Source organism: Dasypus novemcinctus, chromosome 24 (assembly GCF_030445035.2).
Source record: "Dasypus novemcinctus isolate mDasNov1 chromosome 24, mDasNov1.1.hap2, whole genome shotgun sequence".
Lineage (NCBI taxonomy): Eukaryota > Metazoa > Chordata > Mammalia > Cingulata > Dasypodidae > Dasypus > Dasypus novemcinctus.
The window spans coordinates 20376108-20520286 of NC_080696.1; the positions used below are offsets into that span (position 1 = coordinate 20376108).

Here is a 144179-nt window from a genome sequence, read left to right on the forward strand (position 1 = left end):
TTTTCTTGTGTGGTCTGTGTAGAAGATTGTAAGGAAAAATGGCTACTAACAATTCCTCCCCTCTTTATATTCTCTTATGGCCTCTCCCACTGATCAATGGAGCCTATTTCTCTTCCTCTTGACTATAGCTGGCATGTGTCTTGCTTTGACCCATAGAATGCATCAGAAGCGACGTTGTGTCACTTCCAGGACTAACCCTTAGAGGCCTGGCAGGTTCTGCTTTCACTTCTTGGAAAAGGCTACCATTTTGTAAGGAAGTCCAAGCTGTCCTGGTAGAGAGAGAAGCCATGTGGTGAAGCCCCAGAGAATGAGACACCGTGTGGAGAGAGAGCTCACGAGGAGGTGCAGCAACACTCCACACCTGTGAGTGAGGCCATCTTGAGTGATGCAGCTGAGAGCCTGGGTGAACACCTGGGAAGTCACAGCCAACATAATGTGGAGAAGAATCTCCCCGTCAACTCACAACATGGTGAGAAATAACAAATTGTTATTTTCACTTAGTTTGCTTTGATTTAATAACACATTGTTTTAAGCCTCCACATTTAGGGTGGTTTGTTAAATGGCAATGGGTAACTCAAAGAGTTTCCCTGTCTTTTTTCATTGTAAAATTAACTTCTTGTGACAAATGATCAATTCTGAAGTTTCTCAAAAGTAGGACCAATTGGGCAATGTATTTCCTGGAGCAAGGGCAGACATCAGAGTGGGAAACAGGAAAAGCCAAATTTCATTTTTTTTAATAGATTTTTTTTCAATTTATTCATTTTTTAAAAGATATTACATTAAAAAAAATGAGGTCCCAATTTGCCCCCACCGCTCCCACCCCACCACTCCCCCCCCAATAACACTCTCCCCTATCATCATGTCACATCCATTGCGTCTGGTGAGTACATCTCTGGGCATCGCTGCACCCCATGTCCCGTGTTCCACACCATAGCCCACACTTTCCCACGTTCCATCCAGTGGGCCATGGGAGGACATACAACATCCGGCAATTGTCCCTGGGGCACCAGGACAACTCCAAGTCCCGAGAATGCCTCCACATCTCTTCTCTTCCTCCCCTTCCCCGCACCCAGCAGCCACCATGGCCACTTTTTCCACATCAATGCCACGTTTTCTCGATTATTAACCACAATAGTTCATGAATAGAATATCATTAAGTCCACTCTGATCCTTACTGTATTCCTCCTTCCTGTGGACCTTGGCTTGGTTGTGTCCATTCCACATCTATGTCAAGAGAGGGTTTAGATTCCAAATGGATATTGGATGCAATCCTCTTGCTTTCAGTTGTAGGCACTCTAGGCTCCATGGTGTGGTGGTTGATATTCTTCAGCTCCATGTTAGCTGAGTGGAGTAAGTCCAATAAATCAGAGTGTAGGAGCTGAAGTCTGTGAGGTCAGGGCCTGGCTATCATATTGTCAGTCCAGAGATTCAAATATCCTAGATATATCTTAAGCCCCAGCACCAACTACAATTCCAGTACAGTAGCATGATAGGCTTGTGAAAAGAGATCACATCTGAGTTCAACTCCATCACACAGAAACACCAGCTCCAAAGAAGGGCCAACTGACATGGCAGTGAACCCCATCTGCCATGACCATAGAACCTGTGGGTCTCTTTAGCCCTCAAAAGGACCAATACCTGGGGTTGTATCTACTTTATCTGTCTCTAAGACTCTGCTCAGGTGTGCATAAGGGCAATCCTTCTGACAACCTCCAGACTCTTTTTTAGAGACTCATAGCCATATAAACTCATTTGTCCTTTCCATTTCCCCCTTAATTTAGGTCAAACAGCATTTTTAAACTCCTGTTATTATATGTAGACAGGGATATTCTGCTGGTCTGCATTGAACCTTTAATTCAAGATCATTTTCTATTTGCATCATCAGCTGGTACTTGGTAATGATCCCTCGGTGCCAGGGAGGCTCATCCCCGAGTGTCATGTCCCACACTGGGGGGAAGGCATTGCATTTATATGCTGAGTTTGGCTTCAAGACTGGCCACATTTGAGTAACACGGAGGCTGTCAGGAGGGAACTCCTAGGTACAGTGCTGCTCTAGGCCTTGTTCTTATTTCAGGCGTATAGGCTCACAAGCATTGTCATTAGTATCAGGGGCTCACTGTTGGATCCTCATTCCTTCCTGGTCCTTACTGTTGCCCCTGGGGGACTGCCACTGCTCTCCTAGGGACCATGACAGAGCCTACTCCCCGCCCCCGGCCAGTAGCCCAGTACCCCCCTAGCTGTTGTTTTTAATTGTTTCCACTATGAGTATATCCAAACATTTCCATGCACCCTGGACATATGTCAACCATATATCACCTGTCAATAACATCCCATACCAGTATTCCTCTGCTGCCATTGTTGAACCACTCTGTGATCCAAAACTTCCTGAAAAGTGAAGCCCAATATAATGTCAGGTTCCCTTACTAGTAAAATGGAATATAGCGATGAGTTTAAAGGTTAGATATAGAATACATATTGATTTGGAAAAATTCTACATCCTATCTTTTTCGGAAAAGCCAAATTTTAAACCTTCACCTTCTTGGTGCTGAGAAAACCATCATCAGCCTAACTCCCTGCAGCCCTTACCTTCCAGGTGTTTTTGGAGTTAGTGGCAGCAGCCTGAGCTCGCAGCCAGAGACTTTTGATGTAAATTCTTCTACTTTTGATGGGTTGGGACATGGCCTTTGTTCTACTTAGGGAAACATTTATGTTTTCCTATGATACCAATTTACCAAGTAAGATTATGCTTCAGTGATTGTCATTACATCAAAGTAATGAGGAGAGAAGGGATTAGCTGGAGACAACATAAAAAGATCTAGATTTTGATTTTGCTTTGCTAAGGGGCTGTATTTTAGGCCTTAGCAAAGACATGTACCCTAATAGATGCCTTCTGGATGAAAACTCTGCTGAAGCCAGGGAATCAGGAAAGTAGGCCTAGAACCCTGTTTATTTCTCAGAATGTGGCTCATTGACCTCTCTGTGTCCATTTTCTCTTTGGGGATCCACCTCTGACTTTGTATACTTAGCACAAGTGCTGACACTTTGGTGAGGGGCCAGAGGAAAGCACCAGGCAAAAGCATTTCTCAGGCATCAAGTCCTCAACATGTTGGCTTCTTCCATGGTCACTTCTCAGCCCTCAAAAGCCTCTTGGTAACACAGATTGAAGCACAGATCCTTGAACCTTGTATTTCTCAACTTCTTCTCCCCCAGGAACCAATAAATGGTGGTGACAAGCAGGCTAAGAGTCACCTGCTGAATGAAGGTTAAGTCCAGTTGTCCATGCACTAGAAGCAGTCATGCAATTTAAGTCAGAGGCTGCATTTACAGAAGCATCTTAAAGTCTACATGCATTTCATGCAGAGCCTGTCTGAACACCTGTTTCTCTTTCAGAGGATCTTCCATCTCTCTTACCTCTAAAATCTTCCTATCACCTGGGCCTCATGTTCTCAGGGATCTGGCTACATATGAGCACCCACCGTATGGTCTGCAGCCTTAAGGGGTTATTGACATTCCACGTGTGGTCTTTGCCCTACTAGGGGCTGGCTTTTCCTGGGGCATATGACCCAGCCCACAAAGAAAGATGGAGGGAAGCACAGATGTGCAAACAGCTGAAGGTTGCAAACTGGACACAGGCAATTCCACAAGCAGTGACTGCCAGGGTCTCTCTGGGAAGGGGAGGATGAGGGAGATGTATCTCAAAAACCAAATGAGGCAGGGACTGTTGGGTAAGGGGAGAATGTGGAAGAAGAAATCTGTTTTGGTGGAAAGAGGGACCAGGGGGCAGGCGGAAGGATGAAGATGACTTTATTTTATTTTTTAAATTTATTTGTCAGGAAGCGGACTTGGCCCAGTGTATAGGGTGTCCGTCTACCACATGGGAGGTCTGCGGTTCCAACCCCGGGCCTCCCTGACCCGGGTGGAGCTGGCCCACACGCAGTGCTGATGCGCGCAAGGAGTGCCGTGCCATGCCGTGCCACGCAGGGGTGTCCCCCGTGTAGGGGAGCCCCATGCGCAAGGAGTGCACCCCGTAAGGAGAGGCGCCCAGTGCGAAAGAAAGTGCAGCCTGCCTAGGAATGGTGCCGCACACGTGGAGAGCTGACACAGCAAGATGACACAACAAAAGGAAATACAGAATCTGGTGCCGCTGACAACAGAAGCGGACAAAGAAGAAGACGCAGCAAATAGACACAGAGAACAGACAACTGGGGCAGGGGCAAGGGTGGGGGAAGGATAAATAAAAATAAAATAAATCTTAAAAAAAGAAAAGAAAAGGAAAAAAAATGAAAAGAAAAAAAAAAGAAAAAAAATTATTTGTCTCCCCCCCCCACATTGTCTGCTTTCTGTGTCCATTTCCTGTTTGATCTTCTGTGTCCGCTTGTATTGTCAGCGGCACCCAGAACTCATTTTGTTGCGTCATCTTGCTGGGTCAGCTCTCCATTTGTGAGGTGCCATTCCTGGGCAGGCTGCACTTTTTTCACGCTGGGCGGCTCTTCTTATCGGGCGCACTCCTTATGCGTGGGGCTCCCCTATGCGGAGCACACCCCTGCATGGCATGGCACTCCTTGAGTGCATCAGCACTGGAAGATGACTTTAATTCAACCCAGCTGAGGCTGAGGGGCTTCAGGCCAAGGGGACCATTTGGTAGAGGACTGTGATGGGGAGCGTATGGCAAGGGATGTCTGGGCCCGGCTGTAGTGCTCTCATGCATTAAATAATGCTCTTTCAAGAGAGGCAGCTGTTTTAGTGGTAATGATTTGGACGTCATCTGGAAACAAGAGCCAGAGGCACTGGCAAGGCTCAACTTGCATGACATGGCTTCATCCCCACATTCCTGCCCCCAAAGGAATGCCTTTTGGCCCTCCAGAATTTTCTAGACTTTACTAGTAGGGATGGTACCGCCAAAGTTGTGTCATAGTCTCTGGGGAGGACCTCTTCCAACCTACAGCCCCCGATCACAGCAGGTGCTCTGTAAATATTGCATTATTTGGGGTGATTTTCCTAGGTACACACTGTGAAGAAATCCCTTTTGGACTGAAAGGGCCTGAAATGTCTCAATTTAGGGGAAAATGACTTTTGCTTTTTCCTATTTGTATTCTTCTTTCCAGTCAAGGCAGCCTTTTGGTTGCCTTCCAAATATGAAAGCTCTCACTACTTCAGATGACCCCTGTGAACTTGTTTTTTTGTGTGTGATGATTTTCCCAGGGGCTGGACAGGAATTTATCTTTGCAGCCTCTGTAAGAGAATGTGGCATAAGGCAGACCTGAAGAGCAAGTCGTTAGGATTTAAGATAAAACCCGGGATGGAGGCCTTTGATTCACTTTACTCACGTACAGTTGGTGTGATTATTTATTTAGCATTTAATTGCTTTGCTAGCTTGCTTTGGGCAGGTCTTGCCCTCCCAACTGGATTCTGGAAGGCTTAAGGTCAGGGACAGGCAGTGCTGACTAAGGTAGGCTTTGTGACCCAGGTGCCATTAATACTTCCTGTGTGACAAGTCACAGGTCCTGCCATCCCTGGGGAGGTCAACCAGCAGAACAATGAAAAAGTCAGAACTCCAGCTTCTCAACACTGAGGTTGGAACCCCAGCTCCCCACATCTTAGCTGTGTGGCTTTGTATAAATTAACTTCTCAGTGCCTCAGTTTCTTTACCTGTACACAGGTAATAACAGTACCTACCCCACAGGGTTATTGAGAAGATATGCTGAAATGATGTTGGCAACATGTTTAGCCCATTGCTGGGGTCAAGGTGTCACCTGTTGGTACCTGGCAGGGTTCCCCATGACTCATTCCCTGCTTGACAATATCTTTTTATTAGCAACAGCCTGGAAGTAATGACACAACCACATTTCTTTTTAAAAACAATTTATACATCTAAGTGCCCCATAAATGTTGACAGGTCTTTCCATTAATTGACTGACTTTTGGATCTCATAGTATACACTGTTTTCTCTTTTTCAAATTATCCTTTGTTAATAATGCAACTTGTGGAAAGCCAGTCCAGGAGTCCATTAAATAGATAAAGAAGTGCAATAAATGCAGGTCAATGAAGTTTTAGCTAGTATGTCACAATGGAACACTATTTTTAGTTTAACATTTTGGCCAGGCCTACAGTATCAGTAAGAGTCCAAATTATTCTCTAATAAACCATCACTTTTTAAGTACACAGGAATGGAAGAGATGAGATAATGATGCATTTCAAAAATCCATCTGTTTTTTCACCCAGGTGATGTCACACAGAATAAGGAACTTTGAGATATTTATGCCAAGCAACACTATCAAACATACCAATATACCTATTTCTCTCCATTTGTGGCATTTTTTCTCCTGATTACTGCTCTGGGGTGACTATGTGAAAGTCAGACATACACACATATCCAAATACCACTCTGTCCCCTAAGATTGTAAGAACACAGAGTTTTCCTTTCTCCTCTTCCTCTCCAGCCCAGCTTTACCGTAAGTTCAAAACTCCTGACCTTAAATCTGTCCTAAGATACTGCCATGCTCTATTCCATGCTTTTTTTTCTTCTTTTGTGCATGTTAGCCAAAGCAAACAGCCTCTCATCTACCGTGCGCATGCAAGGACAAGCTTTTTGGAGTGCTTGGGCAAGCTTGGGGAAGGAACTCATGTTTCAGCTCCATGTGCACGACTGCTGAAGTCTCCTTGTCAGTCCAGCCAAGGCAGCCAAGAAGTGGGGAGGTTGCGGGGGGCAGGGGGGGGGCGTGTTAAGGGAAAGTAAACAGTCCTTGTCTCTTAGATATGCAATGCCGGACCGGGAGGGGTGGGCCTAAGGAGAAAGTGTGAAGAAGAAAAGCAATAAACAAGACTTCTCGGACCTCACTGGGAACCAAGAATCCGAGATTGATTTCCAAGAACTTTGGAAGTAAAGCACATCTATAATGTCTGGTATACGGTCTCCACTTGGCTCACCTTAGAATATAGGAATTATTTACCTGTTGAGGATGTTCTGCTTAAGCCCACTGGGATTGTTTTTCTGGGGTTCACTGAGGTTACATTCAGATTTCTGGGGTGGTAGGAGTTGCACCAGAGTACTGCGGAATGGCATCATTTCTTTCCCACTCTCATACCTGCTAGGGTTGAATGGTCAGCTCCTATCTAGCTCGTCTCACTGCCTCTTTCTCACTGCCACGTTTTCCCTTGCCTGGATCTTTGCAACAGACTTGTCCCAATGCCTGTGTTTCCCACATCCTCTCTCCAACTCTATCTTGGAATCAAAATCATCTTCCCAGACTATGTATCTCAGTGAACCCCGTAGCAGATGATGAACTGTGGTTAACAGTTCTCTCAGGAGCTATAACAAATGTACAATACTAAAACATGGGGTTAATGATAGAGTGACTTATGGAAAAAATTCACCAAGTGTAAGCTATGGACCATAGTTAGCAGTAATATTTTGATGATGTTCTTTCATCTTTTGCAACAAATGTTCCACAACAATGCAAGGTATTGGTGGTGGAGTGATGTATGGGAATTCTGCATTTTATGCATGATTGTTTTACAAGCTCACAATTTCACTAGTAAAAATATTTTAAAAATCATGTTCCCAGAAAGAAATTGGAACACGCCCCTGTTATACAGTCATCATCCCTCCGTGGGTACCCACTGCCCTTTACCCCCTGCCTGACCCTATCCACTTTTCCAGTCGCACTTCCCTTGCTCTACCCTACGCTCCCACTCTCCAGCCTTGTGGGGCTCACCTGTGAGGCCACGCTTCAGTTCCTTCACGTGTGTTACTTCCCCCTGCTGAGAATATATCCTGACCTCCCGTCCCATGTTGTCCTGTGACAAAACCCACTTGTGTGAACCCGTCTCTGGTCCCTGCCAACTCTAAGCCCAACATGCACGCAGCAGCGTCTGGGTCTCCGTGTCCCTTGTATGGGCACTTACATGTCACAATCGCATTATTATTGGCTTGTGTGTTTGACTTCTTAAATGACTGTGAACTCCTTGAGGGCAGGCTCTGGCAAGTCTATTTCTGTGTCCTCAGTGCCCAGAATGGAGCCTGGCATGCAAGTAGCCCTCAGCAAATGTTCGAGGACAGAATATTACCTGTTTTGTTCACCACTGTATCCCAGCACTGCCTATCACAGAGTAAATGCTCCATAGGTAGTTATTGAATAAGTGAATGAGTGAATGAAAGAATGAACGAACTTGCTGCAATACCATTTCAGTGCTCCGGTTTCAGGAATGGTTTTCCAGAGCTTGTTTGCCTTGTTTTGAGTATTTTATTTTCCTGGGGCGATGAGTTGTTCTCATCCTTTTTCCTTCATCTTCCGTGCATGAATGGAAAACCCTGAGATTCTCTTCTAGGTACTGCGGAACATTCTTGGGTTCTACAGGTCCAGTTCGCCACTGTGGCAATATTGGACCTTACCCATCCTTTCTCTTGCTTCTCAAAACATAACTTTTTAAATGCCCCATTCCCTCTGAGCTATAGAACTTTCCTTGTTGATCATGGCAGCTGATGGGATATTTGCACGAATGTATCCTTGCTAACGTATTTCCAATTTTAAAAGACGGTCTTTCAGAGTTTGATAATACCTTAGTCTAGTTAAACGTGTGTGTGTGTCCAGAGAGCAATTAAGGGTGGGATGAGCGTGCAAATTTCAGGCACGTGAGGTCATGATGGCAGCGTAAGAGCACACCACGGAACTCATGAGGCTTGCAGAGTCCCTGAAATAACATTAAGTGAACAAGTGTTCAGATTATGGTGGCAGAAACAGGAGGATATTTTTTGTTGTCGTTGTTGTGTAGGTCATTAAATATTCTAGAATTCACACCATTGGGAGCCCCCTTCTATTGTTATGTAGGTGCAGGCCATAGAGGGCAGAAATGGAAAAAAGCTGGTGCTGAGAATATTCTTTACAATCTCTCTTTGTTTTAAATAAGATCGAATGCACAGTATTTTTTGACGGTGGTTCTCAACTGGAGGTGGTTTTGTTCCCCCAGGGGATATTTGGTAAAGTCCAGAGGTATTTTTCATTGTCATGACGGAGGGGTGCTACTGACAGCTAGTGGGTAGAGGGCAGTGGTGCTGCTAAACATCCTACAATGCCCAGAGCAGTCCCCACAACAGAGGATTATCTAACCCTGAATGTCAATATTGTCAAGGTTGAGATACTCTGATCTATGTATATACAGCTCAGTTGAAGTCAGGTATGCCATAAATTAAAAAATTTCAGTTATTCAAGAACAAATTATCTGGTTTGTGGATTATCTAGATTTTTAAATCTCCTCCTCCTCCTTCTCCTTCTTCTTCTTGCTACCTGATTTTATATTATTCAGAGACCAGAATTATTTTCCATTAAGAAAGTCTGGCTTTATTTTTTAGTTCAAAGGAATGTGTTATTTTCAAGCCCCCGTGACAATCATCTCACTTTTGAAAGACAAATAAATCACCAAAAGAAGCAAACTGAATGCTTAGCCTAAAAAGAGACCCTGTTTTATTTAAGAATTTAATTCAGTGTATATGATGAGGTATAATCAATCAGTGGATTGGGTTTTGGTTAAGTTACCTGCTGTTAACAAGAGCAGAAACAGGAAAGGTTTCAACAAGATCAAAGCTTATTTATCATTCACATAGCAGTCCAAGGATGATTAGGCAACTCTGTGGTGTCAGAGCCCAGATGTCTTCTGTCCTGTAGCTCTGCCAGCCCCAGGGAGTTGATTTGTTTGCATAGGTGAAGGGGGCTCCTGGCCATGTCTGCAATCTAACGTGGCAGCAAGGGGGAAAAGATGAGGATAGCATGTTCCTTTCTTTTTTTTTTTTTATGGCAACGTCTGACCCAAAATTTATATGTTATTTTAGTAGTTCTCTCATGCAATTTGGGAAGCATGAAACTAAATCTACAATTGCCAGAAGCATTGTTACAGTTTAATGCATATTAACTAAAATGTGTGCATTTTTAGTGTTCATGGTAAATGTAGTTATAACCTTGTTATACTTTTGGCATTTTTTAAGAAAGCACATTAAGCTTCAATTTAGAAATATTTAGGTTATACCTACCTTGTGCTCATGTAATAATAAACCATTTACTCTTATTTTGATCACATGCTTCCTCTCCTCCTTTGTGGCCCATCTCCTGTACATGTGGAGTGACCTTTGACTCTGTGGCTGCTTGCTAGTTCACCACTCTGAATATACTGGAATAGAAAACAATTTCTATATGAGAGCAATTCGTTGTAGCAAAGGGAGAAGATATTTCTCTGTGCAGATACCATAAAGACTGCAGAAATGTGTATAGTCAAAGTCAAGCAGTTCCATTTACAGCACTATATATATATATATAGCTACAATGTGGTGTGATTGGAGCTTTTTAAAATGTTTTTTAAAAAAATTTTTATTTCCCCCCTCAGATGCTTCCCTTGTCTATTTACTCATTGTTTGCTTGGTTTTTCTTTAGGAGGCACCGGGAACCAAACCCAGGACTTCCCATGTGGGAGGTGGGCACTCAACTGCTTAAGCCACATTTGCTCCCTGATTGTAGCTTTTAAAACTATGAAACCCCTGAGAGATTGTATCTTCCAGTTCAAATAAGGTATTTATAATAGACTGTGGCTTCAGATGCTGTTTACTGCCTCTAGGACCTTTAAGAAACATTCCTAAATATAGAAATTTAAGGGCAGTTTTTTGTTGCTTTTCTATCCCCAAATTTTAAACTGCTTCATTATCTAGAAGAAGTCTGGGTATAACTGTAGCATTCATATGCTTTCTGAGAGAAATAGACAGCTTTCTTGGCCAATGAAGATGTTTCTCGTGTAACCAAACAGTTTATACATCTTGATCCTATTTTTTTTTTTTTTTACCGTGTGTTTCTTTGGAGTTAAAATGGCTATAATAGCCTCACCAAGAACAGTTTTCAATCCCTTTTGTATTAAAGCTTACATTCCACATAGCAGCCTGCTGCTATCTCTTTTGATAGTTTCTGTCCCTGTTCCAAACATACAGATTTTTCTTTCATATCATTCAGTCATTTAGTCTTGCTAAAGTTTTGGGGTCATCTTGGAGATCAATCTTAGCTCCTATTAATAAAAAAGATATATTTGGTGCATATTCCTTAAGTTCTGGTACCCGTTCTTCTTTCACAATTTGAAATGAGGCTGGATTTACCACAGAGAAGCATATAAGGAAGAGAAGCATATCAGTCATGGAGTGTGATAAAGGCTTCAGATGGTCATAGACTGTCTGGCTGTGTTATAGAGTCCCAGGAGGTACAGCTTACGCCCTACAGCTAACTGTGTAGTGGTTGAAGATGGTGGGCTCGTAACGCCCAGGACAGCGTCGTTGACATAGCTCATGAGTAGGCACGTCTTGCCAACTGCCCCGTCGCCGACCACCATGCACTTGAGTATCAGCGTGCCAGCCCGTGAGCCATGCTGAGGCCGATTGGCCTCCGGGTATCATCCCCCTGGAACCCCTGCCCCAGACCCAGGCTCAGGCCCCCGCGTGAGCCTGCTGCCCTCTCCATTCAGTGCCTGCGTCCTCTCCCCGACCTGGCCTTCCCAGGAGGATCCACTGGATCATCCCATTCTTTTAAGGTACAACTCCCCACATCCTATCAGGCAGGATTTGGTCACATACTCATTGGTAATTGTAAGGGATTCAGGGATAGCCTTTACCTGGGTGGCTGCACACCCAGCTTAAGTGTCTATCACCATGCAGGAAGGGAAAAACCAATGCTGGAAAATAGCTAACATGCATTACATAGCCCACCACTTCAGTCACCCCAAATTTCCATGTATATCCTTATTCCCCAAATAGAAAAGCCCACACCCTCCCCAAGAAAGAGCACCCCAAAAGTTGATCTAATTAATGCATCTTTTACAAAGTCTTAGATCTCTGGGTGGTATTTAGTCCTCTCCATTCAGTATCCAATGTTTGAATAGAAACAGGAAAACTGCAATAAAAATTCCTTTTCAGAAAAATGAAAACATCTTAATAACTAGTCTATAGCTATTATTAAATCTTAAAATCATGCTCTGCCCTGGCAGGGGCACATGTTCCTTGCTTTATACATCAGGTTCCCAATGATTTATCAGTTTTGAAAGAACTCTCTTGTTCATTGTCTTCTGAGGCCATTGGCCTTCCATCCTGGGATGATCATACCTGTCTGTTAACCAATATCTTTGAGACAGGCATTTGGGAAGTGGATGTGGCTCAAGTAATTGGGCTTCTGCTTACCATATGGGAGGACTCGGGTTCGATCCCTGGGGCTTCCTAGTAAAGCGTGCCCACGCAGTGATCCAGTGCCTGCCCAAGTGAGTCACATAGCAAGATGATGATGCAACAAAAGAGAGACAAAAGGGAGAGTCAAGGTGAGGTGCAACAGAAACCAGGAAATGAGGTGGCACAAATGACAGGGAAACTTTCTCTACGTCAGAGGTCCCCAGGATCGAATCCCAGTGAATCCTAGAGGAGAAAAATGAGAAGAGAAGACAAAAAGTGAAATAGATACAGAAGATCACATAGTGAATGGACACAGACAGCAAAAACAGCAGGGCGGGGGTGGGGAGAAGGAGGGAAAAAACATAGGCATTAGAAAGTGTATCCTTCTGGGCAGGTCTGACTTTCACAATTTGCTTTCTGCTGGTTTATGCCCCAGAACTTGCTTCAGGGATCAATCACAGGCTTTTGCAAGCCAGGCTTGTACATTTTTTTTTGAAATGCTATTCTCAGCATAGACTATTCTGATTTGCATGTAGACCTAGACATAATTTGTAAGCCTGACAATCTTTAATTTATTGGCTTCTGTGCTCTGCCCATTAATTTCACCTTGCTCTTGATAAAATGGTGACCATCTTAGGGCTTGTGTGGGAAACCATCAACACCTTTAACCTCATTTTTGTCTCACCATTGTCTCCCAATGCCTGAAAAAGAATTCTTCAGGGAAGTGGATTTGGCTCACCTGATAGAGTGTCCGCCTACCACTTGGGAGGTCCAGGGTTCAAACCCTGGGCCTCCTGACCCATATGGTGAGCTGGCCCACACTCAGTGCTGATGTGCGCAAGGAGTGCCATGCCACCCAGGGGTGTCCCCCATGTAGGGGAGCCCCATGTGCAAGGAGTGAGCCCCATAAGGAGAGCTGCCACGTGTGAAAAAAGTGCAGCCTGCCTAAGCTTGGCACTGCACAAATGGAGAGCTGACGCAGCAAGATGACACAACAAAAAGAGACACAGATTCCCAGTGCCACTGACAAGAATGCAAGCAGACACATAAGAACACACAGCGAATGGACACAGCAGACAACTGGATGGGGGGGCGGGACAGGGAAAGGGGAGAGAAATAAATAATAAATCTCTAAAAAAAAGGAATTCTTCACAAGGGAGACATTTGAGAAAATCTTAGAGTCACATTTTTATTTCTGGTTAAGGCTGCCAGAATTTCTTTGCATTGTTTCAGCTTAGGCTATGGAAGCAGTTGCCATATATATATATGCCATATATATATATGCTATATATATATATATATGTATATATATATACGAGATCCTTCATTACCAAATTCTCCATCAACTCACATTGCCAACCCCAAGCAAGCCCTTTGCAAGACTGTGCTTCCCTACAAATTGACCAGTTTTAGTGTAAGTTCCTCTTTTGCTTGCAGAGCTTTGCTGAAAGTGGTAAGAATCAAACTACATATACCAATATTGTGAACTTTTGCTTTCATATATTTCCTCTGGTCCTGCAGTTCAACCTTGCAAGGATCTCCAGGCAGTTATTCTGAATGTCTTGCCATAGCATAATAAAGTTCACCACTTTACAGCTTTCAGTGTCTATGTTCCTGTTGCCAATCTTATACTTACACGTACTGTGATGATTAATTTCATGTGTCATCCTGGCTAGGCTGTGGAGTCCAGTTGTTTGATGAAGTAAGCACTGGCCTAATTGTTATTATGAGGGTATTTTGCAGATAGATTTACATTTATAACCAGTTGGCTGCATCTATGGCTGATTGCATCTACAATCAACAAAGGAGATTGCCTTCAGCAATGTGGGGAGTTTCCTCATACAATTAGTTGGAGGTCTTAACAATTAGAGCTGAAGATTTCAGGAACCAGAAAGAAGAATTTCTGCCTCAACGGCAGTCAGCCAGCTTCCCTGGGGAAATTCGAACGCAATACCCGTATCATCTTTACTGTCGTTTCCAACTTGTGGCCTGCCCCATGATATTTGGACTTGCCGGCCAAATTGGTCACCTGAGCCAATGTACACACATGTACATAATATACATGCAATTTATATAATTTATATATCCCATTGGTTCTGTATCTCTGGAGACCTCGGACTGATACATGTGTCAAACTGTTTCAGACATGATTTGCAGAAAACGGAAACCACTCTAGCTATTTTAAAAAGAAAGAGGTTTTTCCCTGGGAATTAGGTGATTACGAAATTGTTGGTAAGAGTGGAATCTAGGCTGGTTCCCTGGAAGAGACCCCTCGTCTAGTGCCGCAGAGCCACCCAGGGAGCAGAGCTGCTTTTCCTGCTACCAGCAGGAGGTGGGGGCCAGGAGGCCGCCACGGCACGTTGACTCCAAGAACACATCTTCTTCGCCATGGTGCAGGGGCTAGGAAGCTACTGTTGCCTTTGCCACAACTGTCTCTTGACTTCCAGGGTGCTGGCAGCTAGATTCTGGAATAGTGTATTTGAGCAAAATCCAGTGTCTCTGCAGCTTTGATTGCAGCAACATTGCCAAGCAGGGGTGCTGTGACCTCCACCTCATTTTGCCTGCCAGACACACTTGAGCACGTCCAATTGGTGAAAACCAGTTCTCATGCAGTCTTCAGGTCACGTGCCAGGAGGGGTTGGGAGAGGTGGCCGTGAGTTTAGCTAAGAATTTTGCCAATATGGAAAAAGAGAAAACAGATACCAGGGCAAATGGTGGCACAGAGGAAATATTGAATACCTTGTTTGGGCAAATGGTTAGTTCATTGAATTCAAGGGATGAAGGGGGAAAAAAAAAGATTGAAAAACTAGAAAATATTGCAGGTGAATGTCTGATCTCCAAAGGGGAAAAGTCACTAAAAGGATAAAACCAGTAAGAAACTCATAAAGGAAAAGAACATTAGATTTTCTAAATATAATGAAAACTTCTTTAATTCTAGAAAGGAAATATTTTTAAAAATGAAAATGGTGATAAGACATTGAAAAATCAATATCATATTTGACAAAAGGTTAATGCCTATAAGTCTCACATAATTTAACAAAAAACTTCTTTCCAATTAATGGGGAAAGGACAAAATATGATAATCTACAGGAGAAAAACCACAGATATTTAATAAACATTTTGTACTATTCAGCCTCTTTGGTAAACAAAATAATGCAAATTAAAATTAAAAAGTCAAATAGCATTTTTTTTTGGCCAATTATCACGAGAGTATCTTGGACTGGTGAGAGAGTGCAAATTTATCCAATAAGTTTTGAAAGCTTTTTGATTGGTGTGTACCAAATAATGTACAGAACTTTTAAAAGAGTAATTTCAATTCTAGGAACATACCCTATGAAATGTTTTATGAACAATTATGTTCATTTCAGCACTATAAATTGGCAATAACCGAATGTTGGACAATAGGGAAATAGTTTAGAAAACTATACTTCATCATGTTAAAAAAATATCTGGAAATAAAATTGAAAACAGTGTAGGATCACAATTAACTACAAAGTGTGCATAGAAATACATCAACATAGTCATGGTTTTTGACTCTTGGTGGTGACATTTTTTACTATTCTTCTTTCTCTTTTATACTTTACTTCCCAAATTATCGATAATGAACTGTGTTAGTTTTGTAATGAAGAAAGAACTTAAATCAATAGTATTGTGCAATAAGAAAATGACTGTATCCCAAAAGGTACTATTTATGTTGATCCCCTTACGGAGAATAAAATCAAAACAACCTTCATTATAAAACTGAAATGCTTTGGGGAAAACAAGAAAATCCTGATAGAATGAGAGAATGTGAAATAATTCTGTTTCAAGAGACCTGGCTTCTGGCTTTTCTAGAATCATCTGGAGGCAACAATGATTACTGCTATTGCTCTAGATTTGGCTGTTTAGTCTCAAATGTGTGACCTTATTTGTTTGCATCTCATACGTATGCAACAAATATTACTGAGCTCCTACTTTGTGTTTTGGACTATTTACAAAGGGAAAAAGGCAAGTTTATTAATAATAGCTACTGTAAACTGGACAATGCAGCTCCAAAAAGTGGGTGCAATAATTCCCTCCTTACAAAGGTGGTAGCTAACAGCCAAAGAGGAACTTGTTCCCGGTCCCATAGCTACTAAGCAGTGGACTTGACTTTCAACCTGTCACCCGTCTTTTGATTGCACTGTGCCATGCTGTTTTCAAAGCTGTGAAGTCTTTGCATTCCATCTGGGTAAAAAGATACATCCCACCATGACCGATCTCATCTGCAGGAGATGCCCCAGATTTGCCTGCACTCTCTCCTCTGGTGTGTTGTCTTCGAGCTGTATCCACTCCTGCCTCCACAGTACAAATATGCCAGCTCAACAGAAAACACCCAGGTCCCCAAGAGGGGCCTCAAACCAGCAGCTTTTCTCACAAGGCATGCTGGTCCGACAGGTTTGCTTTGGTGCCCAGATCCTATCTGTGTCCTGAACCTCCTGAGGGAGGGCTGTTGACAGAAAAGCATGTTTGTTGGCAAAGTCATAGAGAGTGGCTGCGGCAGCCCAGTTTCTGTTGGGTAGAGAGATATACAAGCCTTTAGTTGATCTCTACCCAAAGCAACCAATAGGGCCAGGCTTTTGGCTATGCATTTGCTTAATCAGACTGAAAATCACTTAGATATTAAAACATATTGGAGAAACTCAAACAATTCAACCCTCAGGTGACTCCTCTGTAAAATTTGCATAATAGAACAAAACCAAATAATTTATAAGGTTTCATACAGCTCAGAGAATTCATGATCTTATTGATACAAGGTTTGGAAAAATATTCATAATTTAATGTTAAGTAAAAACCTATGACATAAAACTGTACTTCCAGGACTATTCTAAATAGACATAAAATAAATTATATTTGTATCAGAAAAAGGCAGGAAAGGAACTCTTAAAAATATTCACTGTGTGTGACTGCCATTGATTTAAATCTTCTTCTTATAACGCCAATGGGTCTGCCTGAAGAGAATGTTGTGTAATAATGAATGATATCCTCAGCAGTATCTTAGAGTAAAGATTGCTGACATAGCATTGAAAGGTTGACTCTGATCCAGTTTACCAGGAAAAGCCACAGAACCAGATAAGTGGACAGTAATAACATTCAAATTATTGGACCTAAGAGAATGTGAGCTGTGAGCAGCCCATCAGGGTCTGCAGTGACAATGGTGACAATGGTGACAATAAAACTCCCACTTAAATAAAATATGATTAAATATGAAAGAGATATATTTGCATGAATAGTTATGGAAAAATGTCCAAGACTATTGAGTTGCAAAGCCGCTTGTGTAGTTTTATCCCACTTACGTAAAAATTATGGTAGTATATTCTTGGGGAAAATTCTATAAAATGCTATATATCCTTTCACTTTGTAGTTATCTTTCACTTTCTAAGTCATACATTTTTCAAATGTATGATTCCTTAATGTATGACTTTCTAATCAGAAATGAATGGAAAATTAATATTTATTGTGTCTGCTTTTCTTATAGCTTCCTGTTGTTTCTGCTACACAATAATATTAATAGCTGATTTTATTTAATACTTTCTATGTGCCAAACACCATGCTGAGCTTTTTTTTAATACTTAAAAGTTTTTTTTAAATGCCTTAGATTACATAAGTGTTACATAAAAAAAGGGTGGGGGAGATTACAGCAAGATGGCAGCGGAGTAAGGAGCTCTTAGAGTAAGCTCCTGCTACAGGGCAGTTAGCAAACACCCAGAGCTCTCTGGAGCTCTCTGAAGTACCTGTGTGGGGGCTCCAGGAGACCAGAAGAGCATCTTGCAATGCCCTTGAAGGAAGGGAAGAAGGAGGCTGCCCATCTGCAGAGAAGACTCGTAAGTAGAGGCTCCATGCCCGGGAGGCCAGTGCCCATCCTCCACCAGAGGCACAAGCTGCCTCGGGAGCTGTTCCGTGACTGGAATTGAAAGCTCCATTTCTCCAAAATGGGGGAGGAAGAGATGGTTGGGCACCAACTTCAGCTACTGATGAGTAAATTCAGCGGGCTACAGTATAATCCTGAGAACAGCTTAAGTTTGAGCCTGTCCAAGCCAGAAAGAGGCTGGGAGCTGCCATCTTTTTTTTTTTTTTTTTTAATTAATTTTTTTTTATTGACTTTGTAATAATGTTACATTAAAAATATATATGTGAGGTCCCATTCATCCCCACCCCCCCACCCCCCCTCTCCCCCCCCAACAACACTCGTTTCCATCATCATGACACATCCATTGGATTTGGTAAGTACATCTTTGGGCACCTCTGCACCTTATAGACAATGGTCCACATCATGGCCCCCACTCTCCTCCATTCCATCCAGTGGGCCCTGTGAGGATTTACAATGTCCGGTGATTACCTCTGAGGCACCATCCAGGGCAGCTCCATGTCCCAAAGACGCCTCCATCTCTCATCTCCTCCTGCCCTTCCCCATACCCATCGTCCACCATGTCCACTTTTCCCAATTCCATGCCACCTCTTCTATGTGGACATTGGATTGGTTGTGTCCATTGCACCTCTATGTCAAGAGGAGGCTCAGATTCCACATGGATGGGAGCTGCCATCTTAACTCTGCACCTGGCACAAGGAAAGTGGGACGGACTAAGAATCCCAGTGCTGGTGGGGACTGACTTCTTTTCATCCAGGTCAGATTGCAAGTCTAGCCTACGATCCAGTGCCACCTCCAACAGGGAGGAAGCTCCAGGGACCTGTGCCAGGCTTTCTGGGAAATTGCCAGCCAAGTTGCAGAGGCCGGCAATTGTCCTACTCTACTGGTGAAGCCACCCTAGGAGCTGTTCTGTGACCGGAATTGGAAGCTCCATTTCCCTAAAACAGGGGAGGAGGAGACAGTTGGCTGCTGATTTCGGCTACTGATTGGTGGACTCGGATGACTAAGGAATAACTCTAGGAAGAACTGGGGTGTGAATTTGTCCAAGTCAGAAGAAGGCCAGCGGCTGCCATTTTGACTCCACCCCCAGCCTGAGGGAAAGCTGGCCTGACCAAATATCACAGTGATGGTAGGAACCGGTTTCTTTCTCCCAGAACAGCCTGCAGCCATAGCCTAGGCTTCAGTCCCACCTCTGGCAGGGAGGATGCCGACTAGCTCAGCATCAGTCTATCCAGGTAACTGCAGGTACCTTTAGCTGGCACAAACTGAATAATTAAAAGTCTACTGGGGCAACTGCAGTCATCTTGGACCTGTACTGTATAGATTGCTGCCCACACCTGCAGCTCCATCCATGCCCCAGGCAAAGGAGAAAGGGGTGTGAAGCTTCATCAGTCTCCCTGGGCAACTACAGTCTACACCTGTATGACTTGGATTATTCCACACATTTGTGACTCTTTCCCTTCCTCTGGGAAAGGAGAAAGTTGGGAGAAGCTTCATCAGTCCCTGGGGTAAGGAGGGTAGCTTGAGCCTCCACAGTTTATAGCACCAATTACATCCTTGGCTCCTACTGCACAACCAGAAGGAAGAAAGGGCAGGAAGCCCTAAATTAAAGAGAAAAACTGCACCCAGTATAAATACTCTAGTAATCCAGATGCCAAGACACCAACCAAAAATTACAATCCACACCAAGAAACAGGAAGCTATGGCCCAGTTAAAGGAACAAGGTAAGCCTCCAGATGACATAAAGGCATTGAGACAACTAATCATAGATATTCAAACAAATCTCAATAAATTCAATGAGATGGCTAAAGCAACTAAGGATATTAAGGATACATTGGATGAGCATAAAGAAGAATTTGAAAGCATACATACAAAAATAGCAAATCTTATGGGAAAGAAAGGCACAATAAATGAAATTAAAAAAAACATTGGAATCATATAATAGCAGATTTGAGGAGGCAGAAGAAAGGGTTGGTGAACTTGAAAAAAAGGCATCTGAAAGTGAACATACAAAAGAACAGGTGAAGAAAAGAATGGAAAAAATGGAACAAGGTCTCAGGGAACTAAATGACAGCCAGAGATGTGCAAACATATGTGTCATGGGTGTCCCAGAAGGAGAAGAGAAGGGAAAAGGGGCAGAAGGAATACAACCCTATTGAAGGATATAGATATCCATGTCCAAAAAGCAGAATGTACTCTCATCCAAAAAAATTAGAATAGACCAACTCCAAGACATGCTAATCAGAATATCAAATGCCAAAGACAAAGAGAGAATTCTGAGAACAGCAAGAAAAAATCAATGCATAATAAATATATAAGGGATGCACATTAAGATTAAGTGCTGATTTCTCACCAGAAACCATGGAGGCAAGAAAACAGTGGTGTGATATATTTAAGATATTACAAGAGAAAAACTTCCAGCCAAGAATTTTATATCCAGCAAGACTGTATTTCAAAAATTAAAGCAAGATTAGAATATTCACAGATAAACAGAAACTGAGAGAATTTCTAAGCAAGAGACCAGATTTTCAGGAAATACTAAAGGGTGTGTTAGAGCCTGAAAATAAAAGACAGGAGAGAGAGGCCTGGAAGAGAGTCTAGAAATGAAGGTTATATCAATAAAAGTGACTAAACATGTCAAAAGAGTGGTGAAAATAAAATATGACAGATAAGACTCGGGTAGTCAGGAATAAACTTAACCAATGATGTAAAGCACTTGTATTCAGAAAACTGCAACCCGATGTTAAAAGAAATCAAAAAAGTCCTAAATAACTAGAAGAATATTCCATGCTCATGGATTGGAAGACTAAATATCATTAAGATGCCAATTGTACTCAAATTTATATACAGATTCGATGCAACCCTGATAAAAATTCCACTGGCATTTAAAAAAAAATTGAAAACACAATTAGCAAATTTATTTGGAAGAGTAAGGGGTCCTGAATAGCCAGAAACATCATAAAAGGAAAAACAAACCCTCACCTCCAGACTTTAAATCATACTACCAAGCTATAGTGGTAAAAAAGCATGGTACTGCCATAAAGACAGATACATAGACCAATGGAACCAAATTGATGGCTCAGAAGCAGACCCTCACATGTATGGTCAAGTGATTTTTGACTAGCCTGTCAAACCCACACAGCTTGGGCAGAACAGTCCATTCAGCAAAATGATGCAGAAAGAACTGGATATCTATAGCTAAAAGAAGAAAGAGGACCTCTATCTCACACTTTATCCAAAAATTAACTCAAAATGTATCATAAACCTAAAAATAAAAGCAAAAACCAAAACATTTTCAGAAGAAATTTTAGGAAAATATCTTCAAGACCTGGTAGTAGGTGGAAGATTCTTAATGGAGATAAGAGAAGGACTGAGATGGACTACTGATGTTTAATGTATACAGAAGTTTTAATTAGTTTTACTGTAAAAGTGTGGCAATGTATAGAATGGATGGTAAAAATAGTAATTGCTAGTTTATTAATAGAGATGTGGCTGAAAATTGTAGTCTAGGGGTGTAAATGCCAATTGACAGAATGCTAGAGAATAATCTAGAAACTGAATAGCACAGTAAATTAAGAGGTGGATGAGAATTGTGGTTAATGGTACAGATGCAAGAGTGTCCTTTGTGAGCTAGAGCAAATGTATATCACTACTACAGGGTATTGGGAATGCACACGAAAAATACAACTGGAATGACCTATGGACTGTGGTTAGCAGTAATAATATAATATTCTTGCATCTATGCCAAAGATGTACTGTGTTGATAATGGGGCAGTATGGAAAATGTGAGCCAAATGTATGCTATGGACATGGTAACAAGCAGATGATATTATCTTATCTGTAACAAATGTTCCACCACAATGTGGTGTGTTGATAGCGGGGTGTTGCTTAGGAATTCTGCCAATGTGCATGATTGTTTTGTTAAGTTTACAACTTCTGTCATAAAAAATATATTTAAAAAATAATAATAAGGTGTGTTGGGGGAAAAACGCACCAAATGTAAGATAAGGACTATAGGGAAGTGGACTTGGCCCAGTGGTTAAGGCATCCATCTACCACATGGGAGGTCCGCGGTTCAAACCCGGGCCTCCTTGACCAGTGTGGAGCTGGCCCATGCTCAGTGCTGATGCGCACAAGGAGTGCTGTGCCACGCAGGGGTGTCCCCACGTAGGGGAGCCCCACATGCAAGGAGTGCGCCACATAAGGAGAGCCACCCAGCGTGAAAGAAAGTTCAGCCTGCCCAGGAATGGCACTGCACACACGGAGAGCTGACGCAACAAGATGACGTAACAAAAAGAAACACAGATTCTAGTGCCGCTGACAACAACAGAAGCAGACAAAGAAGAACACACAGCAAATAGACACAGAGAACAGACAGTTAGGGAGGGGGAGGGGAGAGAAACAAATAAAATCTTTTTAAAAAAAGATAAGGACTATAATTAGTAGTAAGATTTTGACAATATTCTTTCATAATTTGTAACAAACATCTCACGACAATGCAAGGTGTTGGTGGAGGGTTGATGTATGGGACCTCAGTATGACGTTATGCATGTTTGCTTTGTAAGTTCACAACTTTTATTATACACTTGTTTGTGTATATTCATATATAAATGACATAAAGATAATAATAATAGGGAGGCTTGGGGGAAAATACTTTGGTTAGTAGTAATATTTTGACAATGCTCTTTAATCATTAGTTTAACAACAATGTAAATTGTTGGTAGTGGGTGAGTTATGAGAGTCCTGTATGTTATATATGTTTGTTTTGTGAGTTCACAACTATTACTATACACTTATTTTTTATGTATGTTTGTGTATGGGTGACATATTTCAGTAAATTAATTAAAAAAAAGGGGGGGGATTTCCATATGTCCCACTTCCTACTCCTCCCATACTTTCCCACATTTAACAACATTCTTCATGAATGTGGTACATTTGTTACAATTGATGCACACATATTGGAGCATTGCCACTAAGTGTGGATTATGGTCTACATTATCATTTACACTCTGTCCCACACAATTTTGTAAGTTATGGCAAAATACATAATGGCTTATATCCATCATTGCAATGTCATCCAGGACAATCCCAATGTCCCAAAATGTTTCCATGCTGAGTTTTGCATGCATTATATCATTTCATTCTCACAGGAGAGGTAGAAAGATTGTCCCCACCTTTAAAACAAGGAAAATGAGATTTGAACAGGTTAAATAATGATCCTAGGTTTTATTCATTCATTCATTCCACACTTATTCTTTCATTCAGTGAGTATTTATTGATGCCCAGGCACTGTTCTATGAGCTGTGGATACAGTGGTGAACAAACCAGGCAAAGTCCCATTTTTGTGAAGGGGACACATAATCAGTAAGTGGATAAATAAATATTATGATTCAGGTAGTCACAAGGAAAAGTGAAACAGAGGAAGAGGATAGAAAATAACGAGAGTTTGGGGGTGTTTTCAGATGCTAATGGTTGCTCAACCCAAGTCCATTCCTCAGCTTCTTCCTAAGTTTATAAAACTAGAATTATGTTATGGTGGCAAAATGGCTCAGTGGAGGTGAATTCTCATCCCCACAGAGGCAACAGCTCCCTGAGTGATCTTTCTCCAAATAGCAACCAGAGTTATCTCTATTCATTTTAAAGCAAGAATAATAAGGCCATCACATACTAACATAAATAATGCATTTTAATGAAAAAGATCTATTTTCTTTTTTTATTATTACACTTTTTTAAAAAGATACATAAATCACAAAAAATGTTACATTAAAAAATATAAGAGGTTCCCAGATACCCCACTTCCCACACCCCCCACTCCTCCCATAGCAACAACTTCTTTCATTAGTGTGGTACATTCATTGCATTTGATGAATACATTTTGGAGCACTGTTATACAGCATGGATTATAGTTTGCATTGTAGTTTACACTCTTTCCCAGTCCATTCAGTGGGTTAAGGCAGGATATATACTGTCCTGCATCTGTCTCTGCAATATAATTGAGGACAGCTCCAAGTCTCGAAAATGTTGCCATATCACACCTCTTTTTCCCTCTCCCTGCCTTCAGCAACTCCCATGGCCACTGTCTTCACATCAATAATATAATTTCTTCCATTGCTAAAGTCACAATAATTCTATGGTAGAATACCAGTAAGTCCACTCTAATACATATTTTATTCCTCCATCCTGAGGACCCTGGGATGGTGATGTCCACTCCACCTCTAAATTGAGAGGGTGCTTAGATCCCACATGGCTGATGGATGGGATTCTTCTGCATGCAGTTGTAGACTCTCTTGATTCCTTGGTGTGGTGGTTGACCATCCTCACCTCCTTGTTAGCCTATCTTGGTAAGTCCAGCAAACTGGAGAGTAGGTGTTACAACTTTGCTGAGGCTCAGGGCCCAGCTGGCACATGGACAGTCCAGAGATTCAAGACTTCTGGGTTTATACCAACCCCAGTGCCAACCACAGATTCAGTAAACATGACAGAAGAGGCTTGTGTAGAGAAGTCACATCTGAGTCCAACTCCATCACACTCAGGGCACAAATTCCAATGTAGGGCCCACTGGCAAGCCACTGAACTCCAGAGTCATGTGCCATGACTGTAGGGCCTGAGTGTCTCCATAGCCCTCAGGAGCATCACTACATGGGGTTGTATCTACATTGGCTGTCTCTGAGATCCTGCTGAGACATACATAAGCGTGATACCTCTGATGACCTCCTGACACATTTTGAAGTCTCTTAACCATATAAACTCATTTGTCTTTACCATTTCCCCCCTCCCCTTTTATTCAAGGTCTTTTCTGGTTGCATTACCAGCCGGTGTTTGGTAGTAATCCCTTGGTGCCGGGAAGGCTCATCCCTGGAAGTCATGTTCCATGCTAGGGGTAAAGTTTATATGCTGTGTTTGGCTTAGAGTGTGGCCATATTTGGGAAATATGGAGGCTCTCAGCTAGTTTATTTTTACTCTGTGGTCTTACTTGGACTGTTTTTACCAAGTGGTCTTCAGATTTTGTTTAACTCTCTTCCAGCAGAGAGTTTACTATAACCTGGGGAAATGTATGTTTCTTGGGAAATGTTTTCATCTGTTGAATGGAAATCTGTGTCACTGAGGATTTTTCTTCCTTGTTCAGGTACTAACCATGGTGATTGGAGTGGTATTGTTTTGCATTTTTACAAATCACTTTATGTCTGACCTAATAGAAAACAGTGGGATTCCCATAATAGCTTTTGCATTTGATTTGTTGCAATATCACACATCCTGTTGCCTCTGGAAAACTACACCATAGCCTTGTGAGAGAATGAGACCGAAAAAGCAAATAACACTTTAATATTACTATGAAAATAGTTTCAACAGCATCGATCTCTTAAAGCTCCTCAGACCACACTTTGAAAACCACTGGACAGGGTAGAGGTGGTACAATTGCCTGACAGGACCTGCACTCAAATGCAAGTTTCTCTGACTCCAGAGTAAGTGGAAGATACTAGAGCAATGATGCTGGATTGACACACAGGGGCCCCAAATAAAGAAACTTGTCCTTAACTTAGCCTGTAAGTTAATGGTGCAATGCTGAAAGTGGTTCTAACATCTCGGGAGTACGCATTCTGAGATGGGAACTGCTTAGCCAGGGAATGGTTCAAAGGTTAAATGTGACCTGAAGTTTCTGTCATCTGAACTAAAGGAGAAGGCTGAATGTTGGGCATAGCATTTAGTTAAATAATGCTAACTGGAGTTTAGAAGTGAACTTTGTGTTTCCAGCCACAACATTCTGATTTCTTTTGGCTCCATTCCCTTCAACAATTCTTGCAATGTCCACTGGATAATCTCATCAATGTTTATTCAGATCTGGCATCCCGACATAGGAGCGGTGAACTTAGAAGGTCACCTCACGTTATAATAGGATAGATATTGGCAAATTCTCAGTCTTCATGCCCTGGAAGCAACCAAGTCTCCCTCCTCTACCCAAGAACGTCACTGTCTTTGGATCGTACTCCTTTCCATTCTACTGGAAAGCAGATTACACAGTTTCTACCTGAAAAGAGGAGAAACTTCTAAGAATTTGGATTTGGGGTAGGATTAAGGTCCAGCTCTACCCTTCATCCAGCACAGTGCCAGGGGCTCCCCTCAAACAGAGGGACTAATTACAAATGGCATGTTCACCCCTGGTTCTTTCTCCTATTTGCTTCCTGATTGTGCTTAAATTCATTGATTCGGATCTGGGTTGCCAGGTCATCAACCTTGAAGAACTGGTGTTGCCTCTGCTATTCTTTTTCTTCTCCACACTATCTCCTGTAAATTGTTGGTAACACCCAGAAGGGATGAAACTGCTGGCTTGGCCCATATTCTAACCAGTTCACAGGTCAGTCAGCCCAAGTCACCAGTTACATGTTTACCAAGAGCTGGTTTAAGACTCTACCTCTTCCAGAAAATCTTACCCGTGTCATGACTAGGCTCGGCTCCTGGAAGAATCTCCTGGCCACTTACTATCCTTAGGCAAGGAGACCCTGATACAAAATGGGAAAGTGACTACTTTTTTTCCCATGGAAAGTAAGGACATGGCTTCAATTTAGATACCTCAGGCAAAAGAGGATTTTGTTTGTGCCAGAATATTTCCATAGGCCCCCAGCTTTCACTTAGTAACTGTGTTAAGGTCCAAGTGTATTTTCATTTCTTTTGTAATAATCTCTCAGTCTGTTGAATCTAGTTTGTAAATTATGTATCTTTTTAATCACAAAGATAGTATCTTTCCATGCTGAAAAATACCACTCTTATTACTATTACCATTTGACCTTCATTGAGGGCTTTATGTTGAGTCCTCTGCTAAGCGTTTCTAACCCAGTCTCATTGAATCTTTGCCACAGTCTTATGAAGGCAATGTCATGATTTTCTTTCATCTTATGGATTAGGAAACTGAGGCTGATAGACATCAACCAGCGAGCTTCACAGTTGGTGAATGGAAGAGATAGAGTTTGAATCTAGACAGTGTGATTCTGAAACCTGTACTTTTAAAAACCGTTTTTGTTTTTTTTTTTGAGTTTTCACTTTGATCAATATTGTTTTGGCTCCCCCCCCCCCAACATACCAAAAATATACTGGATCCTTTTTGAAAAAAGATTGTGTTCTATTCTTTTGAAGATGTACCATAATTTATTTAGCCATTATCATAATGTTTCATGCTTCGGTTGGTTTCAGTTTCCATGACTACAAATAATGTTGCAATGCAATGTTGCAACGAACATCTTGTTATCAAATCTTTATACGCCACCCATAATACTTTTTTTTAGGACAGATTCATAAGCATAACTTTCCTGGGTTCACATACATATGGACTTCTATGGTCTTGATGCATTTCGCCAAATTGTTCTCCAGATAGTACATGCCCATCTACATTATATGAAAGTATCTTTCTTTCCCCCACCCTCAACACTGCATCTCAACCGTTTTTTAAAATATATTTTTATTACAGAAGTTCTGAACTTACAAAACAATCATGCACATATGTAGAATTCCCACACAACAACCCTTTACCAACACACTACACTGATGTGGAACATTTGTTACAGATTATGATATAATATTATCAGACTATTTCCACTAACTATGGTCCATAGTGTACATTTGGCTTATTTTTTCCATATCCCCTATTGTTAACAAAGTACATCTTTGGCATTGATGCAAGAATATTACTGTTCTGCTATTAACTATAGTCCACATGTTACATTAATTATATTTTCCCCATAATTCTCCACATTCCTACCACCCTGTAATAGTGATGTACATCCATTCTAGTTCACAGAAGGACATTCTTGCATTTGTACTATTAACCACAATTCTCAACCACTTTTGGGTTCACTGTTTTATTCAGTACCTAGATTATTCTCAAGCTTTCTTTTAATTGATATTTATATCCCTAGACTACTGTTTTCAGCCACAATCCCATTTATAGACTAGCTGCTACTCACTATAATGTGTTACCATCAACTCTTTCCATTTCCATACATTTACACTCAAGTTAATTAAAACTTCTACATACATTATCCACCAGTAGTCCTTCATAGCTGCCATCTTATCTCCTAAAAACCTGTACTCTAGGTTTTTTGTTATTTTCTTAAAGATTTCTTTATTTCACAGAGAGCAGTTGTCTCCTCTCTGTGTCCATTCACTATGTGTTCTTCTGTGACCGCTTCTATCCTTATCGGCGGCACTGGGAATCTGTGTTTCTTTTTGCTGCATCATCTTGTTGTGTCAGCTCTGTGTGTGTGTGGCAGCATTCTTGGGCACGCTGCATTTTCTTCCGTGCTCGGCGGCTCTCCCTATGGGGCTTACTCCTTGCGCGTGGGAGTCCCCTACGCAGGGGACACCCCTGTGTGGCACGGCACTCCTTGTGCGCATCAGCACTGCACATGGCCAGCTCCACATGGGTCAGGAGGCCCTGGGTTTGAACCGTAGACCTCTGTGTGGTAGGCGGATGCCCTATCCATTGGGCCAAATCCGCTTCCCTGTACTCTAGGTTTTAACTCTATGTGTTTATTCTTTGTATTTAGTTCATATTAGTAAGACCATGCAATATTTGTCCTTTTGTGTCTGGCTTATTTCACTTAGCATAATGTCTTCCAGATTCATCCATGTTATAATATGTGTTCCAGCTTCATTTCTTACTGCAGCATAGTATTCCATTGTATGTATATGCAACATTTTGTTTATCCATTCATTGGGCGATGGACACTTGTGTTGTTTCCGTCTTTTGGTAATTGTGAATAACACTGCTATGAACATTGGCATGCAGAAGTCTGCTCATGTCACAGTTTTCAGTTCTTCTGGATATATTCCTAGTAGAGGAATTGGTGGATTATATGGCAGTTCACCATTTTTTAATTGTTGCCAATATGATAGGAAAATAATGTTGTCTTGGTGTTTTATTTATTTACATTTTACCTTTTATTTTTAAAATTTCCAAAATTTATATACACCCAGCAACAACTCCCTTCCCCCTCCTGCCTTCATCCCTTCAACCTCTGTTCTCCTTTCTGTCTTTATGAATTTGCTATTTCTAGATATATCATTTAAGTGAAATCATGCAGTACTTATCTTTACTCAGCATCATGTTTTCAAGGAAAATCCATTTTACAGCAGGTCTAAGCACTTCATTCTTTCTCATGGCTAAACAATACCTCATTGTAGGTATGTACCCACCTTTTGTTTATCCATTCATCTGTCTAAGGACACTTGCATTGTTTCGACCTTTCAGCTATTGTGAATAACGCAGCTCCAAACATTGGCTTACGATGATCTGTTTGAGTACCTGTTTATTATTTCTTTGGGTACATACTTAAGAGTGGAAGAGTGGAATTGCCAGGTCACAAGGTAATTCCATATTTAGCCTTTTGTGGAACTGGCATCCTGTTTTCTACAATGGCTGTACCATTTTGCATTCCCATCATTGCTCCTTTAATTATGAGTTAGAACATTTTCATTGCACTCTTGTTATGTTCCTCAGGAGTATTTCCTGCTGGAATTCTTTGCCCACTGAGAAATTAATCTTTTTTTCCTAGTTTTTAAAGCTCAGTACATATGTCTTATATTATAGAAATTAATAAAGCTAGGGAGTAAACCCAAGAGGAAAAAGCAGACTTATTCTGTGTTTTGCACAGCATCTTACTCCTGTTGTTCCTCAATATTGATAAAGTATGAGAAACTGTTTGTGTGCCCAGAGGATGAAAACATGCCTATTTTTTAAAAAGTCACTTGGAAGTATTCTTCTCCAGAAGAAGCTCTAATCTTCTCTTCCTGCTCTTTAGTCTCAGAGAAAGAGGAGCAATGTAGAAGAGCATTCCCAAAGCTTACTTGGCAGTGGGTCACGTGATCAGAAATCTGCTTGAGCAAGCTACAAGTCATCTTTCATCAATAACGGTTGTGATTCAGGAGGTTTCCAGACTGGTTGTGTGAGCTTTGGATGTGACTCAAATATGAAGTATTCTTGCATCTATTTATATTTATTTTCCTTTTGTCAGTGATCCTTGATAATACCACATTTTCAAGATGTGCTTTCAGAGGAATTAAACTTGAGCAGTTCAAAATTACACATACGGCTTTCCTTTCTCAGTAACCCAGGGCTTCTAGTGTGATAGTCCCAGGGTCAGCCAATGGTTGTCTAAGAGTAGCAAGCAGGTGGAAACTGGTCAGCCCTCCTGGTCTGGTGGCTTAGCAGGGCTGGTCAAACTGGTTTGGAATTTGGGGAATATAGATCTTAGATGGGCTGCTATTCAGAGTCAGTGGGCTGAATGTGACCTATGGACCAATGGCTCAATGCTTGCACCTTAAGCTTTATTAGAAGGCTGGTCTCTCCGTCCATGTCCTAGATATTCCATAAGACCCTATTATTTTTTCCATACTCACAAGGGTCCTTTATCCCACCTGTCATAGGATGAGTTCCTCAGGAAGCAGATTCTGAGATGGAGGTTAATATACAGAATATTTATTAGATAGGGCCCTTGAGATCATTGCCCATGGAAGGATAGGGCAGGAGACAGGAGTGGGCAGAAGGGAAGATCAAATAGGTGGTTCTTCTTACTTGTCCTGAGTTGGTCAAGATGGCTGGCTTTCTACTTCCAAGTAATCAGTCCTTGGATGTGGGACAACCTGAGAAAGCATGCAAGGTTAAGTGAGGTGTTTCTCTGCACCTGTGGGCATCCCAAGGGTCTGAATTGTGATCTCCCTAGCCCACAGTACTCCCAGCAGCTGGGCACCAAGTCTGCAAGGAGTGTCATGCAGCATGTCATGGTGCCCAACTTATCTCTACTCCTTTCTCTCTGTCTCTCCTTCTCCTCTAGAAATGTTCTTCCGTTAGGTTTTCTCCATCTTAAAGAGATCTTTGCTGACCCCTTGTTCTTATTTTTCCCTTCTGATTCTAAGCATGCTTCCACTTTGACAACATCTTAATCCCTTTCCATCTGCTTCCTCCTTCTACTCTACTGAAAATATTTTCCCAAAGACACCAGAAGTACAGGCCAATACCATAGCCCTTTGGCTTCCCCCTTATTTCAGCTGCAACTGTGGGGGACCATCCCACATACCTGCAGCCTACCACCCAAAGTGCCTGTGTCTCCCAGCTTTGCTGCCTTGAGATTTTCTCCCAGCCAACCTGTAGACTGTCACTTTATCCCCTTCTCCCCTTCTCAAGGAAAGTGAGCAAAGGAAGTAAGCGAACTCAAATTTATTCTGGTTTAGGAAAAGAAGGATCTTTTTGGAATCTTCTCAATACTTTACCAGCTGTTAGTTACAGATTGCTTGTGACAAACCTCCAGACTGATAAAGACTCAGTGGTGTGCCCAGGGCTGGCAATGTCACTTCTGAGCACCAGTGCAAGATGAAAATGTGGGATCCCAACTGGGGGCTGGAAAGTTAATCATTCTTTCTCATGGGCTCCAGATGACAGTTGACTATTTGTGTGAAGTCTTAAAGAAATCTGGCAGCTCACTTTTTTGAGATGTCCTGGATCTGTCCTCTCCCTTTCCCCTCCCCTGTCCCCCATATTTTCTTGGAACTTCTTTTTCCTGTCTCTTCTAATATTCTGGGAAGGTTGGATTCTAATCTATGCAGTGTATCCTCAGGTTTGTCCTGAGGGAGTTTGGGGGTAAGTTTTTCAGAGCACATTGATCCCTAGCCACTCTAGCCCCTTTGGACCTTAAATAAACCCTGTGGAAGAATGCAAATACCTCCTGCTTTCAGTTCCTGTGTTTGAGTCACTGGATTTGGGGCTTTCAGAGGCTCACCCCCTTACCTTTGCTTCCTCGTGTGCAGAATCTGGTACCATGCAGATCCTGTAGCTGTCAGGTGGTTTATCTCCAACCAACGGACCTCAGGGTTCCTGGGGTTTGGGATTTGCTATTCTAGTGGGTCTGTGAGTTTTTATAGAGGAGATTGGAAGGATTAAAAAATCAAGCCATCCATGCCACCAGCTTCCAACCTGAAACCCTTAGCAACCCTGAGTAAGAAAAGCCACTAAACATTGTAACATTTAAGAGACACTTTTATCACATATTTTAGAGGACAAAAGGCTCGACCCTCCCCTGCTCATGTTATTCATTGTGCAACCCAACATGAGATTGTAGAGTCTCTGAGCCTTGATTTTTTTCATCTGGAATGAGGATCACTCCTGCTACATTGCAGGATGGCTGCAAAATGAAATGGGTTATCGTAGAATAAGTCACTCTTCAAATTGCGTAATTCACAATGTAAGGTGTTTTTATTATTATCATCAGGAGAGTAACCAGTCTGGGTATTTATCTACATTGAGAACATACTCATGCAATAAGAATAATCTCTGTCAATATCTTAGAGAGCTCAGCTCTTTGTGGCTTCTCTCCACTTCTGCTAAAGGTATCCATTTGCCTCAGGGAGGATTAGATTCATTGCAACAAGAATGTCAACAGAAAGTGTCGGGATCCTACTTTTGATATATAGAGGAAGATTTTTGAGTCCTCGGCTAGACCATAAGCTTGAAAGCCAGGTTTTGGAAAAAGACAAGAGTATTTTCTGTATTTCTTTAGTTTTACCATAATTTTGGGAGTGGAGGGATTCTCAAGACTTGATACAAGGAAAGTCTGTGCCAACTAGGGAGAAAATTTTAAAAAATCCCACACCTGGCAGCCTGGAAACAATGGTCAGATGTACATATGTTCTGGGCCTAAAGGTTGTATTACTTAGATAGAAGGCTGAAAGCTAATGGCAGGGGAACTTTTCCCCTTTCCCTGCTCTGAGGGCTGGATGCAGGTCAAATCCCAGGGTGGTTTTGTGGCTACACAAGTGCAAGGATGGATGACAAAACTGTAGAAAAGAGAGATGGTCAGATGGATGAGCCAGCGTTAAGTATTCTTGGTCACCTCTTGGTTCCTGTGGCCTAGAAGGAACTACAAGTTCTCAAGTGCCCAAGGGGAAAGGATAATTATTTCAGTGATCTGGGTGGCATAAAACAATCACCATTTTGTTATGTTTAAGGATTCTGTGGGTTAGGAATTAAAAAATAGCACAGCAGGGATGACTTGTCTCTGCTCCATGATGTCTGGGTTTTCATCTACGAAGATCCAAATCACTGTGGCCAGAATCACATAGAGGCATCCTCACTCTCATACCTTGTGCCTGCAGCCAAATGCCTGAAGGACAGGTCAGCTGGGACTGTCAACTGAAGCACATCCATGAGACCTGTCCATGTGGCTTGGGTCTCCTCACAACATGGTTGTCTAAGGACAACTCACTTCTTACCTGGCAAAGCAAGCTTTGAATAGTGAGTATTCCTGTGAAACAAGGAAGAAGCACCTATGGTCTTTTATAACTTAGCTTCAGAAGTCACAAGTCACATAACTGAACTTTAACTATATCAAAGTAGCTGCAAATCTGCCCAGATTCAAGGGAGGACAGAGACACCATCTCTCAAATGAAAGAATGCCAAAGATTTTGCATCCATGTTTCAAAAGAGCTACATTAGCATAGCTAAGAGTGTGGCTGGGAAACTTTCATGGCAAGGGTGAAATGGCCAGTAGCTGAGAGCTCCAGGGTAGATAACCCAGGTAGAGGACCAATGAGGAGCCAGAGGGTTCTGAAGTATCAGAGGGCATCAACAAGGTTCCCAGGGATGGGATCACACCAGCCATGGGATAACAAACCCATGACTGGAGACCAGACCAATTGCCCCCCAACCACACCTACATAAGGGTCAGCAGGTACTGAGGAAGACCTGCAACAAAGTGAGGAAGACTCTTGGCTTTCCATTCATCAGGCACCATCATAGGAAGGAGGCAGCAAGGTAGACAGGCAGATAAAATTTGAACATAATTGAGTATTTAACTGATAGAAAATTTAAAAACAGAAAGTGATCAACTAAACCAAAGGAAATTGAAATACTGCAAATTAACTTTATATCTCTCCACTGGGGTGGGGTTGAGGTAATTGAGAAGGAAGGGATCAGATACAGAAAATAAACAAGCTACACGTTCTTGTACATCTGAGTGGCGTGGATATAAAACGCTGACACACCAGCAAAGGACATGCCCAAATAGGTTCTTAAAAACCTCAGGTTCCACTTTTTATCATTTTTATTCATATTAACTTTTAATAGTACTTATTTAATGCTTCTTTAGCATGCCATAAACTTTATAAGGGCAGGTGTGGCCATTTTAAAGCATGGACACAAATTCTTTAACACTCCTCCAGTGGAGAGGAAGGATCCGTATTTCCTCTTTTTGCATCTAGGTTGACTGGTGACTCACTTGCAATCAACAGAATGTGGTAGAAGTGAAACGGTGGAATTCTGAGGCTAGGTTGTAAGAGACCATGTACTTTCTACTTGTACACTGGAACAGCTGGAATCTTGTGTCATATGTGGAGAGTCCAGATATCCTGAGATCACCATGCTGTGAGGAAACCCAAACCACATGGGGAGGCCTTGAAGTAGGCATTCCAGCCAAGAATCTAATTTTTCAAGTATTCCCAGCTCAGGTACACACGTGTTACTACCAGACAACTCCAGACAACTTCAGCCTCCTGCAGTTTGTGTCACTCCTGATCATTCAGGTCTTCCCAGCTGAGGCCTCTGGGGAGCAGAGACAAGTCATCCTGTCCAAATTCTTGACACACAGACTCCATGAGCATAATCAAATGGATCTTGCTTTTATACCTTGAAGTTTTAGGATGATTTGTTCCACAGCAATAGATAATAGACCTGCAGAGAGAGAGAGAGGTGAAATAGCTACTGTGTTCTCCAACTCAGAAATTACCTGGTCAGGACAACTAACAAAATGATGATGATGGACATTAATAGAGGAAAATGTGGGAGTGGGAAGGGATGGGGTGTATGGGAATCCCCTGTACTTTCATGGTAACTTTTACACTATCTAAAACTTCACTAAAAATAAAGATTATTATTATTTTAATAAGTTACCTGGCATAAAATGCCCAATGTGTATCTGGGAATTTTAGTCAGTCTACTTTCATCAGAACATTAAAAACATTGAACTTTTCTATAGTCCTTTCTTGGTTATAGTAACCTCAATGTGAACATCATTATCAAATTAAAATAAACAGGGAAGTGGATGTGGCTCAAGTGATAAAACCTCCACCTACCATATGGAAGGACCCAAGTTTGATCCCTGAACCTCCTGGTGAAAAAAAAAGAAGAGAAAGTGTGCCTGCATGGTGAGCCAGTGCCCACGTGGTGAGCCGAGTGCCTACGGTGACCAGAAACTGAGGTGGTGTAATTGACAGGGAACCTCTCTCTACATCAGAGGTCCCCAGGATCGAATCCCAGTGAATCCTCGGGGAGAAAGACGAGAAGAGAAGACAAGAAAAGAGAAATAGATACAAAATATCACACAGCAAATGGACACAGCAAAAACAGCATGGTGTGGGGAGGGGAAGGGAAGAAAAAAGTAAATTAAAAAAAAAAGTAAATAGGCCACAATTCCATACTGTGAAGAGGGATTTCTAATTATCTTATTGGGAAGCTGATTTTCTTCATTATTAAAAGTATATATGGACACTTCTGGCTTTTATTCTGACATGTAAACAATTGAGATGTCACTACTTCTGCTCTCACAATAAGAAAAAACAAACTGAAAAGCAATAACTTTTCTTAAATTCACCAGAGAATTGAAGTAACAGGACAAACCATATCTGGAGGAAAAGGTGGATATAGAGAATACAAACCAGCTTACCTGAAATCGTTAAGCAGTAAATTTTGTGAAATGCTAGGGGCTAAATATGGACTGGACTGAGAACAAAAAACTTCTCAGGGTCCAGTAAAAAAGGAACCCCCACAGGTTCAAGGATTTTACCTCCAAGAACCCCACCATCTTCTCATGGTAAAGATTGGAGGGAAAAGTAACCATTTTGAAATGAATGCAGAATGTTCCCCACCATGAAGCCCTATCAAGCAAGCAAAAACACTCCACCAGAGCCCAATAAGAATTATGGAAAGGGAAAGTACCTAAGTTCAGCTCCCCTTCCCCCCAACCTTCCTGTCTCACCTAAGGGAGGAAAAATGTCTGAGAAGCACTTACAAAAATCATAGCCCAGGAGCATAAACTCACTAAAATATTGAAATATGATCATAGAATTACAGCTTGCATCCCTGTCTTACACCTATTTCCACATCGACAGGGTTCCTGTATAACAACAGTAGATTATGGTAGAAATAATTCCAAAGTTCAGGCTCTTTTTAAGAAGTTTCTAGGGAAACCCAAATACAAGACAAGGGAGAGAAAAACAGGGGTACTTGAAGAAATTGAGGACTTCAGCATCTATAGCTACAGCAAAGAGAGTACATAGCCCAAGTCCTAGCCAGACTAATTTAAAACCTCACACTAACTGTCTATGTACCTCAGTTTCTATTACCCAATACATCATGCCTAGCTATCAACAGAAAATTACAAGGCATTCTGAAATGTGAAGGAAAGAACAGTCTGAAAAGACAAAGCATGTATCACAACCAGATTCAGATACAGCAGATATTTTGGCATTATCAGACTGGGAGTTTAAAATAACTATAATTAATATGTTGAGGGCTCTAATGGAAAAAATAGACAACATGCAAGAAAAGATGAGTAATGTAAGCAGAGAGATGGAAGCTCTAAGAAAGGATTCAAAGGAAATTTTAGAAAGAAAAAATACTGCCACAGAAATGAAGAACGCTTTTGATGAACTTATCAGTGGTTTGGATATGGCTGAGGAAAGAGTCAGTGAGCCTGAAGATGTCAGTAGAAGCTTCCCAGATGGAAATGCAAAGAGAAGAAAAGAATTTTTAAAAACCCCAACAATATGGAAGAACTGTGATGGGAAGTGGATGTGACTCAACTGATAGAGCATCTGCTACCATATAGGAGGTCCAGGGTTCAGTACATAGGGCCTCCTGACACATGCAGTAAGCTGGCCCATGTGCAGTGCTGCTGCACGCAAGGAATGCCCTTGGTGTTCCCTGCAAAGGGGTGCCCCATGCACAAGGAGTGCGCCCTGCAAAGAGAGCTGCTCCATGTGGAAAAAGCATAGCCCATCCAGGAGTGGCGCCACACACACAGAGAGCTGATGCAGCAAGATGCACAATGAAAAGAGACACAGATTCCAGATGCTACCTGACAAGAATGCAAGCAGACACAGAAGGACACACAGTGAATGGACACAGAGAGCAGACAACTGGGGGCAGGAAGGAGGGAGAAATAAATAAAAATAAATCTTAAAAAAAACTGTGAGACAATTACAAAAGGTGTAATGTATGTTTAATAATAATAAAAGAAGAAGAATAAAGAGAGAAAGGAACAATAGAAATATTTGACATAATAATGTCTGAGAATTTTCCAAAATTAATGATAGACACAAACCACAGATTCAGGAATCTCAGAGAAGAGGAACAAGCAAGATAAACATCACAAAAACATATATACTTAAGCATATCCAAACAGCAGAAAGACAAAGACAAAGAGAAAAACTTGAAAGAAGCCAGAGAAAAAAATCATCTTACCTACAGTGGAACAAGGATAAGAATTACATCAGACATCTCATCAGAAATGAACCAAGACTAGATTGGAGTGGAATATTTAAAATCTTGAAAGAAAAAACCCACCTATCTAGAATTTAGTAACCAATAAAATTATGTGTGGGAAAATCAACCCTTCTTAGATAAACAAAAAATGAGGGAATTTATTACTGGTAGATCTGCCTTGCAAGAAATGTCAAAGGAAGATCTTAGGGGGGAAGGAAAATGATCTAGATCAGAAATGCAGATCTGAGGAGCATTTGAGAAAAAAACAAAGGTAAGATAAAATCTTTATTGTTTTTATTCCTATCTTATCTAATAGATATCTGTTTAAAGAAATACTAGCAACAGGGGAGCAGGTATAGCTCAGTTGTTGAGAGCCTGCTTCCCATGTAAGAGGTTTCCAGTTCAATCCCAGAACCTTCTAAAAAATAATAATAGTAACAATGAATTGAGTGATTATAGGATATGTTAGAGTGAAATGAATGGCAGCAATATTATAAAGGCTGGAAGGCAGGAATTGAGAATACTCTATAAGATACCTGTACTACCTGTGAAGTGGTATAGTGTTACTTAAAAGTGGACTTAGATTAGTTGTAAATGTATATTGCAAAATATAGGGCAGCCACTATTTTTTGTTAAGAAGTGTAAATAAATATACAGACAATGGAATACTACTCAGTTACAAAAAGAATGAGTTTCTGATACATGCAACAACATGGATGAAACTTGAAGGCATCATGTTGAGCGAAATAAGACACAAAAGGACAAAAATTGTATGACCTCACTGATATGAAATTAGAATAGCCAAACTCAGAGTCAGAATCTAGAATATAGGTTACCAGGGGATGGGGTGGGAATAGAGAATATGGAGTTAAATCTTAATTGGTACAAAGTTTTTATTTTGGGCCTTGGAAAGTTTTGGTAATAGATGGTGGTGATGGTAGCTCAACATTGTGGATATAATTAACAGCAATAAATTATATATTTGAATATAGTTAAAAGGGGTTACTTTAGGTTGTATATATGTTACTAGAATAAAAGAAAAGAAATAAGACTGTGCAATACAAGCAATGCACTCTAAGGCAAACTATGGACTAAAATTAATAGTGTAATTATTATAATATTGTTTAATTAGTTGTAAGAAACTTACCATACTAATGCAAAGTGTTAATAAGAGGGAAAACTCTGTATATGGGGGTGTGGTATGGGAACTTCATATTTTCTGCATGATTTTTTGTAAACCTACAACTTCTATAATAAAAATAAATGTAATTGATATAGTAAGGGAGGAGAGAGAATGAAATCATATAAATTTCTCAATTAAAATCTAAAAAGTCCGGAAAAGTAAAATGTTTTTTAAAAAGAAAAAATAACAACTACAACAAATATAAAACAGTTACAAATATGGCACCTATTAATCCAACTATATCAATAATCATTTTAAATATGTATGGTCTAAATACACCAATTATAAGACAGGATTGTCAGACAGGGTGAAAAAAAAGCAAGACCCAACCATGTGTTGATTACAAGAAATCCACTTTTTATATAAAGACAAAATAGGGACTGAGAAAGATATGCTATAACACTAATCAAAAGTATTAACATAGCTTGAGTAGCTGTATTAATTTCAGATGAAACAGACTTCAGAATAAGGAAAATTTTCAGAGATAAAAAGGGGCATTACATAATGATAAAGTGTAAATTTTCCAAGAAGATGTAACAATTATTAAAGTGTATGCACCATAACAACATCAAAATACAGGAGGCAAAACTGAAAGAATGCAAGAAGAAATAGACAAATCCATATTGTAGTTGGAGAATTCAATACCCTCTATCAATAATTTACCAATCCACAGGCAGAAAATCAATAAGGGTATAATTAATCCAAAGAGCACCATCAATCAACTGGATCTAATTGACATTTATAGAATACTCCATCCTCAATCACAGAATATACATTCTTCTCATGCCCTTAACCAATTTTAAATAATAGAAATCATACAAAGTATGCTCTTGGATCACAATGGAATTAAGCCACAAATAATTAAAAAATTATTTGGAGATAACAACATACTTCTATATAAACAACTTGAGTCTTAAAGAAGGAGCCTCAGGAGAAATTAAAACTCATTTTGAAAATGAAAATAGAACTTGTAAAAATTTGTGAGATGCAATGAAACAGCACTTAGAGGGGGAATTTGTAGCATTGAAACCATATATTAGAAAAGAACAAAAATAGAAAATCAATTATCTAAGCTTCCACCTTAGCAAACTGGAGAAAGAAAAGCAATATACTGCATCTACATGCTGAGTTTGGCTTCGAGACTGGCCACATTTGAGTAACATGAAGGCTGTCAGGAGGAAACTCCCAGGCACAGTGCTGCTCTAGGCCTTGTTCTTATTGCAGGCGTATAGGCTCACAAGCATAGTCATTAGTATCAAGAGCCCACTGTTGGACCCTCATTCCTTCCTGGTTCTTACCGTTGCACCTGGGAGACTGCCGCTGCTCCCCTAGGGACCACGACAGAGTCCCCCCGGCCAGGAACCCAGTATCCCCCCAGCTGTTGTTTTTAATTGTTTCCACTATGAGTATATCTAAACATTACCATGCACCCTGGACATATGCCCTGTATAAATCCCTGTCAACCATATATTGCCTGTCCATAACATCCCATACCAGTATTCCTCCACTGCCATTGCTGAACCACTCTGTGATCCAAAACTTCCTGTAAAGTGAATCCCAATATAATGTCAGGTTCCCTTACTAGTAAAATGGAATATAGCGATGAGTTTAAAGATTAGATCTAGAGTACATATTGATTTGGAAAAATTTCTACATCCTATCTTTTTATTTTCTTTTTTCCTAATTATTGAGCTTCTCTTCACAAGGGTCTTAGATCACAGTAATTCATATATACAATATACAGTACTCCCACACATCCACCATAAAACCTTTTCCCTTCCACAGCGATAATCTTTTAACTTATTCATATCATATTTACTGAAACTGATGTACAGACTCCGAAACAATAGCTTTCAAACAAGGTGACATCTGTGCTTACAATGTAGCCCATACTTTAGGATACACAGTTTTCTAAATTTTTTAGTTATCCTATGTTTTACATTATGGTTTACATTATTAGTCTGTCGTCCCCTATATGTTTTTGGTGTAATAGTACATGTTTTATATTCATCCTCGTGTACTCTTGCGAAACTCCTCTCTTACCCCCACATTTACCTTGGTTCCATCCATTCAACATCCATTTCCCCCTCCCCTTGGGGCCCACAGCGACAGCCAATCTCCATTTCCTGAGGAGCCACGTCCATAGATACTTGCAACAGTGTTCAGGGCCTGACTTGCTCAACTGCCCTAATGCCCTGGGAGCCACCCTTTCTCTCGAGAGATACAGTTCTCTCTATTTGATGGCATTAGTTCTCCCCAGGATGTGGGTCCACCCCAACTCTCACTTCTTGTGTCTCTACCCAATGGTACAACCCACCCTGGCAAAATGAGCATTCAGACATTCCCCAGGAGTCCGTCCCGCATTAGACCATCCCCTCGGAGCATCCTAAACAGGTAACCCTCCTAATTATATTTTGGTGCGATTTTCTCAGCATTTTACTCTCAACCAACACCTGACACTCTCCTATGTTCGTATGTTGCCCCTCCCTCCCCCCAATTTTGTGGGCAATATTACCCATCCGCCCATCCCCAGCCCCCCTCAAACCCACAAAGCCCCACCCAAAGGCAACCCCTTGCCCCCATTTTATCTCTTCTTTGTGCTCATACCGCCAGCTCATCATAGATTCCACCCCTGCAGACGTCGGCTCACATCCTTCCTCCACCCCCCGATTTCCTGTAAGCCTATTTTCCAGTCTCTAGCTCTCTGAGGCAGCTTGCTTATTTCATATCATTGAGGTCATGTAGTATTTGTCCTTCAATGCCTGGGTTGCTTCACTCAACATAAGGTTCTCAAGATTCATCCATGTTATCACGTGTGTTTGATGAGTCTCCCTGGCACCGAGGGATCACTACCAAATACCAGCTGAAGATGCAAATAGAAAATGACCTTGAATTAAAGGTTCAATGCGGATCAGCAGAATATCCCTGTCTACATATTATAACATGACTTTAAAATGCTGTTTGACCTAATGTAAGGGGGAAATGGAAAGGAGAAATGAGTTTTTATGGCTACGAGTCTCTAAAAAGGAGTCTGGAGGCTGTCAGAAGGATTGCCCTTATGCACACCTGAGCAGAGTCTCAGAGACAGATAAAGTAGATACAACCCCAGGTATTGGTTCTTTTGAGGGATAAAGAGACCCACGGGTTCTATGGTCATGGCAGATGGGGTTCACTGCCATGTCAGATGGCCCTTCTTTGGAGCTGGTGTTTCTGTGTGATGGAACTGGACTCAGATGTGATCTCTTTTCACAAGACTTTCATGCTACTTTACTGGAATTGTAGTTGGTTTTGGGGTTTAAGATATATTTAGGGGATTTGAATCTCTGGACTGACAATATGATAGCCAGGCCCTGACCTCAACAGACTTCAGCTCCTACACTCTGATTTATTGGACTTACCCCACTCAGCTAACATGGAATTGAAGAAGGTCAACCACCACACCATGGAGCCTAGAGTGCTTACAACTGAAAGCAGGAGGATTGCATCCAGTACCCATGTGGGATCTAAGCCCCCACTTGACATAGATGTGCAATGGACACAACCAATCCAATGTCCACAGAGAAAATGTGGCATTGGTGTGGGAAGGGTGGTCATGGTGGCTGCTGGGTGCGGGGAATGGGAGGAAGAGATGAGATGGGGAGGTGTTTTTGGGACTTGGAGTTGTCCTGGGTGGTGCTTCATGGACAACTACGGGACATTGTAGATCCCCCCAGGGCCCACTGGATGGAACGTGGGAGAGTGTGGGATATGATGTGGACCATTGACTATGGGGTGCAGCGATGCCCAGAGATGTACTTACCAGGTGCAATGGATGTGTCATGATGATGGGAGAGAGTGTTACTGTGGGGGGCGGTGGGGTTGAATGGGACTTCATATTTTTTGAATGTAATTTTTTTAAAAAAATGAATAAAAAATTTAAAAAAAGCAATATAAGTCTAAATCAAGAAGAAGAAAATAAAATAAAAATTAGAGGAGAATCAATGAAAATGAAAACAGCAAATCAATTGAGAAAATTGATGAAACCAAAAACTGGTTCTTTGAAAAGATTAATAAAATTGATAAATGTCTAACTAAGCTAACCAAGAAAATAATGAAAGAAGATACAAATTACTAATGTTACAAATGAATGAAAAAATGTTGTCACTAGAGGTGCAATGGACACAACCAATCCAAGGTCCACAGAGAAAAGGTGGCATTGGAGTGGGAAAAGTGGACATGGTGGCTGATGGGTATGGGGAATGGCAGGAAGAGATGAGATGTGGAGGCGCCTTTGGGACTTGTAGTTGCCTTAGATCGTGCTTCAGGGGCAATCACCAGACATTGTAAATCCTCCCAGGGCCCACGGGATGGAATGGGGGAGAGTATGGGCCATGATGTGGACCATTGACCATGAGGTGCAGAGGTGCCCAGAGATGTACTTACCAAATGCAATGGATGTGTCATGATGATGGGAGTGAATGTTGCTGGGGGGGGGGGGGGGGAGTGGTGGGGTGGGGGTGGTGGGGTTGAATGGGATCTCATATATATATTTTTTTAATGTAATATTTTTACAAAATCAATTAAAAAAAAAAAGGTTGTCACTACATATCCCAAAGACATTAAAAGAATAATAAAGAAATAGTATGAAGAATTATGTGTCCACAAATTTGATAACTTAGGTGAAATGAACCAATTATTTTAAAGACACAAACTATCATAACTCACACAAGGAAAAATAGTTAAACTGAATAGGTGCATAACCATTAAATATATTGAATCAATAATAAGTAAGTTTCCAAAAAGAAAGCACCAGGCACAGACAGTTTCACTGGTGGAAATGATTCCAATTATTTGCAATCTTTTCCAGAAAAAAGAAGAGGGAACACTTCCTAACTAATTCTATGAGGCCAGCATTACCCTAATACCAAAACCAGACAAAGATTGGACAGGAGAAGAAAATGAGAGCCCAATATCTCTCATGAACATAGATTCAAAAATTATCAACAAAGTATTAGCAAATAGCATCCAACGAAGTCTAAAAAAAGAATTATACATCATGGTCAAGTGGGGTTTATTCCAGTTATGCCAGGCTGTTTCACCATTTCAAAATTAATTAATGTAATCCATCAGAAAGAAGGCCTAGGTGTCCAGGGGAGAGGGGGTGGTGCTGGGTAAGAAGACATGATGTGGAAGCTGTAGGAAACATGGCTGGTGGTAAGATGGGAAGAGAGGAATCAGCTTCAGAGGAACGACAAAAAGAGAAGAAGAGGGGCCCAGTGTGGGGGTGACAACAGGCCCCACCCAGCTTCATCACGGACTCCACAAACACAAGCAGTGAAAGCACTTCAAGTTCAACTCCCAAGAATGATTTCCTGGAACTGTTTTTGGAGGTTACACTTATGCAGGTCTCATGCAGATTTCACTAAATGCCACACTAAACAAAGCCTCAAACAGGAGTGTTCACAAGGAATCTAGGAATGTTCAGATACCAGAGGCAAGGCATAGAGCCTCATGAAATCAACACCCCTTCAGCAGGCCCTATTTGGGAATATATGAGAACCTCTTCCCCCAACATAACATACTGACACTCATAATTCCCCTAATCATGATTCTGATACTCCTTTTATTTGAAGCCATAAATTTCAATGTACCTGTTAAGCATCTTTCTCAGAGACTTAAATCTTTGGATTGCTTCTATGCCGGTTTAGCCTTGAATCCCAGCAGTGTTGTAGCCAACTCCTATTCTCCAGTTCTTCAGGCTTGCCCTGGATACCCAGCAAAACAATGGTGATGGACAAGTCCTGTCCCCCAAAACAAGGAGTATCTACAAGTCCAAGTAAAATAATTCCTTCCATCTACCCCATAATATCTAAGTTCCCCGTCAGCCAGAAGCAGTCAGAGAGGACATCATCCCAAATCACTCCAGACTAAGAAATGAACATTCATAAAGGGGGATTGTAACCATGGACCAAAGCAAGTTACAGAGTAACTTGTAATATTGCTATACAGAGGTTGTCAGGGGTTCAGAAGGGAGGGGGAGGGATGAATAGGTGAAATATAGGGCATCTTTGGGTGAGTAGGATTCTTCTGTATGATACCGCAATGATGAACACATGACATTATGCATTTGTCAAGGTCTGTGGAACTGTACAGCATAAAGTTTTAAACCATAATGTAAACTATAGACTTTGGTTAGTAGCAATGCTTCAATGTTGGTTCATCAATTGTAACAAATGTATCACACTAATCTATCATGTCAATAATAGGAGAAACCATGTGCATGTGTATGTATGGGGTTGTATGAGAATTTCCTAAACTTTCAGTACAATTCAATATGCGTGTTTCTTGGAAGCAAAGAGGATATGTCCTTACTGAGATTGTGTTTACATGACTGTGCTCCAAGAAAATGGCATTTTACTGTATGTAACTTATAAAATTAAAAAGTTAAAACAAGAGTGTAAGTATTGTACCTGTAATTCAAAAGGAGAAAATAATTCAAATAATAATTCAAAAGTTGAAAGTTTGGAAATAATTCAAAAGGAGAAAAAGAACTTTTAAAGCCCACTTGCAAGGGTTGGGCCAGAAAAAAGTGTGAATATCCTCTTCAGTATTTCATAAAAAGTGAATGTGTGTGCAAATTATTTTTTATCTGTGGCATCCACCACTCACCACCTAGCAAGAGGCTGAGATGCACATGGCATAATTGATATGATAGCTCTAGCCCTGCCTCTCCATCCCCACCACATGGGGCATGATTTATCATTCTCATAAGGGAAAATCAAGAAAACAATAGCACTGGAATTTGATTTCTAACTTCTTGGAGTTGTTTGGAATTCAAGTGTGAAGGGTAATATCACATTGCCTCTGATGATTATCTCCAAGCCAACTGTAATTTGGTCTTTTTTTTTTTTTAAGATTTATTTATGTATTTCTCTCCCCTTGCCCCACCGCCCCGTTTGTCTGTTCTCTGTGTCTATTTGCTGTATCTCCTTTGTCCGCTTCTGTTGTTGTCAGCAGCATGGGAATCTGTGTTTCTTTTTGTTGCATCATTTTGTTGTGTCAGCTCTCCATGTGTGCGGCACCATTCCTGGGCAGGCTGCACTTTCTTTCGCGCTGGGCGGCTCTCCTTACAGGGTGCACTCCTTGTGTGTGGGGCTCCCCTACGCAGGGACACCCTTGCATGGCATGGCACTCCTTGTGCACATTAATACTGTGCATGGGCCAGCTCTACCTGGATCAAGGAGGCCCGCGGTTTGAACCGGGGACCTCCCATGTGGTAGACGGACGCCCTAACCACTGGGCCAAGTCCACTGGCTGTAATTTGGTCTTATAGAAAATAATCCTGACACTTGGACAATGTGCCCCAAAGGCTTTAGAAACTGGGTGGAAAATACACGTTTATTTGAGGCTGTGATTACAAAATGCATTGACATGGCTTTGTCGGTGGAGGTCCCGACAGGGCTTCTCAGGACATTTGGCACAGAATCTGTAAGAGAAATGGTATTATAAGAAGCAAATTTTAATTACAAACTATACAGGTATGTCATCAAAAATATGAAGATAAGCAAATCATCTCTCCTCGCAACACTTAAAAATAAGCCCTTTAATATTGTAACAAAAATAGAATTAAATTTTATATATTTAAGTTATTATGAACATCATTCATATGGGATACTTTTGACTGGATTTGATTTGATGGGGGCCTTTGATGCGATTGCAGGACCCAGGGTGGGTGGTAATCCTCTTACCAGAGTTCTTTAAGGCAGAGACACACAGAAAAAAAGCCTCAGAAACATAAGGAGAGGTCCTGGAGGCCAGAGGCTGGAATCAGTGGAGCACAGAGCCATGGAAAGAGGCTCTGAGAGGCTAGCGCCATGGAGCAGCCTGGAGGAGAGGGGAGAGACCAGTGGACAGGCAGTGAGATAAGCCATGTGCCTGATTGCCCACAGCTGAACTCGGAGTGAAAGTAAGCCTGGACGAGAAAGCAGAGATGGTCACCATTATGCCTTGCTGCAGGGCAGGAGTCCAGGACTGCCAGCAGCTGACCTTGGCGACACAGCATCTCTGATGATGCCTCGAACTGGACATTTTCACAGCCTAAGAACTGTAAGCTTTTAACCTAATAAAGTCCCATTATAAAAGTCAACCCAGTTCTGGATTATTGTATATTGCATTTGCAGCCTTTAGCAAACTAAAACATGTTTTTGTTTTTACTAAATCTTTGTTATTATTATTATTAATTTAAAAAAATTTTTTTAAAGAAGCTGTAGATTACACAAATGTTTACATAAAAAATACAGGGGACTCCCATATACCTCATCCCCTCCATCTCTCACACTTTCCCACATTAATAACATCCTTCACTAGTGTGGTACATTTGTTACAATTGATGAACAATATTGACGCATTTCTACTAACCATGGTTTATAGTTTACGTTGTAGGTTATGCTCTGTCTTGCACAATTTTATAGGTTTTGACAAAATACGTAATGGCCTGTATCTGTCATTGCAATGTCATGCAGGGTAATTCCAGTGTCCTTAAATGTCCCCATATTACACCTATTCTTCCCTCTCCCATCCCTCAGAACCCTGGTGTACACTGCCACCAATGATAAAAGTTCTTCCATTGCTAGACTAATAATGCATTCTATAATAGAAGAATAATTTTTAAACTCTCTGACGTATTGTCTAGTTGCTCTCCCAAAGTTGGTACCAATTGAGCCTCCCCCTAGCAGGGTGTGAGGGTGCCTCCCCGGTCCCCATCCCAGCTGGCTTTGTGCCTCGGCTTCGCCCCAGCTGCTGAAGGAGCACTCATGAAAAATAGTTCAAAGGAGCTCAGGATGCCTGCAGGACAGGCAGGGGTTGCGAATGTGCCCAAACGGCACCATTTAACAAGAAAAAGGGAAGCGAGGTGGCATGTTCTTATGACCTGTTAGAATAATGTCCACTCTGGACATTTTTTAAAAAATGGCACAATAGACAAATGGGTGGATTTATGGTACAGGGTTATGGGGAGGAGAAAGGAAACGAGATTTATTCATTGAAAATGAAAGAAATGTTGAATTCTCCAGAGCTTTAGACATCACAATGGAGTAGATAATTCCAAATCATCATCATGAGAAAGACGCTCAAGCTTTTAAAATACACTCTGTTTAGTTTTTGAAGAGTTTGAGCTTTAATCTTAGAAAATCCAGTATTCTAACAACAGACAGGTCTATTTAGGATGATAATTGTAAAACCGGGTAACCTGTAAGTTCCCCCAAGGTACTGGCAGCCCCTGATGCATCCCACGGCTGCACTATCCCGTTTCACAACGAGGGGGCAGAAGTGCAGGGGCTTGAGAACCTGCTCGGGCACATTTTGGGAGTGAGTGACAGGTGTGAGACTGGGACACTAAACTTCCTCACCAGGGCGCCTCCTTCCCACAGTACATGGAGATTAAAATAAAACGAGTCCAACAGAAGTTTCACCCAGTTCTGGGTCATTGCTTCTCTCCCCGGAACTGGCTTTGAAGAGGGCCTCCTTCACCAAGAATCCACCCCAGCCGGAATTCAGAGCAAGAAGAGAAAGTGGAGACATTTGCACGTTATAATAACGCGGGCTTTCGAGGCCCTCGGGACACGCCAAGTAGCCCACCCACTAAAGCACAGGGATGACCCTCATCTGTTCTGCAGATGAGACCCCCGGGAGGTGGAGAGAGGGGACGAAGACCCACGTGGCCCCAGAGGCTGCCGGCCCCAGCTCATAGATGCCAGACTTGTTTCCTTTTTCTGAAAACTGCAGAGGATGTACATGCTGCCTGTTTGGCAATCCCATCTCTGAACTTCATGTGCGTGCACACACACACACACACACAGAGCCAATAAGGGGCTCTCCAGATGCGGGTGTCTAAGAATTTGCTGATTATTCATCATGCCACTCACTCTTGGGTCAACTGTTTCAGACTCTTGGTCTTTCACAGCTTCTCCCCAGCCAAAGTGAGGACACACCCGTTTGAAGCTGTCTGAGACCGTGGAAACCCAGCGTCTCCCCACAGTTTCCTAACGCCCCCAGGCAGTGACAGCCTCTTGGATCGTTCTGCTGACCACGGCTGCCTTGGGGTCCTTCCCGATCCATCACATCTTGAGTGTGTAGTTGCCGTGCAGTGAAATCTCTTGGCGTTCGGCTGGGCTGCCGCATTTGGAAGTGATTTGGGACTCCAAAAGGCTGCGGATTGGGGAAACTCTGAAGTGTTGCTCTCTTTCCTTGCTGGCCACCCACTTTCTGAGCTGAGCAAATGGGATCTGGCCAAGCTGAGCAGAAGTGAAACTGTCTGAAGTCAAGAAAGATGGTACCCCACCGTGATGGGGGGGGGGGGGGTCGGCTGTCAGCTCCAACGCCTGGCGGAGGGGGGGGTCTGACGTCCATTTTCCATCTTTATGTGATTACACGTCCTGACCCCTGCAAGTGCCTGAAGCATCTCCTCCTTCCACAGAAACCAGCCCCCACCCCACCCTCATTTCCCAAGCTGGGCATCGGTTGATTTCCCCTCATCTTAGGCACTTCTCACAAGCTCGGGTATTCCCCTGTAAACCAGCGAGGGCCACTGCGGGTCTCCTTGCTGCAAATCACTGCCCGGCCTCCTGCTCTTACTTCTCAAATCCAACCAGATGTTGAAGTTTCCCAATGCGGATTTCAACCGGACATCACCAACTGCATGCCAAATGGCGATGTTAGAAATGGCTTTCTCTAATGATCCAGAAAAAAGCCCCATTTTTCATAAAGTTTTCCTTTTTTTCCCACGGCTTGGTTTCACATGTGACTATTATCTGCTGCGAAGACCAAGTTTTTCAATTAATCATGCTTCCTTTCTGACTCCCCTCTCTCCCCGCCGCACAGTCTCCCCTTCCATAGTCATCTGCTTCCCTCCTTTTGTGGGCTGTGCCAGCAGTGTAGCAGGAGGAATTTCTGGAAGGAGGCCAAATTTGGCTTCAGATCATTTCTCTTCAACACACACTGGCCTCTGAAAACCAGATTCTGTTTGTCATTTGGTTTGCTCTCCCAGCATCGTGTCATTCCGATGGTAATGCTGATGGATTTTAAGCTTGCCTCGTAGAGTAACGCACAAGGTTTTCATAAGCACATTAATCTTAAAAGAAAAACTGTCAGATGCAAACAATACCCATATGACTGATGTTGTAAAGACACACACTAACTCTTAACATCCATTCCCCAAGAATATGATCTTAGAGGGGCCTTATACTGCCTCTAGCTCCCTTCAAACATGTGTACCTGTGTGGCAGAATTTTGTGGCACCTAGAAATCTTGCTTTCCACAACAAAAGGCCATGAATTCCTGGCACATCTCCTCATTTGCTAAATCCAAAGACTAGACTCAGTCACATGGCAGTGCAAATAAGAGCATGATTATAAGAAACATGTAATTTCATTAGTTTTTGCAAAATGTAATAGAAGCAGTTCTTATGAAAGCCAAATTGGAAAATCATTATACCCCAAGAAAAGGGACTCTGGCCTCCACAAAACACTAAAAACTCATTAGCAGATGAGATGTGCTGCCAAAACTCCACCCCTCCCACCCCCTGCCCTATGGAAGTGTGCCTAGCTCAAAAGCGGATTTGTGGAAGGCCTTTTCCCATTTTGTTCCAAAGTTAGCAAAATGTGTGGCATGCATTAAATATCTGATATTGCTGTAAACGTCATTTGGAAGTTAGCCAGGCCACAATCAAGAACAAGCTAGTAGCTTGTTTTAATTTAATGGTGTTGAAGTGTTCCACTGTAATTAAGCATCTGAAAATTAAATAGAAACAGCCATTAGACTTAGCAATACAAAGCCACCAGACCAGAGAATATAAATTATTTCAAATATAGGCCCCCGAAGAGCATTATGGGGCCTGAGAGGGAATTCTTGACGTGATCACTGGCATTTGGGGCCATCAGAATTAATGAATGCAGGCAGTTAATCTGTAGGGATTGAGGTTGTCACCAGTGGAGCCTGAGCTCCTTAGTAGCAGCAATATTTGGTTAGAAATTTCTGGACAAGTTTTTGCCCAGCCCAGGAACTATGTCCACACGCTATTCTGATGAGGTTGGTGTGAATCATAATCAGAGATGGAGCTGCATAAAAAGATAGAGGAGGCTCTAAAGTGTTTAACATTCACAGTCATGCCTCAGTTAGCAGTGTAGCTCTCCTTTTGCAGCAATCCATCATGGCTCTTGGGCCCAGCAATCCTTACAATCTATGAAAGCAGCAATATCTGGTCCAATTCAAGAAAGGACACGTACATGTCTTTCTCTTAATTCTAACACCCACCTTTCATGGAAGGGAAAGATCTAACAGGTCCTTAATCACTTGTGCTCCATATCACTCTCCAAAATTTAGGGAGATATTGTGTAAAAACTCTGTGGTCACTTTCTAGAGTAAAAGTACTTTCACAATGAAGCTGTAAACTGGTCCATCACATTTAGCAGGCAGGGAAAATCTTGTTCTGCCCTTTCTGCAGATAAACCAACTGAGGCACTGAAAAATGCAAGATTTCCATTTGGAGACTAGGCACAGCTGGTGTAGGAACTGAGGTCTTCTGATTTCAAGTTCAATGCCTTTACAAATATACTGAATTTTTTTAAAAAAGATTTACTTTATTTATTTCTCTCCCCCTCCCCTTTGTCTGCTCTGTGTCCATTCACTGTGTGTTCTTCTACACCTGCTTACATTGTCCAGGGGCAATGGGAAACTGCATCTCTTTTTTGTTGTGTCATCTTGCTGCATCAGCTCTCCATGTGTGCAGCGCCACTCCTGGGCAGGCTGCGCTTTTTTTCACACAGGGTGACTCTCCTTGTGAGGCGCACTACTTGCGTGTGGGGCACCCTACTTGGGGGCACTCCTGTGTGGCAGGGCACTCCTTGTGCATGGCAGCACTGCATGTGGTCTAGCTCACCACATGGGCTATGAGGCCCTGGGGATCGAACCCTGGACCCTCCATATAGTAGATGGACACTCTATCAGTTGAGTTATGGCTACTTCCCAGCAAATATACTGAGTTGAGTCCTGATAATAAACAGCAAAACTTATTGTGTTAGCCTAAATGCTTTTTACTTGAAACTAAGTCATCGGTTTCACAATAAATTTTTATTTACCCATAATTTTGAATATCAAAGACAGTAATGATTTTAGATGTTTTTTGTTTTTGTTGTTAAGCTCTTTGAGAATCTGATGAAAACAAAGGATTCTCTCCCTAGAAAATATACAGAGACACAATTTTATAATCAATTTTAGGGGATTTGTGGACCTGCAGCCTGTCTAAGGGACCCAAGACTTTGAGTTAAATAGTAATGGATGAATAAATGAAATCTTCAAATTATCCCAGGACTTCATTCTATAAATTACCTTCAAGAGTCTTCTCTACCAATTAATTTTTTCCTTTGAAAATAGGCTTAGTAAAATTTCCCAATTGCCTTTCATCTTCTTACATCCTACCAGCCACCTCCTGGGCACTGGTGAGCAAAGCATGCAGAGGCTAATGCAGGAGACCTGCAGATCCTGGACAGCCCATTGGCCAGAAAATTGTTTCTGAGAAATTCTGAGGAGGCTGCATATTAAATCTTAGAGGGGACTTGACGTTTCCTGAATTGAGAACAGAGGGTCTACACCCTAACATTTCTGTCTCCCATTTAGCATAGGGAATAAGTATGTACTCTGGAGTCAGATGCTAAGATTCAAATCCTGGCTTAGTCAGATGCTGATCTGTGTGGCCAGGGGCAAACTGTTCTCTATGTGCTTCAGTTTACTCATCTGTAAAATGGGGATAATTTAATGTTAGTTCAGTCTTGAAGGGTTTAAATATGTTTTTATAACTCCATGTAAAAGTTGGTGTGCATGCAAACCCTGAAGCAAGTCCCTGATGGCTCCTGCTCTGCATAGAGCCATGTTGGATTCCAAAAGCAATCTTGGGGGAAGGGGAGTTGGAACAAGGGTCTGTTCCCTGGAGGCCAGTCTGGTGCTCAGCTCTTCAGACTCATTGTTATAAGATGCCACTGCCAACACAAGACCAAAGCATGTGACCTGTCAATGCATGGCATGACAGCATTAAAGACTGATGCTAACTCAAAAAAAGGGGGGGGGGGCTTATATTAGTTAGGGGTCCCCAGAGAAACAGAATCAACAGGATGGCAAGGGAGAAAAAAGTGGGAAAGAGAAAAAGGGAGAGAGATTTATTATTAGGAATTGGCTCATGAGATTGTGGGCATTAGAAGGGTGAGCTGGAGGCTGAAAATTACAGTAAGAGTGACATTGAAGTCTTTTTTTAAAAAAAAGATTTATTTATTTATTTATTTCTCTCCCCTTCCCCCGGCCCTGGTTGTCTGTTTCCTGTGTCTATTTGCTGCGTCTTCTTTGTCCGCTTCTGTTGTTGTCAGCGGCATGGGAATCTGTGTTTCTTTTTGTTGCATCATCTTGTTGTGTCAGCTCTCTGTGTGTGTGGTGCCATTCCTGGGCAGGTTGCACTTTCTTTTGCGCTGGGAAGCTCTCCTTAGGGGGCGCACTCCTTGAGCGTGGGGCTCCCCTACACGGGGGACACCCCTGCGTGGCAGGGCACTCCTTGTGCTCATCAGCACTGCGCATGGGCCAGCTCCACACGGGTCAAGGAGGCCTGGGGTTTGAACCGGGGACCTCCCATGTGGTAGAGGGACACCCTAACCACTGGGCCAAGTCCGCTTCCCAATACTGAAGTCTTGAGTCCAAATTCCTTATGCTGGAACATCAGGAAGGAGGTGTTTTAGTTTGGTATGTTGCTCAAAGCACATACAATGAAATGTGTCGACTTTTAACAATGGACATTTATTAGCTTACAGTTTGAAGCTCTGAGAATGTCCAAATCAAGGCATCATCAAGGTGATGCTTTCTTCCCAAAGACCAGCTGCCTGTGATCCTGGGCTTCTCTGTCACATGGCAAGGTGTATAGTGGTGTCTACTGGTCTCTCTCTTCCAGGTTTCATTGCTTTCAGCTTCTTGCTTCTGTGGCTCTCTCTCTCTATATATATATATATTCATCCTGCTTATAAAGGACTCCAGTAAGAGGATTAAGACCCATCCTGAATCAGGTGGGTCATACCTTAAATGAGGTAGCCTCATCAAAAGGTCCTAGTTACAAGAGTCCACACCCACAGGAAAGGATTAACTCTAAGAACATGCTTTTCCAGAGTACATACAGTTCCAAATTACCATAGGAGATGGAGGGTGTACTCCTGAGGCAGAATTCCTTCCAATCCAATCCCAATCCCTGAAACCCTCGGTTCTCACTATTAAGACCTCTAACTGATTTGATGGGGCCCACCCACATTAGTAAGGCTAATCTCCTTTACATATGGTCAACTGATTAATGATGCTAATTCCATTCTATGATGTATCTCCATGAGACAACTAGAGCAGTGTTCAATTAAACAACTGGACACCATCACCTCACCACATTGACACATAAAATTAACCATCACAGGGCTGTTGTGAGAATCAAGTGAGAAAATATATGTGACTATTAAATTAAAACAGTGCCTCACACATAGAAGGCATTCAGCAAGACTCAGCTCCTATTATCAAGGCCAAGGAGAAGCATGTCAGTTTGGGGCAATATGGTACCAGAGCACGCAGAAGGAGGCAGCTGCTGGGTTTCTTCAGCAGCTGAGCAAGACTTGACCTTGAGGTCTGCATTTGTAGTCCTTCTTAGGGCTAAACATCCAAGTTGGCATCTTTTTTCTACTTCCTTTGGTCTCTGTCCCCCAAAATCTGGCCAGGTAAATGATGTTTTATCAAGAGTGGAACTATTTTCTATGGAATCAATGACACCATCGACTTCTTAACTCTCTGTGGTTGTTTATTTGCTCTTTGTAACCTGCCATAATCTTTCAGCATTTCAATGCCACTCCTTTCCTTGGTTATAAACCTAGTCTCACTGCTATTGTTCAGCACCCAGCACAGCTTATATTTGTATGCACAGAAGCAATGAGCTCTCTGAGCAGTTTTTAAATGAAAAGCACTTCATCTATCTTTTTAAAATAATCTTTTCTTTTCTTTTAATACAGAAAGCCTTTTCAACTCTTCTGAAATTCTAAGCTCCAATTCTGCTTTTATGACCTTAATTGTAACGCAAAGCAGGTTACTCCTGGATGAAAATATTAATGAACCCTCTGATTTTTTTTCAGTGTTCAAGACTGTTGTAAAAAGAGATGCTTAAATCACACCCCGCTTGTGTGGCTGCTTCCCAATAGGTGCTCTTTCCTGGGGCAGCTGGGGCTTGGCAGCAGTAAAGGCTTGAGACAATTCACCTGCAAGACTGTTTCACCTGAGATGAAAGGACTCAGACCTCTTCCCGCTGCCGAGAGGAAATCCTGGGGCTGATGAGGCTGAAGGTCATGATGATGACATTTCTGCCTCTGAGCTACAGACCATGCTATGGTTTCTGCTCTCACTATAGAGAATCTGCTTGTGGTTATTGGGAACAATGTAGAGATCTCTGCTATTCAGAGTGACCCACAAAATTCAGGAGCTTAGAGATGAGGGAAAACCGATGAAATGGGATGGCTGATATCCCGTCCCACAGGGAAACAATGTATTCACAGGTAGGCAAGATCATTGATTATGATATCAATAGTAGGAAGACTTCCCCCCAAAATACCAGGCCATCACCCACCCTTCCTTCCATTCCACTGAAGTCTGGCAGCTGCTAAGTATGTTAGGCTTCCTTGAAAATTCTAAAAATCTATTTTATTTTGTATCAGTTTATAAATAAGGCTCTATATCTGTAAGGTCAACAAAATAAAAAGAAAATAAGGAAGTCACAAAAGGATGATGATATATAACTGTAGTGATAATATACAATATAATATTGCAATTGAACATTAAAATTTGGGGGAAATATGATGGCTTATACAGCTCTCCAACTGAAGAGAAAACAGGCCAGTTCTTTAAGAAAGACAACTGGGGGGGGGGTGGTTTTTAAATAATACATTCAAGGATATCATGCAGGGAACAGTGATGGACAAGATTTTAATGTCCTCCAGGCTAATGTGTTGACAAAAATCAAGGCTAGAAAACTGCTTTGTGTTGCTTATATAGACTTAGCTTCAAAATTCACTGGTACACTTTATAAACGAGCAAATTATAAATATGCAGGAAGTTAGCATTTAGGAAGAGAAACAGAGCAATTGAATCTACTCTTTCTTCAGAGAGCCATTTGAGGTCAACCATATTTGCAAACAAAACAATAAAAGTCTTAAGGACCATTTTAAGTTGCATACATGACTGTTTTATTTTCCTGTGTCTCTGACACTCCAGGGGAGTTGGATGTCACAATGACAAAGCTCTTGCTACCATCATTCCCAGGCTCCTGTTGGGGGAAAGGAGCTAAGGGTTGAAGAAAGGTCTGAGAAAGCCACTAATGATAATATTTGCAATGAAAAAAAAACTAAGAATGCTACTTTTAGCAAACCACCATCATTGCATCAGACTTCTGTAGTGACCCAACTTATCTAGAGGCAACCCTCAAACTGAGGAACATTTGGAAACCAAGCTATGCTCCTACTTCATGGTGAGTCTATATTCAGGAAACTCAGCAAACACTTTCTTGTGACTCTTTACTCAAAGTTCAGTGGAAGTATGTAGGACCTGCTTCCTGAACTTGAATGGCTTCTGACTTAGTAGGTCAGACTTAGTGGGTAAGAAATCCAGATGCCATTTGATCAGTAAATACATCAGTGTGCATTGCTAAGAGATCGGCCCTTTTAAAAAACAAAAACGCAACACCATTAAACACTTAAACAATTAGCAATAACTCTTAATAGCTTCTAATATCCTGTCAGTGTTCACATTTCCCTCATTGATCAAAAAGTGAGTTTTTGCAGTTGATTTGTTTGAATTCAAAAAAGGTTAACTCATTCCATTGGCTGATGTGTCTCTTAGGTCTCTTATTTATTCTAATTTTATCTTTATATATTATATCCCTCATTCTTTTTTCCATTACTTTCATTTATTGAATGAACTGGGTCTTTGCTTGTGTAGAATTACCCACGTTCTGGATTTGGCTAATTGCAGCCTCATGAGATCATTTAAGAGCTGCCCTTTATCTTTTACTTCCTGTAAGATGATGATTAGATGCGGAGTTTTGATCAGCTTCAGGTTCAGTCTTTGGCTCTGGGGTTTCCTGTAGCATCATACAGAGGCACATGTGGTCTGGCAGTTGGTCTTTTTGTGAAGTTGAGATTGATTGCTGGGCTCAGATGTTGTCAGACTTATTGATGAACAAAATTCCATTAGGGCCCTATTGATAGAGAGGAAGAGCATCAAAATGCCTGAAGACAATTTTGTAACTCTAAGGTGCATTCCAGGGATAGCTAATAGACTATTACCAAAAATAGAGGGAAATGGATGTGGCTCAACCAACTGGGCTCCTCTCTACCATATAGGAGGTCCAGGGTTCGATGCCCATGGCCTCCTGGTGAGGGCAAGCTGGCACTTGTGGCGAGCTGGCCCACATGGAGTGCCAGCCCACGCTGGAATGCCGCCCTGCTCAGGAGTGCCTCCCTGTGTGAGAATGCCGGCCCATGCAGGAGTGGTGGCTGATGCTGAAAGCTGGTGCAGCAAGATGACACAAGAGACACAGAGGAGAGAAAATAAGAAGACACAGCAGAACATGGATTTGAGGTGGTGCAAGAGAGTAATTGCCTCTCTCCCACTTCAGAAGGTCCCAGGATCAGTTCCCAGAGCTGCCTAATGAGAATACAAGCAGACAGAGAAGAACACACAGCGAATAGACACAGTGAGCAGACAACAGGGCGAATGGGCGGGCCGGGGGGGGGGGCGGGAATAAGTAAAATCTTAAAAAAAAATAGACGGCTCATGTAAGGAAGAAAGGTGAGATGAAGCCAAAGTGAGATAGTAACATTATTTTGAACACATAATTTAGGCACTGTGATAAATGTTTTGTATGCATAGAAAGGGCTTAGAGCAGTGCCTGGTGCATAACAAGATTAAATGATTAATTATATTATTTCTATTGCTAGCTTTAACCTCTATACTCTGCTACCTCCCTAAGGCAGTATGATAACCCAGGGTTCTGTTTGTGAAATGAGGAATTTTCATTCTTTGGTGACATTGAGCCTGGGCCATTTGCAGAAGTGGGCAAATGTGTTTCACCATAGGCATTGTGGAGTAGGGGAAGGGAAACATTGAAGATTATAGATTGGAAAACAGCATGTATGATAGTTTGAAGCTGGGTGGATCCCCAGAAAATAGTGTCCTTAAGTCTAATCCATTCCTAAGGGTATAAACCTATTGTAGGTGGAAACTTCTGATTAGATAACTTCAGAAGGATGTGACCCAGGGTGGGTCTTAATCCTCTTATTTGAGTCTTTCATAAAAGGGATGACTATGGAGCGAGTCACCCACAGAAACAGAGAGGGAAACCTACAGAACATAGAGGAAAAAGCCATTGAAGTAGAGAGGGAAAGTCACAAGAGCAAGGAGCTGAAAAAAATTTGATCCAGGAGAGAGAAAGCTAGAAGCTGAAGCAATGAAACCTGGAAGAGAAGGGAGAAACCAGCAGCCTTAGGGAAGAAAGCATTGCCTGATGATGCCTTGATTTGGATACATCCTTGGCTTCAGAACTGTGAGCCTGCAAACAAATAAAGCCCCATTGTAAAAGCCAACCCATTTCTGGTATATTGCTTTTGGCAGCTTTTAGCAAACAAACACACCACGGCCTAAAAGGCATTTTAGAATGAAACACTCAACAGTCACTTATGCACAGGAGGAAAGGCATGGGACGTCAGAGTAGGAGGCACAGAGGCAGGTTAAGAGGCTTTGGTGATGGTCAAGCTAGGAATCACAGTTCAGAGCGACACCGCCATCAGTTGGTCCCCTGGAGAAAATGGGTGCACACTCATATGATATGCTCGATTTAAGTCCAGTGGATCACAGATAAAACGTAAAAAGTGAAGCTGTGAAAATTTGCACAGAATTAATTTATAAGAGGTTGACTGTAAGTTTTTGGAAATGAATAGAAGTGATAGTAGCACATCATAGTGATAATAATTAGCAGTGCTAATATTTGGGTATGCTATGGATTGAAAGGTAAATTTTAAGGTCATGTATATCACTAAAAGAAAAGCTAAATGATCAAACGGGATTGTAAAGCATAGTGAACCCTCTTGTGGACAATGAGTGTAGTTAATAGAGCAAATATAATAATATTTTTTTCATAAAACAACAAATGTATGTTAATAATAGGATGATATTAGGGTAAAAATACAACTGAAGCAAACTAGGACCTTGGAGAATAGTAATATATTAATATTCTATGAATTGCAAAAAAAAAAAAAAAAGAAATTATGCCAAGTACAAAAACCAGAATCAAAGTACTACGTATTGTTTGACTCCATCTGTACAAGATGTAAATACAAACAAATTTATGAAAAAACAGATTAGTGGTTACGTATGGCAGGGGAAGGACAGAGGGTTTGAAAGGTGAATACTAAGGGGTTGGGGGCTTTTCTTTTTGGAATAATGGAATGCACTAATATGCTCTAATACTGATGAATTACAGTGATGAATGCACAACTCTGGGTTTATACCAAAAGCCATTGATTGTACATTTTAGAACTGATTGTATAATTTGTGAATATGTTTCAATAAAATTGGTTTTAAAAGATGAAGCGATGAAAAGAAGTAGACGGAAGCATGGAAGAACTCTTACTGTAAAGAGGAAAGCCTTTCTAACCCTGACATAACATCCAAAAGCAATCAATGAGATAGATCTGACTCCTAAGAGCCAAGAACTTCTCACCAAAAGCAAAATCAAAAGACAAATGAGAAAATGAAAAAAAAAAAAAACTTGCCTGTATATCACAAATAAAGGACAAATCTCCCTAATATATAAAGATTTCCTAGAAATTGAGAAAAACGGGGCCAAACCCCAATAGAAAAATGAGCAAAGACATTTCACAGAAAAGGAACTACAAATTTAAAATGTGTGGAAAAATGCAAATATATAACTGCAATAATATACTACCATATATGCCATAATTAACTCCATCACATAGAATGAAAAAAAAAACTGCTATGGCAAGTGCAAAATGACACAACCCCTGGCATAATTTGTCAATGTTTATCACAATTACAAACACACATAAATTTTCCACTTCTGGAATTCATCCCACAGATGCCTACCTGCACGTCCACAAAATGAAGCCTGGACAGACTCATTCAAATGATGCAGTAGCATCATTTGTGATAGCAAATGACTTGGTCAGTGTTCAAAAACTGAATAAACTCTGGGACCTCAGACAGTAGAACACTATGTAGCTGTTGAAAATGAGAATACGAAGCTCTTTAAGTGCTGGTATTGGAAGATCCTCAGGATGAGTGAAAACAGCAAAGCACACAGCAGGACGGCTGGCGGGCTGCCATTTAGGTAAGAGGGAAAAAGGAGACCTCGTGCCCTTATTTGCATATATTTGCATAAAATGAGACACAAGAAACTAATAAAAGTGGGTCCCTGAATGGCTCAGGGAACAAAGAGGACAGGACGTGGGTGAGAACAAAGTGGACCTTTTACTATTCTTTCGGGCATTTGAATCATGTGAGTGTATTATCTATTCGCAAAAAGTTTTAAATTTTTAAAAATGAATGAGGCAGGGTCCCCAAAGTGTGTCACTTTCTTGGGGAAGAGAAGGCCCGTCTCCAGTGGGTGAAATAGGAAGACAATGTGACAAAGACATGGAAAGCACATCATGCAGGAAGCATCCAGAGGACGGGCTCTACAATTTGAAGGGGGGATGTTTAAGAAAAGTGTCATGGGGTGAGGAGAAGCACTTGGGTCTTGGTTTCACCAGGTGTTGACAGGGAGAGTCTGACAATGCAAGGCAGAAGTGTGCAATCTCAGGGAGCAGCTGAGAGCATAGCGTGCATGGGCTGGACGCCCCTCGGAAGGAGACGGGAAGTGGAGACAAGTGTGGGCGGGCAGGAGGTGGATGAGGACGAGGAGGGCAAGCGGAGCAGAGGTCTCTGCGGGCCAGGCTCACCACACTGCAGGGCCGCAGGCAAGGCCAGGAGGTCCCCCAGGCTGGATCCTGCCCTGCGCTTGGGGAACCCCCAGTTCTTAGCTGCTGGGCAGAAGCCCTGAAGGCAGATAATGGGGGAGATGGTGGTGCCTTTGGAAAGCAAAGCTAAGTTAGGAAGGGAACCACAGAAACTCTGTCCTTAGTCCTCCTCCCATCAGCCACCAGGGAAGTCCCTGGATGGGATGTCCTCCCATCTCTGCTTCCCTCTGCGGCCCCCAGCCGTTTAGGGTTCTCTTCACCGTGCTGTTTTGCTTTTTCCATGGCAGCCCCGCCCCCCGCCCCTCCCACCCCCAGTACCGAGTGTATTGGGTGGGCGGAGGGAGGGGACTGAAAACGACAGTCCTGTTGTTCTCCGGGGATAAACATATCAGAGGCCAGCAGGCTGGGGCTTGCAGAAATTCTGATTTAGTGAAGAAAGAGGTCGTTTTACAATTGGAGCAAACTGCCCGTCTGGGATTCTTTCCCCATTTTGCATCTCCCCACCACAGCTCATCTTGTTCCCTCTTGATTTTCTCACTACTTCATGAAGTGATCTTGAGAATATAATAATATTATTATTAATAACATGCATATATTATAATTTCATAATATATTTATAATATACTACACTTACACAATATATTTATAAGTGTAATATATTAGTGCTAATTATTAATATTATATGAATGTAATAATATAATTATAACACGATTACATTATAATATATTAAAATTGTAATTATATACAATTACATAATAATTAATAACACAACTGTTGATGTACTTGCACTGCAGTGCTGTGGTGTGAAACACCTTCTTTACCTGGTCGCATTTAATCTTCCTGAGCTCCCCACATGACCCTATTTTCCAGATGGGAACTCAGAAGGTAAGTGAAGTGCCCTGGTCACAGGGTGTACGTGCTGGAGTCAGGGGTCACCTTCAGATTCTGTACCTTGGGTTCCAAAGCTGCTGCTTGGTCCCCTAGGACTTGGGCCTGAGCTCAGAAATCTCCCCTCTCTGGGGTCCCCTGAATTCAGTAGGTGCCCCTTCACCTGGCTTTCCAGGCTCAGCCGTCTTCCCACTACCTCCACTGCCATTGCCTGCACCGAGTCCCCATTCTCCTCCCAGGCCAAAGACTTACTGTGGACCCCTGCTTGCCTGTGCTGTAATCTTCACTCGCCATCTTTGCTCTCCTGAAAGGCCCTTCCTGCTCCCCTCCTTTGCCCTCTGGGTCTCCACCTGTCAAAACCCCACCCCTCCCTCCAGGTCCATCTCAGATCTAACTCCCTTCAGGGACACTCTGTGCTCCCTGGCCAGACATGCCTTGGGAGCATGGGAAGACTTGGCACATTTCTCAAGGTTCATTTTCAACCATGGATTTGCTCTGTTTTTCTGATGCACAGGCATGAACTCCACCTCTCCAGGAGAACTGGAGGTAACCAGGGTGGTGTTTTTTTCATTTTTGTTTTAAAGATTTATTTTTTTATCCCCCACACCCACCCCCATTTTCTGCTCTTTTGCGCTCTGCGCGTTCTTCTGTGTCTGCTTGTTTTCTCTTTAGGCGGCACTGGGAACTGATCCTGGGACCTTCTGGAGTGGAAGAGAGGTGCTCAATCTCTTATGCCACCTCAGCTCCCTGGTCTGCTGTGTCTCTTATCGTCTCTCCTCTGTGTCTCTTTTTGTCACGTCATCTTGCTGTGCCAGCTCTCCGCTTGGGCCAGCATTCCTGTGCGGGTCAGCACTCTGTGTGGGACAGCTCTCCGCTTGGGCCAGCTTGCTATGAAGGCCAGCTTGCCTTCACCAGGAGGCCGTGGGAATCAAACCCTGGACCTCCTATATGGTAGACGTGAGCCCAATCGCTTGAGTCACATCCACTTCCCTGGGTGGCATTTTTTGACATCTTCTAATTTGTCTTTCAAATGGATAAAAAAAAAATGTCTCCAAGGCCATAAAGAATCCACCCTTGTTTTAATACCAAAAGAGTGCTATTTTCCAAAATCATTATGTGAAATTGAGATTTCAGAGGGTGTGCTGTTCACGCAGCAGGGAGCTCCATCAATCCCACTGCCAGAGACCTACAGGAGATGCACATCCAAGCTTAAGGAATGGGGGCCAGAATATGACATCCTCAAGGGTAAAAATAGCATCTTACTCCTATTCTCCACATGGCCAGCTGCGTGTTGGCTGTAGAAAGAATGCTCTTTATATTTTCTCAAATGAATGACATCTTCATAGGACCTCCTAAAATGTCTGAAAATCATTTCTCAGTAGATACATGTTTCCCTTGTAATCGAAACTGCTTGACTAATTTGCTCAGTGAAGCTATTTTTTTCAGAGCCACCAGCACAGTCCGTGCTCTCAACTTCTAATGTGTGGGGTCCCTGCGAGGCTCTGCTGTATTTCAATTTCAGAAATGTACATGTGTTGGTAACAGAGCCAGACCACATTTTAAAATCACTGTATTTGTCCTGGAGCACCCCCCTCACCCCATTTGTCGCCCTTTGCCTGCTTCTCAGATTCTGAGAGCCCTGATGCTAATCTGAGATGACTCTGCCACAGCTCCCCCAGCCCTCTGCTCACCCTGGGGGCACCACAAGCTAAATCACTTTCCTTGCATGAGAACTCCCACCTGCTTAGAAGGCTCTCTCAGTGAGGGCAGAGGGCAGTGGCATGGTTGGGAGCCAGCTACCCTAACTACCATCCTGGAAAGATTTGGTGGCAATGACTTTATCTCCATGCCTCGACCCTTCCTCTTTGGAACAAGGCAACTGGTATAACAAACCCATATGGGTGGCACATGAGATGATGCATGGCCTAGGCTGGGTATCCCAGGAAGCAGACTGAGTGGGAGATGGATGTGCAGGTGGTTTATGGGGAAAGTGTTCTTGGGATCCACACTTCTGAGGAACGAGTGGAGAGGGACTGAGCAGAGTGAAGAAATTGGGCTCTGATGCAACCACAGTAAAGGTCTCAGCCGATCCCCCTGGGGAACTCTGGAGTGGCTATGGCCCTTCAGAGCTGCCTCTGCATCCCTGCAGGGACCAGTCACCAGCTGTGGGCTGCCTCCTGGAAGGGGTGTTTTCCTTGAGTGGATGACTCCCTTCAGCCTAGAGAAATTTCTGGAAGGGGGACTTAACTGCGAGCTGTTAGTCATCAACCCTCCCAGCAGCTGGGGGAAGGTGTGCTTTAGTCCTGAGAGGAGGTATGTGTGTGTGTGTGGGGGGGGGGGCATACACAACATTGTTCTCTACAACGTGTAAAGTATCTCATCCAATAAATGGGAGCCTCCAGATTATGAAAGCAGTCCACTTGAATTAATAAATTTCAAATAACTAACAGCCTGATTCCCCCAAAGATATGGCCTTTTGAAAAATAGAACATGTCACTTAACTGAAATCCTGGATTGGAGGCCTAATGGGAAAAACTTAGAAATGTGGGGTAGCATAAGGAAGAGGCAATGTGATTTTGAGTATGTGTGTGTGGTGATTTGTAGTAATAGGGGAGCAAAATGTCACCCTTTTTTTTTCAAGGTAATTATATAGATTTTAATAATGGTAATAATGAAGAAATATAATGTTTCAATTTTCTGATTATGGCCATATAAAAACATAAATGTGTGAACACAGACATTAAAGGAATTTGCATAATAAAAAGTAAAAAATAAAAAAATATGGAACGCCACGAATTTGCGTGTCATCCTTGTGCAGGGGCCATGCTAATCTTCTCTGTGTCATTCCAATTTTAGTATATGCGCTGCCGAAACTAGCACAATGTCACCCTTAAACAATTGGGAGTCAGTTGCCTGCCACAGCCTGTACAGTGAGATGGTCTCATAACACCATGTTCAAACATGGCTCTTGAAGGTCAAGGCTCATTCTCAGAGTCAGAGAACTAGAGGAGAAAGAACATGTTCAAAAGGCAAATACGGAAGAGAAATGAACATCACGCAGGAAAACAAAAGCAAAAAATGTAAACTGAGAAGTAAAAGATCTATCTCCAATAAAGGCAGGACTTGTCCCATGACAGGTAACGCCAGAACAAGCCCAGGATTCCTGGGTAATGCAGGACCCAGCTGTGCAAGAAAACACAGCCCCATAAAGAACCATAGTTCTTGGCACTCTCTGAAAACGCTGGGCCAGCCATTGATTTCCTTCTTCCTATAACTGGGGAGTTTATACCCCCACCACTCACCTTCTGTTGGCAGCAGATACAGCTCTTTAAAGCACACTAAAAAGTTGCTAATGCTCTTTCCCTGGTGACTATCATTGGAGCTGGAGCGTCTAGAATCCAGTCTCGTGATGCACCTCAACCACAAAAGAGCATAGCGAGCAAATGGGAATGTGGGAAAATACTTAAAAACTGTTTTCTTCCCAAGACACACTTCAATACAGACTGATTTATAAATATTTCTATTAGCAAACCATTGAATGCCTGTCTAACAGATGTCCCATAAAAGGAACAAAAGTTAAAATGTATCTGTTTCTCAATATACATGTGAAGTATATGCAATGATAATAAAGGCCTCTTGCTGTTAGTGAGCATTTTCCGTGGTTAGGTCATTTCATCCTTACGTTGTGAATGAGGATGCTGAGGTCTCAGTACATGGCACCGCCAGGATTCAAACCTTAGACTTTTGAACTAAGAAAAATCCTAGACTTGTGAATTTCATGCTGTTCTGTCAGGAGGTCATTTTCTCAGTTGGGGGTGTGTAAGCATTTTGGAGCTTTAGGTAATATGCCTTGAAGTGTGGTCCCTCTCTGTGTGTGCTAACACACCCTTGAAAATACACACACACACGTACTCATGCTGTGAGCAGCAGCCCTTATCAAGTCCGTTCATGAATTTCTCCAACCTTCCCAGCAGTTTAAAAATGCCAAAAGGTGGAAGCAACCCAAGCGTCCATCAGCAGATGAATGAATAAACAAAATGTGGTATATATACACAATGGAATGTTATTCATCCATGAAAAGAAATGAAGTACCGGTACATGCTATAACATGGATGAAGGTTGAAGAGGTCATTTTGAATGAAATAAGCCAGAAATGAAAGGGTATACTTTGTATGATTTCTCTTATATGAAATACTTAAATAGTTAGAATAAACAAATTCACAGAGACAAGAAGCAGAATAGGGGTTACCAGAGGTGGGGGGGAGTGGGGAATGGGGAGTTATTACTTGATGAGTATGATGAAAGTAGTTTAGAAATAGATTGTGGTGAAAGTTACACAATATTGTCAATGTACTTTATGTCATGGAACTGTCTACCTAAAAATGGTTAAAATGATTTTTATGTCATGTCTATTTTACTCCAATTAAAAACAAATAAAATTCATTTAAAAATAGAAAAATGAAAAAAGAAAAGATGAAATTAGAGACACAAAGAAAAACTCTAGGGCACTGCCAGAGCAAAAAGCCATCGAATTGAACCCCCCTTCCCTCTGTAGAAGTGAGGGGCTACAGTGAGGACAGCCTAAAATGACAGAAGGACCGAAGCCTGAGTTCTATTAAACCACCATCAAACCTTCCACCAAGACCCAGCCTATTCCAGTGGCCTGACCTGGAGAGAAACCCATGCCCCAGTTTAAAGAGAAACCAAGGTGAAAGTGCCAGATTCGTCCAGCTCCAATCAGTTGGCAGACATTGCAAATGTGGACACATGTTCTGCACATGCAACAATAGCCCCTGCACAATGACCTGGGTTATATTTTGTGTAACATAATTACAGAGAAGACATTAAACCAAACAGAGTCTTGGCTCAACAGAGGTGTCATCATGAAAACTGAAATGGACAGCGCCTCTGATGCGTTTCCCCCATAGGGGAGCAAATCTCCAGCTTGTCGGTCTGTCAAACGGTTATATTCCAAATTTCCCAGCCTGACAGATATTAATTCAGTTATCCACTCTGCCAGTGTCGAAGTGCTTAGAAATCCTGTCAAAATGCATTTTCTCAGCATATCCGTTCATAAAGTTACAGTCCTATAGCCGTGTTCAGCATCTGTTACTGCACTGTGCTACAACTCCATAGTACTTAAGCTTCTGGTTATTGCTAAGAAATAATGAAACATTTTAAGGGCATTTTAGCTGTTATTATTACTCTATTGATTTCCATGTGCTTTTCAGTTATTTTAACATTAACTTATAACAATACAAATATTATAATCATAAAAATAGACGAACATAAAGATTTTTTTACAAGATATTTGAGAAAACAGATGCAGGTTTCTAAAATATACATTTTAAGATCTCCTCCAGTGGTGCCCACAGCAGATTTTAATTTTTAAAAATAAACAAAACCTAAAACGTCCACAAGAATTTGTGTATTTGTTCTCCTAGTCTTAGTGGTGACTTAGAAACAAGAATTTATAGCTAAAGTGGAAATTAAAAACCACTGCAGGCAACACTTTACTCTTAAAGTGGAGAACGTAAAGTTCCTGCTGTGAAGGAACTACCCCCAGATTTTCTTGGAACCTAAAAGCTTAAATCTTAACATTTATTACCTACATGAGGCTGATGAAAATGAAAAGAAGGAGCTTCCTTTGCATTGATTTCTGAGACTTTACAAAGGGTGGGTGGAATGTTTTTCTTTCTTTCCCTTACTCTGTCGCTTCCCCTTTGCTGGTCCCCGGGACCCTGATGTTTCACTAATGCCTCTATCATCACAACAAGTCAGCACTCTTGGAGAAAAGCACTCAAAAATGCAGCATTACCATAGCCAGATTTAAAAGGTTTTCCTCCCACCTGGAGGCAAAGCAATTCCGTAATAACTATAACAATCATGGCAAAAACAAGAAAGCACGTTAAGCCCAAATAAGATGATTTCAGTCTTTCATCAGAAGTTTAAGGGTTAAACCTGCCCTGCTGCCTTGCAGGTGATAAACCTTAAAAGTCCATTTCAACTCCTACCTACTTGGACAATGCAAATTATTCTGACTCCCGGTGGGTAGTGTTTATGATTCATTGTCGACTCTCGGGAAGCCTATTTTCCCCCAAGCCAGCGGCTAACGCAGTCGCTGACTCCCGCAGGCTTCCCCTCCAGCTCCCTGGACAGATGGTTGCACTTAACTAGGAGGCTGGAATCACCTGTGTGAGGGCTGGAAGCAGAGGGTTCTTGTTTTGTTTTGTTTCTAAAGACGCAAACCTAGGACAGCCCGAGACTGAGAAGGCAGCGTGCTCCCTTTGCGGCTGTTCCTTTGCGGCTGTTTCAAAGACCGGCCGAAGTGCGGCGGTGTGAAAGCCACGAGCAGGTCGTTGTAGTCAGGGGCTGAGACATGTTTTCGTGTGTCATGGGAGGGTTCTGCCGGAGAAGAGCCGAGACGACCGCCGGTGTTTCCCTGCGCATCCGAGAAACAGTCGCCAAGGAAGAAGCATCGGGACAAGGACACGCGGTCCCTTCCCTTCCTCATTTCTCCTAAAGCAGGGCTCCTCCAACTTGAAGTCCTGTGAGAACTTCCTGAAAGCGCTTGAGAACCCTGACTGATCAGACTAATTGGAGCTGAATCTCTGGGCCTGGGACCCTGGCATCCTTCAGGATATCTGAAAGCTGCCCTGGAATCCACGACTTAGAGAACCCTTCTCACCAGCAGCACTGGCAGAAGAGGTCTCTGTCCCAAGGCATAAAAACTGAAGCTCCATTCTGGACGGCTGTGCTGTGGGCTACTGCAGCGCTGGGTCGGGGGCACTCGGCCCACAGTGGTGGTTGGGGTCTCTTCCTGCCTACAATCTGCAGACCCTGTCTAATATTTTCCATACCGGGCAATGAGATCACAAACTCCAAAACCCTAAATCAAAACCGGAGGCCTTACGGGTCTTCAATAAAACTCCATAGCCCCTACCTAGGGGGAGGGGGGAGAAAATGAAAACCATCACTGAGCTGAGGACATATTTTCTGTATACACACACACACACACACACATACATATACACATATATATTTAATATACATACACATTTATCTGAAGCAGGCATGGGGATAGTGCAGCAAATAGAGAGAAAAAGATCGAGGAATAATTGTTAAAACTAGACCAGTGGTAAAAGGTAATGCACAAGTAAAAATTCCATTTGTGCCTTAAAGAAAGCTCATCATAAAAGACACTTGATTTCTGACAAGGAAAATGATGTAAATGGTATTGCAGGGAGAAGTTGCTTAGGGATATGCATATGATAAATGAATGTGAAGGAAATGCTCCTTTGATGAGAATGTGCAAGCAATAGAGGCCTCTGAGGCTTCTGAGCTTAAAGTAGAAACAAAGGCATTGTTTCACACCCTGGAACAATGTCCTGATTCCAAAAGAGTGATGTTGCTCCACAGTTACGTGGGTTATGCAAAATGACTTCCTTAACATCTAGTTCTGGATGATGATTTGAAGTGTGCTGGAAATGGGTGCCTGAGATGGGGCAGTAATCCAGTCTCACTGTGCGTTGGCAGGAGGGGAACCTGGAAACCGTCAACCATCAGGTTTCAGCGTTCTTTTCATGGGTGAAGTATCATTAAACAACATTCCTGCAGCTCTCCGGATTGCCCCGTTTCCAGCAATTGCATTACGTTTTCTGTACTTACAATTGGAGAGGACTGGTGTTTGATAAGAAATAGGGCAAATCCAGGTAAACAAAGGCATTCTTTTACCGTAAAGAGCAAGAACTCCACCCGAGCTCTTCAGTATTGTAGATCTGTTCTCTAACTTCTAGGTCCATGTTAGATCAGAAATTTCCAAAAAAACATCCCTCTTGCATTCAAAGGCAGTACATTTCAAGCTGGTTCCAATTAGACTGGGCCAGTGTAGATGCTTCACACGTGTCAATATTTGCAGCAAAGCAAGCATGAGCTGCAGGGGCATCCTCTAGCCAGCGGGACAGCCTCACCCAATAATGCCTTTGCAAGTCTCCAAGGTGGTCACTCTGTCACTCTACCACTGTCTGTTCCTTTTGCAAATGCCCACTTCTATCCTTTATAACCCTGCTGCTACTCCTAGACCTCCCCCTTTTGCCCACCTATCAGGACCTATATGCCCCATGGACATTTTAAGTTTCCCAAATATTTCCATTTTAATATTGCTCTCCAGATTTTGAGGGATATCACAATCATTTCTGGGGGCTCACTGAGAAGGTGGAATTTTGACCAGTGCCTGGAGCCTTCTGTGGGTTTTATGTTGATGGAATGAAGTGAAATAGATCTGACACAGTATAGGTCATCTATATAAGGAGAAATTGAGACTGGTCTGACATGGTCACTGCCAGGGAAAAAATGAAAACATAATAGCAAGAAAGAGACCTGAAATTTACATTCATGATGACATGCACAGAAGTGCCTCAAGGACACTGCTCCTTCGCTCTTATCTTCCCAAAGAAAGCCATCTTCCTACAAAGGGCACCAGTCTCCTGCAGTTTATCACCCAAATGCTACATTTTAAAAGTTGCAACTTAAAAAGTTGCACGTCAGGGTAGAAAGTATCTTAGACCTTTTTTCTCCACGCTCAATTTCCCCTTGTTTATTTCAACTAGGGGTTTCACCGCAAATCAGTTTTCTGGTTTTTGTTTTTCTCCTACACCTCCGAACGGAAAGGGGGAAGCCTGGCTGTCCACTGTTTTGTTAATCACGGGGGTCAAAGCTATCTTTTTTTGTTTATTTCATTTTAGGAAAATGAACATTTCCCCCTTGCTTATCTCCCGGTACACTTCCAAGAACACTCCCACATTCGGCAGCCAGTGTAGACAGAAACGACTCGCCATCCCACTGCTAACCTGACCGCTTTCGAAGATAAACATTTCCAAGCTAGCAAATAAAACGAAGCTAGCCCACCTCACCCACAAGCAGCCAAGTAAAAACGAACCACGGGAAAAATTCGGTGAGAAGCCGAGGACGGTATTTATTCAAAGTATTTACGCCTCTCCGGGCTCTTCTAATCCTAACTGGCAGCGCCTTCTTCACCTTCCAGTGAGAGCCTGGAGCCCGCGTGTTCCAGTCTGGAGTGGCAGGTGCTGCGCGCACGCCCGCCTTCCCCAGAGGGTACAGTGGGTAGGAGGGAGCACGGCGGCCACGTCAGCCGCGCCGCCGCCGCCTTCCTCCCCTCACCCTCCTCCTGGCACCTCAGGTTCGGGCTGCCTTATCGCACATTCCCGTTTCCGACGAGCTAGTTCCGCTTTTGGCGCCTTCCCTGAGGACTTGCAATTCCCCGATCTGGGTCAGCTCATCCCTCCAAGTGCTCCTTGCAGCTAGCCACTTCTCAGTTCCCTTTTACCAATTTTCTTCTTCTTTTTAAGCGTGGTGTAGCGGGATCTCCTCTGCACACTGTGAGGGGTGGGGGCAAACGCAGCCAGCGCGTTTCTAAAAGTAGAAAATGAAGAAACTCGTTCGTTTGGCTTTGATTTCTCACCACACGACTCACGGCTCCTAAAACAGCAAAAAGCTGAGCCCTGGTCGCCGAAGCTGGCTGACGCGTGCCGGCGGCAGGTGAACCCCGCGTTCTTTGTAGTTAGGCGCGGGCTCTGCGCAGGGCCCTTGGGGAATGCCGTCTGTATTTTCTGCGCTCGCGTCCTTCCTGGCAGAACCGAAACACGCGCCCCGACGCGCCGGGACCACTGTCGCTCCTTCAGCTCTGCGGAACGCGAGTGGGACTTTCATCTGCTGGCCTTGATTTGCCCTGGAGTCCCTGAATCCTGGGCACCGGGAACACCCCCGCGGGTTCCTATATGCTCGCTGCTTTAGCACCCAGAAAACTCCCCGAAATAGTCCCAGGAAACCCAAAGCGACGCAGGAGAGTGAAGCGAGGGCCGGCTGTTTCTCCAAGGTCCGCCGAGTGCCTGAGCGGTGCCGGGCTCACTGAGGGAGCGTGATCTACCAGGGACCACTCACCGGCAAGTCCTCCCCACCGCCAATCCCAGACCCCTGGAGGGCAGTCACCTCCTTCCTGCCTCCTCTTTGTCTCAGACGTTTGGCCCCGAGCTCCCCTCCCCTTCCCTCCCCGCCGCGGGAAACCTGGGTCAATTCCCCGGAGTCGATCGGCTCCCCGGAATCCGTCCTCGCCCCTGAAGGCGATCGGTCCTAACCGGATGTGGCCTGTCGGGGTCCCCGGCGCGCGCCCTCCGTTCCGCGGTTCCCGCGCCCGAGGGACCGCTCGTCGTCTCGTTACACACTGCGCCCGGGCCGGGACAACTGCGGGGCCAACCCCGGCGGAACCCGCTCTTTACCTCTGCGCGCTCCGCGCCGACCACGTCGCCGTTCCCGGGCCTTGGAGCGGGCCACGCTGCGTCCCGGGGAGGTGGGGGAGACGCTTCTTTTCCTTCTTCAACCCCATCTTTGGGCCACCTTGTCCCCGGCCCAGCCCGTCGCGCGGGAATCCGCGGAGCCCAGCGAGGGGACCGACAGGGGGCGACAAACGGTAAGCCTTTCCCGCGGGCGGGCGGCGGAGAGGGCAGCGGCGACGGCGGTGTAGTTCCGAGCAGCTGGCTGCGGGCGGCGGGGTTGGGGGGTGAGGCCAGGGCCCGCGGGCTCTGCCACCCCAGAGAGCCCGCGGGCCCAGTCCCCTAACGCCTCCCCCAACCACAGGGGCCTAGGCCGAAGGAGAGAAGTTGTCGCCCTGGGCAGCGCCTTCCTGACAGCGCCCCGCGCTCTGCGGGCAGAGGTGGCAGTGATGATCTCTTCTCAGGGCGGCTGGGGACGAACCGGCTCTCAGGGCAGGACAACCGGCTTTATGTGCTCTTCTCTTGGCGCGCCCGTCACCGAAGGGGAAAGAAATGGCTTAAGTTGCTCTTCCGGATCATGGGGACCCGCCGGGCTGAGCCTTGTTTGCGGCGTTTACCCTCGAGTCCACCTCGAAATCAACCTTTCCTGTGATATAGGCAACGAAAATCGAGGTCAGGGGCGGACAGGTTACAAGCCATCTGGCGAGAATTCCCCGAGACCAAGGGGCGCTCCCATCGGGGGCTGCGGAGTCCCTTCGGCTCGGCACCTTGCCGGAGCTCCTGGTTCCGCTGGCCCACCTTCATCCAAAGCACTCCCTTTCCCCCGCTCTGACCCCGACCCTGCGCGCCCTCGTGGACAGTCCTGGTCCTTCCAATGGTTTCCTTAATCCCATCCCTCTCCCCGTGCTCTCAAACCTGATGGCCAAGGCCCCGGCCCTCAAACGTCTTTCTGTCCCCGCCGCCTGCCCAAGGCTCCCGGAGCCAGAGACTGCACTAGGTGCTCCGTGCTGCCTAAGAGGAGAGTCCTTATCTCCTTGGGACCTGGTTTTTCTTTTTCCAAGGGCAATTCATGCCCGTGGCCTCTGCCCCAGGCCTGGCGACCCCTGCCCTCCCTCCAGGGAGCCTAGGATTTATGGCCCAGGCCCTCCTAATTGACGCATTCGTAGGAGATGATTAGGAGCCTGCCGTACTCCCTGGCCCAGCAGCGGAGGGAAAGGGGTCAGGACCTCGCCGCCGCTGCTCCCGGGCTGCGCTGATCGGCTCCATCTGCGCCGGCAGCGGCGGCATCACCGTGCAGGTGCGGTGCCCAGCTCTCTCGGGTGGCTACAGGTAGCCCGATGCTGGGGGTGGGGTGGATGGGCTTCCTGCCTCCTGAGGGGGGCTGAGAGCGCCTGGGAGTCCCCGGAATAGTGGCTGTTCCTAGACCCCCTTCTCAGCGCCTCCCCTTACCGCTCCCTTATGTCCACCCCAAAGCCCTTGGCCTCTCCTGGCCTCTAGCTGGGAACTCTGTGAGCCCAGTCCGCAACCTCCTCTTGCCAGTTCAGACGCAAAACCAGGAGCTTTCTGCCTCCACCTGCTCTTTCCTGGCCCCCTTCGAGTGGCTCCCTCCAGGAGGGCAACGGCTAGCGATACAAGCCAGGGAGTCCAGAACTGACCATTGCTGCAGAATAGGAACAGAGACAAGAGATGGGGTGAATGCCAGGGCAGTAGATTTCAGAGGCGCACGAGTCCCCGCTTAAAGGAAGGGGAAAGGGCCACTTTGTGCTTTACCAAAAAAGCCCTGGAGGCTGCGGCTTTTCTGGGAAAGACCAAGTCTGGCAGCTGCGGGAAGGAAGAGTGCGGAGCTCCCAGGCCTGAGAGAAATAGACTTTTGTCAGGCCTGGAGCCCAGAGCTACACATGCCGCCAGCAAGGGCTGGGGTCGAGGGACACCGAATCCTTGCTCCTGGGAGCCCTAGGTCGGGATACCTTTCTGGCCTGCACCATCCGGCGAATCTTGAGAGGAATGAGTTAGGAGGTGGGGTGAGTCTGGCCAGAGGGAGACCGAATTTGGAATGTGCCTCTTGCAGCATGGAAGTCACCCCACCACCCAAAAGGAGTGGGTGGCTATTAAACATTGTGAAGCTCTCCCCGGAGTGGTGTCGGGGAGTCTTTCAGAAACGACTTTGCTCCACCGCTTTGGCCCGCCTCACCCATCACCCTGCGCCAAGTTGAGCGCTGGCCCCACTCCTGAGGGTTCCTCAGGGGGCAGCGAGTAGAGGCAACCACGCACGAGCATCTTGCAACCACTTTTATCCTCCGATATCTTAGTAGGAGTCATTGCGATGGAGGCGATGGATAAAACTACAACCAAAGGCAGCGCTAGTAGACACTAATACCGGCACGATCCTAATCAACTGGAAACACTTCCGCAGCTATTCCAAAGCCTGTGAGGGAGGGGGCTGCGAGCTGCGCGGAGCGAATGGACGGTCCCAGGCCCAGCTGGGGTTTGGACGCGGGTGTGTGTGTTTGGGGAGGGGGCGGGTTCTGGAGGGGGTGGCTGAGGTGGGAAGGCGGGAGGAGGGGGTAGAGTTTCAGAGCCGGGCGGGGGGACGCGGGGCGCAGTGACGGGAACCAATGAGCTGCCAACTAGCGCGTCTCCGGCGTGACTGCCGAGATTGACGTGGAGGGCACGTCAAATTGATCTCCGCGCGCCGCAGCCTCCCGGTCAGACGAATTTCTCCTAATCGGATGAAGTTCACCCTGGGCCTGGGGTCGCGGGCGTGGAGAGTGTCCTGGGAGCGGACGGCGGCGGGCCCGGGGGCGGGCGACGGCGCGCTCGGCCGCGACAGCCGGCTCGTCTCCAGTCTGCGGCCCGCCCGCCACGGCTCTCGGCTCGCGCGCGCCCTCCCTCTATGCCTCTCCCGCGGCGGCGGCGCCCGAGCTCTCCCGGACCGCGCCGGGCCCAGCCCCGGCTGCCCCGGAGCCAGGCAGCTGGCTGGCCCGCGCGCCATGGGTAAGGGGCAGGCGGCGGGCAGGGCGCGGGCAGGGGGACGAGCTGGGTCCTGTCCCGGTGCCTGCCTTCCCTCTCGCCTGCTTTCTCTGCACTAGGTCCCGGGGCCTTGGGCAAGCCGCGTTCTCAGCACATCCCCAGCCCTCGGGGGTGGTGGGTGGGGGTGGGCAATTGGACGCGTCCGCGGATAAGGGGTCCCAAGCAGTCGCGCCAAAGTACGCGAAAGGGCGAGGAGGACTGGAGCGGGCAGTGCTCTCCTCCTGGGTCCCTGCGGCCGCGCCCACTCCCGGAATCGGACTCAGGCCCTTTCGGTGCGACTCCGAGCCATCTGGGCCATCCGCGGGTCCCTTTCCGACGCCCTGCCGGGTGCGGGTCCCCGCCGCGCGCGGCCACCTTTGGCTAACCCGCCGGCGTTCTCTTCCCCGCTCGCTCGCCCTTGCCGGGCGCGTTTGCAGAGCAGACGTACGGCGAGGTGAACCAGCTGGGCGGCGTGTTTGTCAACGGCCGCCCTCTGCCCAACGCCATCCGCTTGCGCATCGTCGAGCTGGCGCAGCTGGGCATCCGACCCTGTGACATCAGCCGGCAGCTGCGCGTCTCCCATGGCTGCGTGAGCAAGATCCTCGCGCGGTACAATGAGACGGGTTCCATCCTGCCCGGGGCCATCGGGGGCAGCAAACCCCGCGTCACCACCCCCAACGTGGTCAAGCATATCCGGGACTACAAGCAGGGAGACCCCGGCATCTTTGCCTGGGAGATCCGCGACAGGCTGCTGGCCGACGGCGTCTGCGACAAGTACAACGTGCCCTCGGTGAGCTCCATCAGCCGCATCCTGCGCAACAAGATCGGCAGCCTGGCGCAGGCCGGGCCCTACGAAGGCAGCAAGCAGCCGCCGCCGCAGCCGGCGCTGCCCTACAACCACATCTACCAGTACCCCTACCCCAGCCCCGTGTCGCCCACGGGCGCCAAGATGGGCAGCCACCCTGGGGTCCCGGGCTCAGCGGGCCACGTCAGCATCCCCCGCTCATGGCCCTCGGCTCATTCGGTCAGCAACATCCTGGGCATCAGGACGTTTATGGAGCAAACAGGTCAGTTGCGGCGGTCTTTCTGTTGCCTCCCGGCGGGAGTGCGGGGGTGGGTGTGTGTGTGTCACATCGCCCTTCTCCCAGGACCGATTCTGGCTCGGGAGGGGCTTGGGCTGGCTGGCGAGGCCCCCGGGGTACATGGGCCTTCTGTGGGAGCGCTTGTACATCTTGAAATTTTTAAGACAAATATGGAAAATATTTCTCCAAATGGAAGAGCAATCGCCGACCACAAATTCGGAGGCCTGAAATTGCGCTTTTTCCTTCTTGCAAAAAGTACGCAAACCCCTAGCGCCCCTTCTAAGCCAAACAAACGGACAATTCTGTGATTCTTTAGCTTTAAAGATCCTCACCATTCCCTAAAGGGTTTCGTCCTCTCCAGGGCCAGCGGGTCTTTTGCGTGTAAAGGAGAGTGGCCGTGTGGCTGGTTTTATCTGGCTAGAGCGCGGGGGATCTCCAGCAGGCCCTGCCGCCTTGAGGATCTTGGAGCCGGGATATTGTGTGGCAGGACCTCCAGGCTGCAGGGCGCCTCCGGGTGAAAACTCACAAGGATTTGCCCTTTGCCTGCTATTAGAACTCATCAAACTTTTGACCGTCTCTCTCGGTGATGGTGGGAGAGGGAGGGCGAGAGGAAGGGGAAGGTTTGAGCCTGTCTCCAAGCCGGCTCCGAAAGGACTTGTGTCTCGTTGACTTCGTTGTGTCTCGTTGACTTCGCACTGTCCCTGTCTCTCTGGAGCCGGCCGGGTGATGGAGCCTCTTAGGTGAGCAGAGACAGAAAGGGGATAAATAAAAGGCAAAGTTCACCGTAGCCCAGGAGAAAAGAGGGACAACCGGAAAGAGACTGCGGAGACTTAGCTCTAACAGCCGCGGGGCACGCTCCTGAGGCTGCGCACCCGCTGTGGTTCCTCTCCGTTCCAACCCAGCCCATGCCGCCCTCCGGCCAGAGCTTCACTCGGAGTGGTCGGTGGGCAGCTGACTGGGAGGTGGCCTCGCCAGACCTGGCTCAGACCTGCAGCTTTCACTGAGTTCAGCGCTTGCACACACGTGGGCGAGGAGCAGATCTGCACCCCAGACGGGCACTGGTCGCGGAGTTACCGATTCTTTCCAGAGACACAGGGTGTCTCCGGAGGCAGCTCTGAGCTGGAGAGTCTCCCAGACCTCTGGGCGCTTGTTGAGACTTTGAGAAACCCAGGTCATTCCCTTGAGGAGGCTGTGAATTTGGAACTCGGACCCGGCACCCCTTTCCAGGTGCAGCCTCTGGACAGAGGACTGCCTTATCCACCGAGGGTGCCCAGCCTAGGACCCACAGATTGCTAAAGGCCTCCTGTTTCGGGAGAAGTGGGTGGAAGGGAAAAAGCTGGCTTGGCCACTTTCCTTCTCTCTGCTCCCATATGAGTGAAAAGGAAACACCGGGCCGTCTGGTTTCTGATGGCTCTTGGAGCCTTTGGCCACCTCTGGCTGCTCTGGGGACGGCTCGGCCCGACCTTCGCACACGAGTTGGGTGGTTGTAAGCAGTGTGAGGAGTGGGAGGGCAGATCGCTCAGGGGGTGGGGGAGGGACCCAGTGCAGGATCGGCCACCTCTTGTAATCAATTCTGTGCCCCCACCCCCGTAGGGGCCCTGGCGGGGAGCGAGGGCGCGGCCTACTCCCCCAAGATGGAAGACTGGGCCAGCGTGAACCGCACGGCCTTCCCGGCCACCCAAGCAGTGAATGGGCTTGAGAAACCTGCCTTGGAGGCCGATATTAAATACCCTCAGGTAATGCCCTTCATTATGGGTGAGGAAGGGACGGAAGGCAGGAGAGAGAGAGACAGAGAGAGACAGACAGACAGGCGCGCGCACACACACACACACACACACACACAAGGAGGAGGAGAGAGCATCCCTGGCAAGAATGACTGGGCATGAGCCTGCAGGCGGTTTATTTCGCTCCTTTTCTTTAGCGCTTGGGCTTTGGGGGAACTGACTTTCCAGTGGATTCGTTTGCCTTTTGTCACGATAGCTTTACTTAAAAAGCTGGAATCCCCAACCACAGATGGTTCTAGGACCCTGCATTCTCCATATGTGGTTGGATGAGTTCCATGCCACCCCTCACCTTTTTTTGGGGATTTAGAACAGTTTGATTGGAATTTTACAAATCGCTTTGCCGTAGAGTCCTTATTAGTAAAATTAGAGGCCATACAGGGACAGCCTGGGGGGAGTGAAGATTCTCCTGCCCCAGCAATCGCGTGTGCTGGAGATGACGGGCTTGGGGAGCTCGCTGGGGTTGCCCGGTACTGACTGTTTCCCGCTTTATCCCCTTGCGTCCTTCCTCCCCCAGTCGACCTCTGGCCTCTCCGCAGTGGGAGGCTTCCTACCAGCCTGCACCTACCCGGCCTCCAACCAGCACAGCGTGTACAGTGCCCCTGGTGGCGGCTACCTGGCTTCTGGTCCACCGTGGCCACCGACGCAGGGGCCCCCGCTGGCAGCCCCTGGGGTTGGCGTGGCAGTGCATGGAGGGGAGCTCGCTGCAGCAATGACCTTCAAGCATCCCAGCCGAGAAGGTGAGGGGACACAAGAAGGAAAGGTGCCGGGGAGGTGGTGTGAGCTTGGGAAAAAGTGATAATGGCGCCGGGGGTGGGATGAAGTGAGAGAGAGATAGTGAGAGAAACAAGACCTAAAATACCGGGTTGGCTGGGTGATACATGGAATAAATTCTTCCTCTGGGTTAAAAGTTACGTCTGTAGCTTAATTTCAAACAGGTGTATAGGTACGCCCAGATGGAGCGAGGCCTGAGCTTTGTCCTCCAGCTCAGAAGAGACTCCCGACTGGTAGGGAGAGAGGAGACAGAGGGTCAGACTGGCAAATAGCACTCCTGGGTTTGGGTCTGGTGCTTGTGCCTTGGTCAAATTACTCCCTCTCTCTGGCCTCAATTTCTCTTCCCACAGAAGGGTCTAGAATACCCTCCAGGCCTACCTTTCTGCAGCTTGTGGAGTTTTGCCTTCTGTAGCGTACCTGCCAGGGCATGTGAGCTGCCCAAACCTTGGCACCTGGACCCTGCCAGGGCACTGCTCCTTTTTGCCAGGCCCTGGTCTCCCATTGAATTTGATCCTTTCCTAATGCATTCTGTGGGAAAGCAGAGAAGATTTCCACTAGGCATCCCTCAGTCCGGGCTCTTTGAACTCTGTGTGGTTCGGGGTCCATCCTCCTTTCAGACTAGGAGTTCTGCCACCTTTACCTCTTTCTTCTCTTCTCTTCTTCTCCACCAATTACACCCTGACAAGCCACCTAGCAGAGGGGAGGTATTTAATTGAAGGCCAGCTGTGAGAGGAGCATCTTCTTATGCTGATTTTGGTCACTGTTTTTCTCCTTTAACTGGAGAAAAGCGCAACCCCCCATTCAGTCTTCATTTTCCTCATTGGTTTGGGTTCTGACAGGCCAGGAGTTTAGAACTTTACTGTGCTGGGAAAGGAAAGCATCAGCCCAGAGGTCCCAGCCCTGGCAGAGAGGTAGCTGGGCAAACAGCTAGGGGCAGCATGGGGCCGAGGGGGTTCCCAGATTACAAAAAGACCTTTACTGGTAGACTGTCTCCCAGCTGGCATGACAGGTGGAAGGCAGGTGGTGATAGGGCAGATGAGACACAGGGCAGGAGGCGGGGGGTTTCCTTGGTGAAGTCTGGACAAAAAGTGCTGCTTGTGAGTAGTCTCTGGTAAGACATGCTGACAGTCATGTAAACTGCTGTCATCTACCTTTGTGGGATCAGAGGAGCAAAAATATTTCTATTTTCACCTTTCCTACAGCTAGAACATCTGGAGATATTAGGATAAAACTCCTTTGCCTAATGCTAGGCCAATCCAAGTAAAGAAATGGACAAAAATGGAGAAATGAAATTCCTTTAGCTTTCAGTTTAATTTAAATAATAGAATAATACACATGCTCATTTGTGGGAAAATCCCAGTAAAGGAAATGTTTAAAAAATCGAACAGTAGAACTCGTTTAAGCTTTAAATTGAAGGACAGATAGTAGGTCTCAGGGAGAATGCTTAGCTCAGTTTCTTGTCTCTTTTCTCAACAAATCTGGATTATCAGTTGAATGAGAAATCAAAATGGAACTGACATCATTTTACTCAGTAACAAATAAATCCCTTAGTTAAGCAGGTTCATTTGGGTTAGAAAAGTATAGCTACAAATTAAAATCATTTTCTCTGGTTGATCACAAGTAGGAATACATAGAAAAGGGACCTGCTCTCTTCAAATGATACAGTTAGGAAGTCAGTCTGAAACATTTGAATCAATCTCAAGGTCAAAATACAGTTCCAAATTATAAAGTATTTCTAATTAATTTTTGTGGGGGAGGGTTCTATATTTAGACTCTGGGGTCGTTTTTCTTTAGAAGATCTTTCGGAAGAAACTCACCATTTAATGGCTCTGGTTGCCTTTTCCTATCCACTCCTTTTTTTTCTGACCCATTCTACCTTATTTACAAAACCAGCAGCAAGAATTAGTTACACTAGTTATTAAATGAACAATTTCCTGATGGACACAATTCTTTAAAGTCGTGGGTAAAAGGATCATCAGATAAATCAGGCCCATAATTAACAACAGTTTCTCAAGCTGGTCTGCAAGTGTTTGCATTTGAACAGGAACATGAAAATTATCATTTGCGATTTTTTTTCACAACATGAGAATTACATACATTCTTGGTTTATGAATTTCTTACTCCTCTCCTTGTTGGCAGAAAGACTGATTTCAAGGATGTATCACCCTCCATTGGTCTTTGAATCTTCAAAGCAAAATGCCTCTTACTTTTTAATTAGTGCTTATGTTAATATTTTCAAAGAAACCTCTCACAAGACAGTTTACTATTGTTCAATTAATGAGAACAACAAGAATAACATTTTGCAAGAAATGTAGAAGATTTTACTGAAAAACAATTTCACAATATAATGAAAGTTCAGTAAAAAAGCAAACACTTTTGATCATCTAGAGCATATGTATACACACACACATACACTCAAACACAAACTCTGTACTATATAAATGTGTCCTTCAAATTAGGCGCAAATGAACGTCTTATTGGTTATTCCAAAGGAAGTCTAATCAAATATCATATTTGCATTAAAATTTATTAGTTTTATCCTGGTCAGAGATACTGAGTCTGGGTTCCCTATTATGTAGGTAAATAAGTGTGATCTACAGCTGCCATCCAGTGAAAGGAAACTTCAATTTTGCAGGACAGTGAGAATAGAAAAGTTTCATTTGGTCTCTCTGTTGAGGAGCAGACATTCTAGCAATCTCCATATCCATCCAAAGGTCTTTTCTTAGCCCGGGCAGAACCTCTTGACAGGTGACAGATGGCACCAAGTTTCCCTCAAGACAACTATTTTCACAATGTGTTTTTAGAAACCACCCAAATCCATCAAAGTCCCTCCCCGGTGGGGCGTTGGAAAGGCTAAAGATTTGGAAATCAAACCTATGAGATATTGCGTGTGCACAAAGGACATGAGTTGTATATATTTATTAAAGAAGCCTCCCGCAGCGTGGTTGCAGTTATCTCTGCTCCAGGATTAGTTCTCAGAGGATTAAAAAAACGAACTTCGCCAGGGAGCACGAGAGCGATGGGGTTGGACGCAGGCAGCGCCCGGCGGCCGCCAAACCCGCCCCCATTTGACCCAGCTCTGGGAAAAACCTTTCTCAGCTCGGCTCCTCTCCCCAGGAATCCCCTCCGTGACGTTCCGAGCGCGCACCGCAGGCTCAGGCAAATCATGTCCCTATATTTTAAGAGCCTGTCTCCATTCCTGTCCCCTGGGTTTAGATGTACCTGCAGAGCGCCTCGCATTTTAGCTAAAAACTCAGCAGGATCTGCCCCTGTAGCGTGGGGGTGGAATCCGTCCCTGAGCTCATGGTTGTTTATTTTTCACGGGTTCATTTTCTCCCTTGAAACCTCCTCCTTTCAGATGTTTTCTAAACAGGTCCTTACCTTGATGTGTGTGGAAGAATGGAAAGAAAAGGTCTGAAAAAAAATTCCCTGGATGGGCAGCCAGAAATGTGTTTAGGAGAGGGGACTGAAAAGCGGGAGAGCAGAGGAGGCTCTTTGTTCTGGAACGTTCTCTCTCTCTCTCTCTCTCTCTCTCTCTCTCTCTCTCTCTCTCTCTCTCTCTCTCTCTCTCTCTCTCTTTCTCTCTCTCGTCTCTCAGAGTGTGTCTCTCAGATAGATACACTCTATACACTCTAGATAGAGAGACTCGCATACAGGTGTAGGACCCCGGGAAGCACCAGGAAAAAAAGTCTACAGTTCTCCCACCTCCGAATCGAGGTGCTCTGAGTTTGGGATTAAAAAAAAAGAAAATTGAAAATGGGCTCCTTTAGTTATAAACAAGCTCGTGCCTCCTTGGGAAGGAGAAGCTGAGCCGCCGTAGATGGGAAAGCAAAAGCAGGGCTTGCCCAATCCTGGCGTCACTTTCTGGCTTCCAGCAGCAAAACCTGGGCTCCTTCCCAAAACCCTAAATAATAGAGCAACGCGCGGAATGCCGCCTAATCTGGCAAATCCACTGTCACTTAATCCGGAGGCCTAGAGGCCCCGGGATCTGCTTGGGCCCACAGTGGGGGCGTCTCTGGATGCCTGCGCCGCGCGGGACTAGCCAAGGCGGCCGCCCCACTTAGGGCGCCACCGACTTCTCCCGGCCGCCGCGGGCCCTCGCCAAGGGGAATCTCTGGCAATCCCTTTCCCGTCCCGGGTTCCCCCAGCCCCTGGGCCGGGAGCGGCGGGCCCGCGCGGACCTGCGCGCGGCTGGGGCGGGAGGAGGGCCCCGCACCGCGCAGCCCCTCTCTTACCCGCGAAGCCTCAGTCGGATCCCAGAATCCCGGTTCCCGGGGTGCGAAGAAGCGCAGCGCCTCCCTGCGCCCGTCACCTCTTTTGTGTGTGTGTGAGGGGCAGAAGTGGGGGCAGAGGGAATCGCCCTGAGAAGCGGTCAGGGAGCGTTTGCGAAACGGCCTTGCAGCAGGACAGCCGCGTGGCCAGGCGGCGTTAAAGGGAGGGGACGCGTGGGCACCAACGGGCGCGTGGCGACCTTGGAGAGCGCGGGGACCCTGCTTTCTGTTTCCCGCCCAAGGCGGGCTTGGCCAGCTGTCCTCCCTCTTCCAGGTGTTCTCGCGGCCGCCCAGGTGCGGGCTCCGGGGTCCCCGGGTGGCGCGGCTCGCGCTGCGCTCCGCGGTGCCCCGACGCCCCTTGTGTTTCCCCCCTGCAGGGACCGACCGGAAGCCGCCCAGCCCCGGGCGCAAGGCCTCGGACGCCCTCAGTAGCCTGCACGGCTTGCCCGTCCCGGCCTCCACTTCCTAGGGGCAGCTCTTCCCCGAGCCCCACCCGGAGCTCGGAGGCCCCGGCGGGAGCACCGGCGGGAGGATTGCGTGCAGCCTCGGCACCTGCCGCCCTGCGGTGCAGGCGGGATCCGAGCGGACACTGACCGGGAGCCGGAGCCGGTCACGCAGGCCGCAGCCCCGCCCCGCCGCGGGGGGCTGTACGCCCTCAGCCCCCGGGTCGCGCTTGCTCTTGGTTCCCCCACCGACCACACGCTTTATTGGGCCGTTTTTGTTTTTGTTTTTTTTAAATGACAATTTCTGAACTTTGGCTTTTGACTGCGGCACCCTAGGCAGGTTCCTTGCTCCGTGTGGCCTCCCTCCCCTGCCAGCTTCCACTTCCTTCCCTCTCCTCTCAGGTTGGTCTCCCTCCCTCCTTCCACCCCATCTCTCCCTCTTTTCCGCTATCATTCACTTTCCTTCTTCCCTTCCTCGCCTCACTCTCTTCCTTTCCTTTCCTTCCCCTTTCTTCCCTTTGCCCTCCCTATTTTCTCCCATTTACTTCCCTCTTCCCCCTCCTCCTCTCTCTCCTCTCTGCCTGCTTATGCTCCCCCCTGGTCCAGCCTTTCTCTTCTGCTCATTGTCTGGCCCAGGACTCTTCCTCTTCATTTGCTCTGCTTCCCTGGCCCTCTAGCCCCCACCTGGGTCTCCAGGACAGCCCCCCTAGGGCTGCTGGGCCTCTGCGGCCCCCACCCCTCTGAGCCTCCCAGCCTCCCTCTGCCAAGCCTGGTATCTCGGAGGTGGAAAGAGAGGTCAAGACTTTTGATATATATATATATATATTAATGAACCTGAATAAAACCCCAATGTACTGTCGTCTTTGGGACAGCCCTTCTCTTCCAGTAAACTGTCTGGAAATTTTGCATTTTCCTGGTGCCCAGTGGTTGGGCTTTTCTTTGCTTCCTCAGAGATGATGTCACTTAAAAGAAAATTGGGGTAGGAGGAGCAGACACTGGGGCAGGTGGTGTTTGCTGTAGTTAGAAAACTGTGCCCAGGGTGTACCCTCTCCCCACCCTCCATTCCTGACTCTGTGTTTCTGACAAATGTGAGACACAGCAGCAGCATTTAATTTAAACTACAAACTGCTTCTGGGTACCAAGGTGCTTTTCAAACTAATGGTTTGCAAGGGGTGGGAGTCAGAAAACCCTTGAAAGAGTTCTAAGCCATCCATGAGAGCTGTTAACTGCTCCAAATTCAGGTAGATGGGCATGAAACTACAATTCTCTAGTCATACAAATGTCACTAGTGAGAGTCTGATGCCATCTGGTATGTGTGGTCACCTTTGAATAAAAGTGTCTTAAGTGCAGCTCATAAGGGTGAGCGAGTGGGTGACTACAACTGACTGCAGTGTCCTATAGCTCTGCGTCACCTTCTCCATCCCTTTGAGTGTTCAAGATGAACATTATCGAGAGGAAATTGTTTTTTTGGGTTCGCTCATTCTCACTCACAGCCCAGGTTGGGCAGGAAGTGGAAAAGAAAGCGAAACAGAAGAGGCATTTGCTTTGTGAGGCTTGTCCTACCATCCACCCTCAACCCTGGGCATTTTCAGGGGTTCATCCCAGGAAATGCCAGGTCTGTTGTGGAGAACTGAGGTAGACAGGTAATACACAGAAATCATCCTAAAATGAAGTCAACTCTCAGAGGACAGAAGGCAGGGAGCAATCGCTGGGGACTCTCTCAGAACATTTCTAACATTCTAGAAGCTGGAGAAAATGATCCCAGGCCACCAAATCTGAGGGGCCTCTGGTTAATTGCTTTGCTTTACTTCCCAGCATTTTGCTTTCTAGACTTATCAATTTACAAACTGGCAGAAGAGATTTTTGAATTGACTTTTTTCCTTGCTTTTTGCTTTTAATAGCTGGGCAGAACTGCCTGCAGGGTGTGCGTTTGCTCAGGAGGTATGACTGTGGAGAGAGCGAGTGGAAAAACTATTTTCACTGTATCTCTTTGCAATAGTACCTGCTGAAGGTCTTGTTTATTAAAGAATACTAGCTTTTTTTCTTTTTTTTCCATATAGAGACTTTTCTTTCCAGGTTTTTAAAGTCTTGCCTTTTTTCCTCCTTAATTCCCATGTCACAGACAGGGATACTGAGAACTGGAGATTTATTTGTTTTCTCTTGTCCCTGTAACCCATGCAGCAAGTTACTAATTGCAGGTTTGGGCATGAAAACCAGGTGACACCCTCTCATCAGAGAGCCAGGATTGGGGCCTGAACTGTGAGCCTGGTTTGCCCAGCCTTCTGCACCAGCGCATCCTGCTAATGTCTGCTAAAGGAGAATGTCCCTGAGTTCCCAGGTCTATTCAGTCTGTCTCCTTGTACTCAGATGAGCTTTACATGCTCCATCATCCCATAATGAACTGGATTTTCATGACTCCATCCTTGCTGCCTGGAGGAGGACTGACTTGCTTGGGCCAGGAGGAAGCATTCTCATCCCTCTTGAAGAAAGGAGAAGAACCTGTATTTCTGAGTTGTCTCCATTTCCAATTTCCATTTTCCTGCAACTGCTCACTTCATGTGTGTTTGGGGTGACCAGGGTTCCCAGGGAGAAAAACCTGGACATACAATCCAGGGAGGATATAAGATGCCTGTGTTTTCAATGCCACTTGCCCAGGGGGCACTTTCCAAACCTTGCCCCTCTTGTCCCTGTATCCTGTGTCTGGAGGTAAGCCTTCCAGAGTTACATGACTCTGGCATTCACTGAAGCCAACTGCTTTCCCCTTTCTCGGAGGGATATACAAAGACATTCCTTCTTTCTTGAAGGCCATGGACAGACCTCAGTGAGCTCCAATTAAATCCCTGCTGCCCTGCAGGGTGACAGACCCGGGCCCTCTCTGAGCCTCTGTGTTCTGAATGCACCTTCTAATGCAGCAACGCGCGGGGTGCCCTGTGTGAAGATAGGCTCCGGAGTTGCTCCATTTCTTCAGAGAGAATTTTGCTGAGCTGTTAATAAAGGGTAGGGGAGTGGTTTATTCAGTTGGTGGGGGACCCAGAATTAAAATATTGTTCCAAAGACCCCACTGAAACCTTGTATTTTTGTCTCTGTGCTTATGAACTTCTGGAGGAGCTGAGGACTCTTAATAAACTTACTAAGTGCCATGACAGGTAGAATAATTTGAGAAAGAATCATTCCCCAAAGTTTTTCGATGTTTAAAAATAAGTCTTCTGAAATATACAGAAATTAAAAAACAAACCCAAAAAACAAACCCAAAAAAGGATATACAATCTAACCATTCTGATAGCCCTTTTGACTTTTTGGAAAAGAAAAGGTCATGTAATATCTTGGGGAAATTGAAGCAGTACAGAAGAATTGAAATGAAAAGTGAAAGTTTCTTCCTGCCCTCATCTCTGTCCTTTAAGGTGAACACTATATGAATCCTTCCAGACACAAATGTTTATAGCAGAACATCTATGAATATCTATGTCTGTGTATCTGTGCTATTTCAAAATGCACACCAAGTAGTCGTACTACCCACACACAGACATGGCCCGGAGAGCTGAACTTTGCATACTAGCCGCTTCAGTTCCGCAGGATTCACTTTGTTTTCTTGCATGGATGCATAGCAACAAGGGTTTATTAAAAGCAGACTATTTGTAAAGGGGACCAGCTTCGTGCTTTAAATGAATATGGAGGATTTGGTTGCGTTCCTTATGGGAGGAAGTGCTTAGAGCGGCCTGAAAGAACTTTCCTGGGAAAGGTGGCTGCTTTTGGCGAGGGAGAAAGCAGGCAAACCGAAGGGAGGGAGGACAGAAAGACCAGAGAAGAGAGCTTTCAATAAGGTCAGATTGCCTTTTAATTCCTCTGAGATGGGTAGGGTTTGTCCTTTCTGACTGACATCCTGACTTATTCTGCTGATCACCAAAGGGCATCCGAAGCTGAAAGGGGCTTTTAGGAAGGCAACTTGTCCTGCCTTTGAAGAGACTCAGTCTCTCCAGGCCAGGAAAGAGAAACAGGGGGGAGGGAAAGAAGCTGTCTGAAGAAATATTGGATACAAATAAAATTTTAAAATCGAGTACTGGCAAGGACATCCTCTTTACACATCCCAATTTGCTTGGAATCAATGTGGAATTAACCTCCTAAAGGGTTAACCTCTTGCTGGAGCAAGCCCACTGCCACCCACTGTTGAGAGCACTCTCGGACAACTGTGTTTTCACTCTCCGGGTTTGCTTGTTTCTTGACTCCTGTTAAAGAGGTTGGGATTTATTTAATTGACCCATGGTCCAGGTTAAAGTGCACTAGATTTCCTGGCATCAGCTTCCCTAATGTCCCTAACTGCTCTGCATTATGCTTGGATAATACAAATTTAGAATCTTGCCAGAATGTGCATAAGAACTCAGTTGAAAGGATTGTGTATCCAGATAAGGTACGTAATGAGAAACATTTGACTCCTTCTTTTAATGGGTGGAAATTACGGATAAAATGGTATTTGGTCTTCACCTTGACTTTGCTGTCTGAACTAAAGCCTTGATCACTAAGAAATGTCCTGTGGCTGAGATATTTCTCATCAAACTAGTGGATCTCAACTATTTTTTAAAACAAATATTCTTCTGTTTTGGGCCTAAAAAAATTTTTTTTATGACAATGCAGGGAGGAATCACACTGCCTTATTTTTCAAGGTAGTCAATAAAATGAGAACCGCAAATTTAGCCCGAATTCAACTTGGGAATTCTAAACACTTGGAACAATTACATTCAGTTTAGTCTGTTCCTTTCTTTGGAGTTGAAACCAATTGAAATCCCCATTTAACTCTAAAGAGCTCTTCCCCAGGAGAAACAGCTTGTGCTCCTCATTGGAAGCCACATCTCTTCCTGGGCTGACCAAATCCAAAAGCGGAATCCCATCATGGGTGATGGGATTTCAGCTGTATTAAAATTTAACCACCTGGATTGCACCCACTCTCTTTTTTAATTCTCAAGGATGAAATAAACTCGTCGGGTGTTTATTCTGTTTTAATTAAATTACATTTCCATTCCATTGTTTCCTTTTTCTCTGGTGAGGTATATTGAGTTGATGGATTATCTTCAGTGTCTTTTTTTGTATCAGCCAATTTTAATTTTTTGGAGTTCTCCCTGTTACTGATGGATGTGGTTTTAAGTTTATGAGATTTTATTTGACCAAAAACAACAAACAACAAATAAAAATTCTTTAACTAGATGTTCTTGATTTGACAACTCTCTTGGATGAAAACTAAATAAGATAGTTGAATGACCTGAAGGAAATTGACTTTTTAAAAGTTGAGTCGGAACCTGAAACTTGTGAAAGAAAAGGATAAGATGCCTCTTTGGCAAACAAATTGTAATGTGATTCGCCTGATCTAGGAAGCTAAATGTAATTCTGACCACCAGGGGGAGCACATATTGTTCCATGATGATAGGCGAGGAAAAAAAACCTGAATACAAAAATATTAAAAGTGGTAACTTTTCCAATTGTGAACAACAGCTATTTACAGCGAAGTGCTCTTGTTATTGACAACCAGATCTTCTGATTCTGGAACAAAGGGAGTATGAGGGGCTTGTGGTGAAAAATGGATTTTCTAGGCTCATCCATTTACAAATTGTTAAATCAGTTTACAAGCAATAACACCTTAAAATAATTGTCATTTCTAAATTTGACTCTAATACATACATGTTTTCAATTATTTGAATGTAGAATAAGAAAATATGACTTTCTAAAAGCAAACTAATTTAAATGGACATTTTTAGGAAATAAAATCAATTTCATCTATACTTGTGTGATTTTGAAGTCTTTGACTAATTTGGTTTAATTCTGTTCCATTTGCAACAACATGTCCACTTGTAGTGATCTTTTTCACGTTTGTAATCATTTAAAGACACAACTCAATATTTTTCTATAAGGGTCAATATATCACAGAGAGGCAGCAAAGAGCAAGAGAGTGACTATTGCCATATTTTTCTATTTATTTTAGGATAAAATTTAGAATTATCGCTTACAGTAAGGAAAGGAGCATTTCTCGCTTAGCTTAAAAAACAGGGGAGCCTCCCTTACAGTCTCTAACCTGGACTTTACACATATTAAGCTCAGACTATCAGCTGTGGGACAGCCCCTGCAGGAAGCAATACAGGGAGTGGTGGGGGAAGTGGTGGCAGAGCTCGTTGGGTTCAGGTGTCGATTTTGCCACTTACCAGCTGTGTCACTTTGGCAAGTTTAGGCAAAATTTCCCAGCCTCAGTTTTCTTATCTGTTTAATGGGAATAATAAGTCTTCCCTTCCTAGGGTGTTATTAGGAATAAATAAATTTGATAACACATGTAAAGAGTAGAGACCAGGGCCTTGGGTCATAGTTAGTCCTTTCTAGTGTCCTTATCATTCTTGTTTTCTTCCTTTTGTTTCTTTGTTCACTCCCCATCAGCATTTTATGTTGAATTAAATCATGTTACACCAATGCAAGACCATATTTGTGAAGGACACAAAATCCATCACAACTGCTAATGCTGAGTGAATGGAAACCTTCAACAGCAGGAGGGGGAAGAGCCTCTGTCATCTACTCGTCAGAGAGGGTAGCCCTGGGATATTCACCAAGACTTTTAAGAGGATCTGATGAGTTTATGACTAGATCTGTGAGGATGAATGGCCGCCAGGTAGCTATCATCACTACAATGAAGGAGAGTTTACCAGGCAAGTTCAGTGCACTTAGATCATACCTCTGTTGTTTCAATAGAACTGGAAACTGGTATACAGAGACCTTGACCTAATCTGGGGAATGTATTCACCTCCAGGGACTAGAAAGTCTGCTGCATCTGCAGTGACTGCCTGTTGATGAACAGTCAGGTTGGGTTTTGCTTTGTGTCCCTCTTCTCCTGGTGTTGTAAATGACTTTAGTTAAGGCACAGCCATCCCAATCCTGACCCTGTCTCTGGTTGGCTGCCACTGGAGACACAAAGCATGTATCAGAAAATGTCTGTAAGAGCTAGCAGGAGGGCCTGCACCTTGGTATCTTACATAAGTATTATATTTAAAGTCTTTTCCCCTTGGAAAAGCCTAAGAAAATTTTAGGGATCTGAAGAGAGGAACTCCCCTATCTTCCTCAGACATCCATTTCAAGAGTCTTATTTTCAACTTTATTTTAAAAGAAGTTTTAGATTGCAGAAAAGTTACATTGAAAATATAGGGAATTCCCATATAATCCCTCATCCCCCCTCACATTTTCCCCTATTAATAACATCTTACATTACTGTAATACATTTGTTCCAATTGATGAACAGATGTTGAAGCATTCCTACTAACCATCATCTATAGTTTACATTATGGTTTACACCTTGCCCCATACAATTTTATAGGTTTCGACAAAATGTATAATGGTCTCTATCCATCATTGTGATATCATGCAGACCAATTCCAATGCCCTAAAAATGCCTTATGTTCCACTTATTCTTTCCTTCCCCTCCCCTCAGAGCCTCTGGTGACCACTATCTTTATATCAATGTTACAAGTTCTTCTGCTACTACAATAATAATAAGTCTACTTTGGCTGCATTTCCCCCCTTCTGTTTGTTCATTACTCGTCTTGAGGATTTTGGGATGCTGATACCTACTCTGCTTCAGATTGAGAGTGCGTTTAGATCTTACTGGGCAGATGGAAGGAACTGTTTTGCTTGCAGTTGTAGTTAATCTTTGCTTTTTGGGATGAGCATTGTCCATCATCATCATTTTGTTAGTTTTCCTGGGCAAGTCTGATGAACTGGAGAACTGGTGTTTGATACAACTCTGCTGAGAATCAGGGCTCAACCAGCGTATGTTCAGACCAAAGATTTAAGTCTCTTGGTCATATAATTAATGGATATAGTGCTAATTATAAGTTCAAATAAAAGGGGTAGAAGAATCATGTATAGAGAAATTTTAAGTGAAGCTAATTCTTTTTACAGTGGGGAAATAGTTTATCAAGAGAGTGCTGATTTCGTGGGTTTGTGTGCCTTGTCTATAGTGTCCAGATGTCTCTAGAGACCTTGGGAGAACTCCTGTTTGAAGCTTTATTTACTGTGGCAGTTAGTGAGATCTGCCTGCGATGTGTATAAGCACAACCTTTGGAATGACCTCTTGACTCACTTTGAAATTTCTTACCTGTAAAAGCTCTTTTGTATTTAATGTTTCCCTTTTTGGTTAAGGTCTTTTTTCAAATGCAACCCTAGTTGGCACTTGGTGATGATCGCTTAACTCCCAGGGAGGCTCATCCCTGGGAGTACTGTCTCATACTGGGAGGAAGGTAGTGAGTCTATTTACTGAGTATGACTTAGTGAGAGGCCACATTTGAGTAACAGGGAGATTTTCAGGAGGTAAATCTTAGGCAATAGATCTTATTAGGCTAAGTTTTGATTTTATAAGAGTAAGCCTGATAAGTACTAGCATTAATATCAAGGGCTTGACAGATGGTCTGTTTTCTTTTATTAGGCACTGCCTATGTACTCCTAGAGATTCTTGCCACTCTATTAGAGAATATAGCAGGACTCCCCAGGATGGGAATTTAATATTTTGTTGGTTATTGAGATAACTGACATATTGAGATGACACCTTTGACCACATGAACACATTCATATTCTGTAGAGGCATGCCCCAGGTGCATTCTTCCCCACATATCTCCCCATCACTGACACCCTGCACCAGTGACCCTCCTCTGAAACAGTTGCCAAAAGAATGCTCCCACAACTGTATTCTCAAACACAGTTCTCATCCTCCCCAGAGGTCACCTGTTCCTTCCTCCAACCTTCCTCCCAGCTCTATGGATAGCCCAAACTACCTCCTCCAACCCACTCACACTCACACTCCAGCCCTGTAGACCCCACTCACATCACTGCCCAACCAGCACCCCTGTGCACTGCCAAACCTCCCCAGTATACCTTATTATAGATTTCCCCCAGATTGAGCATTAGCTCATCACTCTCTACTTCCTTTCTATCTCCAGGAAACTTATCTTCCAGATTCTACCTCTGTGAGTCTGGTTAATATCCTTAGCTCATATCAGTGAGATTGTGCAATATTTGTCCTTTAGTGACTGGCTTACTTCACTCAACATAAGATCTTCGAGATTCATCCTTGTTGTTACATGTGTCATTACTTCATTCCTTCTTATAACTGAGTAATATTCCATCATATGTTCATACTACATTTTATTTATCCATTCATCCACTGAGAGACACTTGGGTTGCTTCCAACTTCTGGCAATTGTGAATAATGCCACAATGAACATTGGTGTGCATATATCTGTTTGTGACCCTGCTTTCAATTTTCTGGACATATTCCCGGTAGTGGGATTGCCAGATCATATGACAATTCTGGTTTCCTGAGGAACCGCCAAACTGTCCTCCTCAGTGGCTGCACCATTCTCCATTCCCACCAGCAGAGGATAAGTGTTCCTATTCCTCCACATCCTCTCCAACACTTGCAGTTTTCTGTTTTTAAATTAGCAGTCAGTTTAATAGGTATAAAATGGTATCTCTTTGTAGTTTTGATTTGCATTTCCCTAACAGCTAGTGATGTTGAGCATCTTTCCATGTGCTTTTTAGACATTTGCATGCCCTCTTTGGAAAAGTGCCCATTCATATCTCTTGCCTATTTTTTAAATGGTTTTTTGTTTTTTATTTTCAAGATGTAAGATTTCTTGATATATGCTGTGTATTAGGCCTTTATCTGATTAATGGTTATCAGATATTTTCTCCCATTGAGTAGGCTGCCTTTTTACTTTCTCATTTCAAGAGTTTGACATGTAGGTGGGATCTTCATATATTGCTGAAGTTTAACCAGAGGAAATCCACGAATGCTCAGAACTTTACAAAAACTTGTGATAAATCAATGACAAAAAAAAGTTAAAAGGTAGCTCTAGAATTTCATGTAGAGTGACATTCATATGCTTTCATCTAGGTCTTTCTCAGCATTTTTTTTGCTCTAGTGGGTGTCTGTGTTCTTTCCAGATGTATGCAGCCTTATCAGGCTTGTGTGAGGAGTGTGTATTAATTGAAAATGGCAGTTGGGTTCTGACTCCAAGTTATTTGGAATATATTCTCACAAACTGGATGCTTTTGAAAGTAAACAAAGGCATTGAATGCTTTATAAAAGGACTGTCACACATTCTGAAGCTCAAAGTGTAAATGAATTTGTGTAAGCATATGGATTTCATTTCTCTTATACTATGCATGACTTTAAAAATTAAAAAGACAATGTGCTGGCTGCAACATGTCTTTAGTTTTCATTTAGACTTTGAAAATAATCAGAGGAGTCTAATATTAAAAAACTGGGAGGACCCCTCCATCCTGTGATGCCATTTGAACCATCAGATAATGGTTAACATGGCCCACAAAGAGTGCATTTCTGAAAGTATCTCCGTAGTGGCACTAGCAATGTGAATTTCTATTTTTAAGCACATTCCAGAGTTTATGGCCAGACTCATTTCTTCCTATATAAACTTCCAGGTTGGTATGCTAAGTCCACTATCATCCTCTTTAAATGTGGATAACAGCATAGTCAAGTCAAACAGTTGTGGCTTCATGATAATATTTACATTGAGGCAGAAAAGGCCTGAGAGAGAAAAAAAGTGCAGGGGAAGCGGTGTTCTGGTCCTTGCGGTCACATGGAGTGGATTTTGCAAAGAATGTAAAATAATGTTTGTATTTGAGTTGTGCTCAGAATCAATAGAAAGATCTACCAGCTCAGTCTAGACTGTAGGCCACATTTTTAAAAATTGGATAACATACAGTCTTAGAGAATTACTCAGGTTTTACTAGGTTCAAAAGAAGAAGAAATTTTGGCTGCAAGAATTTCATTTCATTTTGTCAACTGAAAACAAATTAGCATATACATATATTTTTTCCTGCAAGCTTCACTTTCAGCAGCAATGTTACCAATCACATTGGCCCAGTAGAAGATTTCTTTTGAGAACTGAATACAAGTGAAAATAATAAGTAATCAAGTTAATTTCCATTTCTTTTAACCAATGGAGAGCCTTTAAATCCAAGATCCTTAGTATAAGAATAAAATTCACATCTCCGTCTTAGAAAGTATTCTTAAGTTTTCAAAACAAGTATGACTTAAAATAGGGGTAATGTTAGGAGAAAAAAGTTCTAACCTTGAAAAAGTCACATTCTTATGGGATCCACAGGTATCATTATATAGATAGAGTCCCTGGTTTGTCCCAAGCTTTTCTAGCAGAGATAGAAAGATATAATGTTGATGACATCCAATGTGAAGGCTACATTTTGTAAAACCAGACATGCAAGAAAACTAGTACCACAAATGTAGATTCCATTTTAAAACATTAAATATACTTTTACAAAGTGCAGAGTTTCCCTCTACCTCTAATAATAAAGGTTACTATTTATTATGCTCTTACTAGATTCCACACATGTTTCAAAATCTTTTATGAATATTTTCTAATTTAATCCCCACAGACCTCCGGGGGATTTTTATGACCACTGGCAGATGAATAAATGAGGAAGGAGAGAGACTATGACTTGCTTGAGGCTACCTGACTATATCGATGGTAGGTCTAGAGCTTGAATCCACATGGTTAGGTGCCAGAGCCTGTACTAATAAACGCCCAGGAGATTCACTTTCTCTTCTCTTTTCCCCCAAGTGGAGAATCTCTGCTCTTGATGTTTTACTTGTTTGTGGTCTCTGTATAATGCTCTGTTTGGAGTATCCCTAACTTTGGAGTTGGCTCAAAGGAAATGAAGAGTTATCGTTTGTGCATGATATTTACAACATTATTGTAGCTGTATCAATTGTTGTTGTGTAACAAGTCATCCCAAAACTTAACGTCTTAATGCAACCACGGTTTGTTATTTCTCATGATTGTGTGGATTGAGTGGGTGGCTCTTCTGCTGGTTTTCCCTGGACTCACTTATACAGTATTCATTTGGAGGTTGGCTAGATTGGAAGGTCCAAGGTCACCTCATTCACGGGGCTGGCATTTGGTATGGCTGGCTGGAGCTCCTTGGTTCTGCTTCACATAGTTTCTCCTCATTCAGTAAGCTAAATCAATTACTTAGCAGCTCCAGGGCAGTGGTCCCAGCTGGTAAAAGTGAAAGTGCAAGTTCTTTTCAGGTCTGCTCTTGAAAGTTGTATAACATCATTTTCTTATTCTTGGTGCAAATTCTCCATCCCTTTATGGGAGAACAGCAAAATTACATTGCAAAGGGGCATGCGTACCTGGAAGAGAGAGATTTATGGCCAAATTTTGCAGTCTACCATAGTAGACACCATTAAAAAGAGATATGATTGATATTAAGAGGATTATCAATTTCTAAATAATGAAAATGTAGTTTGTGAATAAGACTATGGAATACATTAATGATTTGGAAGTCACTTTAGCATCTTACGTCAAGGTTTTCAATAATAAGAATATCAGCTATCACTGTGTTAAACAAATGCTAGATATGTTATTAGGGGGGTGGGCACTTCTGAATTATCAAATTAGATATGAGTGAGAAGAATAAGTAAATGTCTTTTTAAAACTTTGCCCAGCTGTCAGCATCCTGAAAGGAGCATGGAAATTATGAAAAGGTATATTTACTTAAGTTTTATTTTGAGATCTATATGTAAGAGTTAAACTGGAAAATAGGACATTATTCAGATCAGTATGTATATGTATTTGGATGTGTATATGAATGCATACATGTACCTATGTATTTCTTTCTGTCTATATCTATCTATCTATTTATCTATCTATCTATCTATCTATCTATCTATCTATCTATCTATCTATCTATCTATCTATCCAAACAATCCTGATTTTGGCTTCAATCACATAGATGGTTCAATTCTTGCTTTTAGAGTTTGCCCAGGGTCTGAGGACATCTGTGAAAGCAGATAAGTAACACATACTGCTCTGTAAGTGGGTCATTTTGGCATTGTTTCTAGTAGAATCAATAATAGAGTGGTCAAACTAATGTAAAAACCCGCAATTATCAGTTTTTAAACACTACTGGGTAATAAACAAAGGCAAGTGTTTTGATACAACGTGGTTTATTTATTTAATTATTTATTTAATCATTTATTTATTGATTTCGCTCCCCTTCCCCCCACCCCCCACCCAACCCTAGTTGTCTGTTCTCTGTGTCTATTTGCTGCGTCTTCTTCTTTGTCCACTTCTGTTGTTGTCAGTGGCACCAGAATCTGTGCTTCTTTTTTGTTGTTGTTGCGTCATCTTGTTGCATCAGCTCTCCGTGTGGGCGGCGCCATTCTTAGGCAGGCTGCACTTTCTTTCGCCCTGGGCGACTCTCCTTATGGGGTGCACTCCTTGCGCGTGGGGCTCCCCTACGCAGGGGACACCACTGTGTGGCACGGCACTCCTTGTGCGCATCAGCACTGCACATGGGCCAGCTCCACACAGGTCAAGGAGGCCCAGGGTTTGACCATGGTCCTCCCATGTGGTAGACGGACGTCCTAACCACCAGGCCAAGTCTCCTTCCCCTACATTGTGGTTTAAATACGTACCGGGAATGCTGGTGACTTACTGGAACCTGAATTTTTATATTTTGAGATTCATTCACTGAATCTTTAATGTTCTATGCAAGAATGTTTTTTTCTTTCTTTCTTAAATTGAGGCTTGGCATTCATTTAGGAACTAGGGAAACAACCTGCTGTTTATACAGAGGAGGGAAAAAAATTGACCTTAGTTGAAAACTGTGCCCTGGAACTTGGGCTTGTGAGTTCAACTAGATTCAGGAACTTCAGGTCTTTTGCAAGCACAAGGCTCATTTTAAGGGTGTGTGAACTGCAACTCCACCAGGTAAGCCTCCCTGGGATGAGGGGCAGGGTGCACTGTTTTCCCAAATCCAAATTTTCACTTATGTTTGTAGAAGTAATGTTTGTGACTATGATGTCAGAACAACATGGAAGATGAATGACGCTTTGGATTCAGATTTGAATTTGAGTCTCTGCTGCTGACAGACTATGTTAACCAGGGCATTTATTCCGTCTCTCTCCAAACCTCAGTTTCTCCATCTTTAAAGTGGGTCCATGAAGTGCTTGCCATGTGGGATTGCCATGAAAGCTGCGAGAAACCTTCCTGGAAAATGCCCTTAGCCCAGAATTTTGGGTGTGTCAATGTTGACTGTTTGTGGCAATTATTGTTTAATTTTGAAATTCTGCCTTTGAATCTTCAAAGATAACAGATCTCGGGGTTTCCCTTCAGCTATTGCTCCCAAACTGTTTGCAGAACTTTCAGCCTGATAATCTCACTCCTACCGCCACCCATCTAGTAGATCCAGCTCATTCAGTCAAAAAGAATTTAGTCATGTTATTTTAGCAACTCATGAAATGAAAAGCTCATGAAACTCTCTTGACTGACTTGATTGATCTAATTGGCCAAAAGTGTTGAACAAGGAGGACTGTTCTCTATTTTCCGGGCTTGGCAGCTCCATGGATTTACAACGTGTGTAGTCACACAGGGTCCTGGGCTCTCGAGGACCCGACTTGGTTGAATGTTAATGTCATGCTCTTGAAACTCCTCATAATGGTTGAGCAACATTTACATTTTGCACTGGGTCCTGCAAATTTTGTTGCTGGTCCTGGTCCTGGGAAGGTGTTTTAACAGGTAGCAAAGGTTGAGCTTATTCTGATAAAGATAGTACCAGGGTATTTGGTTGGCCTGTGGAATAGTTGTGCCTTCAGAGAGGCAGGGAGAACCCAAACTTTTCTGGATTTCATAGTGGTTGGCTTTTAATTTTTTTATCTTGACAAGATAATTTTTTTTTTTTAAAGATTTATTTATTTCTCTCCCCTCCCCCCCCACCCCAGTTGTCTGTTCTCTGTGTCTGTTTGCTGCGTCTTCTTTGTCCGCTTCTGTTGTTGTCAGCGGCATGGGAATCTGTATTTCTTTTTGTTGCGTCAGCTCTCCATGTGGGCGGCACCATTCCTGGGCAGGCTGCACTTTCTTTTGCCCTGGGCGGCTCTGCTTACAGGAGGCAGTCCTTGTGCGTGGGGCTCCCCTACACTGGGGGCACCCCTGCGTGGCATGGCACTCCTTGCGCGCATCAGCACTGTGCATGGGCCAGCTCCACACGGGTCAAGGAGGCCCAGGGTTTGAACCGCGGACCTCCCATGTGGTAGACGGACGCCCTAACCACTGGGCCAAGTCCGCCACCGATAATTTTTTTTTAACAGCAACAGAGCACCTGACTATACCAATGTTTTCCCAACTTATTGTGACAATTACATCATATAATGTTGGGATGAGAAAGGACTCTTTTCCATGTGATAGTAAAAGCTCAATCCCAAAGGAAAAAATGGAGAGATTTGACTAGATAAAAATGAAAACTTAAACTTATTTAAAAGCATTACAAATAGGATTTGAGGCAAGGACCAATTTAGGGAAAGTATTGCAATATGTAGCAAAGACTTAACATTCCTATACAAAATTCCAATCAATCAGCAGGAAAAAGATAATCGCTGCGTTGGGAAAATGAAGGAGTGAAAATACAGGGAGGTCACAAAAGGAAAAAAAATTCAAGTGGACAATCAGCTAGGAAAACAAAATTCTACTTCATTGGTAATCAAGGAAAGGCAAAATGAAACAGGTTTTCTTATTTTGTTGTTGTTCATTGACTCTACAAAATTTATTTTAAAGCATGGAGCCTGATGGTGGGGGAAAGAATGGGGCATTTTCTTACAGGAGGGTGGAGAGATTGAAGTGCTGTTTCTGGAGTCCAAGTTGATAAGTGTGAGGGAGGAGTCCCGAGGAAGGACGCTGATTTGGGAGTGCTTTGAGAAAGAGGATTGACTGACAAGCAAGGGAAGAGAAGGGAGCAGGAAGATCAGAGGGGAATAGAAGAGAAGACCCTTCAGCGCTGTCCCAACCTTGGACTTTAAATTCTGGAGGTGGGCCACCTCGGCAGGTGTGTGGTGCATCCTGGGAGCCTTCAGTAGTCCCCACGAGCTGAGTCGGAGGGCAGAGAATCTAGCAAGTTCGTGGACACAGCGGGGGATAGTTTTGGCTCCCAGTGCCTTCCGGAGGTTCTCTCATGGACAGGCTCTGTGGTTTGGCCATCCTCATGTAGCCTTCCATGTTGGATGTCCTTAATTTCTATAGGTTGACCCACAAACAGTTTACAGTGTGCCTTCATTTTCAGAAAATCACTATTTACTTAAGGAAAGGACTGGGCATATCTACATTGAAGCCTTTAAAATGTCCAAAGTGGGAGTTTTTTTGAATTTTAATTTTTGTGTGCCTGTATTTTTTTTAAATTTAAAATTTTTTATTATCTTTTTAAAAAAGATACATAAATTATACAAATGTTAAATTAAATAATATAAAAGGTACCCATATACTCCACTCCCCATACCCCCCACTCCCTTCACATGAAAACTTCTTTCATTAGTGTGGTACATTCATTGAGTACATTTTGGAGCATTGTTATACAGCATCAGTTATAGTTTATTTTGTAGTTTACACTCTCTCCCAGTCCACTCACTGGGTTATGGCCGGATATATAATGTCCTGCGTCTGTCCCTTCAATATCATTGAGGACAAGTCCCAGTCCCAAAAATGCCCAATATCACACCTCTTTTTCCCTCTCCCTACCTTCAGCAATGCCAGTGGTCACTGCCTCCACATCAATGATATAATTCCTTCCATGCTAGAGTCACAATAATTCTACAGTAGAATACCAGTAAGTCCACTCTAATTCATATTTTATTCCTCCATCCTGAGGATGCAGGGATGGCGATGTCCACTCCACCTTTAAATCGAGAGGGGCCTTAGATCCCACATGGCTGAGGGATGGAATTCTCCTGCTTGCAGCTGTAGATTCTCTCGGTTCCCTGGTGTGGTAATTGGCCATCCTCATCTCCCCGTTTGCTGACCTGGGTAAGTCCATCAAATTGGGGAGTAGGTGTTGCAACTCTGCTGAGACTCAGGGCCCAGCTGGCACATGGACAGTCCAGAGATTCAAGTCTCCTGAGCATATGCCAACTCCAGTGCCAACCACAGGTTCAGTAAAAGTGACAGAAGAGGCATGCATAGAGAGGTCACATCTGAGGTCAACTCTATCACCCTCAGGGCACAAATTCCAAAGTATGGCCCACTGGCAAGCCACTGAACTCCAGAGTTAGTGTAGGACCTGGGTGTCTCCGTAACCCTCAGGAGTACCACTATCTGGGGACTATCTACTTTGTCTGTCTCTGAAATGCAGCTGAGATGTGCATAAGTGTGACCCCTCTGATGACCTTCTGACTCATTTTGAAGTCTCTTAACCATATAAACTCATTTGCTTTACCATTTCTCCCTTTTATTCAAAGTCTTTTTCTAGTTGCATCACCAGTTGGTACTTAGTAGTAATCCCTTGGTGCCAGGGAGGCTCATCCCTGGGAGTCATGTCCCTTCCTGGGGGGAAGATAATGCATTTACATGATTAATTTGGCTTAGAGAGTAGCCTGTGTGCCTGTATTTTGAGAAATTACCAATAAAGTTTGCGCTCATTTAATAAGAAAAATATTTTTCATTTCTCATAAACGTGGTGCAAGAAGAATGTACTGGGTTGAATGATTGTCCCACTAAAGTTGAGTCAATGTCCTAATTCCTGGAATCTGTGAAAGCTACTTTCTTTGGGAAAAGATTCTGAAACGAAGAGATCATCCTGGATTATCCAGGTGAGGTCTAAACCCAATGGCAAGTGCCTTTATAAGAGTGAGGCAAAGGGAGATTATACTGATATAAGAGGAAGGGACCATGTGAGGAGTTGAGGCGGAGGTTGGTGTGATGCAAACAGAAGCAGCCCAGCCAAGGAACACCTGTAGCTACCAGAGCTGGAAGCCTTAAAGAAGTCTTCTCCTATAGAGCCTTCTGGAGGACTCTAGAAGAAAACTTATTTTCCAGACCCTTCTAGAGGATTCTAGAAGAAGACTTCTCCTATAGAGACTTCTAGAAGGTTCTAGAAGAAAACTCTCCTTTAGAGCCTTCTAGACAATACTCTGTTGACATCTTGGTTTTGGATTGCTGACCTCTGGAAATGTGAGACATAAATTTCTGTTGTCTCACATAACCAAGTTTGCAGTAATTTTTTTACAATAACTGTAGGAAACTAATATAAGGGAATAAAGGAAAAAATGCCAAAATAGAATCACTGGACTGTATGTAGTATTTAAAAAGCATGGGGCTACAAAATTAGGAGTAAAGAAATTTGAGAATAAAAAAGAAATTTTAAACTCAAGAGTAATCATAGTAAAAAGTGGTAAAAAAAAAGTAGAAAGCATATAAAAAAGTGAGATAAGAAAAAGCAGACTTAGGGAGAAGAATATAAAAAAAACTTCATTTTTAAATAGTTTTTCTTCTGTGAAACTGGAAATTATCCTACAAGGCTAAAATTTACTGAGAAAACATTCAGAATGATTAATAAAAGTGAATCCCCTAAAACACACACATCAGTAGTAATAATAATTGAATCAATATTTGAATTTGAACTTTAAAATGAATTATTAATTTTTAAAGAACAATATCTTTGAGTTTTGGTCAAAAATCAAGGAAAAATTCTAGCCTTCTATTATTCAAACATTTTTAACATTAGTAGAGACCCAGAACAATTACATTTAAAAAAATCAATTTTATCGATACATATTAATAAAGCATACAATTCATCTAAGGTGTATAATCAGTGATATTTGCTATAATCATGTAGTTGTGCATTTCTCACTTTAATCATTGTTAGTGCATTTTCATTGATTTCAATAATAATAATAATAATAAACAAAAAAACAGACAGACAAGAAAATTCCTTACTTCTCAATCTCTCTATGCTTTCCCCGCTGTACTTAACTGCTGTTTCTGGCTTTTCTATCCAAAATGTATAATCAATGGCTTTTAGTAAATGTTGTACATTCATCATCTTAAAAATTTTGGAACAATTTCATTACTCCAAAAAGAAAGACTCCAAATCCCTTAGCGTTCCTTCCTCAGACCTATATAACAACTAATCTCCTTTCATCTTTATGAATTGATTTATATTTACATTTCATATAAATGGAATAATGCAATATTAGTACTCAGTATCTGGTCTCTTTCACTTAGTATAATGATTTTTTATCTGATATTAACAGAACAATTGCCTTTTATTAATGCAGGGGCAAAGAAACAAGGAAATGGAAAACATAATTTAAATTGGGAAGTATATTGGCCAGCCTAATTTCAATAAAAGGCCAGAGAGAAGAAAACCATCACTAGCAGGAATGAATTTAGCTGTATTTAAAAATTTCACAGTAATTGAAGCCATTGGTTTTCAAATGTTTCAAGTCAAGAAACTGTTTTATTTTATTTTATTTTTCTGAAAAGGATTCTTTTTGCAGAAACTGAGTATGTGGGGGAGGTAATAATGGATTTTCTGGCTGGTGAGGATTGGGCAGCACCTATCCCAGCACGTACACACTTTCCTTTCTCCTGTTCTCTCCTCCTAGCATTCTCCTTCCCCCTCCCAAACCACAGATGCTAAAATCCAAATAGTAACAGACTTGAGAGTCTTTGAAGTCCCATATCTGAGAATGCTCTGGAAAGGTCCCTTTCAGGCCTCTCGTCGGAGCAAGTGTTACATTTAAACTTTCTCTATGAGCCCAGAAAGCTCCGCGTCACATTGTGAAGACCTTCCTTCAAATTATTGAGGAAAAGAAGTCTAAAACCCACCAATTTTGTCTTCTCAGGAAGATTTAAATCTCCGGAGATGACCGGATTCATTTTGCTGAAAGATGTACAAGAATTTAATTCCCCCAAATTCCTATTGTTAATATGAAGGAAACAACATTTATTCTCAGCATCTTAAGTAAAGGTAAATTTAAAAAGACAAGTATTCTGCATTATTTACCTTTCTATTCATTTAACTTGTAATCCATGCCTCATACATATTGGACATTCAACAATTGCTGGATGAATAAATAATTAGTAAGCCAAGCAGAAGATTCCAGAACAAGTGCTAATTGGGGGAGTCGTAACTTGGATCTATACAATATCAAAATAATCAACTTGGAAGGGAAAATTTCCAGCACTTATCTAAATTTGGGGCCTTGTGTGATAGTAACATAATATTTCCAGAGATGAAATAATGGAAAACTCTGCCACAGGAAGCTTGTCTTTGTACTATGACTTTGATTGTGTAGAAGTTAAATCTGTAATATCAGTAATGTTTTGATACTATTTGATACTTTTTAAAGTTTTCTTTTAGCCAGAATTTTGAGTATGATCTGTGGTAACAGTTGAGGTACCCAGGATGAAGGTCTTTGGGGGTTCTCCCTCCTTTCCTATTTTGGAGGCCAACCTATAGATTAACCTGATTCCAGGTAGTGCAAGTTCAGGTATGTTTGCTTTTGTTTTTTTCTTACATCACTAATTCCTATTCAGTTTTTTTTTTTTAAGATTTATTTTATTTTATTTCTCTCCCCTTCTCCCCCTGTTGTCTGCTCTCTGTGTCTACTTGCTGTGTGTTCTTCTGTGTCTGCTTGCACCCTTGGTGGCACTGGGGAACAGCATCTCTCTTTTGTTGCGTCATCTTGCTGCATCAGCTCTGCGTGTGTGGCGCCACTCCTGGGCAGGCTGTGCTTTTTTTTTTCACATGGAGCGGCTCCTTGCATGGCGCACTCCTCGTACGTGGGGAATCCCCACACAGGGGTGCCCCTGAGTGGCATGGCACTCTTTGTGTGCAGCAGCTCTGATGCAGGCCAGCTCACCAAAAGGGTCAGGAGGCCCTGGGTATCAAACCCTGGACCCTCCCATATGATAGGTGGACTCTCTATCAGTTGAGTCACATCTGCTTCCCTCCTATTCAGTTTTAAATGCAATGGAATATCTTTGGTTTGCCTAGTGTCTGTGATGGATACTAGGTTCTTTCACACACACATATATATGTATTTTTTCAATTGCAGGAATTTATTGTTTTGCTTTTTTCTTATGTTAATTTTTTATTTTGAAATAATCCCAGACTTACAAAAAGTTGCGAAAAAGATACAAGGAATTTCTTTTTTATTTTTTTATTTTTTTATTGACTTTGTAATAATATTACATTAAAAATATATATGTGAGGTCCCATTCAACCCCACCCCCCACCCCCCCTCTCCCCCCCCAACAACACTCGTTCCCATCATCATGACACATCCATTGGATTTGGTAAGTACATCTTTGGGCACCTCTGCACCTCATAGACAATGGTCCACATCATGGCCCATACTCTCCTCCATTCCATCCAGTGAGCCCTGTGAGGATCCACGATGTCCGGTGATCACCCCCGAGGCGCCATCCAGGGCAGCTCCACGTCCCAAATACGCCCCCACCTCTCATCTCTTCCTGCCCTTCCCCATACCCATCGTCCACCATGTCCACTTTTCCCAATCCAATGCCACCTCTTCTATGTGGACATTGGATTGGTTGTGTACAAGGAATTTCTATGTGGCAAGTTTCCCTGTCCCATGTCTCTTTTATGTTCTTTTCTGCACTTTCCATCCTTTTTTTTCTCTCTGTGCCTCAGTTTGGATAATTTCTACTAATCTTTCTTCCAGTTCACCAGTTCTATTCTGCAGTTAAACCCATAAATTTCAGTATCTTTATTTTTCCGTTATAGAATCTACATTTAACTATTCTTTTTATTGATTTTAATTAGCTGCTGAAATTCTATTTTTAGAACATATTGATTACAGTTATTTTAAAATAAAGATCTTTTCTGCAAATTCTCTTATCTGAATTTCCTATGGGACTGTTATACCTGTGTATTGCCTTTTTGTCTTGTGTCCTGGTACACAATGATCTTTATTAAATGTCAGATATAATATATATGACACATTTTAGAGATAATTTGAGGCTCTGGACAATCATATCTTCTTTGAGATAGGATTTACTTGTGTTTCAAGCAGGCTTTTAAAGAAGGGGAGACCATCTTATTTAAAGCAGGAATTGAGTTGATTCACATTGGTATCCTTTGTGATGGCTTGTCTCTTTCTGGATTGCCTTTACTCTTAGGGTCATCCCTTCTGGGGCCCCAGCCCAAAGCAGGCAGTATTTTTTTTTCAATTCATTTTTAAAAAAATATTACTTTGAAAAAATATGAGGTCCCCACGCACCCCCCACCTCCCCCACCCCACCACTCCCCCCACGGCATCACTCTCCCCCATCATCATGACACATCCATTGCATCCGGCGAACACATCTCTGAGCATCGCTGCACCTCATGGTCAATGGTCCACATCATAGCCCACAACCTCCCATCCAGTGGGCCATGGGAGGATCTACAATGTCTGGTAATTGTCCCTGCAGCACCACACAGGACAACTCCAAGTCCTGAAAATGCCTCCACATCTCATCTCTTCCTCCCATTCCCCATACCCAGCAGCCACCATGGCCACTTTTTCCACACCAATGCCACATTTTCTTCCATTACTAACCACAATAGTTCATGAATAGAATATCAGTAAGTCCACTCTAATCCTTACTCTATTCCTCCATCCTGTGGACCTTGGCTTGGTTGTGTCCATTCCACATCTATGTCAAGCGGGGGCTTAGATACCACATGAATGCTGGATGCAATCCTCAGCAGGCAGTATTTTTCTGGGCCTCTCCTCTTTGGCAGGCTCTGAGTTCTTATTTTGTTCCCTCTACCCAACTTTGTGAGATTGCCTAAAGCCTAAAGCCCTACATAGCAGCTTAGCCTTTAGGCCTGCACTTGGTGAGCTAGCCCACCATCGCCAGAATCATGTATAACATTTTTAGAAAAAAAATCTCACATCTCCTCATCTTGTGCTTCATGAACTGGAGGCCCAGAGGACTGAATGATTTTTCCGAAGGTTACATGTCTAGTTAAGTGCAGAACCAGGATTTTGACCTGGGTTTTTGAAGTTAAGTCCCATCCCCTTCTCAAGACTCCACAGTTCCCTGTAGGAACACATCTGAGGATTGACATCTTGGCCAAGACAATAAAGGATGGGTTTGGACATGTCAGAAAGAGTAAAGGAGTGAAATGAGTGATGGCTTTATTGCCAGGAGAGGTCAACTAAGCTTCTTTGTTCATCTTACCCTGTGTTCTAACTGTGAGCTTGGTTGAAGCCACACTTCTGATGGAGACAGTCAGATTAGTAACTCATTCATGACACAACCTAAGACTTTCAGGTATGCATAGGACCATTTCCACAGCAGATCTGTATAGACACAGCAGATCTGTAGAGACAGAAGGAACAATTTCTCTAGCAGTCAGTTGACTTAGAAAACAGGGCAAGAAATCTTTATTACCTTTTGGACATATATCCAGTGGTGCAGATCAGACCTTTGGCCTGAGAGACAATTGGCTCAGCCTAAAAGGAACTGAGTACATAAGTGCTTTATTCATAACACCAGAAAGTACAAGCCACAAAGCTCCTCCTTTACCATTTTCCTTCTACCACACCTGAGCCAACAGGAATCAGCAGGATGGATTTGAAGTTTGACCTCAATTGGAGAATAAATGGAGAATGCTACATCAGGGCTGGCAAGGGAGGCAAGGCAGGGAGGGGAATGAAGAGAGTGCCAGGTTGCTTTTTTATGGAGAAGCTAAAAGCATAAGACTATTTTTTGGTGGCCCTCAAACAATCTGGGATGACATGCTAACAATACTTGTCTTTATTCCACCTGCCCTCCTCGGCCCTCCCCCCCAAAATCATAGTGGCTGATCAATGGAGATTTTCAAGATAAAGCTGGCCTTGAAGTTCTAGCCCCAATTCTTTTCCTCTTATACCTTCAAGAATGAGGAATAATAGCTGTGTCCATAAATAACATACTCTCTTCAACCATCCCATTTCTGACAAAGGCATGTGAAACGAGAAAACCCATTTCCCTCTGCTCACATTGCATCTCTTCTTTACAGGAGACTGAAACACTGGAATAGAGACTTTCAGTATTCTGTTGCTTATTCTTCCCCAAAGGAAGGTGCTAATATGATGGCGATTGCCCAAGGGTATGAGTTACTGGCCCTCAAGAGCAACCAAAAACAGAAACCAAAAACAGGTGCCTCTTTCTCCTTCTCTTTTGTGTTGCCGGTCTCATGAAAGAGTAAAACTTACCAGGACTCCCACATACATCTCTTTCCCATGTTATAAGCAGGCTGGACAAGTCCTTCTTTTTCTGAAACCCTCTGCAGTCAGACGTGGCAAGTCCACCTGGAACTGGACAGACCAACTGTGGAGGTTGGAGGTCTCCCCTTCAAGGGGTGTACCCAGTCCTGGCCTTAAATCCAATCTAGAGTCTTCCTTCCAACAACAGCCAAATTTCCTATTAAAGCTATTAGTTTGATCCCCACTGGGTTATAATCTGGGGAGAATCCCTTCCAGCCTAATCCCACACAGGAAGAACATCTGTCCCTCCTTTCTCGGCACTTTTGCTCTCAACAGCTGGACGTATATTCATTGGCACTTTGACAGAAGCAGGCCACGCTGTTAATATTTCTTAGCATGCTGATACATTTATTGAGTATGTTATATTGAAAAGGCTCAATCACTATGTAGCAATCATAAAAAATATATTTTCAAGTATGCTGTCTTGGTATTTTAAAACAAGTTTTAAGCCATCTAAGTAAATGGATATAACAGATTAACGTTATAACTGCTAGTAGCATTAAGAAAAGAAAGAAAGAAAAAAAAAAAAAAAGAAATCATAGCAGAAGCAGAACTGAACTATCCAAGTAAACACGTGTGAACAGAAGCACCATATATAATGGTAACTGATGTTCAAACAGCCCTCCGTGCTCCTTGGAGGAGCACACTACCTGAAATACAAATAGAACAGATGTTTCCCCCACATTCCTCATATCCTTTTTCCGGTCTTGGTCACAAAATGTATAGGGCTTCAGGTTACTGTTCAAGCAAAATTATTTTATAGGAGACTTCAAAACAGTTCCTCTTGGGAACTTGGAGGCTGACCTCATACCTGTCTCTCGAGACCATCTTGATTTTCTATCAGTCCTAGTGCCTGAGTCCCCGGGGAGTGAGATCTCTGAATTTTTAGAAGAGGAACTTAAAGAGTATGTGCCAAATTACATCCTTGTCAAATAGTCTGTTTCAGGGAAGTAACTTGAAACATTACTTACCTTATCCCAGTGCACATGTATGTAGTCATAGTGATGGAAAGTACTTACCATTGGAAGACAGGACTGCATTTCTCTCATTTAATTTGATGATGGTTGAGTGAATTCTACACTGGTATGGTTAAGGAATCTTCAAACTCTGCCCACTTATGCCACTTGCCCCCTGTACTCTCTAACATGTCTGTCTGTCTCAATATTAAGACCCCAAGATTTGGTGGGAGGCTGTTATATAATAGGTCTTCAATTCTATTTTCTGAATGAAGGCACCAATGATCTATCCTATCATTGCCATCTGTGTTGAGTGGGAAAGGAATGCGTGGGGAAGGTGATGGATTTGTAGCCTGAAGGAGGGAGAGGGGCAATAGGCTTAGGAGGGCTTCTCTGAGGTATGGAATAGGAGCAGCTTCAGCTGAGGGCACCACCATCTTGCTATCTTGTCTTAGGCCTTACACATGTACACACATGTTAGTTGGGTCATCAACACCAACTATCAGGCTCCCAACATCCTTAAGCAAGGAAAGAATTTGTTCCTCAGTCTCTGAAGAAATGACTCCCAGAAGGACCTGGGGAGATTTAGCAAACAAAATCGGGCAGAAAATATTCAGCAACAGCCTTTGTGCCTTAATCTTTGGCTCCCAGTGAAACCCAAAGAAACCCTGGGGAGGCAGGCTTCCTTCCTGAAGAACCCTGTGGTAGCCAGCCTCCAGAATGGCCCCAATGATTCTCCCCTCCTGGTGTTCACACTCTTCTATAGTCCCCTCCTACACTGTATAGAGGTGATGTGTGTTACCAATAGGACATCGCAGAAATGACAGCACATGATTTTTTAATTTTTCCCATTTTTATTTATTTATTTTTGTCTTTATTTATTTTTCAATGTTAAATTAAAAAATTATGAGATCCCCGTATACCCTCCACCCTCTTCCCCCCTCCTCTCCCCATAACAACCTCCTCCATCATCATGAGACATTCATTGCACTTGGTGAATACATTTCTGAGCACCGCTGCACGTCATGGTCAATGGTCCACACCATAGGCCACACTCTCCCACAGTCCACCCAGTGGGCCATGGGAGGACATACAATGTCTGGTAACTGTCCCTGCAGCACCACCCAGGACAACTCCAAGTCCTGAAAATGCCCCCACATCTCATCTCTTCCTCCCACTCCCTACCCCCAGCAGCCACCATGGCCACTTTCTCTACACCAATGCCACATTTTCTTCGATTACTAATCACAATAGGTCATGAATAGAATATCAGTAAGTCCACTCTAATCCATTCTCTATTCCTCCATCCTGTGGACCTTAGAATGGTTGTGTCCACTCCACATCTATATCAAGAGGGGGCTTAGATTCCACATGAATGCTGGATGCAATTCTCCTGCTTTCAGTTGTAGACACTCTTGGCTCCCTGGTGTGGTGGTTGACCTTCTTCACCTCCATGTTAGTTGAGTGGGGTAAGTTCAATAAACCAGAGTGTAGGGGTTGCAAGTCTGTTGGGGCTCAGGGCCTGGCTATCACATGGTCAGTCCAGAGATTCAGGTCCCCTGGCTATACACTAAACCTCAGCACCAACTACAGATTTGGTAAAAGTAACAGGAGAGGCTTGTGGACAAGATCAGATCTGAGTCCAGCTCCATCACACAGAAACACAAACTCCAAAGTAGGGCCAACTGACATGGCACTGACTTCCATCTGCCATGACCATAGAACCTGTGGGTCTCTGTAGCCCTCAGCAGACCCAATACCTGGGGTTGTATCTACTTTATCTGTCTCTGGGACTCTGCTGAGGTGTGCATAAGGGCAACCCCTCTGATAACCTCTCAGCTCTTTTTGGAGACTCATAGGCATATAAACTCATTTGTCCTTTCCATTTCCCCCTAGATTCAGGTCAAAAAGCATTTTTAACTCCTGGTATTATATGTAGACTTAGACACTCTGCTGGTCCGAGTTGACCCTTTTATTCAAGGTCATTATCTAGTTACATCATCAGCTGGTACTTGGTAGTAATCCCTTGGTGCCAGGGAGGCTCATCCCTGGGAGTCATGTCCCATGCTGGGGGGAAGGCAACACATTTATATGCTGAGTTTGGCTTCAAGACTGGCCACATTTGAGCAACATGGAGGCTTCCAGAAGGTAACTTTTAGGCACCCTGCGGCTCTAGGCCTCATGTTCTTATTTCAGGTGCACAGTCTTATAAGCATAGTCATTAGTATCAAGGGCTCATTGTTGGACCTTCCTTCTTTTTTGGTCTTTGCCATTGCCCTTGGGGGATTGTTGCTGTTCATTTAGGGACTGTGATAGAGCTTCCCTGGCTAGGAACACAGCACTCCCTCAGTTGTTGTTTTTAATTGTAACCACTATAAAAATATCCAAACATTTTTATGTACCCTGGATATATGCCCTGGAGAACTCCCTGCCAACCATGTGTCCCCTGTCAATAACATCCCACACCAGTATTCCTCCCCTGCCGTTGTTGAACCTCTCTGTGATCCAAAACTTCTTCAAAAATGAAGTCCAATATATTGCCAGGTTCCATTAATAGTAAAATGGAATATAGTGATGAGTTTAAAGCACATGACTTCTGATGTTAGGTCATAGAGGACACTGCAGGTCCTGCTTGCTTCACTTGGATCATTTCCTCTGGGGGGAAGCCAGTTGCTGTATCATGAAGAAATCTAAGCAGCCTTGAGGAGAGGTACATGCGGTGAGCAACTGAGGCTTCCTGCCAACAGCCATGCTAAACTTCAGCTTCCTTTTCTGTAAACTGTAGATGATAATACCCTTCTCAGAGTTTGTAGAGGATCAGATGACATAAAGCATGTAAAGTGCATTCCTCAAATGCATAAACTTTTTGGTTGTATAATGTTCTGTGATATGGATGTATTACAATTTGTTTAACCAGTCCCCTTTAGGTGAACTCATAGGTTGCTTCTAAATTTTTCTATCCTTATAAACAGCTTTGCAAGAAATATTCTTGCACAGAAATATTAGTCTAGGTCTTAGATTATTTCTTCAGGGTATATTCTGTTTGAGCATGTTTACTAAATTGTTTTAGAAATTGGTACACCCAATTTCTACTTTTGAGCAAGTTTTCTTCCTCCTACTACTCATCTCCATCTCACCAGTGTAACACCATCAAAAGCTGAAACCTGAGCACAAGAAACCATGCTATTGTGTGTGTAGTATCCTAAGGGGAACACCATCTCTGCCAAGAGGGATGGAGAAGAGGATGATTTTCCTTGGTTAGCCTCTGAGTCCATGAAGAGGAAGATGTAGTTATCCCAGTATGGGCTGCTTCTTCTTTTTTTTTTTTTGAATGCAAAAATGTAGGCTTTATATCAAAGTTAAATTTCAACTTGGTAACTACACTTAAGGTGGTTACATAAAGGTGAATATCTCTGTTCTTAGAAAATGCACAAAGTAGTAACACACATTCAAGGGTACAACCTGTACAAATGTTCAGAAAAGAGATATGGCAAGATGGCAGAATTATACTGTGACACTGCAATGAGAGAACTCTTTTACTATGTTAGTGAGGACTATTTGCTGTGTTGGGGAAATTTAAAATACCTTGATTATGGGTTTATTATTTTTGATAACAACACAAATATTTGTATTTCTTCTAACAGTGTTCTTGGTTAACTCAGTTTTCATAACAACACTTATTTCTGCAAATGTTTATCTTTCTTATTATTCAGATCTTCTAAGACATCTGGGATTTTTGGTGTTGCATCTAGATGGATATTCAGATTCAACCAATTGTATGGAAACAGTTTATTGAACATTTTTCCCCTTCATCATTTGTGTTTAATGACTCTTTTAAAATCTATTACATTTTATAATGTATTATGTTTTTTTCTGGTTATCTATTATATTCAGTGTGCTTGTATGTCATTCTTACACTATTGTCACACTGATTTGATTATTATATTGTTATTATATGTTCTGATATAGGATCACTGGGATATTTTCTTCTACCTCACGTCTCTTTTTTTATCCCCAAAGTTCTAGATCTTCCTGCCAATTTATTCTTCTGTTTTTGTGCCTGGTTTCTTTTACTCCACATTATGTCTGTGAAATTTATTCATGTTGTTGTTGGTACCAGTGGTTTGTTCTTTTTTATTGGTGTGTGGTATTACATTGAAAAAAATAAATCACAATTTAGTTCTCCATTGTCTTGTTAATGGAACAATCTTATATTCTCTTTCTGTCTTTTTTTTTTTTTTTTTTTTTTTTAACCAGGGCTGGGGATTGAAGCCAGACCTCGTATGTGCGAAGCTGGCACTCAACCATTGAGTCACATTGGCTCCCCTGAGTTGGTTTTCTCATTTGTTTGTTTGTTGTTCTATTTTTATTTTTAGGAGGCACCAGGAACTAAACCTGGGACCTCCCATGTGGGAAGCAGCCACTCAACCACTTGAGCCACCTCCATTCTAAATATTATATTCTTAAGTAACATTTTAGTAAGTTTTATTACCTACAACTAATGTCCCAGAGTCCAAATAAAGTTATTTGGACAGAAACAAAAAAAGATTTACAGATTTATTCCATCGATTTCAGATCCAACTAATCAGTAAAATAAAGAGGTAACAACCAGATTTGATCACTGTCATGGACTTTGAGTTAAGTATGTATCTTTTCACCATGTCCAGTATCTTTTTCCTTCATTTTACTCTCGTGTCTTTGAGATACTGAGGCTTATGTATGTTTCTTCAAAGTTCTACAGGCAGCCAGGGAAGAGTTGTTGGGGAAGACAGAGAAGATGGCCAAAAGACAACTCGAATATCTCAAACCTTTATTTCTTAACTATGTTTCAGGTAGTATTTTCCTCCCCTTGCATATAAAGGTTAAGATTATGTGAAATGGGCTGAATTGATTGTGCCAATCTAAATTTCAAAACAGTAAGTAATTCACAATCATTTTCCATAATCACTTGAGTGTGGAGACGGAAGAGGGGGACAAAGGTTTGACAGCCCACAAAACAGGTTCGCTGAAGGCAGAAACAGGGAGACACTGCCTTATTTTCTTTGGAAGCCATTTGTCATTGTCAAACATACACAGTGGTCTGCCTTTTAGCTTTGTTTAAACAAGAATATAGTTTGCATCCTGACATTTCCCTGAAAATGGCAAGTTGCATTTATCACCAGGGTGGTTTTCAAGCTTCATATCCACTATTGTAAAGGTGAGTTGAGTTTTTTTAAGAGTGGTTTTGTTGAGCAATGTTATTTCCTCATGAAAAAATGGTAACTTGACTTTTCAGACTTATATCCCTTTACATCCTCTTGCTGTCCCAATAAAGCTTGACAATTATTTATTTTGGTATTATATACTTACTGAGCTCAACTTCATTCTTTAGCTAATCACATTAGTTTTCATGTACAGGATTGTGGGGAACTGACTCTTAAACTTCTTGAAAAGAAGCTAACAAGTTAAATATGTCAAAGATGAAATTAAGACCCTTATTAGAAGAATAACATAAAAACTCAGCTTTGAAATATCTGTTTTGCTGTGGCAGAATTGAAGTCTTGCTATAATTAGTATTAAAGCATTGATTTATCTTTTACATGAGATGAAAAAATATGGAAGAAGTAGATTTCTGTCTAGAACAATGACAAGAAATGGTTATTAGGTAGTGTGTATGAATATATATGTGTATAGCTCATCCAGTCTTTATTCTCTTAAAATGATTTCTAAAATTTTGAAAGAGAAAGATTTGTAAATTTAAAATACCTTTTTTTCTTACTAAAAAGTAAATATACCCAAATTGTAGGAACAGTAGAAAAGAAACACCATTCCACAACAGAAAAATAATTCATGTAAGGATAATTGCAGCAATCATTGCATCTTTACCTTAGAATTCTAGATCAGGAAGATTCGTAAGAGGCAATATTTTAGTTCAGAAGTTGGAAATCACGGTCGATGGGCCAATTCTGGCCTGCAGCCTGTTTTTGTAAATAAGGATTGATTGGAGTATAGCTATGCCTATTTGTTTATGGATTGTCTGTGGATGCTTTTGTGTTGTAATGGCAGAGCTGAGTAATTGCAGTAGAGAGTGAATGGCCAGGAAAGTCTTAAATATTTACTATCTGGCCCTTTAAGAAAATTTCACTGGATTTCATCCAGTGAAAATCTGTGTATGTGGGAGAAGCACTCTTGGACCCACTGTGATATGCCTGGACCTTAATCTTGAGAAACTCATAGTTTAGTTGGGAAAGATAGGACACAGACATTAATACAATTAGAAGTGGAAAAAAGTGAATAGTGACATACATGTTACAAAGTGCTTTAGGGCTGGGGGCACTGGGAAAGACTTCATGGAAAAAGTGAAGTTTGAGCTCAGTTTGAAGGATGGGTAGAGATTTGAATATACCAAAATTTTTGTAGCTTATTTCTGGTCAAAGGAGCAGTGACACAAGAGGTTGAGATGGGAAAGCACCATACTTGTGTGAAGACTACCAAGCATGCTTGATTCATTTCATATGCCCATTAAAATGAGGGCAAATGAAGGAGGGTCTGGGAGATACTTTTGGAATGAGAGGCCTGGAGGAACCAAATGAGGTTGAGAATGATACATTTATGTGGTAGGATTAAAGGGAGTTGGAGGAAGATATGACTATTGTGGTTATTTAAATAGGTCTACAAATTCTTTGACACTCCCTTCAAAAGATGGGGCTGAATTTCTTTGTCTTTCAGTGTGAACTGGAGATGGTGAATCTCTTCTCAAAAATAGAATAAGGTGGGAATGATGGTATGTGACTTTCGACCCAGACTTTTGAGACTGGATCATAATAGTCAAGACAGCTTCCTCCTTGCTTTCTTTTGGATTGTGCACTCTGAAGCAAGTCAGTCATTACGTCATGAGGATACTCCAGTAGTCCTGTGAAGAGGCCCATGGGTTGAAAACCTGAGTCTTCCTGCTAACAGTCATTAAGGAACTAAGCTTTCCTCCAGCAGCCATGTGAGTTTTCCATCTTGCAAGTGAGTCCTCCAGCCCCAGTCAAGCCTTCAGATGACTTGAGCACCAGCTGACAGTTTGGCTGCAATCTCCTGAAAGACCCTGAGCCAGACCACTCAGGCCACTCCTGGATTCCTGACCCCAGAAACTCTGTGGGATAATAAATGTTTGTTGTTTTAAGTCACTAAGTTCTGGAGAAATTTTTTGGAGGCAGCATTAGACAACTAATGCAGTCATCTTCTTTATAGCCTACAATAAATCTGGTAGCTTTCATTCTTTGATTCATTTATGTATTGACCACATTCATTGGAGGACACTGTGTGCCGTGCACTTTGGGAGGCACTGGTCCCTGGCTTCATGTAACGTGGCAGTGTAGAGGATGGATTTTTGCAAAGAAGAGACTGGAAGTGGACAGACCAGTTTGGAGGCTCTCACGGTGGTCAAGGAGGAATGCAACTGTAGCACTCTGTCACCCTTTTCTCCCTCCACCTAAGGGTGTTCTTTGACTGCAGGAGAACTCAACCTGAGCATGGGACAGGTTGGAAGTGTCAAGAAGCTAATGTCCCTGAGGAAACGCTCAATCAATGAAGTTCATAGAGTTAGTTAATCAATTTCCCAGGTCAACGCTGAGGCATGCTTCTCAAGTCTCTCAGAGGGTCCTTATGGGATTGGGTCCCTGTTTCCCACAGCAGCTACTCTTTCATCCACACACTATTTATTGACTGTCTCACATCCCCACACCATCACAGTGTTTCCTAGAAACACCTTCCATATTAATGACTTGCACCCAAATCCTTGCCTTAGGGTCTGCTCTGGGGGAACCCACACTAGAAGAGTAATGAAGGTCACTATTAGAGGGGCGGCTCTGAGAATGGGGAATAGGAGATGGATGTGAGAGACAGAATAAGAGAGAAGCAACAAGACTTAGTGATGTTTGCTAAGGGGAAGCTATCCTAGAGATTTTAAAGCTGAAGTCGTCTTTTTAACATTTATTTTTAATTTTTTAAAAAACCTTTTCCTGTTTTTTTTTTGCTGTTTTAACCACTTTCCAATGTACAGTCCAGTGATATTAATTACATTTAACATACTGTGCTACTGTTACCAACAGCCATTACCTCAACTTTTTCATCACCTCAAACAGAAATTCTGTGCCATTAAGCAATTACACCCTCTTCTTTTCATATCTTCCCCAAGCCCCTGGTAGCCTGCAATCTACTATTTGTCCCTAAGAAATCTGCTTATTCTAGGTATGTCATATAAGCTAGATTATACAATATTTGTCTTTTCGTGTCTGGCTTATTTCACTCAACATGATGTCTCTGTAACTTATATCAGAACTTCATTCCTTTTCACTGTCAAATAATACTCCACAGTGTGTATCCATATTTCATTTGTCTATTCATCTGTTGATGGATACTTGGATCGCTTCTATCTTGTGGCTATTGTGAATAATGCTGCTATAAACATTGGTGTAGAAATATCTGTTTAAGTCCTTGATTTCAGTTATTTTGATTATAAACCAAGAAGTGGAATTGTGAAGTCATCTTTTAAATGCTCTCAGCATCCGGGCTTAGAATCTGAACTCAAGAAGGGTTTAGGGCTACAACAAATTCACAGCAAGCCTAGATTTCAGGGTTGTTTTCAGTTTTCTGCACTACAGAGTTGATTTCTATAAGACCCTTTCACTCTACAGCTAGAAAGCTGACATTCAGAAGCTGAGATGCCCAAGAGCCTACGGCTGATAACTGACCTTGTCAGTTGACTCTAGTCCAGAGTTGACATTGATCCTTTTTAAAAACCTAAATATATCTTTGTTTCCAAATTTAAGGGAAAGTGATTCATAGGCCTTTGGACTTGTTCCTTCAATATCTGGATCTAGGATTCATCAGTAGAAATGAAATGAGTGGGAAACATTGTCTTCACATCAGAATGGGTTCCAGAACAGATATCATATTTAGTCATTCATACATTCATTCATTCATTCATTCATTGATTATGATCAGGCTATGTGCTGAAGATCCAAATAAGAAATGATGCCTGTCTCTCCCAAGTTTAAGAAGAGAGACTTCTTATAATGTGAGAAATGCTGAAATGGAGATAGCAGCATAGACTAGCTCTAGGTGGGAGGTACTAAAAAGATGCACACACATGCACACACACACACAATATTTTTTCCCATCTTAACACATAGGTTATAGATTATCCACTTCATGCTTTATCGCAATCTTTAAAATATGGGGCTTTCTCTTGTAACTTTTTCCATAACGACAAGGAAGAAAATTTTTTTTCTGGTGATTAATTAGGTCTTGTCATTTAAAGCTTTCAAAGCAAAGACAATGAACGGTTATGTGTAAAGCTCATCTGATGAAAAGGTGGCAGGGTCTGTGGCAATATCCAAGAGGTCTAGGAGGCCCCTCTGGCCTAAAATATCACTTGTTCGTCAAGGTGTATGAAAACTCAACATTGGAGATGGAATTCCTTGGGGTCTGGAAGAATGAGATTTCCAGAGCCCCTTCATAAATGTATTTACTGCTGCAAAACTCTCAGCTTTAAGTCTTATCAGCCCACCTTGTCAGGGATTAGGTGACAGCTAGCTGAGGGCTCTCTGGGGATGAATGATGATAGGAGGTGGAAGAAGTAGTGATGAAGAGCGAGAGTCTCTTAGGGCATTGAAAAGGGATACCAGGTGAAGGGGGATACCAGGGGTCGTTTAGGCTCAAACTCTCCTATTTATCTGAATCTGGCTGGCTCTGACTGGCAGCCTCAAGGAGTCGAGGTTGATAATTTATTTTTAATCAGTTGTGGTAGAATCCATTGTTCAGTTGAACATTTTTGTCCTATAAGCCCAGGTATCCTAAGATGCCATAGCACTATTTATGGCAGCATCTGTACTTATTACCTGTACAAATGATCATTCTCTTAGGCAATAAATTAAAAAGTTCCTTGTCCCTAGCCTACTTCTTACCACTTTGATGGGGTTTTCTATTGGTGAGTGGGTCATTCTTTACACATCATTAGTTTTTTCATGCATTCTTATAGAATGGTTTTACCTGGAGCATGGGTGGATATTTTTATATTGCTGTTCAAAGTTATGTGCCTATTGTTGAAGTTGCTGGTTTTATGCCTACAGTAATGATAATCAAGTTTCATTAAAAATATATATTTATTTAAGTAACTAGATTTAAAGGCACATTTTACCTAAATACTAGCACAGAGAGGGATAAATTGTAGAAGTGATATGCAAATGATTGAAACTTGCTGGAATAGAAAAAAATAACTTTGAAACCTGTCTGGTAGAAGAGAAAGACAATTTATTTAAAATAGTTTTTTGTGCAAGCTGAACTGAATGCTATGAGAGTTATGTTTTCAACCCTGAACATTTTTAACTATAGTCAGGGTTTGCTTCATTGAGGAAGAAATTACAGGGAATGAGTTACACTGAATGTTGGAAATGGTCTGGCATATTGCTTAAAGGGATACATGTTTGGGATTCAAGCAGAGCTGGCTTTGAATTCAGGTTTTTCCACGTACGAAACCAGAGCAGATGGAAAACTCAGACCTCAGTTTCATCCTCTCTAAAATGGGTTAACAGGAGGTGGATGTAGCTCAACTGATAGAATTTCTGCCTACCATATGGGAGGAAAAGGGTTTGATCCCTGGGGCTTCCTGGTGAAGTAGAGAAAGCGTGCCTGCACAGTGAGCTAATGCCTGCGCGGCGAGCCAAATGCCTGTGGGGCAAGCCAAGTGCCTGCATGAGTGCTTGCGTGGCCAGCCGAGTGCCCATGTGAGTGCCCACGCAGTGGGCTGAGGGTCCACATGGTGAGCTGAGTGCCTGCATGAGTGCCCACATGGCAAGCCAGTGCCCACACTTGTGAGCCAGTCCCTGTGTGTGAGCTGAGTGCCCACACGGCGAGCCAAGTGCCCGCGCAGTGCGCCACTGCCCGCACAAGTGAGTCACGCAGCAAGATGATCACGCAACAAAAGAGAGACAAAGGGGAGAGTCAAGGCGAAGCACAGCAGACACCAGGAAGTGAGGTGGTACTGCTGATAGGGAATCTCTCTCTGCTTCAGAGGTCGTCAGGTTCAAATTCTGGTCAATACAAGAGGAGAAAAATGAGAAGAGAAGACAAAAAGAGAAATTGATACAGAAGATCACACAATGAATGGACACAGACAGCAAAAATAGGAGGGCAGGGGGAGGGGGAGGGGAAAGGGAAGGGGGAAATAAATAAATCATAAAAAAAAGTGGGTTAACAGTACCTTCCACAGAGTTTGTGGTGAGAAATAAATGAAATGTCTGCTAGTACTTAGCCCATAGCAAGTACTCAGTTAATGATGCAAGTGTCACATTCTCTTTGGTATTTATGAGGGTCCAGGGTTGTGGTCATCTGAATGCAGCCATCCTGTAGCATAAACCAAAGTGTCTGGTTTTTGGGACATTGTGTCTCGGAGCTTATTTGAGGTACTTATAGATGTTTCAGGCTTATTGGGTAGATGATATTTATTTACTTATTTATTTTTTTAAAGATTATTTATTTATTTAATTCTCCCCCTTCCCCGGTTGTCTGTTCTCTGTGTCCATTTGCTGCATCTTGTTTCTTTTGTCCGCTTCTGTTGTCGTCAGCGGCACGGGAAGTGTGGGCGGCGCCATTCCTGGGCAGGCTGCACCTTCTTTCGCGCTGGGCGGCTCTCCTTACGGGGCGCACTCCTTGCACGTGGGGCTCCCCTATGCGGGGGACACCCCTGGGTGGCAGGGCACTCCTTGCGCGCATCAGCACTGCGCATGGGCCAGCTCCACATGGGTCAAGGAGGCCCGGGCCCGAACCGCGGACCTCCCATGTGGTAGACGGACGCCCTAATCACTGGGCCAAGTCCGTTTCCCGGGTAGATGATATTTAACCAGCATAATGTCTGTGTGTTGCACACTCTTTGAGAGCTTTACATTACAGTCTTTGTTTTTGAACTTATTTACTTAGTTTGATGTAAGAAATGGGTGCCCCAGAAAGAGGCAGTCATTGGGAAAAAGCTGGAATGCTCCACAATGTTTGGCTCCAACTGCACACAGAGCAGCACCCCATTCTGAACGATCACCCACTGGGAGCCTGTGCATAAAAATACAGTCCTCAAATAATGTATGTTTTCTCTGTTAGCTATTTGTCCTAGGAAAACTGAAAAAAAGTGCAGGATTACAGCCATGCTGAAACCTGGAGAATTTTTTCACCTGTCTGTTGTGCGAGTCTTTTCCTTAAACACATTTCCTTTGGGCCTTTTTTGTCACAGAAATGCTGGGGCAGCTGATGGCAGAGTTTCACTCTCAGGCTGGTGGAGCTCTGGCCACCACTGATTATGTTATCTCTCCATCAAGGCTCCCTGGCCACTGGAATGTGACCTTCTGACCACTGGTTAAAGAGGGTCAGTGCAATTGTGCATCAAATGCTCTTTTGATGATCCCAAATGAAAGGGATTGGTGGGATACAGGCGTGCTGTGATAGTCTAGGTTAACCTTGGATGCTTGCAGTTAATGACACACATTTCAAAATTCTTTGGAGGAGCCAGTGAAAGGCTAACATGAAAGATGTAATCAGGAAAAGACACACAATTTTGTTAATAATGATAATAATTTTCATTTAAAAAGTATTTAGCCATATATGATAAGAAAATCTATATTTAAAATCCAGCTGCTCATTTTAAAAAATCAGCTTTCATGCAATTATATTTCCCTCCAAGGGAGAGTCTAAAATATTATCACTGTAGAACAATCAAGTCAAATCATTACTGTAAACAAGCAAGAACTTTATTGTGAAAATTGTCAAGTGTATAGCTAAGATGAAAGATTTCTGCAGTGAACATCCTATACCAACACCTAGAATCTGCCATTAACATTTTACTTTCCTTGTTCTATCACATATCTATACATTTATTCAAAAGTATGAGGATTTTTATTGTGATTTACAACTCTCGTGGGTTTATTTTGACTTCCAAGTGCTCTTTTTGTACCAAATTACTATAAAATTATCCAGAAAAATTTGAGAACATCTGATTCAGTTTATACTTAATGATAAAAAGAACAGCATAAATATTTCTTAAGAACAAGATTTAACCATTACATAATTTGAGCCTCCTCAGAATTCTTGATCTCAATTTGAGCCTAATCAGAATTCTTGAGAGCAAGAATTTTTAGACTAGAATTAACTCCTGAAAAATGAAACTGGATGGGCCTATCTCTTGATCTAGGAGTTGGTTCTATGGGGGTGTCCAGTTCGTGAGAATTTGTGAATTTTTAATGATTTATGTGTGTGTGTGTGTATATATACTTATGCATGTATATATTTTTATCTATATTATACATCAATAAATCGCTTAGTTATAGATATAATAGCTTATATAAATAAACACTGACAATGAAACTTGGAGGCAGGTTTTTCTTTTAAGATTTATTTTATTTATTTCTCTCCCCTGCCCTTGTTGTCTGCTCTCTGTGTCCATTTGCTGTATGTTCTTCTGTGTCTGCTTGCACTCTCGGCGGCACCGGGAATCTGTGTCTCTTTTTTTTTTGTTGTTGTTGCATCATCTTGCTGCTTCATCTCTCCGTATGTGCGGTGCTACTCCTGGGAAGGCTGCGCTTTTTTTGTGTGGGACAGCTCTCCCTGCAGGGCACACTCCTTGTGTGTGGGGGACACCCCTGCGTGGCATGGCACTCCTTGTGCGTGGCAGCACTGCACATGGGCCAGCTCACCACACGGGCCAGGAAGCCCTGGGTTTGAACCTTTGACCTCCCATGTGGTAGGCAGATGCTCTATCAGTTGAGCCACATCTGCTTCCCTGGAGGCAGTTTTATATTTTGGTAGTGAGATATTCATTTCCTCAGGTAGTTGTTCTTTTATTCAACCAGAGCTGGAAATCTAGCAGCTTCTTTCTCTGGACCAGGCCTGGCTCTCTCAGGGCCTCAGGTGTTTGCATGTATACAAGGGGTTGGGCTTTAGGATTTCCATCTATCCAGGTTTCACCTTGGTGGCTCCAAGAATCTGAGCACTTTTTGGGGGGCAAATTGACTTAAAAAAATAGCAGTTGTAGGTTTACAGAAAAATCATGCAGAAAATACAGAGTTCCCATATACTACCCTCTCACATGTGCTGTTGCCCTATTATTAACATTATTGTGTTAGTGTGGTACCTTTGTTACTATTGATGAAACAATATTGATGTAATTATATTATTACTATAGCCCATAGCTTACATTAGGGTTTCCTCTTTGTGTTGTACAGTTCTGCATTTTTTTTTCTTCTGATAACTTATATGCCACCTAAAATATCTGCTCTTCAATATACTATTCAGTGGTATTCATTACATTCACAAAGTTGTGCCTCCGTCACTATCAACGTTTCTATCACCCCATACAGGCATTCTGTATCAATTAAAATGAACTCCCTATTCCCTACTCCTACCCAGCCCCTAGTAGACTGTATTTTAGTGTCTGATTTTATGAATTTTCATATTTTGCTTATCGTATTTCATATAAGTGAGTTCCTAGAGTATTCGTCTTTTTGTGTCTGGCTTATTTCATTCAACATGATGTCTTCAAGGTTCATTCATATTATCAAATGTATTACAACTTCATTATTTTTTATGGCTATTGTGAATACAAAGCTCATTTTGTTTACCATTCATCTGTAGATGAGCACTTGGGTTGCTTTTCACATTTTGGCTATTGTGAATAATGCTGCTTAAACATTGGTGTAGAAATATCTGTACAAGTCCTTGCTTTCAGTTATTTTGGGTATATATCTCAGGGAGGGAGTGCTGGGTCAGATGGTAATTCTGTAAATAACTTTCTGAGGAATCACCAAACTGTTTTCCATGGTGGCTGCACCATTTTACGATCCCTCAATTACGCATCTGTGTAATGGAGCTATGCTAGTAGTGCCTGCTTCATGGAGTTATATTGGAGACTAAGCAAGATAGGGCAGGTAAAGCATTTCAAATGGTACTGGATAAGGAGGAAGGGCTTCTCATTATGAATTATCAAATAGCTGAAAAACTTATGGTCACATTAGTTTCTATTGAGCCCTATCCAAAATTCTACTCAGGCAATATTTGATGACTCTAAAAGTAGTCTTAGATTTCTTAAGTTGCTCTATCAAAGTTAAATCATTGGATAGTTGCATTTTTCCAATAGCTTTATTGGGATATAATTCACACAATTCACCCATTTAAAGTGTATGTTCCAGTGATGTTTAGTATATTCACAGATAGGTACAACTATCACCATAACCCATTATAGATCATTTTCATCACCTCTTTTGTTATTGACTTCTTTCACTTAGCATAATGTTTTCAAGATTCATCCATGTCTCATGCATCAGTACTTCATTTCCTTTTATGGCCAGATAATATTCCATTGTATGAGTCAATCACATTTTGTTTACCCATTCACCAGTGGATGGACATTTGGGCTATTTCTACTTTTTGGCTATTATGCATAATGTTGCTTTGAACATTGATGTACAAGGTTTTGTGTGAACATATGTTTTCATTCCTTTTGAGCAGACACCTTGAAGTGGAACTGCTGGGTCGTGTGGTAATTTTATGTTTAATCATTTGAGGAATTGCCAGACTGTTTTTCAACTCCTGTAGAAGTGACTTCACAGGAATATAACTTAATATAGTTGATTTACTTTTATCAAGGATCAACGTTGGAATCCACTGGGAGAAAAACATTTTCAAGACAAAATGGTTATTAAAGACATTGTTCATTGTGGGACATATGGATATAGAGAGATGAAAACTTTGCTGTCTACCTTGACTAACCCACCAAACCAGTTTCTTAATCTGTAAAATGAGGATAATTGTAATACTTGCTTTGCCAACCTTGCTGGGTTTTTGTTGAATAAAATAAAAATGTCATGCAAATATAAGTTAATGTTAGATCATTAGAAGTATCTTATATAAGACTCTATATAAGAGATCTATATAATATTTTGCTGGCATACAGATTGTCTTGAAAACCTGGTACGTTTTCTTCTGTCAGCTAATGAAAGCCTTGTAATGCAATGTATTTGTTTCTTTACAAAATGTGATGTTCAAGTGTACTTACTATTCTCGGTCTAGTTTTCAATTGTAATGATTTCTTTCTCTTTAAAAACATGCTTTACTAATTTTTAATTCCTATTTTAATTTCATTGTTGTATATTCATTTTTATTTTAGTTTTTGAAGAAGATTCTAGGTGTAAGTAAATAATTGACCAATACATGAGCAAACAAATAAATCCCATACCCATGATCTTCCAATAAGGAGATGTATTATTTTATTTTATTATCATTACTTGAAATGAAATTTTTACTCCAGGTAGGAAGGAATATTTCCAAAATATTTCTTTCTGGCAATGATAATGCAATCATTATTAATTTGGGTTAAAGACCTTTCTCATTTTGTGCATATTTCTTAAAAGAGACTTTGTTTTTGCTAATCAAGTCTTTTTTTTCATGTTATTACAAAGCCAACTTACTATTTGTCTTAGTTTGCCAGGGATGCTGTAACAAAGTACCCTGGACAGTTGGCTTAAATAACAGGAATTTATTGGTTCACAGTTTGGGGGGCTAGAAGGCCAATATCCAGATGTCAGCAGGACCATCGTTTCTCTGAAGTCAGTGGAGTTTTGGCCGGGGCTTGCCTGCAGTCCCTCACTCAGTCTCTACCTCTGTCACTTGGCCACCTCTTTCTCCATCTATCTCCTTCTTCTGTGTCCAAATTTCCTTTGTTTCTCAGGACTCTAGTCTAACTAGATTAAGGGCCAGCCTGGTTCAGTTTGGCCTCATCTTAATTTATAATTAAAAGATTCTATTTACAAATGAGTTCATGCCCGTGGGACCTGCGGTTAGGACTTGACCATGTCTTTGTGGGGTTATGATTCAGGCCATTCCACTATTTAAGATTGTAAATCCTGTTTGCAATATGGAGGACATTGTTACTCTTAATAATTTGTTTTCTTTAATAATTTGGGATATCCCTCTAGTGCATGGAATAGAAAACTCAAATAATAGCAGCTACGTTTTTCTCAAATGGCAGGAAGCCCAGAGGCGGCTCTTTGAGGGCCAGTGCAGGGCCCCTTGATGCCACAAATGCCCCAGGCTCCCTGCCTTTTCATGCTTTGCTCTCCTAGATTGGGACCGTTCACCTTCAGAGTCACAGGTGGGCCCTGTGTCCCCAGTCATTGAGATGGCATTTAGGCTAGGGAGAGGAGGAAAGGGCCGTGGTAAAAATTCAGCTAAATCTGAACTTTATTGTTGGGAAAACTCTGCTTCCCTGGAAGCTCCAGCTGTTGTATTTCTGCTTGTGTAATTGGACAGAATTAGGTCACACGGCCCTTCCTCACTACAAGAGAGTCAGGGATGCTAAGTATTTTTAACTGGACACATTGTTGTCCCAAACAAAATCAGCTTTCTCTTAGTAAGGAAAAGGGCACAAATAGATATTGGGTAGACAGGTAGCAGAGACTGCCACTATTCCCAACCTCTTTTCCTTGGAGGCCCAGATTTATGAGCACAGAAGTTATTTCTAGCAATCCAAATAGCATTAGAGGTGCTTATTATATTTAAGTTTTTACATGAGAAACTCCCTTTGGCTGTGATTTGGAGGATTAAACAAGATACGTAGGTGAAGGAATCTTATACATACATCCCTCACTTAGTACAGATGTCAACTTCTCACTGTAATAGCTCTTGAAAAATTATACCACTTTCCAGGCAATAATTCCTTTTTTTTTTGGTATGCTAAGCATCTCACCCATAAGCACACTAAATAAATATACTGTAAGAGTTGATTTTTTAACACTACAATTTTATTTTATTATTTTATTTTATTTTATTTATTTTATTTTATTTCTCTCCCCTTCCCACCTCCTGCCCCAGTTGTCTGTTCTCTGCGTCTATTTGCTGTGTGTTCTTCTTTGTCCGCTTCTGTTGTTGTCAGTGGCACACGGGAATCTGTGTTTCTTTTTGTTGCATCATCTTGTGTCAGCTCTCTGTGTGTGCAGCACCATTCCTGGGCAGGCTGCACTTTTCTTTCGCACTGGGCGGCTTTCCTTACAGGGCACACTCCTTGCGTGTGGGGCTCCCCTACGCGGGGATACCCCTGCGTGGCAGGGCACTCCTTGCGAGCATCAGTTCTGCCCATGGGCCAGCTCCACACAGGTCAAGGAGGCCTGGGGTTTGAACCACGGACCTCCCATGTGGTAGACAGATGCCCTAACCACTGGGCCAAGTCCGCTTCCCAACACTACAATTTTAGGCAGTGTCACACATGTAACTATTTACTGGATACCACACTCACGAGCAGAGAACACTGCATGGGTTCATGGGTTCATTGAGATTTGTGTGACCTATTTAGGTGAACCTACTAAGTTTTGTTTCATGTGCTTAGACTTAGTAAGAAGGCCTGTAAGTCTTGAGTCTGGTGTGTTGTGTTCTATGTACATGTGCTTTGAAGCACTTTCATGGTCAGCCTTCATTTTGCCCTGCATTTTTCTGCACTACACTTTTTAAAAAATAATGATTTATTTATTTATTTCTCTCCCCTTCCCCTCCCCACCCCGGTTGTCTGTTCTCTGTGTCTATTTTGCTGCATCTTCTTTGTCCGCTTCTGTTGTCGTCAGCAGCATGGGAATCTGTGTTTCTTCCTGTTGCCTCATTCTGTGTCAGCTCTCTGTGTGTGCGGCCCCATTCCTGGGCAGGCTGCATTTTCTTTCGCACTGGAGGGCTCTCCTTACGGGGTGCACTCCTTGCATGTGGGGCTCCCCTTCGCGGGGGACACCCCTGCATGGCACAGCACTCCTTGTGCACATCAGCATTGTGCATGGGCCAGCTGCACACAGGTCAGGGAGGCCCGGGGTTTGAACTGGGGACCTCCCATGTGGTAGACGGATGCCCTAACCACTGGGCAAGGTCCACTGCCCACTTTTTTTTTTTAAGGTACTAGGGCTGGGGAATCAACCTGGGACCTCATGTGTGGGAGGCTAGTGCTCAACCAGTGAACCATATCAGCTTACTTGAGTTTTTTTTTTCATTTGTTTTGCTTGTTTGTTTTGTTTTTTCAGGTGGCATCAGGAACTGAACCCAGGACCTCCCATGTGGGAGGCAGGAGCTCAGTGTGCAAAATAACCAGGAGAACTGTTCCCCCCAAGTCAAAAAATTGGTGAAGAAAACATGGAAAAAAAGAAAGAATTTGTATAATAAGCTTTTTTTAGTTCTCTATGATTTTATTTATTTATTTATTTATTTATTTTTCTTCTCTATTTTCTTTTAATTTTATATTGAAAAAATATGAGATCCCCATATACTCCCCACCCCACCCACCCCACCCCTCCCACATCAACAACCTCTTCCAGCATTGTGGCACTTCCACTATACATGAACATTTTTGCTTTTCATGTTGTGTGAAAAAATTTTTTTTATCCCACCCCTTTGTGGCTTTTAAAAATTTTTATTTGCTTGCTGTCTGCTCTCTGTGTCCATTTGCTATGCATTCTTCTGTATCTGTATTTATTATTTTGTCTGTATTTATTATTTTTATTTATTCCCCTCCCCCCTTGCAGCTTGCTTGCTCTCTGCTCTCTGTGTCCGTGCACTGCGTGCTTTTCTGCATTTCTTTTTGCTTGTCTACCTTTTAGTTGCGTCACCTTGCTGAGTTGGCTCTCTTGGGTGCTTGCAGGCTGGGCGGCACTCCGTGGCACTTGAGGGTCGGGTGGCACTCCGCAGCGTGTGGGTGAGCCTGCCTTCACAAGGAGGCACCAGGACACGAACCCAGGGCCTCCCATATTGTAGATAGGAGCCCAACTGATTGAGCCACAGCCGCTTCCCTGAAAATTTGTTTTCATTGTTTATTTTTCTCTTTGTGAAATTTTTTAAAAACATGAGCTCTGATAAAATCTATAGTTTCCCCATTAGTATGAATGAAAAATGTAAATTTAATGGCTTTTCACTTATGGACATGTTTTCAGGAACAAATTAAAGTTATTATGCAAGGGATAGTTGTATATTGTAAATCTCTATACAGATTTGTAGTATATAGAGAATGATGAGAGAACATGGGGTTTGTGTGTTGACTTACACTGTATGGAGGTTGACATATGCATTGTCTTGTTTAACTTTCCCAGTACTCTGCAGGCAGGCATCCCTGATGTATCATGCAGGGAAATTGTGATGGCTTTCTACAGTGTCAGCTTACATGGAAGTTTCTAAGAATTCCCTTCCCTGCATAGTTCTAGTTTTTGGTGAACATGGACATTTGTGTGAGTCTGGAAGGAAGAAAGGTAGAAGCAGTCCTGGTAGTCAGGAGTTGTCACTATCTTGGCTCACCTTGTGGGAATGGGATGGCAGCCAGGCTGCAACTCCCCAGCTCCCATTGATCTCCTCCTTCAACTTCTCTAAGTCCTGGGCTAGTGTGTGTGCAATGAAGATCACCTGGGTCACTGAGGTTGGATTTGGTAAGAATGCATGTGGATTCCAGTTTGTCACCATGGGTTTCTCCTTCACATCCAAGTTTCTTCTAGACAGCCCATTCTACTGGCCTACAGTGACTTCAGGTTCACCAGATGCAGAGGCAATGGCCTTTGTAGACTTCTCTACCAGCTGAATTGCATAAGATCTAAATTCTGTTTTGTCAAAATGAAAACCTTTTGCATATCAAAGGACATTATCAGGAAAGTGAACAGACACCTTACAGAATGGGAGAAAATAATTGCTAATCATATACCTGATGAGGGTTTAATATCCAGAATATATAAAGAACTGCTATAACTCAACAGAAAAGGACAAACAACCCAATTAAAAAATGGGCAAAGGACTTGAACAGACATTTCTCCAAAGAAAATATACAAGGGGCTAATATGCACATGAAAAGATGCTCAACATCATTGGTTATCAGGGAAATACATATCAAAACCACAATGTAATACCACTTCACACCTATTAGGATGGCTATTATCAGAAAAATCGAAAATAACAGGTGTTGGAAAGGATGCAGAGGAATTGGAACCCTCGTAAATATTGCTGGAATTAAAATAGTGCAGCCACAGTGCAAATTAGTTTGGTGATCCCATATGACCCAGCAATCCCACTTCCTTTGTAAATAGCCCCCAAAATTTAAAACTGAGATATTTGTATACCGATGTTTACGGCAACATTATTCTCAGTAGTCAAAATATGGAGGCAACCAAAGTGTCCCTCAACAAATCAATGATAAACAAAATGTGGTATGTACCTACAAGGGAATATTATTTGACCATAAAAAGGAATGATTTTCTGATACAAAATCAACATGGATAGTGAAATAAGCCAGCCACAAAAAGCTAAATATGATCTTGCTTTTAAGAAATACCTAAAATGAGTAAATTCACAGAGATGGGAAGTAGATTACAGTTTACCAAAGGCTGGGGGGTGAGAGGGATGGGGAATTACTCTTTTAAGGGGGCAGAATTTCTGTGATGAGAAGTTTGAGCAATGGATGTTGGTGATCAATATTGTGGATCTAATTAATATTACTGAATTGTGCACTCAAAAGTGGTTGAAAAGGGAGATTTTGATTGTTAAAAAAGGATCTAATCTCTGTAATAGATCCCTTATTTATTAGGAATAGTGAGTGAACCCTGCCTGACACAGAAATTATTAGACGTGGAGAGATGATGTTCCTCACACTTGGCTGCACAACTCCTCAGAAGCCCTAGGGAATGCAAATAAAATTTATTCAACTCAACCTGCGACAGGCCCTGGGCTCAGTGCACTTAATACATTTAGTCTCACAACAGGTATTACTATCATTTTATAGGTGAGGCACCTCAATGTTTCTTAGGGCCAGTTCTCTCTCTTTCTTTCTCTCTACATAATTTTTGTTTTAGGACAAGCTGATGTCCAAAATTTATTTTTTATAGAGACTCTGTCATTGCAAAAAATATTACTCTGGAGACAAATTTTCTGAGAGCAGTAAATACCAGACGCCAAGCCAAAAGCTGCAGCACCCTGTTGAGAATGGGAAAAGGCAACATTGACTCACTTTCACTTAAATTTGTGACTTGGAAAAAGATCAACAGGGATGGCTTTCTTCTTGTTCTGTCTAAGGCCTGCGATGACAAATTCTTTGCATGCCTGTCTACTTCCCTGAAGCTAATGGTAGCTCAAATGCCCTTGGGATACTGGATTCTACAGCTGTATATTTTTCTCCCAGAATTCAGAAAAGTGCTTTATTCAATTTGGTAAACATCACTTTCATGGAAATTACGTTTACCCAGGTTGTGAATTTGAATATTAAGTATACCTTGCTGTGAATCAGGCTTGTTGGTTGACCAGCTGGCTAACTATTTCTTTGTGTTCAGTCTTCCTCATGTCTTTTGCTACTCTAGGCTGGCATTCAAATGCCAGGCTCTGAGCAGGTTTTGAAAGAATACATTTGAATGCAATTACTAAGCCTCCTTTAGAAGTCTAGCAGCCCTGTCCATTATAATAATTGATAGTCCAGAAACATATTAGAGAGAAAGGAATTTAATCAAAGCTAAAAGTAATTTATAGGGTAAGTCCGACATACACATACGTTCTCTAAGTCATAGTGTGATTGGTTTTCATTTTTGGGATGTGTATTTGACATTTGAAACAATTTTGGTCAATAATGCTTTCATTTATGGCTGAGAGTTCTTTGACCTGTATATAGAAAATGAAGGAGAATGCCAAGAGAAATTTGGTGCCTGTGGTGACTGCTGAGCTTTTGGGATCATTAAGAATTACAGCTAACTGCATGAAATGAGCACATTTGACTTGTTTTTCTCCTTTACGATAGTAGAGGCCGGTTTCTGAGGAGAGAAACCTACTTTCTATCCCTTCCTGAAGGGAAGAACTGCTTCTTCAGTTATTTGTTTCTGAAACAGATGCTGTGGGACCCCATCCTTATTCCCTCAGTGTTTATCTCACATAACTTTAGGTACTGATATCCTGCGCTTTCCTGTACTTGGGAGCATGTTGGCCAACTAAATTTCTGGGTGTTAATGGAAGAGGAAGTGGTCATCAGCCAATAATGGACAAGAATGTTGGGTAAATACACAGCTGCCCTTCATGATGGATAAAATTAAGGTGTATTCTATATAGTCCCCCATATTCCCCAGTGGGATTGAGGTCCTCTTGGCCACAGTAGAAACATTGACCATTTAAATGACCATTTAAACAATCCTTTACTGGCTCCTCTCCTGCTGTGACTTGCTGCCTCACTTGCCTAAGACTGCTTCCTGGGATCACCTCCCAAATAAATTATGCACTGAATCCTATCTCAGGTATTTAGGGGAGCCCAAATTCTACAAGCCTGCCTTTGAAGGTTAAAACCAAGGTTAAACCTGATCAAATGAGGACAATATTACTGGTAGGCCCATCTGCAGAAGAGTGAGTCAAGAGCAATTGGGAGAACTGCATCTCAAGGACCAGCTTCTACAGAAGCAAGGCAGAGATGGGAGTGGAGAAATGGGCTCAGATCAGCAGGGGTATGGACGGAAAGGAATGGAACTGTAATGTCTGGGAATAGAGGTTTAAAGGCAGGCACAGGAAAAAGGCCAGGGGATCTCATTAAGAATTCATTCTTCTCTAACACTTGTTGAGGTACTTCATCAATTTCTGCCTCTTTCACCACCAACTGTGACTTGATAACTCTCAAAGGTCTAGCCCAAACTCCACATCAACTCCCAATGGATTTTTCACAGTAATTGATAATAATTGTACCCATTGTCTTAGGGGTGTCTCAGACTCAACATGTCCTCAACCAAATTCATTATTTCCCTTCGTCAGCATTACTTACCTCAGTTAAATGCAAAGCTATCTACTTCTGAGCTGTCCGTTGTTCCTTCTTTATCTTCACCGCAACCTCTTGATCCTTTCTTCTAAATATTTCCCAAATGTGTCTTCTTCTCTCCATTGCTCGGTTCATATCCACATTATCTTTCTTTAAAGATCTATTTATTTATTTATTTATTTATTTATTTATTTATTTATTTATCTCCCCTTCCCACCCCCATCCCGGTTGTCTGTTCTCTGTGTCTATTTGCTGCTTCTTCTTTGTCTGCTTCTGTTGTTGTCAGCGGCACAGGAATCTGTGTTTCTTTTTGTTGTGTTGTCTTGTGTGTCAGTTCTCCTTGTGTGTGGCAACATTCCTGGTCAGGTTGCACTTTCTTTCATGCTGGGCGGCTCTCCTTATGGGGCGCACTCCTTGTGCGTGGGGCTCCCCTACGCGGGGGACACCCCTGCGTGGCATGGCACTCCTTGCGCGTGTCAGCACTGCTCATGAGTCAGCTGCACACGGGTCAAGGAGGCCCGGGGTTTGAACCACGGACCTCCCATGTGGTAGACGGATGCCCTAACCACTGCGCCAAGTCCACCGCCCACATTATATTTCAAATCAGTTTTTATTGTAGTCTTGTGCATGTTCACTGACTACCCTACACCTTCCAGGGTTCATCCATCCTTTGATTTGCTCCCAGAATTGTCTTTCCAAATGATGAATCTGACCAAGTCAGTCCTACCCAGAAACTGTCAATAGTCTTTCATTACCTGCAAATAAAAATTTAAATATTTTAGTCTAGTCTTTGGAGTTTTTCACATCCTGCTTCCATCTTCTTTTCTAGTCTTTTTTCCTACTTGATATATTTCTCTATGTTCCTTGTGCTCCAGACCTTCATTCTCCAAATTCTATCTTAAGGAAGGTTGATAATTTGAGATGTTTTTCTGCAACGGGGTTTCAGGAGAAGTAATTTGGAAAATATTGCTGTGATGGCCAATTTCATGTGGCAACTGGGCTATAATATGGTATCCAGTTTGGCCAAGGAAATGTTGGCTATGCTTGTTACTGTGAAGGTATTTCACAGAAGGATTTACATCTGTAGTCAGTTTATTGTACCTACAATCAACAAAGGAGATTATGCCCAGCAATGAAGGGAGTCTCCTCATCTAATCAGTTGATGGTTTTAAAGCCATTAACTGAGGATTTAAAAAGTCAGAAAAAAGAATCCTTGCCTTTACTTCAGCCAGCCAGTTTCTTCTGGGGAATTCAACTTCACTTTTATCAGAGTTTCCGGTTTGTGGTTTGCCCTACGGAGTTCAGACTTGCCAATCCCCACAGTTCTGTGTGAGCACATTCTATCTCACTCTTGGGATATTTAAATAGTACTTTAACATGTCCTAGGCTCTGAGAAGTCCTAAAATAAAGAAGTCTGTTAATTTTGTTTAACTCAATGTTCTCCAAATTATTTGACCATGGAAATTTTTTTCCCTCCCCTTTACAGCTATTTTAATATTGTGAAGAACTATTGTTCCATGGATACATGACAGTTTCTCTGATCACACCAGATTTGACATTTGAAACACATGTCAGACTCCAAGGCTAGAGACTTTTTTGTGTGTGCTGTTTGTTTTGGCTCAAACTGTTCTCTTAGTTTTAAATGATTTTATCCCAGTGTTTCTCAAGGTTCTCACCTGTCCATCAGGTTCTAGCTTACATGCCACACTCATTTTCTTAAAAAGTTATTTTGAGAATTAAATGAGATAAGGAATGGGAGGGGTCTAGCATTGTGCCTGGAACCAATTAAATTACAAAACTACAGTGATAATAAATATGGAGATGGTGATGACCAACAATGGATGGCATGGAGGGAATGGTTTTCAGGTGCCAGGCTTGGGACTGAGGGTGTTACATCTATTATTGAATTCAATCTTATAGCAGTTTTATTTGGTAGGTATTATTATTATCATTTTACAGATCATGAAACCCAGGCTAAGATCTGAGCCTTTTAATCTTGCTCCAGGCCTGTGGTCTGCTTAACCATCACACTGTACAATAGACTGACGTACTGAAGTATGTACTTGTTGTTATTATTATTTTAAAACAATTCACATCCCATACAATCCATTCAAATTAGATAATCAGTGGCTTTTCGTAGAATCACAGCACTGTGCATTTATCACCACAATCAGTTTTAGAGCAGTATTATTACTCTGAAAAGAAAAACCCCATACCCTTTAGCAGTCACTCCTCAATCCTTCTATCCTTCCCCCACTGTATATAACTGCTAATCTAATTTTGGCTCTATAAATTTATTGATATTTACATTTTATGTAAATGGAGTAATTGTTGTTAATATTTCTATTCACAAAGATTACAAGAGATATGGAGTTGAAGATAAAAAAGATGTAAGGAAAGCTGTCAAACTGAAGGAGACCTTGGTATTAAATCCTGCATTTGTTACTGTCACTTATGAATTGTGAAGTCTGGGGCAGAACAACCTTTTGAAACCTCAGTCTCCTTATCTGTAAATATCTGTAGTGATATTTTCCCTCACAGGATTGTGAGAATGAAATGAGACAACCCGTGTACAGCATCCAGGGCAGTGCCTGACGCATGGTAAGTTTGTAGTAACTGGTGGCTATTGCTATTATTATCATCTCATCTTCACGGACACACACGGGGATGAATGACAAGATGAAAAACTGCCACCTTGTGGTTATGCAAATCAGAAGCAATGCCTGTAACTTGTCAGTTAACCTTTTCACCAGAAGGAGGCAAAGAATGAATTCAACCCTGAAATCATATTTGTTTCCTCTGAAAACACCCAAACAACAAAATCCAAAAACCAAAAACCTCCCTCTTTGAAGTTCTAGAACTTCTGACAAAAGGTACCTGGAGAAAAAAAAAAAAAAAATAGGAACCTCTCACAGTCCAGAAACAGGTGTAACTGCAGATCTCGGCCAGTGTAGATGTGAGGCGTGGTCATGGTGTGGCTGGCACCCAGCCTCTCCTCTCTAACTCCCACTCCACTGCTGGGCGGCAGTCTTCGTTACCTCCCCTTGATTAGCCCAGAGCCCTCACTGGTCTCCCTTTCTCCAGTCATCCATCCATTGCATCCATCCTCCCCAAAGCTGACATTCATATCTGTGACTCATAGGGCAGATCATGCCAGCCCCCTTTCTGAAAATGAGGAAAATTTAAGGCCGTCAGCATGGCATCCAAGGCCGAGGATGTCTGGCTGCAGCTCTCATAGCCAGCCTCACTTTCCACTACCCTCCTGAGTCACTGACCAGGCTTCTGTGTCCTTGTTCGCCCTATTCCTTCCACTGGAATATATTTTAACTCCTTTCTCCCTGATTTAAATCTACTCTGTTTATTCTCTAATCTACAGATCAAGTGCCTCTCTTGAAGGCTTCTTGAGCCACCAAGACTAAAGTTACTTTATATCTGGAAAACTCTCTCCTCCCATCATTCCTGCTTCTTTATGTTATAATTGGAAACGGTCATGTTTATGCCCCTACCTGTATTGCAAAATCCTTAAAGGAAACAGCCATGTCTGTCTTCAGCAGCATCCAAGCAGATCTGCACTTGAATATCACCACTACAACTTGCATTGTGATATAGAATGAGGTACCAAATCTCTATCTTCTATGCATTGTTATTACTAAAATTTAATTATGCAATTGCAGGCAAAGGTTAACTAATTCCTCAACCCACTTCTTCCAGATTGCAAAACTGAGTATCTTTTCTCAGCCTCCCTCAGTGTTGGGTGAAGTCATGCATAGAGCCAAAGGAATATGAGCAGAACTGATGTTTGTCACTTCTTGGCTTGGCCCATTAAAACTTCCTGTGTAATCCTCCATGTTTTTTCCCACTTCTGCAGAAACTTTGGATGCCATGCTTTGAAGATGAAGGTGCAATAGCCAAATTCCAAGATGGTCTCTGATGTTCCTCACCCTTGGCATCCGCTCCGTTGTGTAATCCCCTCCCATACTACATAGGGTTGATATGTATAACCAACGAGATATTGCAGAAACATCAATGTGAGACTTCCAAGGCTAGGTCATAAGAGCCACTGTGACTCCTGCCTTGTCCTCTCTTGGATCATTCTCTCTGGTAGAAGCCAGCCCCCCTTTAAGCAGTCCTGTCGAGGGGTCCACATGTGAGGAACTGTGGGTTCCCACCCCCCTGCAGCATAAACTCTTCATGCAAGGGAGGGAGTCATTTTGGAAGAGGATCCTCTACTCCTAGGTAAGTCTTCAGGTGATGGCTGCCTCTGAGCCAGAATCCTAAGACAGACCCATCCAGCTAAGCTCCTCCCAAATTTCTTATCCATGGAAACAGATAACGTTTATTGTTGTTTTGAAACACTAAATTTTGGCACAATTGGTTATAGATTTGCAATTAGCAACATATTCAAGGGTCCATAAACCAGAAGGGGCTTGGGTTCCTGTATGACCTCTTATATGGAAACTGCCCACTGACATTGGGGGGTTTATTTGCAAGTGGGAACCCCAAGGTTCAAGCTTCATTAGCGTCATGATAAATATGCCTCTGTCAGACCCTAGTACATCTCCCTGTTTCTTCAGGTCTTCTTTTTATGGTCTTTAGTAAAATTTTATGTTTTTTTTTTTCCCCAAAGGTTTTGCATATTTTTGTTAATTCCTAGACATTTAAGAGTGGGTGTTGTCATTGTAGTTTGGATCCTCCTTCATTTCATTTTCTTATTTTTTCTTCCCTTCTTAATTTTTTTTTTTGGAGTAATTAGGCACTTAACGGTTTTATGTCTGTTGATCCCTATGTTTGGCTACTTTGCCCAACTCTCATGTAAGTACAAAAATTTTGCTAGTTAATTAATCTTGGATTTTCTAGATAGATAATCATATTATGTGCAGAAAATAACAGTTTTTCTTTCTTTTGACAGCATCTATTATTTTACTTTATTTTATTGTGTTGAAAAATACTTCCAGTAAGATATTGAATGAATAGAGTGAGAGGAGTTAGCATTGTCTTTTTAATGTCTCACAATTAAGTTTGATTCTTGCTCTGGATTTCCAGTAAATTGAAATTAAGCACATTCTCTTTGATGCCTAACTTGCTAAACTTTTTTAAAAATCAGGGATTCTTTTTTAATTTCACCAATCATTTTTTATCTCTATTGAACTGCGGTTTTTCTGATTTAATATATTAATGTAGTTAACAACATAAGTACATTTTTGTAATTTTGAACCAAGCTGGCTCTTTTGATATAACTCTCATTTAGACACATATTATTCTTTTAATGAATATCATCAAATTTGATTTGCTAATAATGTAATACAATTTTTACCTCTATGTTCACACAAGAGAACCATCTATTATGTTACTTTATGGAGGTATCCTTTTTAGATTTTCATATTAATGTTATTTTAGCTAGCAAAATGATTTGAATAAATTTTCATCTTTTTCTGTCTCCTGAACAGTTCCCATATTAGAGGATCTGTTCCTTGAATGTTGGGTAGAACCTAACCCATAAATCTGTCTGGGCCAGGTATCAGTTTTAGGAATAAATTTTTGATTGCCCTTTCAGTTTCTTCCAAGGTTTTTCATCTATTCAGCATTTCTACTTTTTCTTAAGCCAATTTTAGTAATTAAAAAAAAGTCTCTTCTACAACTCTCTTTCTTTTCTTATTACTAAACTTCCTTGCATGTTTCTTCTCTTCCTGCTTTTTAATCAGATTTCCCAGAGTCTATTTTATTGGTCTTCAAAAGACAAACTTTGTTTTTTTTTTAAAAAAGATTTATTTGTTTATTTCTCCACTCCCCATTGTTTTGCATTTGCTGCCTGCTTTTCTGTGTCCATTCTCTGTGCATTCTTTTGTGTCTGCTTGTCTTCTCATTAGGTGATACTGGGAACCAATCCTGGACCTTCTGGAGTGGGAGAGAGGTGCTCGATCTCTTCTCCCACATCAGCTCCCTGGCCTGCAGTTTCTCATTGTCTCTTTTTGTTGTGTCATCTTGCTGTGCCCTCTCTCTGTGCAGGCCAGCACTCTGGGTAGGCTGGCACTCCTGCATGGGCCAGCTCCACACAAGCCAGTTCTGTGCTTGGGCCAGCTTGCCTCCCCCAGGAGGCCCCAGGAATCAGACCCTGGACCTCCTATATGCTAGATGGGAAGCCAATTGCTTGAGCCACCTCCACATCTCAGCAACCTCAGCAAACAAAAAAGTTTTATTTTTGTTTGGTTTCATGTTTTAGTAACTTATTTTATATTTATTAATTCTTTTCATCAACTTTCTGGAGGCGTATTTTGATCTTTATATAGCTCCTTGAGTTAAAAGTTTATTTTTAGTCTCTCTCCTTTTTAAATAAATGAGTTTTTAAGTTTTCCTTTGAGTATGGCTTAGTTTAGTCTTCATCTTTTATGCTTGATAACAAACTTATTTCTGAAGACTATAAAATTTACAATTTTATTTTTCAGTATTTGGATAAGTGTTTTTAATTTTCCAGTAGTTCTTATTCTCATCTTTTCCCCTGCTTCATCTTTTCTTTTTCTCCTCCTTATTTTAATTTTACACCATTGTGGTCATCATATTTACTATATGACTTTAAATTTGTTGATATTGCTAAACCTTCCATGATTTTTGGGATCTGTTGGACATATCACTAATTGAGAGCAATAATTCAAAATCTACTATGATAATAAGGTTTTCAATGTCTTATATTGGTTTTATCAATTTTTGTTTTATCAATTTTGAGGCTACTTTATTAGGTGCATAAACGTTTAGAATTGATAGCTTTTTGATGAGATGGACATATATCATGATGTAGTGGCCTTGTCTATTTCTCTCAATGCTTTTTGTTTGCAAATCAGTTCTGTCTATAGTAACATAGTTTGTCCAGTTTTTTTTTGACTAATATTTATTTACCTGCTACATATTTTCCCATCCTTTCTTTTCACCTTTATGTCCTTAGCTTTAGTTGTATGGCATGTTTACATGCCAAAGAGCTAGATTTTGTTTCTTTGTTTTATTTCAATCTGACAAACTCTGTCTTTTGACATTTGTGAGTTTTATTCATTCCCTTTCTGGTATATTTTGATTATTGTTGAAATTGAACTTGTCTATTTGCATTTTATTTTTTAATTTCTATTTGACCCACTTTTTCTATGCTTCTTTTTTTCTCCTTTGTTGCCACTGTTTAGATTGAGTAAGGTTTCATGGTTTCCTTTCCTTCTTAGATATTTTCCCTCTCCCTGCAGGTTTGGAATTTATATACTTTATTATTTTAATTTTTGTTATTTGAATGAATCCCCATTTAACCATAAATATAGAATGTAATAATGTCTAAAGCCCCAGCTTACCTTTTTTTTGGGTACAGGTGGGTGGGTGGAGGAGAATGCATGTTGTTTATAGTTCATAGGCACCTCTGACTAGAGTTGAAGCAACGAGGGATGAGCTGGTGATTTCACTAGGTTTTTAAGGAGAAGAAGTGGGAGTAGCAGGGAAGTGAAAGTGGGGGAGGGAAGCAGGATGACAGGATGGGCAAAAAGAGCACAACAGTGGACGCACAAGAGTGCAGTGTTACAGAAGCAGAACACACATTTCTTATTGGGACACAGCTTATGATCCCACAATGTAAGTGTGTGTGAGTTTATGAGCATATGCGAGTATGTTTGTAAGCATGTGTATGTGAGCATGTCAGTGGGTGAGTTTGTGTGTGTGTATGTGAGTATATGATTATGTGCATGCACAGGTGTGGATGTGTGTGAATGTGTTTGTGTGTTTTTATGGGTGTCGTGTGTGTGTGTGAGAATGCTTGAGTGTATATGAATGTGTATTTATGTGTGTCAAGCTGAGTGCTGAGGAAAAGGAGAGGCAGAGAGTAGAAACGGAGCTGGAAAATACATTTGAGAGTACACAAGGTCATTTTCACTTTACTTATGACCAAAGACAGCAGAGTTTGAGGGCAAAGAAGGCAGTGATGGGGCTGTGTCAGGGAAGCCCATTCTTGTCACAGGGGGAAAAACAGAAAAGGCAGTGTCCAAATTGTATGTTTCTTTTCTAGAAGACCAACAGATGAGGAGAAACTGAATTTGCTTGGCTCGGAGGATAAAGCTTGCGAGGAACAGTGACCTATGCAGGTCAACTGGCATAGCTCAAAAATATATCCTCTTTCACAACGGAAGCCCAAATGATGTTATTTTCGAGACTTTTATCCCATAATCTTGGTAATCTGTTTTGTGTGCTTGCTATCAGTACAAGAATCAATTTGTTAACAATGGTTACTAAAGAAGTTTCAAGTCTCATCTCAGTGCAATCTATATTCTGATTAAATTATACACGGATTTTGAGAGTTCAATAATGATAGTCCACATGGTGCAGAAAAGGAAAATTCAAATAGAATATTCTCTCATTCAGTGACGAGAGTACTCATGACATGTGGGCTTATGAGAAACAGATATGGTAAAACAATATCCCCCATGTCTAGTCTGCTTCTCTCCACAAGTCAGGGTTATGAAATCTTTTCCTGAATGAACTGACACACAAAATGGAATTAATGTGATGTTTTATATTATGTCTTTCATGCTAAGCTGTCTTTTTTTGTTGCTACTACCACTGAAATCTCACAGAGTCACTTCCAGTCTAGAATGAGATGTGAGCTTTAATGTTGAATGGACTGTCTTCCTAGTTTATTTCTAACACAGTTTATGTTTCAGTGAATGAGTGAAAAACTAGGACATGCCGGAAGCCTATGAACCACCTTTGATAAGGAATTTTTCTAAAATTTTTTTTCCTTTATTAAAGAAGTTATGGGTTTACAGAACAATCGTGCATACAATACTAGATTCCCATATACCCCCCCCCCCACCACCAACACCTTCCATTGGTGTGGAACATTTGTTACAGTTGATGATAGCACTTTTAAAAATATTTTTACATAATTGTACTATTACTTAAAGTCCACGGTTTGACTTAGGTTTTACTGTTTATATTGTGCAGTGAGTACCATAGATTTAAAAAAAAATTTCATTTTATTACCATTTCCTCCCTTTTACTTTTTAAAGATTTATTTTTTATTTATTTCTCTCCCCTTCGCGCCCCCCCCCCCCCACCAGTTGTCTGCTGTCTGTGTCCATGTGCTGTGCGTTCTTCTGTGACTGCCTGTATTCTTGTCAGCGGCCCTCTTGGAATCTGTGTTTCTTTTTGTTGCGTCATCTTGCTGTGTCAGCGCTCCGTGTGTGTGGCGCCATTCCTGGGCTGGCTGCACATTTTTTCACACTGGGCGGCTCTCCTTACAGGGCGCACTCCTTGCGCGTGGGGCTCCCCTATGCGGGAGGCACCCCTGCGTGGCATGGCACTCCTTGCGCGCATCAGCATTGTGCGTGGGTCAACTGCACACGGGTCAGGAGGCCTTGGGTTTGAACCTTGGACCTCCCATGTGGTAGGCGAACGCCCTATCCATTGGGCCAAATCCACTTCCTTAACATTTCCCCTTTTAATCACATTCATATATATATTTTAGTGCTGTTAATTGCGTTCACAATGTTGTGCTACCATCACCCATCCAGCATCAAAACCTTTACCTCATTTCAAATAGGAACCCTGTACATTTTAAACCTTGACTTCCCATTCTGATAGGGACTTTCATTGAGAAGTGAGAAAGACTTGTTATTTATCCATTTTTCTGGTGTCATGTGAGGACTCAAGGGATTTTTAAACATATGGTTTTATCATGTATAAGTCTTAACAAAGCATTACTAATAGAGAACTGGCATGGAGACAACTACACAATAAATTAGGGAAAAAGAACTAAGGGAGGGGAGCTAAGATTTGAAACCAAGGATATATTTGTGTTTTATTTAAAGTCTTCTTCCGGTGACTATTTAAGACGATGCCAATTATTATTATTATTATTTTTAAAAGATTTATTTATTTACTCCCACCCCTCCACCCCCATTCTGCTCTTGCTGTCTGTTCTCTGTGGCCATTCACTGTGTGTTCTTCTGTGCCTGCTTGTCTTCTCCCTAGGTGGTACCAGGTAACTGATCCCAGGACCCTCTGGAGTATGAGAGAGGTGCTCAGTCTCCTGCACTGCCTCAACAACCCGGTTGGGCATGTCTCTTATTGTCTCTCCTCTGTGTCTCTTCTTGTTGTGTCATCTTACGGCACCAGCTCTCTGCTTGTGCCAGCTTGCCTTCACCAGGAGGCCCTGGTAACTGAAACCTGGACCTCCTATAAGGTGGACAGGAGCCCAATCGCTTGAGTCACATCCACTTCCCTATTAATATTTTTAAAATCAAATAATTTGAAGTGACTTTAGAATACTGAGTTTTTCTAACATAGGTCTTGTTATAGGTTCTAAGAAGAAAGGCCATGGAAGAGTCTTGCCCTAATTCATTCTGTTAACTTCACCATCCCATCTTAGTTTGCAAGAGCTGTTATCACAAGACCACATAATGGGCTGACTTAAGAAACAGGAATTTATTAGCTTATGGTTTTGAGGCTAGAATTCCAAAATCAAGAGATCAGCAAGGCCATGGTTCCTCCCCAAAGACTGTAGTATTCTAGGGCTGGTGGACATTATGATGTCCTCTCTTTTCTGGCTTTCTGTGACTTCTGGGTTCTCTTTATCAGGCCTCCAGTATTCTGGAGTAAGATCTACCTTCATTCAGCTGGAAAACACTTTAATTAAAAATAACATCGTCAAGAAGTTCCCTTTTCAGTGGTTCACACCTACAGGGATGCAGAAGATTAAGAACATGGCTATGATGTGGTATATCATTCAATCTACCACAGTCCCCTATATCCACTGTTCTTTTCAGCAAGCTTTAAGGTTTTTGTTTATTGAGATGACCATTAAATAGTGTAAAGTTAACCATTTTAAAGGGAACAATTCCATGATCTTTAGTACATTCATGATTTTAAGCAACCATTACGTCTATCTAGTTCCTAAACATTTCCAACACACCAAAGTCAAACCCTGTACCCATTAAGGAGTTTCTTCCCCCTCTTCCAGTCCCTGGCCACCACCAATTTGTGTTCTCTGCCTGCAGGTTTATCTATTCTGAACACTACACATAAATGGAATCCTACAATATGTGTCCTTTTGTCTCTGACTTCTTTCCCTTAGCATAATGTTTTAAAGGTTCATCCATGCTGTAGCAAGTATCAGAACTTCATTCTTTTTTATGGATGAATAAATTTCCATTGTATGGATGTGGCACAATTTGTTTATTCCCTTATATCTGTTTTATCCGTGTTCCTTCTTCCTTGCCAAACCTGGGCTTCACAACTCCTATTGACTCCTATTTTCTGGCCACATAAACTCCTCCAAATAACTGTTCTCTTTGTTAAGAGTCAAAGTTTACCCAGACCCTACCTTGAGCTTTCAGGCAGCAGTATCTGCATGATATCAAGGAGGGTACCAATTGGGGGTCAGTTACAGGACCCCTGTGGGATGTTAGCTGCCTGTTTTGGGTATTAGGAAATTTGTATATAATAATTATTTGATAACTAGTTCTTCCTAACTCATTTTTGGATGAGATGTGATTTTATATCTGTTCTGTCCTCTCCTACCCAAGCCCTTATTGATTTCCACTGCTACTAGTTGGACATTTCAATGTCCAACTCACACAACCGATGCTTTGTCTATTAAAGAGGAGACAAGACCTTCAAAAACTTTCAGGCATTTATATGCTTTGATTCAGGTTGGAACTTCTGAGGGAATCTTGTAATCTACCCCAAAGCCCACTCCTCTGTTCAAGTTGTATGGCAGGCCCCTTTTAAGCAGGGTCACTGTTAATCCAGAAAACTAGGGAATAATGACTATTCTAAACTTAAGAGGTTCAGAAACATGATCAACTCCTGGCGAGTGTGGAGGAATGCTTTAAGTTTGGTCCTGGCCATGATGTCTGCTTTTTCTTTATTAAAGGAGCCCCCAAGAACGAAGAGATGCTTGTTGGTAGAAGAGCTGGTGGTGTTAGAACCTTGAGGTTCCCC

The 144179-nt window shown here is 42.7% G+C and overlaps 1 protein-coding gene, 1 long non-coding RNA gene, 1 other non-coding gene and 1 pseudogene across 3 annotated transcripts in view; 2 read left to right on the plus strand and 2 right to left on the minus strand.

The window, feature by feature from the left end:
• Window positions 1–10685: 10685 nt before the first annotated feature.
• Window positions 10686–74333, minus strand: LOC101434769 (rho-related GTP-binding protein RhoQ-like; annotated as a pseudogene).
• LOC111764874 (U6 spliceosomal RNA) lies at window positions 64499–64605 on the minus strand. The gene has a single exon (XR_002797372.1). It is a non-coding gene; the product is annotated as a U6 spliceosomal RNA (small nuclear RNA).
• Window positions 74334–74743: 410 nt separating the features above from the next.
• On the plus strand, window positions 74744–86441 carry PAX1 (paired box 1). Its single transcript, XM_004447763.2, has 5 exons — window positions 74744–75008; window positions 75461–76090; window positions 77699–77841; window positions 78404–78626; window positions 83309–86441. Exons 1-5 carry the CDS (start codon window positions 74744–74746, stop codon window positions 83398–83400), a joined length of 1353 nt encoding a protein of 450 aa, XP_004447820.1. The 3' UTR covers window positions 83401–86441.
• A 49923-nt stretch (window positions 86442–136364) lies between these two features.
• Window positions 136365–144179, plus strand: part of LOC131275858 (uncharacterized) — a 22222-nt gene continuing 14407 nt past the window's right edge. The window contains exon 1 of the long non-coding RNA XR_009183331.1: window positions 136365–136451. This is a non-coding gene — a long non-coding RNA (uncharacterized lncRNA). The remainder of the gene's footprint in view (window positions 136452–144179) is intronic.

Coding starts and splice junctions, on each gene's coding strand:
- PAX1 (XM_004447763.2), top strand. CDS start 74,744: ATGAAGTTCACCCTGGGCCTGGGGTCGCGGGCGTGGAGAGTGTCCTGG. Junction 75,009..75,460: donor GGCTGGCCCGCGCGCCATGG/GTAAGGGGCAGG, acceptor GCGCGTTTGCAG/AGCAGACGTACGGCGAGGTG. Junction 76,091..77,698: donor GACGTTTATGGAGCAAACAG/GTCAGTTGCGGC, acceptor CCACCCCCGTAG/GGGCCCTGGCGGGGAGCGAG.